The following is a 114,031-nucleotide window of genomic DNA, read 5'->3' on the forward strand; positions in this document are numbered from 1 at the left end:
ACTGAATTGAGACACAACCAGTGGAATTCTACAATGTTTGTCCTTTCATGTCTGCCTTATTCTCCTTTGCATAGTATCTTCAAGGTTCACCATGTTTTAGCATATGTCAGAAACTTTCTCATTTTTAAGGCTAAATAATATTCCATTGTGTGTATGAACTGACTGAATTATAGCTGTGACTAAAGTCAGTAAGCAATGTGATAGGTATAAAGCTAGTAGAAATCTTAGGAGAATTGGTTATTTCAGGGAAAAGCTAATGAAGAAAACTGACAAAGACTGGCCGAGTTAAAAAAAGAACTCAAGGGGAAGTACTTTCTTGGAAGCCTCAATGGGAGAGGGAGTGCTGAGCAGTGTCATATCCTGAGGAGTGGTCAAGTGAGGTCAAGACTGACTGACCGTTAGTTACTATTACTGTGTAACCAATCACCCCAAAACTTAATAGCTTCAAACAACAAGCATTTTAGTATCTGAAACTTCCCATGGGTTAAAAGTTAAGCTTAGCTAAGTAGCTCTGGCTCGGAGTCTCCCATGAGGTTTTAGCTGGGCTAGTCATATGGGAGAAGGCAATGGCACCCCACTCCAGTACTCTTGCCTGGAAAATCCCATGGACAGAGGAGCCTGGTAGGCTGCAGTCCATGGAATCGCTAAGAGCTGGACACAACTAAGCAACTTCACTTTCACTTTTTACTTTCATGCATTGGAGAAGGAAATGGCAATCCACTCCAATGTTCTTGCTTGGAGAATCTCAGGGACGGCGGAGCCTGGTGGGCTGCCGTCTATGGAGTCGCACAGAGTCAGAGACGACTGAAGTGACTTAGCAGCAGTAGCAGTAGCAGTCATATGAAGGGCTGATTGTGCTAATGGACTGGCTTCCAAGGTGGCTCCCTCGTGTAGCTCTTGGTAAGAAGCCTCCATTCCTCCCCACATGGCTCTTTCCATAGAGCGACTGCTTGAGTGTCTCCCTGACAAAGCCCCTGGTTCCTCCCAGAGCCGGTCATCCCAGAGAGAGACAAAAACCACAATTTCTTACATGATCCCACCTCAAAAATCACACTGTCACTTCTGCCTTATTCTATTTGTTAGAAGTGAGTTAACTAAGACCAGTCCGCCCCTAAGGTGAAGGTGAAGTTGCTCAGTCATGTCCGACTCTTTGCGACCCCGTGGACTGTAACCTACTAGGCTTCTCCATTCATGGGATTCTCCAGGCAAGAATACTGGAGTGGATTGCCATTAAGGCAAGAGAAATTAGTCTCTTCCTTCTGAAGGGAGTGTCAAAGAATTTGTGGATATATTTTAAACTATCATAGTCAACACTCTGGTCACATGACATTTCTTCTACACAGAAAATACACTAACTCCCTCCTAAAACCTCCCTCAAATCGCCACATTCACGGTATCAGCAAGAGGCTTCTCTGGTATAGTTTCTTCAAGTACGGCAGTTCCAGTACAGTTTCCCTTAATCTGAAGATCTATGAACTAAAGAGAAGCTGCCTACTCCCATACGTACACATATCCAACATACACAGTGTAGGTTAGGCACACAGAAACCGCTAAGAGAAATCCCTGGTGAAAGGAGGGAAACAGGACATACAGTGGAGTCCACAGCAGTTCTACAATCCCACCGGGCCAATCTTCAACATTCCCTTATTACGACTCAGTCCTGTTCCTGACTGTGCCAGATGACGTCACGTGGGGAGAGCCAGCCATGGACTCGCACCTTGTCTTCCTGCCCCAGGCTCTGGCCCACAGTGTGAGGGTATACCCTAGCCTCTGCATGCAAGCTCCACCCTCCCACACAGCCCACTCCTTGACCATCCCATGGCAATGTGTCACTGGCAGTTCAGTCCATGCTCAGGACAAACAACTCTGAGGACAAAGTCCATGCAGGCCCCGGAAGCAGTCCTAGGGCCGCTTCAACAGGGAAAATTGAGATCTGTATTCAGAGTTTGGTCCAGATATGAAGAGGGTGGGCAAGGATTTGATGGCTTTGATGAGCTTGTTTCTTCGGCCTTGCAGACTCCTCACCCTGGAGGAATAGGCACAATCTGAGAAGGGTTAGAGTGTTGTTGTTGTTCAGTTGCTAAGTCATGTCTGACTCTTTGTGACCCCATGGACTGCAGCATGCTAGGCTTCTCTGTCCTCCACTATCTCCCGGAGTTTGTTCAAACTCATGTCCATTGAGTCCGTGATGCTATCTAACCATCTCATCCTCTGCCACCTTCTTCCTTTGGCCTTCAATCTTCCCCAGCATCAGGGTCTTTTCCAATGAATTGCCTCTTCGCATCCAGTAGCCAAAGTATTGGAGCTTCAGCTTTAGCATCAGTCCTTCCAATGAATATCCAGGGTCAATTTCCTTTAGGATTGACTGGTTTGGGTTAGAGTGGAGCCCCCTCAAGCATGAAGCTCAGGTTGGGGGCTCCTCTTGCTCAAGTTTAAGGGATAGGCACTGGGAATCTTTATGCAATTGAAACACACATTTATTGAGGTGAGACAAATGAAAGAGACAGAAAGAACCCTAAGCTGTGATTATGGTTAGAATGTGGGATGTTGGAATGTAAGATTTAGCAGTGGAGCAGCCTGGGTGGTGAGCAGCCATGGAAGGATGAAGTGGAAGTGAAGTTCCCTGGAGTGGAAGGTGGTCAAGGACAGGTGAGGCTTGGCTGTTGGAGCCGCCCACTCCCCAACACCCAATATACAATAGTGGAAGAGGTCCAAGTTGCTGGCAGGGATACAGAAGTTACCAGGATGTTGCAAGGATAAGTAGTAGAGAGGAAAACTGAGTCAGGTCCCAAAGTCCTCAGGGAACACAGGAAGCTGGTCATAAAGGATGACTACAGTGAAGAATGGTAGAAATGATGGCACGAATCTCAGAGGAGATGACTTTATAATAGGGAGGAGGAATTAAGGCTGTGGCCACCCTTCCTGTCCCCAGGTGCAGCCCTAGGATGTTGGACAATGTACAAAAATGAGTAGTTTTCCGTGGGATACAGTATTTCAATGGGAAATGGTGGTTTTTTTGCTATGGTGAGCAGAGTAAACCTGAGGACTTAGGGTAGTGTGTTTACAGTGGGAACAAGGTTCTAGAGGGCTCTAGGTGATGGGGAGGCAGGAAAGGCAGCAGTGGGAGGACACACCAGGAAACAGGAAGCACAGACAGGACTGAGATGAAAGCTAAGGAGAGCAGAGATGAATAGAGGGACTTAAAATGCTTGGGGGACCCACAGCTGGGGGCGAGGGTCACCTTAGGATCAAACTGGTCTCAAAAGTCAAGCCAGGACCTGTTGCACATAAAGGACAGAGTGCCTGGTTTTGTGCGTGCAACACTGGGGCTGCCATTCTCAGGCACACTGGCACGTGGAAACCTCTGATCTATGATCTACACTGCCCATCACGGAGAAGGCAGTGGCACCCACTCCAGTACTCTTGCCTGAAAAATCCCATGGATGGAGGAGCCTGGAAGGCTGCAGTCCATGGGGTCGCTGAGGGTCAGACACGACTGAGCGACTTCACTTTCACTTTTCACTTTCATGCATTGGAGAAGGGAATGGCAACCCACTCCAGTGTTCTTGCCTGGAGAATCCCAGGGACGGTGGAGCCTGGTGGGCTGCCGTCTATGGGGTCGCACAGAATCAGACACGACTGAAGCGACTTAGCAGCAGTAGCAGCAGCCCACTGTCCATCAAGTCCCAGCAGTCTCAAAAAAGTGTTAGTCGCTCAGTCACGTCCGACTCTTTCCAACCCCATGGACTGTAGCTCACCAGGCTCCTCTGTCCATGAGATTCTCCAGGCAAGAATACTGGAGTGGGTAGCCATTTCCTTCTCCAGGGGATCTTCCCAACCCAGGGACTGAACCCAGGTCTCCTGGATTGCAGGCAGATTCTTTACCATCTGAGCCACCAGGGAAACCCTGAGGAGAAAAGAGGAGCATTCTAAAGCTCTCCAGATACATGCCCTGTGGATCCCATTCTGATTTAGTGTATAGTCTAAAATGTGATGATTAAAACAGGTAGTAGAATCACAGCTTAACAGTCAGGGCACAATTAAGTGCAAGTTTCATGCTGTTCCTCTCAACTGATATCCCAGTGGTCTGGGTTCTGGGTTGGTATAGAGACTGATACAAAAGAACTTTGCTATTTGTCATCCAGCCAGCAACTTGTGGTCTTGACCAGAGTTCTAATTAGAACCCTGATGAAAAACTGTTTAGTTTCTTGAGAAAGTTCACATCTTCCTCTACAAGAACGTTTAGCCCAAAGTGACAGGAAAAATGCAGACTCCTGGTCAAGAAACTTCAGTGGCTCCCATTTATCTGTTGGATAAGGTCCCCAATATAGGGAAGATAGACCACGATCCTACTCTCCTTCATCACAGTCATGGTTCCCTCCTGCTGCCTGTGCTAATTCAAGTCACATATTCCCACATCACAGTGCTTTTAGTAATATGGCCTTTGCTCTTCAGCCATCTGGAATGCTTCCTGTCCTCACCATTTTTGAGTTAAACCCTCTGAATCCTTTTAAAGCCCAACTCAAATATATTCCCACCAGTTTTTCTTGACGTACCTGTTACATGTTCATTTTCCTCCCTCTGAAATTCTATGGCATTGTTTATCTTATGGCATAACATATTATATATGCCCCAATATTTTATTATGAAAATGTTCATACATGCAGGAAAGATGAAAGATTGTTTAGTGAACCCCAACATATCCACTACTTAGATTCTACAATTATCATTATGTCATATTTGCTTTATCCCATATCTTCCCATCTATCCATTCACCAATCCATCTTACCTTTTTGATGCATTTCAAAGTCAGTTGCAGACATTAGTATGCTTCACTCCTAAATCCTGTAGCATACCTACAATATTTGTGTTTTTCCTTAAAGTAAAATTTACCTACATATCATGTTTTTTAAAAAATATTCTGCCTCCTACCTTTCCTATCAAACTCTTTAATGGTGGGAACCATTTCTTACTTTATCGCTATCTGCCCACCCAGTGTCTAATAGTGACGCTAGAAAGGATGCAAAAAGAAAGTGAAAGTGTAGTCGCTCAGTTGTGTCTGACTCTGTGACCCCATGGACTGTAGCCTGCCAGGCTCCGCCATCCATGGGATTTTCCAGGCAAGCATACTGGAGTGGGTTGCCATTTCCTTCTCCAAGGGAATTTCCCCGACCCAGGGATCAAACCTGCATTGTGGGCAGACTCTTTACTGTCTGAGCACCAGGGAGTCCCTAGAAAGGATAAACACAATTAAGATAATCACAGCTAACATATATCAAGCACTTCCTTTGTGCCAGGTACTGTTCTAAACACTTCATATGCTTTATTTAATTCTTATAACAACCCTATGAACACAGGTACTATAAAGAGGCCTGTTATACCTGTTACAAATGAGAAAAACAAGCCTATAGAGGTTAGGTAACTAGCCCAGTACACACAGATAGCTTTAAGTGCTGGAGACAAAATTTAAACCCAGCTGTGAATCAGGGCACATGCTTTTAACCATTCACATTCCGTCCCCATTGTCAAAGTCTCCTTGCAGGAGACTTTGCATGAAATGTTCCCTTGGTATCTCTAATTTTCTTGAAGAGATCTCTAGTATTTCCCATTCTGTTGTTTTCCTCTATTTCTTTGCATTGATTGCTGAAGAAGGCTTTCTCATTTCTTCTTGCTATTCTTTGGAACTCTGCATTCAGATGCTTATATCTTTCCTTTTCTCCTTTGCTTTTTGCCTCTCTTCTTTTCACAGCTATTTGTAAGGCCTCCCCAGACAGCCATTTTGCTTTTTTGCATTTCTTTTCCATGGGGATGGTCTTGATCCCTGTCTCCTGTACAATGTCACGAACCTCATTCCATAGTTCATCAGGCACTCTATCTATCAGATCTAGGCCTTTAAATCTATTTCTCACAATCATAAGGGATTTGATTTAGGTCATACCTGAATGGTCTAGCGGTTTTCCCTACTTTCTTCAATTTGAGTCTGAATTTGGTAATAAGGAGTTCATCATCTGAGCCACAGTCAGCTCCTGATCTTGTTTTTGCTGACTGTATAGAGCTTCTCCATCTTTGGCTGCAAAGAATATAATCAATCTGATTTCGGTGTTGACCCATCTGGTGATGTCCATGTGTAGAGTCTTCTCTTGTATTGTTGGAAGAGGGTGTTTGCTATGACCAGTGCATTTTCTTGGCAAAACTCTATTAGTCTTTGCCCTGCTTCATTCCACATTCCAAAGCCAAATTTGCCTGTTACCCCAGATGTTTCTTGACTTCCTACTTTTGCATTCCAGACCCCTATAATGAAAAGGACATCTTTTCTGGGTGTTAGTTCTAAAAGGTCTTGTAGGTCTTCATAAAACCGTTCAACTTCAGTTTCTTCAGCATTACTGGTTGGGGCATAGACTTGGATAACTGTGATATTGAATGGTTTGCCTTGGAGACGAACAGAGATCATTCTGTCATTTTTGAGATTGCATCCAAGTACTGCATTTCGGACTCTTTTGTTGACCATAATGGCGACTCCATTTCTTCTGAGGGATTCCTGCCCACAGTAGTAGATATAATGGTCATCTGAGTTAAATTCACCCATTCCAGTCCATTTTAGTTCGCTGATTCCTAGAATGTCAATGTTCACCCTTGCCATCTCGTTTGACCATTTCCAATTTGCCTTGATTCATGGACCTGACATTCCAGGTTCCTATGCAATATTGCTCTTTACAGCATCGGACCTTGCTTCTATCACCAGTCACATCTACAACTGGGTATTGTTTTTGCTTTGGCTCCATCCCTTCATTCTTTCTGGAGTTATTTCCCCACTGATCTCCAGTAGCATATTGGGTACCTAATGACCTGGGGAGTTCCTCTTTTGGTATCCTATCATTTTTCCTTTTCATACTGTTCATGGGGTTCTCAAGGCAAGAATACTGAAGCGGCTTGCCATTCTCTTCTCCAGTGGACCACATTCTGTCAGACCTCTCCACCATGACCCGCCCGTCTTGGGTTGCCCCGCAGGCATGACTTGGTTTCATTGAGTTAGACAAGGCTGTGGTCCTAGTGTGATTAGATTGACTAGTTTTCTGTGAGTATGGTTTCAGTGTGTCTGCCCTCTACCAAGGGAACATTTCATGCAAAGATGGGCTCGATAAAGGACAGAAATGGTAGGGACCTAACAGAAGCAGAAGATATTAAGAAGAGGTGGCAAGAATACACGGAAGAACTGTACAAAAAAGATCTTCACGACCCAGATAATCATGATGATGTGATCACTAATCTAGAGCCAGACATCTTGGAATGTGAAGTCAGGTGGGCCTTAGAAAGCATCACTACGAACAAAGCTAGTGGAGGTGATGGAATTCCAGTTGAGCTGTTTCAAATCCTGAAAGATGATGCTGTGAAAGTGCTGCACTCAATATGCCAGCAAATTTGGAAAACTCAGCAGTGGCCACAGGACTGGAAAAGGTCAGTTTTCATTCCAATCCCAAAGAAAGCCAATGCAAAAGAATGCTCAAACTACCACACAATTGCACTCATCTCATACGCTAATAAAGTAATGCTCAAAATTCTCCAAGCCAGGCTTCAGCAATATGTGAACTGTGAACTCCCTGATGTTCAAGCTGGTTTTACAAAAGGCAGAGGAACCAGAGATCAAATTGCCAACATCTGCTGGATCATGGAAAAAGCAAGAGAGTTCCAGAAAAATATCTATTTCTGCTTTATTGACTATGCCAAAGCCTTTGACTGTGTGGATCACAATAAACTGTGGACAATTCTGAAAGAGATGGGAATACCAGACCACCTAACCTGCCTCTTGAGAAATCTGTATGCAGGTCAGGAAGCAACAGTTAGAACTGGACATGGAACAACAGGCTGGTTCCAAATAGGGAAAGAAGTATGTCAAGGCTGTGTATTGTCACCCTGCTTATTTAACTTCTATGCAGAGTACATCATGAGAAACGCTGGACTGGAAGAAACACAAGCTGGAATCAAGATTGCTGGGAGAAATATCAATAACCTCAGATATGCAGATGACACCACCCTTATGGCAGAAAGTGAAGAGGAGCTAAAAAGCCTCTTGATGAAAGTGAAAGAGGAGAGTAAAAAAGTTGGCTTAAAGCTCAACATTCAGAAAATGAAGATCATGGCATCTGGTCCCATCACTTCATGGCAAATAGATGGGGAAACAGTAGAATCAGTGTCAGACTTTATTTTGGGGGGCTCCAAAATCACTGCAGATGGTGACTGCAGCCATGAAATTAAAAGACGCTTACTCCTTGGAAGAAAAGTTATGACCAACCTAGATAGCATATTCAAAAGCAGAGACATTACTTTGCCGACTAAGGTCTGTCTAGTCAAGGCTATGGTTTTTCCTGTGGTCATGTATGGATGTGAGAGTTGGACTGTGAAGAAGGCTGAGCGCTGAAGAATTGATGCTTTTGAACTGTGGTGTTGGAGAAGACTCTTGAGAGTCCCTTAGACTGCAAGGAGATCCAACCAGTCCATTCTGAAGGAGATCAGCCCTGGTATTTCTTTGGAAGGAATGATGCTAAAGCCGAAGCTTCAGTACTTTGGCCACCTCATGCCAAGAGTTGACTCATTGGAAAAGACTCTGATGCTGGGAGGGATTAGGGGCAGGAGGAGAAGGGGACGACCAAGGATGAGATGGCTGGATGGTATCACGGACTCGATGGATGTGAGTCTGAGTGAACTCTGGGAGATGGTGATGGACAGGGAGGCCTGGCGTGCTGCGATTCATGGGGTCGTAAAGAGTCGGACACGACTGAGTGACTGAACTCACTGCAGGAGACTAACCCTATATATGGAATGTTCAAAGAGCCCACTGCTTTGGACCGGCTTTGTCATGGCCCATTAACAGAGATAGCTGCCTTCAAAAATTTTCCCTGGTGCAAGCTCCATAATGAAGGTTAAAGGGGAGAGGGAAGCTAGCTTGTCCACGGTCTTGTCACTGGGTCACCGAGAATGTCTCATGACACATCCCACGGCTGCCTATATCTACTGTGTGGCTTCCCTGTCTCTGGGGCTGGTGTGGGAGGCAGTGAAAGGAGGGTGAGGGAGAGTTTGGAGGCCTAGGAAAGTCACAAGGGCAGCTTGACTGGCTGCCGCCTGGACACTCAGCACAGAGGGAAACCAGACAATAGGCCATTATTTCTGGCTGTAGGAGGCTGGTCAGTTGGATACTGCGTGAACCCACCACCCCTCCCACCAATTTCAGTTCTCCTAGACCTTGGATTAGAAGTAAAGCAATTGGATTCCCAATGATTCACATGCTGTTTCTGGAGACAGCGGGCAATCCCAGGACAGGTTATGGCTGTAAGTAATCAGGGATGAACTTTGATGGTCACTCTCTTGCTCTAGTCACCACTGCATAGCACTGCCAGATAATACAACTTGAGAGCAGATTCCCTTCTTCAGACCCCTCTCTAAAGCAGCCCAGGTTAGATAAGTCCTTCACCAAATGGCCCATACCTAAGTATCTAAGAAATCACAGAGTTTTGTTGAATACTAATTACACAAAACATTAATAGAATTTACATACAGAGAGCTCTGTAGTCAAATAGGTTTGGGAACTGCTGTATTAAACCAAGGTTAACTCGTTTCTTCAAGTGGACCTTCATAGAGCTTTAAATTACTTTGCAGGATGAGTCTCTGAAAGGAGAAAAGAACACGTTCCAGTTTTGTTTTTTTTTTTTTTTTAACAAGGATCTTGAGAACCTAGTGTTCCATAGAAAGTGTGCTATCTCAAATGCCATTCTTAACATAGCTACCCCTGAAACTTAACCAGTTTTTCTAAGGCTATCATGGCAGCCATGGAAATGCAACCGTTCACATCTGCTGCTGTGAGGATCATGGCAGCTTCCCTCCTCTGGCCCCAGTGAAGCCACACAAGCTGCTGCTGCTGACCAAGCATGACAGGGGTATTCATGCAGGTCCATCCCTGCAAAACACGGGACTCCCCTAACAAGATGTCCCTTTGGCCTTGCCAAAACTTCCTTAGAGGTGTAGTGCCACCTGGAACTCTTCCTACCCTGCCTTCTTCCTGTATCAAAATCTGAAGCTGCTTCTACGTTTTGTTCTTTGTCTGTCTCCGGCATATCCTTCAGCAAACCTCTTGTACTTTTAGTTCCAACTGGGCATCTGCTGCTCAGAGTATGTAAACTGGCAAACCTATTTCAAACATGTTTCTAAAGCCTTTCCAGATTCAGCTCCTCCCTGGAACCTCACATCACTTTCACGGCATCTGCTTTTTATGGTCTGCACTGAGAGGCCTCGTGATACAGAAAGGAAGTTCACAGCCTCTAGAAGACAGCTTCCCAGGTTCAAATCCCAACTCTGTCACTTGCTAGTAGTGTAACCTCAAGGAATTTCTCCAACAAGCTGTAAAATGGGGGATTATACCACTATTTTGCAAGGCTTATAAGAATTAAATGAAAAATTACACTTGAACCACTGAGCATATAGCAGGTACTCGACAGATTGAATGATAATAATGGTTTATAGTCATTTGTGTTTTTTCTACTTTCCTTGTCAGGTTTATAAAGTCTTAAAGGTGGACAGTGTAATCTTTAACTCCCCTTAAGAGCCTTATTCATAGTGAACTAACAAATAGCTGTTAAATTGAGTGGAAAAAAATGATTCCTTGCAGAAAGAAAGGGGCATCTCAGGGAAAAGGGGCAGAAGAGCCAATTAGGAAAGTCAACCAATGGTACAAGAAATGTAAATATTCGAAATACATAGTACAGGTATAAGATAGGACATGTTTATATAATATCTAAAAATATACATATGATATTCAAATATATAAAAGAATCATGATTTCAGAAATAACTGCCTACAAGAGAGCCAGGAAGTTCAAAGGTGTGCTCCCAGGCTCTTGTGCATAGGTTGGCACTTTGAGCCCTGTAAACACAATCAGGAAGAGCTATTTTAGCCGTAAAAGCCTCATACCCAGGGTTAGTGCAACCAGGAAGAAATGGAAGAAGAGTGAAAGAAGGAAATTGCAAAGATTGATAATAGTAAACATCATGTCAATGCATGGACACAGTTAGAACATAGAGAACCAGGGTGGGCTTTCCTGCCTAGTTCAGAGTACTGCCTTCTCATTCAGTACATGGTGTCAGGTCATGTTGGTTTTAAGGTTTTTCCCATAGACCCTGACTTGGTAGGGGAAATTTTGCACAGCACAGCAGCGGTAGCCCCTCAAAGTAACCCATTATGGGATTGGTGTGGGAGGAAGCTACTGGAATTCTTAGATCTTCTGCCTGTGTGCCCAACTGTGGTTCTGCATTTGGGGAGGCTCAGGAAAGGGAATAATCTGTCCCACGAGCTCACTGTTGCTCTTTGATGGGAGGGGAGGCCTTCACACTAGCCTCAGCTCTTCCTAAAACCTCATTGGGCTGTGCTGTGCTGGGCTTAGTCACTCAGTCGTGTCCGACTCTTTGTGACCCCATGGACTGTAGCCCGCCAGGCACCTCTGCCCATGGGGATTTTCCAGGCAAGAATACTGGAGTGGGTTGCCATGCCCTCCTCCAGGGAATCTTCCCAACCCAGGGATCGAACCCAGGTCTCCTGCATTGCAGGGAGATTCTCTACCATCTGAGCCACCAGGGAAGCCCAAAACCTCATTAATTCTTGAAACCCGACTCTAGTATATTTGAGCCAACGGTAGAAAAGCTGTAGGTAGCAGCCTAAGGGGTACAGGCCAGCACTAGTGGCCTCTTTCCTCCCCCAGTAGGCAAGTGTGTTCATGTGTAGCAAGCTTTCTTCCCTTCAAGCAGGATGACCTCTATGGCCCATCTGAGGCCCCCCCCCAGGGCCCCATGAAAGTACTACACATGATATGTATATAGAAGTAAGCAACTGGCAGGAAGGGGAGTCACCAGGAGGGGTGCCTGTTAAAAGTGAGGGCTGCTGCTATATATAGTTCCCTTACAAGAAGAAAACTGTCAAGCTCAAGCATTTCAAATCTTGAAGCCAAAGTGTACCAAGGACATCTCCTTCACTGCCTTCAAAACAGCACCCATTTTCTTTGAGCTTCCAGCAATTTTATGAGACAAGCTACAATGAAACTTCTTTTTTTTTCTATTTTACCAAACACCATTTGAATGAATCACTCTGCCCTCTGCAGTGCCAAGGATTTCATATATAGTTAATTCAGATTAACTAGGTCCAGCTGACAAGAATTGGTTTGACTGACTCATAAAGCATATTAAAAGAAATTCAGTTTTATTACCTTTAGGAATCTAGTGGGACTATGCTAATAAAGTGCTCCTCAGTATAGGTCTTAAGGGAAATCTGTTTTAATGAACAAATGAGAATATTTTCTAATTCAGTCCATCAACTGTGTATATGGAAATACTTGAAATGCTTGCTCTTGCTTATATGGCAGGATTTCAGTCGAACAAATCCCATGTATATAAGTGGTATAAAATGAACTACCCAAGTTGGTATTCCTTCACAAATTAGTGCAGTCCCAATTAACAAAGCAATGAAACGAAGTTACCGTCCTCAACACTCAGAAGGAACGCTCGGTTTTTGTATTGGATATTCTTCTGGCTGGGGTAGGTGGCAGCGGGGGATCTCTATTCTTTCAGATTTTGTAACACACATTCCTTCTTCTCTCCTCTCCTTCCTCAAATGTTTATTAAGCAACGAGTATCTGTGAGACACTGTGCCAAAGACTAATTAGAAATCAACAATCTCACAGTCTCGAAAGAGAGACAACATGAGCGAGTATTGTACAGTGCTGCCTGTGCAAGAATTGCTCCATGAACAGAGGACGGTGGGGTTAAGAAGGGACCATCCTGCAAGCATCAGGAAGGCTTCAGAGTTCAAAGGAGTCTCAACAGGGGAAGGGGTGTGTGTATCTGTGTGTGTGTCTGTGTGTCTGTGTGTGTGTGTGTGTGCAGCAGACAAGGAGGGGAAGGGCACTGCATAAGGAAGGAATGCTCAGGCATGACCATGTAACATGGCATGTGCAGCAAACTGCAAATAATATGACAAGGATGGAAATGACCACAGATGGGATGGTAGGGGAGGAGGCAGCAGCAAGAGGGCTTTCCTAGCAAGGCCAGGCTAGAGAGGTCAGCTGAGGCCAGATCACAAGCTACCAGACATTGTTTGCTCAGGCTCTACCTCCTTCATGAAAATACAAGCGTGAAATGATAGAGAGAGTCCAGATCAAGGGAGGGGCATGGGCTGGCTGTCTTCAGTATTAGGTCCATATCACAACTGGACTATCATATTTAGGATGACGGGGGGCATCAATGAAATGGAAGGGTAAATCTGGACCCTATTGCTTCACCCTGTCACAGGCAGAAATCTAAACTTGTGATTTCTTAATTAAAAAATTTTGACAGCATATAGGTTGGTCCTTTTCAGTTCAGTCACTCAGTCGTGTCCAACTCTTTGTGACCCCACGAACTGCAGTACGCCAGGCCTCCCTGTCCATTACAAACTCCCAGAGTCCACCCAAACCCATGTCCATCGAGTCGGTGATGCCATCCAACCATCCCATGCTCTGTCATCCCCTTCTCCTCCTGCCCTCAATCTTTCCCAGCATCAGGGTCTTTTCAAATGAGTCAGCTCTCTGCATCAGGTGGCCAAAGTACTGGAGTTTCAGCTTCATCATCAGTCCCTCCAATGAACACTCAGGACTGACCTCCTCTAGGATGGACTGGTTGGACCTCCTTGCAGACCAAGGGACTCTCAAGAGTCTTCTCCAACACCACAGTTCAAAAGCATCCATTCTTCGGCGCTCAGCTTTCTTTATAGTCCAACTCTCATATCCACACGTGACCACTGGAAAAACCATAACCTTGACTAGACAGACCTTTGTTGGCAAAGTAATGTCTCTGCTTTTTAATATGCTGTCTGGTTTGGTCATAAGTTTCCTTCCAAGGAGCAAGCATCTTTTAATTTCATGGCTGCAATCACCATCTGCAGTGATTTTGGAGCCCAGAAAAATAAAGTCAGCCACTGTTTCCACTGTTTCCCCATTTATCTGCCATGAAATGATGGGACTGGATGTCATGATCTTAGTTTTCTGAATGTTGAGCTTTAAGCTAACTTTTTCACTCTTCTCTTTCACTTTCATCAAGAGGCATTTTAGTTCCTCTTCACTTTCTGCCATAAGGGTGGTGTCATCTGCATATCTGAGGTTATTTATATTTCTCCCGGCAATCTTGATTCCACCTTGTGCTTCTTCCAGCCCAGTGTTTCTCATGATGTACTCTGCATAGAAGTTAAATAAGCAGGGTGACAATATACAGCCTTGAGGCACTCCTTTTCCTATTTGGAACCAGTCTGTTGTTCCGTGTCCAATTCTAACTGTTGCTTCCTGACCTGTATACAGGTTTCTCAAGAGGCAGGTCAGGTGGTCTGGTATTCCCCTCTCTTTCAGAATTTTTCACAGTTTATTGTGATCCACACAGTCAAAGGCTTTGGCATAGTCAATAAAGCAGAAATAGATATTTTTCTGGAACTCTCTTGCTTTTTCCATGATCCAGCAGATGTTGGCAATTTGATCTCTGGTTCCTCTGCCTTTTCTAAAACCAGCTTAAACATATGGATGTTCACAGTTCACATATTGCTGAAGCCTGGCTTGGAGAATTTTGAGCATTACTTTACTAGCGTGTGAGAGGAGTGCAATTGTGTGGTAGTTTGAGCATTCTTTGGCATTACCTTTGGGATTGGAATGAAAACTGACCTTTTCCAGTCCTGTGGCCACTGCTGAGTTTTCCAAATTTGCTGACATATTGAGTGCAGCACTTTCACAGCATCATCTTTTAGAATTTGAAACAGCTCAACTGGAATTTCATTGCCTCCACTAGCTTTGTTCGTTTTGATGCTTCTAAGGCCCACTTCCATTCCAGGATGACTTCACATTCCAGGATGTCCGGCTCTAGGTGAGTGGGAGTGATCACACCTTCATGATTATCTGGGTCATGAAGATCTTTTTTGTACAGTTCTTCTGTGTATTCTTACCACTTCTTCTTAATATCTTCTGCTTCTGTTAGGTCCATATCATTTCTGTCCTTTATTGAGCCCATCTTTGCATGAAATGTTCCCTTGGTATCTCTAATTTTCTTAAAGAGATCTCTAGTCTTTCCCATTCTGTTGTTTTCTTCTATTTCTTTGCATTGATCACTGAGGAAGGCTTTCTTATCTCTCCTTGCTATTCTTTGGAACTCTGCATTCAAATGGGTACTTTTAATTCCAGGCAAAACCAAGCAACAGTGCACCAGTGACTCACCAGTGAGATTACACTTAAAATACAACAGCCTCAGAGCCAAGACCAACCTCCTGAAAACAGGCTTCAGGACAGTATGGAACTGGGTATTGGCCAAGAAGCCTGGGAAAACACACTCTGAGCTGTTAAAGATGTAGAACCAGGGCTTTCAAGACATAGAAGACCAATGGGCAGGGGCTTTAGAAATAAAATATAAGGTATATGAGTTATCAACTGCCACAGAACAAACCATACGAAAACTTCGTGGCTTAAAACAGTTTATGTCTATGACCCTGCACACTGACTGGTCAGTTCTTCTGGTCGCCCTTGGGCTTACTTACGCAGCTGCATGGGTGAGGTGGGAAGTGAACTCAGCTGGAACATCTTGGCCAGCGGCGCCTCTCACCTCACAAGATCTTTCATCCCAGGCTCCTTCATGGCATGGCAGTTTCAAGTCAGCATCCCAAGAGGGTGAGAGTGGTAGCTTCCACAGTCATGTAACAGCAAAACCACCACATTTTATTAGTGAAAGCAAGTCACAGACCGAGCACCCTCAAGGGCTGGGGAAACAGTCTCGATGGATGAAACAGTGAAGTCACAGTACAAAAGCTTATGCACTCTACCATAGAGGACTTGGTGACTTGGCAAAAACACCTGTATGATGTGGGGTGAGTGCAGAAGGGCTGCAAAGCAAAGAAAGGAAACCTTCCCCAGGCTGCGGACCAGGCAGAGACAGAACACTGGAAACACTGAGTGGCTGAGCGGACAAACTTCTGCAGATTCAACCAAAGCCTCCAGAGAGTGCGACTGAAAGCATAAGCTAACAGAATGGCCAAACAGGGCCAGCAAGAGCGCCCTGTGTCAATAGGGCTTACAGCTCACCCACACACCTCAACTCTCCAATAGAACTCACTTTTAGGGAGGTTTCGTTCAAGAATGCTAATTCGCCGAGTAATAGTATAACCTCAGGACATCCCTGATGGCGCAGTGGATAGGAATCTGCCTGCCAATACAGGGGACGTGGGTTCGATCCCTAGTCTGGGAAGATTTTACATGTCACGGAGCAACTAAGCCCGTGTGCCACAAATACTGAGCTTGTGTGTGCTAAGACCCGTAAGCCGGAACTACTGAGCCTGAGGGCCCAGAGCGTGTGCTCTGCAACAAAAGAGGCCACCGCAATGAGAAGTCAGTGCACCGCAACTAGGGTAGCCTCTGCTCTCTGCAATTAGAGAAAGCCATGAAATTAAAAGACGCTTGCTCCTTGGAAGAAAAGTTATGATCAACCTAGACACAGCATCTAGTTAAATACCTTTCATAAGGTAATTGTCAAAGGTGGGTATCATTTTCCAGTTTCAAAGTACTTCACAATATCAACTCCCTGGATCCTTATAATCATGATGATGAAGCTATCTTGCACTTACGATGTTCCAAGTACTGTTTTATATCTTTTGCATGTATTAACTCATAAATACTCATAATAACCCTAGAGGGTAAGTACTGTCATCAGCTGAACACTGAGAGACAAAGAGGCTTAGGAACTTCCCAAGGTTAACACGGCTAATCATCAGAGGAACCAAGATTTGAGTCCAGGCACTTGGCTTCGGAGCCCATGCGTTTAAACCACTGTACTATTCTGCCATCCGTTACATCAAAGGAGGAAACTGAGACAGAGTGGTTTGGTGACTTGCCTGAACTCACCCACAGTCCCACTACATCAAAACTAGAAAAACGTGTGAACAAAGTTCCTTCCCCTCTAAGTCAAGACCTATTACAGTGTGATAGCTGAGCTTATCAGCCATTTCTATTTTAAATAATTTTCCCAATGGGAAGAAATATAAAGGATGAGAGGTGGAGCCCAGAGTGGGAGGCCAAAGGCAGTACTAATTCTGAATCTACTCTAAAACATGCTACTCTATGGCTAGGGAAATGAAAGTGTAATGCATTTATTTTATACATGTTGATATTTTCCTCGAGAAGACAATGGCTACCCTTAAGTATAGAAGCAGAGGAAGGATGAAGCTATGAAAATGGGAACTCTTAGTAAACTGACCCCAGAAACTAGTTCCCAGGAAAAGGGGTTTGGTAAAGGGAGAGCCCAGGGAGTTTATGCTTCCAGTGCCAATGTATGAAGGCACCAGGCAGTGTGCAGGGAGCAAGGACACAAACACGTTACTTTGCTCTCAGATGTCATTCACCCCTACTCAACTACTGCCCAGGAAAAGGCACTTCCTCTCTCCAGTGCCTACATTAGAAGCCCGATCTGTTACTTTCCCTTTGAAGGCCTCCCTGAGAATGCAGTTACCAATTTCCAGGACCTATCAAATGGGCTATCCCCCTATACCAAGCCCTGGTCCACTCCAACGCTTAAGCCAAGTTAACCCATCCCATCCCCTGGGATGCTGCAACTCAGAAACTCCTGACTTAAGAGTGGCAGGGTTTTGGTAAGGCTAGACCCTCTGGCTCTGGCCAATGAGAACAAACTATTTTATCAAGACTAGGTCTCTCTCATCTCCAAGTCTTATCATCATTGCAGATGTTTTCCCCGCTAAGTGTCCTCCATGGACACTTAGGATTCAGAATATTGTCAATTGCTTTGTGAACTGGTACATTATCTGCTCCTGAATATCATGACATAATTGGGTTAGAAGATCTATTTCTGGCCACCAGGGAAACGAGTTCAAGATGGAAAGGGGGAAGGATAAAACTGTCCCTGTTCATGGATGACAAAACTACCTATGTAAAAAATGCTAAGCAATCTACAAAAGAACTTCTAGAACTAATAAGCGAGTTTGGTAAAGTCACAAGATAAAAGATCAACATCCCCAAATTAACTGTGTTTATATATATTAGTAATATACAATCAGAAACCAAAATTAAAAGATGAAATGGAGGAATAAAAAGCTAAATATGATGCTTGGTGCTTTCCAGTGGCTCAGCAGGTAAAGAATCTGCCTGCAATGCAGGAGACACAGGACATGATCACTGGGTTGGGAAGATCCTCTGGAGGAGGAAATGGCAACCCACTCCAGTATTCTTGCCTGAAAAATCCCACGGAGAGAGGAGCCTGGCAGGCTGCATTCCACAGAGTTGCCAAGAGTCGGACACCTAAGCAACCAAGCACACAGATAATGCTTACAATCTTCAGTGAACTTTCATATACACCTAAGAGGAGGGAATGAGGGAGCTTTGTGAATACCTGTATTCTCAGCCCACCCAATCATGAAATGCTCTTAGGGAAGGGCATCCAGCTTTGAAAACAGGCTTTTTAGGTGATTGACTCCAAAACCAATTTGCATTGCCTGGGAACCTGTCAGAAATGCAAATTCCCCCCATCAGTGGAATCAAACTCGGAAGGTAGGATCTGATGTGTTTTAACAATCTATTGTACTTTGTTCCAGACCGCCACTTCCGTAGTTCATTCTTGCGCCTGTGACAAAAGCACACAGGCTGCTGGAGTTTGTAGCGCCCTCTGCTGGTGCCCATCTGCAAAGGCCAACCTCTGAAGTAAAAACAAGGCGCTGGTAACTAGGTTTGACAGCCTGCTAAGTTTTTTTTATTCAAGTGAAAAGAAAAATCCTGTTTCCTATTACATCCACTGTGGCTTCATCCCGCTGCAGCATTTCTGAGCTCAAAGTGCATTCTCCTATGGCTCTGCTGAAGTTTCCATTTCCTTCTGCATCCTTCATTCTTCTCCAGATAAAGGACTCCAGAAGAGCTTGGTGAAACTGTCCCCAAGGCCAGGCAAGTCACCCCATAAAGACAAAGGTGGGTGGATGGGGACTTCCCTGCCTTAGCCCAAGGGCAATGTCACTTTCACTACAATGGCTGAGTGGGAGATAGGCATGAGTCACTCCCCTAAACAAAACCAAAATTTCTCAATGGCTTCCTACACTGGAAGCAAAAATCTAGTTTGCACCAGGGCCTTTGAAGCTTTCATGATTAGAGCCCTGGTTAATTCTCTAAGTTCATTTCTAATCACCCTTTCACTTCTCACTCTTAAGCCAAACTGGCCTTATAATTGTTTGGAGAACATGTCAAACCTGCCCCAGAGGCCAGCGCAGTTGCTGTTCCCTCCCTCCTAGATATCCACATGGGTCCTTCCTCACTTTTTCATGCCTCTGTGCAAGTCACCTCTGCAGGCCTTTTAATGCCATCAGACAACAAATGCTTCATTTCTTTCATCGTGTGTGTGTGTGTGTGTGTGAGACAGAAAGACAACACTACTTTTGGCTACCTAGAAAGCCAATTCTTACCAGCCGAAGACCACCAGGAAAACATGTTAGTCAAAATTAGTTTTCTAAATTAAACTCCCTGTAGCAAGAGAGGCTGAACAGCATGAAGAAGTGTGGGGAATCTCAGTGAGAGGGTTTTAGGAGGGACTTGTACAAGATTTGGGCTTGTGTTAGGTGATGTTATAAAGGGTTCAAGAAAGCAAGAAGGGTGCTATTTCAGATTGAGTGCTTTCAGAAAGCTGGAGCAATTCAGTTTCTTGGTAACTAGTTTTCTTTTTTTCCCTACACCAAGGGGAATCTTAGTTTCCCCTTGTGGGGATCTTAGTTTCTGACCAGGGATCGAACCCATGCCCCCTACAAGGAGTGTGGTCTCTTAACCACTGGACCACTAGGGAGGTCCCTCGTAGTTACTAGTATTAATCAGGAAAGGGGGTGTATTACTATTTTGTGGTGCGCAGTGTTCATTCAGGCTGAATTATGACTGAAGGCCCTTCATGCTCATGCAGAGTTCTCATCTGCTGTTGCTGTTCTGTAACATTATATTCAGTCAAAGTGTTAGTTGTTCAGTCATGTCTGACTCTTTACGACCCCATGGACTATAGCCTGCCAAGCTCTTCTGTCTGTCCGTGGAGTTCTCTAGGCAGAACCGGAGTGGGTTGCGATTCCCTTCTCCAGGGGCTCTTCCCAACCCAGGGATCGAAGCCAGGTCTCCTGCATTGCAGGCAGATTCTTTACTGCCTGAGCCATCAGGGAATACCGTTGTAACTAAGCTAATTGACAGCTAACAGGGGTACTTTTTTCTTTCTCATATATTTCATGGTCTGGAAAGTATGTGTCCTGAAGGCAAGGACTTTGTTTTGCTCAGCACTGAAGCACAGTGCTTAAACATTATTTGGCATATAGTAGATGTTCAATAAATGTTAGATAAATATTCTTTCAAAACATTGTCCATACCTCAGGTCCAACATATCTACAAGGCAGGCCTATATCTGGGACAGGTAAATTTGAGTCCTTGGAATATCTCGTAAGTGATGGTAGAGCCAACAGCAGCCGCTGGTGGGTAGACAAGTAATAACAGTTACATTTTATAGAAATTTAGGACAAGGAGACCAACTGGGTCCTCTGGACTGTCCCTCAGACCAGACAGGACTTAGCTTCCATCAGTTCTCAGGGAAGATCATTACCATGAAAAAACCCTACTCGCCAATGATAAAAGACGCCAAGTTAAATACTATGCTACAAATAAAATGAAACACTCAACTTAATGATCATCTTTCTCTTCCCATCCAACATCTTATAGCCATATATACTATATGTTAACAAAATATAGGACATAATCTGTGATTTAATCTTCCAGAAAGATTCGCATGTTAATAAAGTTGTCACCATTCTATTATTTCCTTATTATACTGCAATTTAAAAATAATTTTGCAGCTTGTTTACACAGAAAGGGAATTGAGGTACCATTTTTAAACCTATCAAGTTGGCAAAAATACAAAAGTTTAGTAATATTTTATTTTGGCAATGGTGTGGGTCAATAGACAAACTCATACATTGCTAGTGGAAAAATAAACTGGTACAACTTCTATTTAGGTCAATCTGACAATATCTAACACGATTTAAAGTGCACAAAACCTCTGACCCAAAAACTTTCCTTTTAGCAATTCTACAGATAAACTTGTATGCAGGTTAAGTAATGTTATTTACTGCAGCGTTGTTTGAACAGTAAATAATCTAAATGTCTCTTTCTCAGGGAATGAGTAATAAATTACAATATCTATGCAATGGGGAAAACACCAGCTTTACTGTTATCCTGCTAAACACAAAAAATTTCCCAGAACATCAACATTAGACGAGATATGAGACCATGACAGATCAAGTGAAAACAAGACTATTTAGCAATGATACCTGAACACATATAAAAACATGAATATTATTGTAACTACAAACATGATCAGACATCCCTCTATCCTGGCTGATATGAGTGGTTGCTGCTTCTTTATCGATTAACATTAGCCTCAATTCATTCCCTCTGTCTTACTGTTAGGATTTATTTTAAAACACGCAAAGAAGTGCTCCAGCATCCTAAATACATCTAATCCACAGCAAATATGAGTTTCCTTAAAGCTTTCTCATTAAACCAACTAATCTAAACCCCAATCTGCTAAGTTCTTTCCAACACACTCCAACTGAGATGCCCTGTAGTTCCTGATGGTGTGTGTTCCCACTCACTGCAATGAGCAATAAGCTCTATTGATTCAACTACGGTGTGTCCCTAGAGGGGAAGGCATTGGCACATGTGAAGCAAAATACGCATGGTGCAAAACCATGTATATATGTGTATATATATGTATATGCTACAATTTGTACAAAATAATGTAGAGCCAATTTTAGAAATATGTTGTATGTGCATAGAAAATAGCTCAGGAAAAATTCAGTAAAAATGGTTGTCTCTTGGAAGAACTAAAGGCTGGGGTACAGGAGTAGGAAAGAGTCTTTAGTATACAGTTTGTTACCATGTTCGCAATTTATTTACTTGAAATTAATAACTTTAAAAAATGAGAATAAGAGGCTTCCTTGGTGGCTCAGTGGTAAAGAATCCACCTGCCAACGCAGGAGACATGGATTTGATCCCCGATCTGGAAAGATCCCACGTGGAGCAGAGCAATTAAGTCTGTGAACTGCAACTATTGAGCCTATGCTCCAGAGCCCAGAAACCACAACTACCGAAGCCCATTCTCCGCAACAAGAGAAGTCACCACAATGAGAAGCCTGTGTGCCACCACTAGGGAAAAGCACGCGTAGCAGTGAAGACCCAGCACAACCAAAGGACAATTAAAAAAAAAAAAAAGACTAAGAATCACAGGCACTGCTGTGGGATCAATACTGAAGAAAAGACAGTCTCTCTTCAGTAAGTAGTTTTGAGAAAACTGGATAGCTACATGTAAAAGAATGAAACAGAACACTCTCTAACAACATACACAAAAATAAACTAAAAATGAATTACAGACCTAAATGCAAGACTGGACACTATTAAACTCTTAGAGGAAAACGTAGGCAGAACACTGACATAAATCGCAGCAATAGCGAGGCTTCGCGGTCAACGGCTTCTTTGCGGGCCCCGCCGCAGCCGACCTGGCTCCTTGGTGGAGAGAAGATGGTGGGCCAGAACAGCGCCATTGCTGCTGGAGTGTGTGGGGCCCTTTTCATCAGTTATTGCATTTACTTCGACTGCAAGAGACGGAGTGACCCCAACTTCAAGAACAGGCTGCGAGAACGAAGAAACAAACAAAAGCTTGCCAAGGAGAGAGTTGGGCTTTCCAAGCTACTTGACCTAAAAGATGCTGAAGCCGTTCAGAAAGTCTTTCTAGAAGAAATACAGCTTGGTGGAAGAATTACTAGCTCAAGGTGAGTATGAGAAGGGTGTGGACCATCTGACAAATGCGACTGCTGTGTGTGGACAGCCACAGCAGTTAATGCAAGTGTTGCAGCAAACTCTTCCACCACCAGTGTTCCAGATGCTCCTAAGCTCCCAACAATTAGAGAACTGTAAGTGCTCAGAGCTTGGCTGAAGATGCTGTGGAATGAGAAACAAATGTCAATATAATGATCTCAATTAAAACATATTTTAAAAACCTTAACTCAGATGATCGGCTCTGGGGGAGTAAGGGCAGATAAGCTTGTTATGGACTGTCCTCCACAGTGAAGTCTACCAAAGTTAAATTTTTACTTTGTGTAGATCCATTTGTCTGTTTTATTTATTTTTCCCAGTGAAAAGTGTTATTTTGATGAGAGCTTTAAATTTTATAAATACACTATGAATTACTGAAATATGCATTTTGTTTATTCCTAAAATGTGTAATTAGAATGTACATATAACATCCCATTACTTACAGTAAAAATACCCAGTGCTCAGTTTTGAAAGATAGTGAAAAAAAATATAGAAGAAAACTGAAGAATATACTTGTTTTGCTCTGTATCAGAAAGTTGGCTGGAAACTCGTGTTGATCAAAACTGAGCATTAAAATAAGAGATTATTTCTTTCCATTTAATCTCTTAAATATGTGTAATGTGCTGCTATACTATAATAACAACTTCACCCCCTCCCTTGAAATGTTTTGTTTAAATCAGTGGGTTTGATGTATTCTGGATATTTATCTCCTTGTATTTCAGATACATGTAGTTGTGGATAGCATGAGGAATTAGATGTCTATACATTCTTAATCTGACTGAGTAAGCTTTACCAGTTAATGTCTGCCCATTTGGAAATGGGTCTGCTAATTCAGCTTCTAATTCCTTTGGTTCTGTGCACATTTTCAAATCCCTCTTTCTAAGGGAAATACCTGTTTGGGCAGCCAGCCCTTGCATTTTTTTATACTCTGAATTTTGCATGCTTGCCTTAGTATTTCCGGTTTTTTAAAAGGTGTAACATGTTGATTATCACTGAAATCATGGTTCTGTCACTACTTTTGTAAATTAACCTGAAATGTAACCTTCACGGTAACTGGGACGATATGCCTGTAAAAGTGTTTGTTCCCTTTTGCTTTTATCCTGTGTACCTCCTTAATCCCCTACCAACCCTTATCTTGTATGAGAATAAAGTGTAACTTTGTGGCTGAAGACTTGAATGAAAATAATGGGACCTTTTATTCTCTAAATAGAGACATATTATCTGCAGCCACAGATTAAATTTCAGACCTAAGAATAAAGATTGTTGGTACTTAATGATCAAATAGGTCCTCATCACACTTAAAAATCTTTTGCACAGCAAATGAAACCATAAACAAAATGAAAAGACAACCCACAGAATGGGAGAAAATATTTGCAAATCAAGTGACCAACAAGGATTTAATCTCCAAAATATATAAACAGCTCATGCAGCTTGATGGCAAAAACACAAACAACCCAATAGAGAAATAGGCAGAAGATATAAATAGACTTTTCTCCAAAGACATACAGATGGCCAAAAAACACATGCAAAGATGCTCAACATCACTAGTTATCAGAGAAATGCAAATCAAAGCTTCAATGAGGTACCACCTCACACTGGTCAGAATGGCTATCATTAAAAAGTCCACAAATAATAAATGCTGAAGAAGATGTGGACAAAAGGGAACCCTTCTACACTGTTGGTGGGAATGTAAATTGGTATAGCCACTGTGAAGAATAGTATGGAGGTTCCTTAAAAAAACAAAAATAGAACTACCATATAATCCTGCAAGATTGCCGGGAGAAATATCAATAACCTCAGATATGCAGATGACACCACCCTTATGGCAGAAAGTGAAGAGGAACTAAAAAGCCCCTTGATGAAAGTGAAAGTGGAGAGTGAAAAAGTTGGCTTAAAGCTCAACATTCAGTAAACGAAGATCATGGCATCCGGTCCCATCACTTCACGGGAAATAGATGGGGAAATAGTGGAAACAGTGTCAGACTTTATTTTTTGGGGCTCCAAAATCACTGCAGATGGTGACTGCAGCCATGAAATTAAAAGATGCTTACTCCTTGAAGAAAAGTTATGACCAACCTAGATAGCATATTCAAAAGCAGAGACATTACTTTGCCAACAAAGGTCCGTCTAGTCAAGGCTATGGTTTTTCCTGTGGTCATGTATGGATGTGAGAGTTGGACTGTGAAGAAAGCGTAACACCAATAAATTGATGCTTTTGAACTGTGGAGAAGACTCTTGAGAGTCCCTTGGACTGCAAGGAGATCCAACCAGTCCATTCTAAAGGAGATCAGTCCCAGTGTTCTTTGGAAGGACTGATGCTAAAGCTGAAACTCCAATACTTTGGCCACCTCATGTGAAGAGTTGACTCATTGGAAAAGACTCTGATGCTGGGAGGAAATGGGGGCAGGAGGAGGAGGAGACGACAGAGGATGAGATGGCTGGATGGCATCACCAACTCAATGCACATGAGTTTGGGTGAACTCTGGGAGTTGGTGATGGACAGGGAGGCCTGGTGTGCTGCGATTCATGGGGTTGCAAAGAGTCGGACACGACTGAGTGACTGAACTGAACTGATACTCCAACTAAAAAAAGAAATTAGGTACAAATATTCTCTTTAGATTGGGATACAAGGCTCTTACAATTGAAATATGAACAGGTAGGTCAAGGTGGTTTTGTATCTCTTGCTCTCTTGGGGAGCCCTGTGAACTGAGTACATAATAGCATTTAAATATCATGCTACTCCAGAAGAGGCCTTACAGCGATCATCTGCTCTTATTTCTAAGTTATAGCAGAGGGTGATCACTGAGCTCCTCTGAGGCATTCTCTTATGACAGCACCATCCTCAAGTTTCCAGAGTTGGCTCCCACACCACTTAATGCGGGGCAGTTCAGCATTTCAATAGGTTAGGTGCATCAGCATAAGACAGACCATTTTGGATACAAAGTATATCATATCCCACATTCACATTACACCAGCAGACAGCAGCCGGCAGCTCATTTGTTTGGTGTCTTGATCTTCCCTGACTGGGGACAAAGGCCTCCTACAAGCTGTGCCCAGTCCTGGTTCCTCGACCTAACTTGGGGTCCCTCTGGCTTTTCATCTCCAGTGATCTGTGTACTTTCCATTATCCTTCCTTTCTCTTTTAGACTTACACTTCTGCTCTTTACCAACTCCTGCTTCAAAGAATTACTCATACTTGTCCAAACAATTTAGACCCTGGCAACAGGCATTCCTAATGCCTGTTAATGCTTCCATTTAAAATAAAATCATATACCCTGTCAACAATTTCCAAACTTATTCTCAAATAAATCCAATTTTTTGCATCACAGTTAAAGCCCTCTAAACCTTTAATCACACCCTAGTGGATTCATCCTTCAAGGAGGGTTCAGTTCAAGATTCAGAAGTTTAGTGAATTTTTCTTGGATCCTCAGTCCCCAGTGAGCCCTTCCTCTTCCAAGCTACTATTAAATGAAGAGAGTAAACTCATCTGCCTCAGTGGTTTCCAAACATTTACTTCCCTTATTCTCAACCCTTTTTTCAAGGGAAAGCCAACTGGGAAAGCCATATATGTAAAACACGAACTCTGGATGAAAATGGTACAAGCTTCAACTCCCTCCCAGTACCCCAGATGTTTACCCAGGCAGTTTTAAAACTATTGCTCTATTCTGCCAATGCATGGTGTCAGTTCCATTTTTAGGTCATCTTAACCTAAGATTATTAACTCCCTAGAGTACAGGCCCTGTGTTACTGACCTAAATTCAAGTAATAGTTCAGTATGATATACCAGGTACTGAGTCATAAAGGCTATAATTCTTCCATAATCTGGCTCTTAACACAGCCTATGAGGCAGGCACTTCCCCTTGCATTTTACACATAAGGTTAAGTGAAGCTGGAAGAAAAGGCCCAATTTAATCTGCAGCAGAGCTTCAACCCATACCTAGGTCCTCAAAGTCTAAATCCACCACATCTTCCACTCTACCAAGCTGCCTCTCAGTCTGTTTTGGAAAACTCTTTTCCAGAGTCCCCAAGATACCAGCTGGTGCCAGCACCAGAGAGGCTACAATTAGTAGTGATCATGAAGACAAATACAATCATGAATTAATAAACTCACATGGTCCCGTGACAATACTTAGTATTCCCAGAGTTGGCTCCCATACCACTTAATGCCAGGCAGTTCAGCATTTCAATAGGTTAGGGGCATCGGCACAAGACAGACCATTTTGGATACAAAGTATATCATATCCTACATTCACATTACACTAGCAAACAGCAGTGGGAAGCTCATTTGGTGTTTCCATGGTTCTGAGTTGCTGAGCTACTGCTAACAACTATTTTCTCTTCTTTTCCTATTTATCATTATCTCCAAACCTGATCCAACAAGATGATGGTACCTTCCTATAAAATTTACAATTAAACCCCAAACCAACAAACACAAACTTTAATGTGCCCAGGAATAAGAAGCTGTTTGCTTCCCTTTCCTCCTTCTCAACTTAATCTACAATTATTCTTAAACCATCAGTAATATTACTTTTCTTTCCCTAGTTTGTGGAAAAGAAAGGAGAAAGGGCAAATGGCTTATCTAATAGACAACTAAGAAGTAGTACATGCCCAGGACTAGACAACAGTTAGTATTTAAAGTTGCAGGACCCAATCATTTGCAAAAATAAAAAATTCACTTTATAAAAAATAAAGCAGCTGCATTAATAATGCAAAGACATTTAAAGAAGAGACTACAATCCAATTTTCAAATGTTTTATTTTTAGTGTTTTTAAACATTTTAATACAACAAAGATATAAAATAATATATATTAGTTAAATCTGGATTTAATTTAGAATTGAGATATTTACTTATATACAATACTGTGCTTCAAGGTATGGCTACCACAGGAACTTTCACATCTTCAAGTAATACTAGTTTCTCTGCACATTGGGTAACATCTAGGTAGAATTCATAGAACAAAACATGCCCATTTTAGCCCAAGCTAATTTTGCTTCCCCCATTAAGTACCAGTCTCCACTTCTTTTGTTTCGTATCAGAAATACTTCAGTTGTCCTAACAAGTCATAGATTCTTTGAATAAGAAATTATTAAAATGGAACATTTTAAAGATGGTATTACTAACTGGTAACAATGCTTCACTAGTGCAGACAACCCAGTAGTTCAGATTGAAACAGAGCTGAAATAACAGCAAAATTAACATAGTATTCCCTCTCCTTCCATATTAGGTACAAAACTTCTTTATGCATAAACATGGAGTACACAGAGAAAAAGTCCTTGGCTAATATAAGGTAGAACCGTAGTCTAAAAAATTAACTTTGGGGGAAGCTGAATTATGGCTTATAGATTGGACAGATGTTTTAATTCAACTTAATGCAAAATAATAGGCCACATTTTAGTTACTTGAAATTGGTGGTCTTTGCTGGGGGTGAGGATTAAGCGAGAGGGGCATCAAAACCTAGTTCCATAGTAATTTCAGTCATTCAAAGCTACTAAAAGAGAAGGGAAAAACCTTCAACCTCCTTCCTTTCTCATTGGTCACTTGTAGCAACAGTCTGACTTCTGATGTTACTAACAATTTCCTCTATAGCAGTACAGGGTAATTCAGATTAAACATTTCACAAATGCAAACTGTAATGGCCAAGTAAAGATGGCATTAAAGTTGACATACTTTGTTGGCTCTGAAACTCTCTAAATGAAACCAATACTGTTTAAGAAAGCCATGGGACTATTCTATAAAAGAGTTACCTTATCTCAAATGCCTGTAAAGAACTGGCAAATGATTGTTACTATAATTAGTTTTAGCAAGGGATAATTTAAGTCTACAAGAAGACAATCAAAGAATTAAGTTTATTAAAGAGTTTAAAACAAGAATATGGTTAATGTTCTAAAACACTATGGAACAAGAATCCTTTAAAAGAAGTTTACTATGAAACTGACAATGAAATTGCTTTTTTACTGAATACAGTCAAAGCAGGTTAGTGTTATGACTATCACTTTGAATATATAAATAACACTTTCCAAACAGGTGTCCTCAAAACACAGGGTCTCATATTAGCTGTAAAAGGATTTGGCACCTCTGTCCTTATTGTTTTAAGTAAGAATTTTAAGCAGGTACAGGGAAGGGGAGAATGCCACTTGCAGTGCCAGAGTTACATTATCAGCAGGTCTCTAGCGTGGAGTTCTTCCTGTGACAGTCCACACTCCTTTAACTGACTGGCTCTGTGGCTGAGTTCACTACGTTCTGATTTAAAGTGACACTAATAAACAGACCTAGCATATGGAAGGTCTATTTTTACCCAAGCAATTTTGGCTACAGAGGACTATCGAGAAGATAGGCATGGTGAAAATTCTGCAGCATAGCCAAAAAAAGTTTCTCCCAAATTATGTGGTGATAGTAGCAAATTTGCCTTCTTCTAAACCTGATATTCTCTACAAACTTCAACTAACCTTCAGTAACATTGTCCTGCAAGGAATTTTACAAAAAGAAAAAAGGGTAATGCTGCCCTTAAGAAGAGAGAAATTGCATGGAAGACTTTCAGTATAACCTCCAGTTTGCATCCCTGAACAAAAAATTGCCTTGGTTCCCTCTATACTGAAGTCTCAGTGTTTAATGAGGTAAACCTCTCACATGTTTGAAACTGCATACAAGGTGAAAAATCTGTAGATCTGAGGCATGCAGCTTCTCTACCTAGCCACAGTCACAGTCAAAATGTAAATTCTACTTTCACTATGGTTTTAACAAAATTGTTACAAGAAAAAAGATACAAAGACAAAATCTGGAAATTTCTGGATAAAACAATAAGTAACAAAAATATAAGTTTTATATTAAAAAAAGAAATGGAAAAAAATGTTGTCTCAAAGTTTTCTAAGGAAGAGACCTGGAGATGATTAATGTATGTAAACACTGCCTTGTAATAGTTATAACAATAAATTATAAATCTAGCTTACCTTTTCCTCAAAACGGATACGGTAAAAGGAAGGTTGGGAAGTTATTTTATACTCCTCATTGCAGTCTGCTGTTAGGCACTCTCAGTATCAATAGCTCTGCTAAGTTAGTTGTAATTTTTTTTTTCCTATTTTGTTCTAGAATAAAATCCATATGAAGGAAAGAAGACTGCTGTTAGGAAATTTACCATTAAGTACTTATTCAACATTCTTGATTTAATGGTGCCATGGATTTTTTCCAAACATTTTCCCAAAAGCCAACATCAGTCCCTTCCTAGTTAAATTCAGGTTTCTTCTGTCATTTGGAAAAAGTGGATGTTACATATCTTTTGAATTCAAGGGTCAAACTACTCTTACTGCATAGGAAACATCCTTCAACCTTCATGATTATGCACTTTCCTTGGATGAAATGTTGACATTTTCATCCCCAGAATGTAACAGAATCAAGAATTTAAGGTATTATCAGATTCTAAAGTATGAGATTTAAAAGCATAATAAAACTAAATTATCTCATGACATTTTCTCAAGTGAAAAATAAAAAAACAATATTCAGAGAAGACCCAAACTGGGGTCACTCAGCACTAGCTGAAACTTGCTTGCATTATATTTGTTTCCTGCCCAATCCACTCAGGCTCCTCTGTAACTTACAGGGGGTGGGAATATGACTCAAAGTGCAAAAACAAAATATTTCACTATATAAACAGCATGTTTCTGCTAAGTGGCCTAATTTTAGACCTCAATATGCCAGCACCTTTTCTAACTCCTTGTTTTAAAGTTGAATGCAAAACTACACAATTAATATTCCAAGTGGCTAAGCTCATGAGTTGGGGTTCAACTTCTAATTCTAGAACCATCCTACTATCAGAACTACTATACAAAATCATTAAAAGTTAAAGTGACAAAGGTTATCACAGAGGTCAAATTACTTAAGGTACTAAATTTCTAGTGTTGTAAACAGCAACTAAGTTATATTACTCCTGACTGCCAAATTAAAGCTAAATAGAAAGAATGTATGTACACAACTGTATTTAAAAATAAAAAAGAACAAAACCTTTTCATATCCAAATGCGTCTGAGGCTGTCTGATGGTCAAGATGAGAAATTTCAAAAACCAACTAGTTATATTATGCCTGCAACCTGTTATAAATTTCAGAAAGAGAAAAATTTGCATGCAAACATCCCCATTTAAGGACATAAGAACTTTATCTAACATCTGATAAAAACTCTCATTTTGCTCATTAAATAACATCATTAAAAAGCATAAAATTGGCCTGTCATCTATCCAGCTAACAGTCACAGAACAGTTATTCCAGGTACTTTCATCACTAAATTTAAGCCAATTTTATTTTTATGGACGCAGACATTTTTTCCCTCATGAATACTTACTGATGATCATACTAAACCCTTAGAACAAAAACAGAACTGAATCTTTTGTTAATTTTGGTGAAAAAATGCCAGTGTTGTATTTGTACTTTGTCATCTTATATATGGCCTCTTTCATTCTCGTTTCAAGGATCCTGGTATATTCAGTATACTTTTCTTACAGACAGTTCAGAAGGCAAAAATTAATTTGTCAGTAAAATGGATCACTTCCCAGAGTTGCATTTTTTTAGAAAGACACAGAGATTAGTTAAAGAACAGGTACTGCTCATTGGGTAGGGGTTTTTCCTTTGAAGAAAATAAGGAGCTTAACAAATTATTAGTATTCTTCTCAATATTTCTTGCCTGCAGTCTTACTGGAATTTTTTTTTTAACACCTTTCAACCAGCAAACTGCTTACGCTGATTAGCTTAAGCTTAAGTTCAATAGGCAAATACTCAAAAGGTAAAGCTAAGAGCCTGACTTCAATCATAACATTAAGTCTGCCTAAAGAGAAGGGGCAGAAAACATCTACTTAAACTTTTGTTTGACAGACAGGTAAGGACTCTTGATTGTTCTTGTTTGCTTGCTATGGTCACAGCCTCGCTCAGGACAGAGAACTTTGTCAACACATAGGCAAAAAACCAAGACATTCAGGAACAAGCTAGGGCAGAAACCAAGGTTACTTTCAACAATGACTGCATTTTTAGTCATGAGCCCTTTATAAAGATAGTCTTCATCCAATTAGTCTTTTCATTATTGCTGGTTTTGAAAATGGCCAACAATATTCATTTGGGACTGTACCATTAACATTGCACTCAAAAAAAGAAAACATGGGAAACCAAATTCTTGCTCTCCTACTCTGCTGATATGCTCTGGTATTGGCTAGAGTATGGTAGTACAAAAAGAGTCTCGTTGTGATATAAAAGGCAATAAACACATCAATGGAATAATGTTCATGGGCAGCCAAAATGAAGAAGATTCCAAAGAGGTTGAGAACCCAGGATAAAGTGTGCAAGAAATTCCAGCTTCTTGGTGTATCTGAGAAAAGGACAGAAAGATCATTTTAAAATCATTTCTTCCAACATTTCTTCCAATGTTTCTCAGTCATACGTTTCCTAGATCTGTTTTTCCCATTCTTCATAGAATTTGACACCCTTCCCACAGCCCCCTGTACAGCTAGGCATTTGCTATGTAGAGAAGCACTAAAAAGATACTTACATTCAGTGACAAAGAAATTCAGCATAGTTAGGACGACTGTGTGGCCACTGAACATGTAATCTCCACAAGTGTGAACGCCAGTCAGGGTCATACCAAAGCCACTCCAAATGGCAAAGGCCCGGTGTAATTTCTCCCATACACTGCCATATACCTATAAAGAAAGCTAAGAATTAGTGTTTCAAATGCTTAGGGCAATAGAGGCTCTTACAAGTCCCACTGAAATTCAAAGACTGAATGACAGATCTAAGCAAAATCAACCAGACTCCCACTGTAATTAACTGCAGACGCCAATAATGGGTGGTCAAAGCATGGCTATACTCAGAAATATTCTGGTAATTTAATGAAATCAATAGCCTCCCAGGTGGCATAGTGGTGAAGAATCTGCCTGCCAATGCAGGAAATGCAAGAGACACAGGTTTGATTCTGGGGCTGGGAAGATCCCCTGAAGTAGGAAATGTAACCCATTCCTCCAGTATTCTTGCCAGTAGAATCCCATGGACAGAGGAGCCTGGAAGGCTATAGTCCATGGGGTCGCAGAGTCAGATATGACCAAGCAACTGAGCACACATACAGTGAAATCAATGCAATTCAAACTTCTCTACTAGGACTTCCTTTACTGTGAAAAAGTTGTTGTTGGTTAGTCGTGCAGTCGTGTCTGACTCTCTGTGACCCCATCAACTGCAGCACACCAGGCTTCCCTGTCCTACACTATCTCCCAGAGTTTGCTCAAGTTCATGTCCACTGAGTTAATGATGCTATCCAACCATCTCATCTTCCCTTCTCCTCCTGCCCTCAATCTTTTCCAGAATCAGGATCTTTTCCAATGAGTCAGCTCTTCGCATCAGGTGGCCAAAGTATTGGAGCTTCAGCTTTGATCAGTCCTTCCAATGAATATTCAGGACTGATTTCCTTGAGGATTCACTGGTTTGCTCTCCTTGAAGTCCAAGGGACTCTCAAGTCTTCTTCAGCACCACAGTTCAAAAGCATCAATTCTTCAGAGCTCAGCTTTCTTTATAGTCCAACTCTCACATCCATACATGACTACTAGAAAAACCATAGATTTGACTTTGGTTGGCAAAGTAACATATCTGCTTTTTAATATGCTGTCTAGGTTTGTCATAGCTTTTCTTTCAAGAAGCAAGTGTCTTTTAATTTCATGGCTGCAGCCACCATCTGCAGTGACGTTAGAGGCCAAGAAAATAAAGCCTGCCACTGTTTCACTGTCTCCCCATCTATTTGCCATTAAGTGATGGGATGGGATGCCATGATCTTAGTTTTCTGAATGTTGAGTTTTAAGCCAGCTTTTTCACTCTCCTCTTTCACATTCATCAAGAGGCTTGTTAGTTCCTCTTCACTTTCTGCTATTAGGGTGGTGTCATCTGCATTTCTGAGGTTACTGATATTTCTCCGGGCAATCTTGATTCCAGCTGTGCTTCATCCAGTCTGGCATTTCACATGATGTACTCTGCATAGAAGTTAAATAAGCAGGATGACAATATATAGCCTTGATGTACTTCTTTCCCGATTTGGAACCAGTCTGTTGTTCCATGTCCAGTTATAACTGTTGCTTCTTAATCTGCATACAGGTTTCTCAGGAAGCAAGTAAGGTGGTCTGGTATTCCCATCTCTTAAAGAATTTTCCAGTTTGTTATGATCCACACAGTAAAGGCTTTGGAGTAGTCAATAAAGCAGAAGTAGATGTTTTTCTGGAATTCTGTTGCTTTTTCTATGATCCAGTGGAAATTAAAAGCTTACAGCACAAAAGCATTGCCAAGTTTTATACCCTATAACACAGTAGTATTTGCTTGCCTGTTCTTGCCAATAAGAAACAGGCTATGACAGAGATAATGGCTACCATTCAATATCCTCTTTCCCTTCTTCAGTAGTAACAGTTCTAAAATCATTTAGAAGAGGTGACGAATTCAACTGTAACACTGTATTTCTCATCCCTCCTTGCAGCTAGGTGTGGCTAAGCGACTAAGTTCTGTACAGTAAGATGGAAAGTGGAAGTATAGAAGATTTCTGGGAAGGCTCTTATCAATGAAAGAGACAACAGCTTGGAGGAAGTTTTGTTTACCTTTCCTTCTTCCAGCCTACAACTCAGACATGACAGTTAAAGCTCTGGCAGTCACCATGGCTACAAAGTCGCCTTGAGGATGCAAGCCAAGTGTTAGGACAAGAGGGCAGAAAGGCAGAAGAATCATGGATTTTTGATAACTCCATAAAGTTATCAAACACCTGACCTAAAGTACTTACTTTCAGACTTCTCTTATGAGAGAGAATAAATCATTGCTTGTTTATTAAACTACAGCCACCATAAAGTTCCTGTTATTAGTAGCCAAATCTAATCCCAACCCCCACACATAAAACTTAAAAAAGTAATCCATTGTAAAGTAAAATAAAGTAAAAAAACAAAAAAAGTAATCCATTTTGAGGAAGAGTTTGAGCAATGGTCACTTTTTTAAAAAGGCATTTAACACATAATAACAATATAAAAAATTGCTGTAATTTTATTTGCATTTCTATGTGCAGCATGCTACTATATGCTTTTATGTTATTACATTTAATTTCCACAAAAATTGTATGAACTGATTTAACTGCGTAGATTAGGAAACTGGCTTCAGAGAGGTCACACGGCTAATAAGTAATAATGTGAACAGAGGGAGTCCAGTTCTAGAGCCCTATATCTTAAAGATTCCATGGCTAATGAACAAGAGGAACAATCTCATTAGAATCACCATTTCATTAGAAATCTCACCTGATTATACACTACCCAGTTTCCCCCTTCTGTCTCAGTTGATGGCAGGGGAGTGAGAGAAATTTATTATCAGAGAAAAGGAAAGGAGATACTAAAATATACATGGTTTGCTTATTTCCATGACCTCTAATGAGAACAGGGTTAGAGATGTTATGCAAGTGAGAGTAAAAAAATCAAGCAGTGAGGAACAGATTGCTAGGAAAATATCTCAGCCAAAGACAGGAAACAAGTGATGTCAGTTTAAAAAACAAAAGAAATTATTACACAACACTGTAAATCAACTATACTGCAATAAATTAAAGAAAAATACTATAGTACAAAAAAGAAAAGCAATTATTGCCCAATTACTTGTCTCCCTATCCTCTCCAATCGTAAAATGCCCCAAATATCTTTCCAGAAAAATAAAAACTGAAACACAATGGAATGAATTTAGACATTTTGATGAGAAATTTGCTTTAACTCTTTCTTTCCTTTCCGTCACAAAATTAAAAAAAAAAACAGGCATGTTCTTGGTTCTGTCTCCAAACCCACTACTTCTGGGAATGAGATTTCAAGCAATTATTTTATTACAATGTAAAAGCCCTATGGAGTTCATTGTAAGGGATTTGACTGATAGATAATATTATCTTAACTTTCTAATTTTAATGACTGCTGCAAATACAGGTCAATAAATAGGTTATATTATAATTCAAAGCAATTAATAGTATTTAGGGCAGATCTGAACAGGTATACCCACATTAAGCTAACTGATAATGAAAAACTGTCATTAGAGACAGAAAAAGGGCTGTCCATACTGTAGAGGGATGGTATCTAATTTATTTTTGTAACACATGTTGCAGCCCTATGCATATATATCCTTTCCTTTAGTGGCTGACCTGCAATTAAATTCCTCAGCTACAGGGAATTCTCCTTTCACTGTAACAAGCTTACGTATTTTTTCTTTTAAATCTCTTCTAATTGATTTGGGGGAAACTGTTCTATCTCTCCTTCACACTATGCACAGAAATTCAGCAGATTTTCTAGCTAAAGAATATCACTTGCTATCCAGTTGTATAAGAATTAAGTCATTAGCCACTGTAGTCCCTGACCTTCAACATACCCTGAAAGGACATCAAGAACAGAGACCAGGAATGAGGTACTCTGTGTTCTGCGAAAACAGACAGAATAGGCCTTCAGGACTGGAGAAGGCAATGGCACCCCACTCCAGCATTCTTGCCTGGAGAATCCCAGGGACGGGGGAGCCTGGTGGGCTGCTGTCTCTGAGGTCGCACAGAGTCGGACATGGCTGAAGTGACTCAGCAGCAGCAGCAGGCCTTCAGGACAGTTTTCCCCCCGCCTGCCCAGGAGAAAATTTTATGAACCTAATTTCTTGCACCCATACTTAGAAAAGCACTAAAATCACTGATTGAGACATCTGTTCCTCACGCCTAGCAGCAACTTTCTACCAAGATGTGTGGCTCGATCACTTTCTCCAAGATCGCATATATGCTAACTGCTTCCCTTACTTCTTTAGCATAGTCCCTAAGAGGCTGGTCTCAAACTCAGAGCTCTCACACTGTGCATTTTTATTTCAGTCAAGAGATTAAAAGATTGAAATTCAAAATATAAGACCATAAAAGTCCCAGACATCATCTTTCATTAATCAGAATGACAGTGACTCCAAAAATTGATAAAACGTAGTACTGGCAGTGTGACGGGAAAAGTGACATGCACAGTGTGGTGACAGCAGTGAAAAAGTAGTCTTTCCTAGTGAAAATGGCAGCAATATGTATCACAATTGTTATGTCCTTTAATTTCATAACTCCACTTCCAGGAACTTAAGACTATTAAATAAGTGAAAAAGCATGTTTATCATAGCATTATTTATAAAGAGTAAGATTTGAAAATAACTTAAATGCATGCCACTTGGACAGTGGTAAATTGTACAACGGAATACTCTGCAGCTATTAAAAAGATGAGGTATAGTTATATGTATTTTTTCAGAAAAAAGTAAACAACACATTGTTAACTAAAACATAAGCTGAAGTACAACGTCTGTGATATAATCCTATCTTTTGTTTAAAAAGCACCTATCTATACAAACTTGTGTGAATGTGCAAGCATGGTTAAAAATAGTCTGTGTGGCTATATAAACTTTTAACAGTATTATTTATGGGGTGGGGTGAAAGAAGAGGGAATTTTTAATTTACATATTTTTATAAAATTTGAAAATTTACAATAAGTTTATGTAACTTGGTAACTAGAAGTACTTTCCCTTTTGGGGGAGAAAAAAAAAAGAAGAAACAAAAGCATCTTTTACCTTAAAAAAATAAAAGATTTCCTTTACAGTAAATCCTAAATGTCATTACCCCTTCCTCCTTTCTTACTGGTCAGTCTCCTTATACCTCAAGAAAGTTTATATACCCTTCAGCTCAGGGCTATATTTTTAGTTCTTGATCTCCTCTGGCTGCTTAATCTTCCCTCCTCGACATTTCAGCTATTTATATTGCAGCAGAAGAACTGACACTTAATTTGTTTCACACTTTACAAACAACATTAAAATAACAAGAAACATGTTAGTATATTATTAAAATATTTGGGAACACCTAACTAAAGCATGGAGGCTTAGAAAAGAGGCTAACAAATCCTTTTGTCCAAATTTAATGAGTCATAACAGCCAATTTTGTATACAAAGCACAAATGATCCTCACGATTTAAAAAAATTTTTTTAAATAATTCATTACTTTCGTTTTTTTTGTTCCCATCTGTATGTTATCCTCTCTCAGTTTAGCCAGAAGAGAAGGTTATATCTACAGTATACCAAAACAACCTATAAAGTATAAAACAAAAACAAAATCAGCCATTATTTAAATACATCTCCGAAAGAGTCGGAGAAGGCAATGGCACCCTACTCCAGTACTCTTGCCTGGAAAATCCCATGGACAGAGGAGCGTGGTAGGCTGCAGTCCATGGGGTCGCAGAGTCGGACGTGACGGAGCAATTTCACTTTCACTTTTCACTTTCATGCATTGGAGAAGGAAATGGCAACCCACTCCAGTGTTCTTGCCTGGAGAATCCCAGGGACGGCGGAGCCTGGTGGGCTTTCATCTATGGGGTCGCAGAGAGTCGGACACGACTGAAGCGATTTAGCAGCAGCAGCAGCCGAAAGAGTAAAGTTTAGAGTAGTGGGTACTATATTTTAAATGGAATATGGTTGAACTTCATTGCTTTTTTTTTTTTTTTAATACTTTATTTTATTTGGCTGCGCCAGGTCTTAGCTGTGGCACGGTGGGATCTAGTTCCCTGACCAGGAATCAAATCCATGCCGCCTGCAGTGGAAGCAGTCTTAAACACTGCACCACCAAGGGAAGCCCCTGCAAACTTTTTTAAAGAGGAGTGATGAAGACTGTGAAAGGTCCGGAGTCATATAATATGAGTAACTAAAGACGCTGAGGATGGTGGGGAAGGAAAAATGATAATTGAAAGCTACTTTTTTTCTGTAGCTCTACAGCACTGAAGTAGTTAGGATCGATGGATGGACGTAACAGGGAGGCAGATTCTGGCTTATGGCTTAAAACTTTTACCAAATTATTTCTACACGTTTATTACTGATACCAAAAATGCTAAAAAGCACATTTAATTAATAATATTAAAAGCAAAATCTAAGCCTTAGTTCATACATACATCTAAGCCATCAACACACTAAGAGTAAGAGGGAAGAATGGTGAAGAAGACAGCAGGCTACCTTTCCAGTACACTGAAGGTGCTGTCCTGGCACGGAGAGGGAGGTCACAAACATGGTAAAGCAGCGAAGCAAGAAGACAGTGCCCATCAGACTACAAAGCCTTCGCAGAAGTATGGACCTGTGAACAGAGTGACCAAAAAGGAAGAAAGGTCAGAAGAAAACAAACCAAAATATCCCCAGGCAACTAATGTTTACTTTGAGGGAGAACAAGCAGGAAAACCATTAGATTCTTTGAAGACAGAAATCTTAAGAGACCATGTAACAGAAGTGTCCAACAGGACCATCCACAATGATAGAAAGGGACTATCTATGCACTGTCCAATAGACCATCTATATGTGGCTCTTGAGTATCTGAAATGTACCAGCGAGGAACTTAATTTTACTTCATTTTCACTAAATTAAATTTGAACAGCCACATGTGGCTAGCACCTGCCATGTTGGACAGTGCAGACCTAAGAGCATCATTTTACTGTAAGAAAATATGACTAAGAGAAAGCAAAAGTTACACAAGAAAGAAGATAGTCCCTCGCCTGACACTTAGCTTAGTGTTAGTTTTATTACTCTTATATTGTCATAACTTATTTACTTAATGAGAAGTTAAATATGTGATTCTAGGGAATTTTTTTGCTCATCAATGACACTGTAAATTGGTTAATAACTAATTATATAATAAACTCTCTAATTTCTCTTAAATTTAAGCTATAAAATACTGTTTTTTTAATACTAAGTTTTACATTAAGCACATCTCTAACAAAAACTTGAAACTGCATGAAATCACTTGTACTGTTAATTTTTTAAAATGTTTTAAGCGAAAACAGATTAGAAGATTCTTAAGTAGAGAGACTTGGCTTATACATTTTTAAAATGCTCCTCCCACCCACCCTCAAAAAAAGTACTGAACACAAGGTTAGGTGAGTTTCAAACTGCAATGTGTGTACACCTGGGATGGAGATCAGAAATCTGGATTTAATTTTTTTCACTTCAAATATACTTCTGCTTTATTGTCTTTCTCCTCTCCTCAAGGAACTCTAATTATTCATAAGTTACACCTTTTTCAGGCTATCCCCTCAGTATTCTCCAAAATTTAATCTATTTTCTATCTTTAAAAATATTTTTTCTTCAAATTATCTTCTGATTCATTAATCCCCTCTTCTGCTGGATTCAACCAGATGTCATACTCATTACTGAATTCTCAATTTCATGGATTTTAAAAAGTGTGTTTGCTTCTAGAGTGTCCATTTTATTCTTTTAAAATTATATTGAACACAGTCAGCAGGGGCTTTCCTGGTGGCTTCCCTGCTGGCTCAGACAGCACAGAATCTGCCTGCACTGCAGGAGACTGTTTGATCCCTGGGTTGGGAAGATCCCCTGGAGAAGCGAATGGCAACTTCCTCCAGTATTCTTGCCTGGGAAATCCCACGGACAGAGGAACTTGGCAGGCTACAGTCCATGGGGTCGCAAAGAGTTGGAGACTACTTATACTAGTCAGCAGAATTACTTTAAAATCTGTGGCTGGTACCTCGATTTTCTGGATCCACTGTGGGTCTATTCCATTATTTATTGTTTCTCTTAAATTTTAATCATATTCTCTTACATACTTGTGTGCTTTTTTTTATTACTTATTTACTTGAGTGCCAGATATTGTATATAAAAATTTTTAGAATTAAATTTATTGATAGGTCTATACTGTCTTCCCAAAGAGAGATTTGATATCTCTTTTGGCAAGTAGTTAAGGGATTTAACAATCTGGGGTCACTTTAACACAATTTTAGAAACTGAAATTATTTCAAACTAGGTTTCCGTCTCTGCAGGATCTGCTTCATTTCTGGTTCACTACTGAAGCTGTGGTACTATAAAAAAGAAGAAAAGAAGATAAGAAAGAGAAGAACTAACACTGAATGGAGAGGGTCCCAACTCAAAGCAGGAGGATTCTACCATTTCTTACTTTTCTTAACAGGCCCTGCTCTCCAACATTTTGAGAAACCACAGTAGCCTAAACTGAATACACTATCATCCAGAGAAGAATTAAGTTTGTTGAGACTCAAGTTAACACTACTGACTTGAGAACAATCTAGCCCATTCCAAGATCCACAGCTTAATCTGCGAGTTTTCCTATCAGCCACTCAACTTTGTTACACACCTAAGGCTTTGTCTCCTTCTCTCAGCTTTGGCAATACAACCAGTGTAACCCTGCTTTTTTCAAAGATGCGTATTCATTCCTCTGATTTTTCATGATAGGTTATTTTTTCTTTGTTTTCTTCTTCCCGTGTATGTGTGTTTGGGGATCTTTGGGATTTTCCTGTCTTCCTACAAGCTCAGTGATGCAATAAAAATTTCTTAACACAAGATTTATGGAGAATTTTCTTATCATATGGTGGAAAGTCCAGAGCAAAGGTTTCTGCCTTCTTTCTTCCAAGTTATCATTTTGTGAGGTTTTTGAAGAAGATAACAAGGAACCTGGATTTTAACGAGAGCCCAGGTGATTCTAATGAAAGTGGCACAAAGACCATACTTTGAGAAACACTTGGTTTGACTAAGTAAACATCAAAACTGGAATTTAGTTGCTGCACTTTGCCAAACCTACCAAGGTTTCCTATATAAACTCAACTCTTGTTTTTAGAGTGGATCCATTCAGATCTATAGGGTCTTGTGAGGCAAAGTTAAATTAGAAAGCAGCAGTGATACATGTGTTTTTAAACCACCTCTGGTTTTAAGCAATCCAGTTATAAATATTCCTGCAGAGTAAAAGAGAATGAAGTGCAATATGTCCTAAAAGTGTGACAAGAATAGCAATCATCAACCTTTCTTGTCACCTTCAAAGCACTGAAATAACTGCTGCTTAGGAGCAAAAGCCCATCACTGTGGTTTACTTTAAGCACCTCCTGGTGAGGAGAAAGAATAAAAAAAAACAACAACAAGCAAATGTCCCTATTCTTCTTCAGTGTCCACAGACAACAGATAGTAGATCCACAAACTTCGTCAGTTCTTTAGTTTTTTCTTTACTATGCCTTAATCCTTGTTGCTTGTATGTTTTGTATCACAGCACTGTGGTATGTATCTGTTAATCCCATACTCTTAATTTATTCCCACCCCTCCTGTGTCATACACATACTTCCCCTTTGGTAACCATAAGTTTGTCTTCTATGTCTGTGAGTCTGTTTTTCTGTTGTAAATAAACTGAACTATACTGCTTTTTAGATTTCACACTATGTCTTTATTTTTTAAATAATTTCCCCTCTTTAATTATATAGGAAAGGAGCCTTCTCTAACGCTTCTCTCCTTTCTTTTTTAATGAAAACATTCTTCCCTTTATATTTCTTGTGAAAGTACAAAAGCAGCACCTTTCCTATTCTGCAATCTGCTGTATTATCTGTAGTAAACCACACTTGCTAGATGCGCATGATGTGCAAAGTGACCTCTGTTTTAATGGGCCTCCTTCAAGCAGAGAATAGTTTCTTTCACCCAAACATCTGACAGAAGACTGTTCCCTGGAGGGGTCCCAAGCCTTCTATAGACAGTGATATTTCCAATTTGCTTACAGAGAAAGGTGAGGCTAGACTTAGACTGTTGGTAGTTAGCACATGGTTATATATCACCATCTTTCCCTGCAAAATATATTTGGAATATTACTAAATATATAGGTACTACCTCAGGTTGACTCTTTTGCCGATCAAACCCAAAATATTTTTCTGTACCAATAACTGTAATGTTATAACAACTAGAGAAGGAAATTAATAAGGAAACAGCAAAGGAAGAAACAAGGTTTGATGACCTTTACGTAAGATAGTCAAAACAGTTTCAGTCTTGTAATTTTAAATAAGAGAGGTACCTGTGCTTGTGAAGAAGAAGAACCAGGAGCCAAATATAGCACAGAATCATGCCACATACTTCTGTCATGGCAAAGGCCCATGGAATTCTGGGAACGCTGGAAAGGAAGAAAGTTACATGTTTGGACTGACATGAAGTACATGTATGCAAATGGTGCCACCCTTTTCAATAAGATACTCTTCTAATAATGACCTTAAAAGTACTTTGTTTAACTGTTACCTCTTTTAGAAGATGGTATCTGGAGAACCTGAGAAAAAGAACTATTTCATAAAATAGTTTCATGAAACTATCTGAACCTCTCTGTTGTCTGTGATTCCCAGTTATGGTTCTCTGCAGAGAAGTAACAACTCTTGTCTCCTTCCCCATAACATGGCAGACCCAGATACAGGACTGCTCCCAAAAGAGAAGTGGGGAAAAGGCTCACGTCTTAAATGATATGCATTTCAGAATCCACAGTCAGGACTTGAACTCAACTACTCTTTTTTTTGGTTGTTTGTTTAGTGTATTTTGTTTTCAAAGTAAATAGAGTTTTTGTTTTGTTTTACTCCTTTTTGTGTCTCTCTCTGCCCTCCTTTGTTTTATATTTCTGTTTCTTCTGTCTTTTCCATTGATCTCTCTTTCCTTACTAAATCCACAGCGCCTATGATTACCCACCAGTAAAAGACGTGTCACTTTTCTCAATTAAAAAGAAAGAAGGGGGTGGGGAGAACGAGAGGAAGAAAAAGAAGAACAAGGAAGAAAAATAAAGGAGGAGGAATGAGAAGTGTGGTGGAGGAAGAAGACGGAAATGAATTAGTCCAAATAGGTCATCACTGAATGGTAAGATTATTGATAGTTTTATTTTTACTGTTTGTTAATTTACACTAAAATTTTCTATACTATGGCACATTAATTTTATAACTGAGGAACTAAAGGTATTTTTAAAAAGAAAACATGAAATCTGAAAGATATTAACAGTCTACTCAAACCTTATTCAGAGTACCTGAAGAGAGACGATCATCTTCATTCAGGGACTCATCTTTTACCTATTACCTCAGAAAAAAAATTCCTCTTGTGTATTTTTAATCTGTTGTTGCCTTATTTATCTGGCATTATGGGAAAAAGGGTTATTTCACATAATACACATTTTCAGGTAAAAGATTCCTTTAAATGACTTCTAAAAACTTACAACTTTTAAAACAATTTTCAAAAAGGTATATATGTATATGGGCTTCCTTGGTGGCTCAGATAGTAAAGAATCCTCCTGAAATGCAGGAGACCTGGGCTCGATCCCGGGGCAGGGAAGCTCCCCTGGAGGAGGGCACGGCAACCCACTCCAGTATTCTTGGCTGGAGAATCCCCATGGACAGAGTAGCCTGGTGGGCTACAGTCCATGGAGTCCTAAAGAGTCAGACACAACCGAGCAACAAAGCACACAGTTTTTATGGTAAAAGAAAGTTTTCTGCCTCATCCTCAGCCTAAACGCAATTCTTGCTCCCGAAAGGCAATCACTTTCATTCTTGTGTTGTATTTGACATTGTATCTTCTAGCGACACACACAAAAGCACATACAAAACACACACACACATTCTCTCTCTTTCTCTTCCATGCTCTCAATATCATTTCATAATTTTGTTTCAAATAACTTTTGGCTTTTACTTAATGTAAAATTTTAAGTGTAGTTCATAGTTAAGATAATGGAAGACAATCTCTTGTACAACTTCTTACAATTCTCTGGAGCTAGTAACTTTTTGTTCTGTTTCTTGGGTGCCTATCACCAATTCACTTCCAGACTATTCTATCAATATCAAGAAATTGAGAACTGAGAGAAATCTATCCAAGAGCTCCTTCTTTAGAAAGCCTGCATTTTCTACTCCTTCTGCATGGCGTTTCTTACAGTAAAACTTAACCCTCATCTTGGGAATTCTTCTTTTCTATATTGGATCTACTATTTCCTGAATCTCATGTCCTCCTCTTTCTCAATTTACTTCTTAGTTTTGATGTAGTGTATCCTTGAATTATTTTCTCAGATGAGGGACTAGAAGATGAACTTGTTCTTAATGTCAAATTTACTGAGGTTTAATTTACAAAAATTCACCATTTTTAGCTATAGAGTTCCATGAGTTTTGACAAACATTCAGTCATGCAATCACCACTACAATAAAGATACAGAACACCTTCCTCACTCTAAAACTTCTCTTGTGTCCCTTCACTGTCGTCAATGTCCTTTACTTTCAGCTGTGGGGCAATCACTGATCTGACTTCTGATGCCTACAGGTTTGCCTTTTCTAGAATGGCATATAAAGGCAATCACACAATGTTTGTCCAAACACCTTTTGTATCTGGCTATTTTCTCATAATATATTTCAGATTCATCCATGTAACTGTGTATACAATTCTTTGTCCACAATTTCCTTATCCATTCACAAGCTATGGGTATTCTGGGCTATTTCCAGGTTTGGGTGATTATGAACAGGTCTTTGCATGGACATATGTTTTCTTTTTTCTTGGGCAAATACCTAGGAATGACATCATTGAGTTCTATGTTAAGAATATGTTTAACTTCTTAAGAAAATATCAAGAGCTTCCCTGGTGGCTCAATGGTAGAGAATCTGCCTGCCAATGCAGGAGACAGGGGTTCAATCCCTGATCTGGGAAGATCCCACCTGCTGTGGAGCTACTAAATTCATGCGCCACAACTACTGAGCCTGTGCTCTGGAGTGGGGGACCCACAACTATTGAGCCCATGTGTCACAACCTATTAATACTGAAGTCAGTGCACCCTCCAGTATCTACAGTCCTTTTCTCTTCTGCAGGTTTTCCAAGGAGAGGAATTTGTTTCCTTGCTTGGAGGATTGGGGCTGGTATGACTGGGCATGGGAAGTTAGTCTGGCTACGAAGTCTTGTGATTAGTCCATAGATTTATAGTTAATCACCTTGAAAATACAATGAAAACATGCACCTTTGTTCTCATCTGAGAATGGTGTCCCCGAGTCCAGAGACCCTCACATCAACTATGTTTGAGAACAAACTACCTGTCTTCAGTTGCAGTAGAACAGGTCTTAAGTAGATTTTTAACCAGTTCTCCCATATTTAGCTCCTATCTATACCCTGTCTTGAGAGATGCTTGATGCCTCTCGTTTTGAAAGTTTTTCTGGAACACCACAGTATGAATAAACTCACCTCTTAGGCACTGCTAGTCCTCAATCTCACGACAGGCACTTAGCTTTCTACTTTACAAATTTTCATTATTATCACTGCTTCTGCCTTCATTGGATTATTGGGAACCCCATCTCCATTTTTTCCTGTTTGTTTTTTAGTGAAGCATTGTAAGGAAATTGTCAAATGTGTTTTCAACATCTCAAATTTATTTTGATGCAATACTTTCTAAAGTGCAATATATATGTTATTCCTTTTTTTTCTGGATAGAATTTAATTTTCTTTCATAATTCAGAGTCATTACTATGAACACAGATTATTACACTGGACAAGGTAATGACCTCAGGGACTACTGAGAAATGAAAGGCAGTTAAGCCCCAGATTAATGTGGTTTTTCCATTAATTATGTGTGCTTTTTACAGTGCTTCTGTTTCCTCTCTTGTTATTATGGTTATTAGCTCTCTCTCCTCACATGTAAGTGGGCCTGCCTCTAAAAGCATCTCTGTTCCCTAATTTTTTGTTTATGATGTGCTGAAGCTCTTGGAATTGTGTCAAGTAAGCTTGACACAACAAAGATCACTGTGAAAGTGATTAGGAATGTTCCCAAGGGAAAATCATAGCGTAGTGGGGAAATGAGATCAGGAAGCCAAGGGTGAAACATCAGCAAACCTCCGTGGTAAACTCAGGCAAGGGCAACTGGCTCAAGTCTGTGGGGAATCTGGGAGACAGTGCAGGTCCAACCTAAAAGCTGTCCTAACTTGGGCAAAGAGAAATGAAATACATATACCCCATCTCACACCATCGGTTAAGAGCTGCTGCTTCAGGGATGTAAAGTGCCAAGCATGTCTGGTTCTCTTTTTAAGCAGGCAAAGTGTATTCCAGCAACCCAAGAACAGTCCTCTAACAAAGACACACAACTGATGGATGCTGGGAGTATAAATGTGCAAGAAAATGGAAAAGCAATCCAAGAGGATATAGAAGGAATGCTGACGGCTCCTGCTACCATTCTCCTGTTAATGAAGTTTAGCTATTTAAGAGCACGAGGCTTTGTAGCTGATGGCACTGTAGCATGTTAGGCAAAATTTGGTTTCAAATCCCCACTGCAAACTGAAAACATATGCCTATACACAACTTTGTATATGAATGTTCACAGCAGAAGTATCAATAGTAGCCAAAAAGTGAACACAACTCAAACATTCATCAATTAATGAATGGATAAGCTAAATGCAGTATATATCCATACAATGAAATAATATTCTGTAATAAAAAGGAATGGTGTACAGATGCATACTACTCATATGGATGAATCTTAGAAATAGTACGCTAAATTAAAGAAGCCAGACATAAAGTAAGGCCACATGTTGTATATGGCCATTATATGAAATGTCCAGAACAGACAAATCCATAGAAAGTAGATTCTGCTTGCCAGAAGCTAGAGGGAGGAGGGAAATGGGGTGTGACTGATATGACTTTATTTAGGGTGTTGAAAATGTTCTGGAAGTAGTGGTGATGGCCGCACAACTTAATAAATATACTAAAACCCACTCGATTGTACACTTTAAAATAAAATCCTCATGATCATTTCCCCTCTTTTTTCTCATTAGGCCTTGTTATAGCCATCTACAGAACCTTAGCATCCATTCTCTGATTGGAGACTTTAGTTTCTGGTTCAATATCACTCTCTCCAAAGCTTCTTTTGCTGTGATATTTGTTCTTCTCACTCCTCTTTTTACTTTTCCTCCAACTTCTTTTACTCTACTTCAGTGACCTACACCCACTGTTATAAATTGGATCTTGTCATCACCGAGATTATTCTTCACAGCTGAAGGTCAAGAATCCTATACTAATCAACATTTCTTGTTTTACCATCTTACTCCTCCTAGTTCTCCAACTTTAATAATTCTGAGACCCCAAATCCATAGATCTTAATAACACTTCCTCTGTCCTTCACCTACTTCATATCCTCCCCTCCCTCCTATCCACCTAAGTTTAGAGTCATTATACTCACTCTCTTTCTTCTTCCTTTATTGTACTACCTAGAAAAGTTTTGACCCAGCTGAAATCCAACTATCTACCTGTTCTATACCTGTATCTGTGCAGCTGAGTGGTGAAAAAACACGAAGTCAACCTCTTAACTTCAAGCAGGCCCTTAGTACTGCTGCTACCTCACACAAGTCTATTCATTCACAGACGGCCATTTCACACTTGTCCTTTCTCTGCAAACCTCTGACCTTCTCTCTCTTCTAAATCTGTTTTCAGAGAAGATAAAGACAATCAGCAGAGTACTTCCTCTACCAACACAACTGGCAATCTTATATCTGTTTCCATATTTTCTATCCTCCCCTGTTGTGAATGAATAGATCATGTCACTAAGACCCGCCTTGCCCACCTACAAGATCCAACCCCCTGTTATCTACTTAAGGGCATTACTCCATCAATTATACGCTCTCATATCCTTTCCCTTAAATTGGGTCATTCCCATCATCATTACAACAGCCACGCCATACAATGTAGTCCATCCAGAATAAATCCCTGGTGCCTCCTCTCTAAGCAGCAGCTCCATTTCTCTGCTGCCCTTACAGAAAAACTTTTAAGGGCCTGTAAGACTTGATTGTTTCCAGTTTCTCTCCTCCCATTTTCATCCTCTCTCTCACATCATTTCTTTGTCCTTCCCCCTTCTTTAACTTTGAAAAATTCTGATAACAACAACAACAAAGAAAACCTTTAAAGAATAAACACTTTATATTTTTTATTTAAATTTACTAATTGTTTACAATGACATTTCCCCACATTTGCTTTATTTCTCTCTTTCTATATATACCAACACACACACATACACACACTTTCCTCTCTGAGAGTAAATCTTTCCTGAGAAGTTGCAAACATTATGATACTTCTCCTCTAAACACTTCAACATATATGTCCTAAGATCAAGGGTACCTTCTTTATAAGCCAATACACTATTATACCCAGGAAACTGTAACAGTTAGTGTTATACTGTGTCATTTGATATGCAATCTATATTCAAATTTTCCTAGTTATCCCTAAAATGTTCTTACAGCAGAATTTTTTTTTTTTCTTGATCAAAGATCCAATTAAAGTTCATGTGCTGTGCTTGGTTTTGGCTCTTCAACTTCTCTTATAATTCCCTTGAGGAACTCCTTGGTTTTGTTTATCACTATGGGTCCATAGATTCTTACTCAGTATATTATAATTCATTACCATCACTATGCTTCTTGATGTTCTGACTGTCCTAATTTGATTAGCAGGAGCCCCTTAAAACCAGATCATATGTTATTTTGATAGGTTTCCACTGGTTTCCACTTCCTTGCTTTATGGCATAAGATCTATTTCAGGCTCATTTTATGCTTACCATGCTCCAAACTTAAAATCAGCCATTTCTCTAAGGAGTCCTGGTCTGTCCCTTTAGTAGAGATTGGGATTTAGAAACCATGATCTGGATGCTCGTGGTGCTTCTCTGCTACTGAGTTTTTCTTACAAACCATTTCATTATCAATTCACAGAAATCTTCCTCATTCTTTTCTATGATTAGATAGTACTCTATTGTGTAAGTATACCACAGTGTATTCAACCAGTTTTCTGTGGATAAGCATTTACAGTATTTCCAATATTTATAATTTTTACACATGTCACAATGAATAGCTCTGTACATATGCTGCTTCCTATGTGTGGAGATACACCTTTGGGTATATTCCAGTCTCACATTCTCTCTTGAATCCACTACCATCAGGCTTTTGCCCTTGTCAAAGTCAACAGTCATTTAACCTCATCTTACTTGACCCCTCTGTAGCATCTGACACAGCTAATTGTAAATTATTCCTGTCTTCTAAAAATACTTAAACAGACAAACAAACAAACTTGGCTTCCAGAATATTCTCTTGCTCTCTCTGCCCTGACTTCCTCAGTTTTCTTCTTTACTGGTTTTGACTTACTTTTCTGACTCTAGATATTATACTTATTCTTGGGATCAATCTTCAATCTTCTTCCTTTCCCTTCTGAACTCACTACCTAGGAGACATTAACCAATTATCACAGTTTTACTTATGCTCATTAACTCCCAAATTTCAGCCCAGACTCTCTGAACTCTAACTCATCTTCCCATCTCTTACTTGACATCTGATTTGGTGTAAAACATACCTCAAATATGACATGTCTAAAACCAAACCCTCACTTTTCTCTCCAAGAAGTTGGAAGTCTTTCCACAGTCTTCCCATCTCTATAAAGAGCAACTTCATCCTTCCAGATGCTCAAGTCAAAAATCTTGGAATAATTCTTGAATTCTCTCTTTTTCCTACACCTTACATGCAAACCCACAAGCAAATCTTGTTGCAAACACACACACATGTATGTATGTGTGTACCACTACTATCCTAATCCAACCCACCTCACCTTTGTCTAGATGAATTCCAAAAACTTAACTAACCTCTGCTTCCCATCCCCATCCTCATGCTATTCTCAATACAACAACCATTCGAGTGCCCTTTTAAAATGGACGTTAGATCACTCTACTCTTATCCTAAATACTTTTCAATGGCTTCCCTTTTCACTTAGAATGAAAGCTCAAGTCCTTACAGTTGTCAACAAGTACATATACAGTCTGGATTCCTGTCTGCTCTTAGATCTCATCTCCAACTGTTCTCCCCATGTCTCAACTGGTGTTCCTTAAACATGCTAAACCTACTAACAACTCAGGACTTTTGCACCCTGCTGTTTCTTCTGCCCAGAGTACTCTTATCCACAAGCTGTCTTCTTTACTTGCTTAGGGTTTTCTGTTGGAAAAATTGTGTACGATAAAACAAGGAAGGAGATATAGGGATCTAACAGTTTCTTAAACAGCTTTCATTCAATTCTCTCTCTTTTTATTTTTAGCATCACCCTTTCACCTACAGTATCCAGAGCTTTGAGAAATCTGCAACATAGATTGGGTTGTTTCTCAGTTTTCCTGATGGCTGCTTTAGAATTAGGTTACTTTAGCTCTGCTTGTTGCTACTTACCCATCTGCTTTCAAACTTTCAAAAATGTATGGCTCTTTTCTCCTCTCTTATCTGCCCTTTCCTTGTGTTTATAATTTAAGACCTACAAGCAAACATAACTTCTTCACTATGCTTTTTGTCAGGGCTTGAGAGAGAATAAAATGTGATATATGTGTCATTCTGCCACCTTAATGTGGACACTGTAATTCACTTTATTAAAAAAAAACAAACCATATACTATAGGCACTTTCAGAAGGGTACAATATTTTATAAAAACAAATAAGATAGCAATACAAACTAAAAAGATGTTTTAAAATCACAAATATAAAAACTAATAGTTTTAAGTTTTGTTCTATTCTTATTTTTCATTAATATACTGTATTCTTTTTTATGAATTCAGTATTTATAAGTCAACAGAATACTATCAACAATCAGTTTGTAGCATCTATGATAATTCTAATTTATTTGATGATACAGGAGACTTCCCCACATTTTTATAAAAGCAAAACCCTGTTCATCTTTAAAAAAAAAAAAATAATAACCTAATTCCATTTATTACAAATAACATTCCAGAAAACCCTTTTAAAATATGAAGTGCCCAAGGAGCTATAACATAAATATAGAAAATATTACAGCTATAACATAGAAAAATAGAAATATAACATAGAAAAATAAAATAAGGAGTGGTTCTTTCTACTTATCTAGACTTGAGGTCTAGTTTAAGGGAAAAAGGCAATTCCAAAGACTATCTTTACATATTACCAGATAAAGTAAATGGAAAGTATATATCGACCAAAGCAACAGTATAACTGTTGTATGTAGTATAGCAACCTAATTGTCATGAATATATTATCACTGCTATTATAGCTATCTTCTACAAATTTGGTAACTAGAAAGAAAACTTACCTGTCTAAGAATATATCTGGGAGTGGTGGATAGGTCTGCATGTCAGGCACTCGCTCGTGGACAATAACCATTATGAAAGATGTAAATCCAAATACTATGAAAACATATATACAACTCAGTATGGTCTTCCAATACTCTGGGTCCAATCTTCGAATAGAATGTTTGTTTTTACCATTCACATACTGGTATTGATCAGAACTCAAGTCAGTGATGGGTCCATCACAGTCATGTGAAGGCTCCCCATTACAGAGCCACTCTGCACTCTGAAGAGCACTGATAAATGGAGTCATGGGGCTCATGGGACTGTCACTGTTGTATCCCATCTCTTCTAAAACATCAATATGTATTTTCTGCAATTTTCGGACTGAGAGCATTAACCTTTTAATATCCCCTAAGACTTTGATTTCCAGAGGAGGAGATCGGAGATCATATTCAGTCAGTGTAAGCAATGTGATTCCATCAAGTCGGTGCTTGTTGCATAAAACATCCACATACTCAAAAAAGCCCTCATCCTTCAGCCAAACAGCTACATGCTTGGTAGTCCAGCGGCGAATGCAGAGTTGATTAGGACCAGCCATTTCTTCTTCAACTGTCTGTCAAGGGAAAACAGGAAAATAAACAAAAACTCAATGTGCCCTAACAACTTCTTTGAAGAACAAATACACATAAATACACCAGAAACAGTTATTCATCTACACTGCTATATTGGCTTCTGGACAAGAAAAAAGAAACAAAATTATTCATTAATGAGTTGCTTTCAATAGATTAACATTCTAATAAGTTTATACACATAGATTCAGTAGCTGAGGAAAAGCTAATGACCAAACATTTTTATAAAATGTTTTTTTGGTAACATTTTACAAGTGGCTTTCCCATACCATAGCAGGCCATAACTTAATCAGAAAAAGCCTACTGGTGAGAACAACTGAGAAGAATAACTCAACACTTTCATAAAGTGAGATATACAGAAAGATTTGTCATACACGAAAATAGATCAAATTTTAGAAATCTTCACGTTTGAGGAATAAATCTCTCTCCTGCCTCCAAACCATGGATCACTGCCTTGTCGTGGTGAAGCGGCTTGAATAACTCAATGAAGCTATGAGTCATGCCATGCAGACCACCCAAGACAGACGGTCACAGTGGAGAATTCTGACAAAACGTGGTCCATTGGAGGAGGCAATGGCAAACCACTCCAGTATTCTTGCCATGAGAACCCCATAAACTGTATAAAAAGGCAAAAAGATAATGACACCAAAAGATGAGCCCCCCAGCTCAGAAAGAAGAGCGGAAGGCAATCACTAACAGCTCTGAACAGCTGACTCAATGGAAAGACCCTGATGCTGGGAAAGACTGAAGGCAGAAGCAGAAGAGGGTGACAGAGGATGAAATGATTGGATGGCATCAATGATTCAATCGACATGAACTTGGGCAAACTCTGAGAGATGCTGAGGGACAGGGAGGCCTGGCGCACTACAGTCCATGGGGTCACAAAGAGTTGGATACAACTTGGCAACTGAACAGCAACTGACTCCAAAAAGAAACAAAACAACACAAAAAACCCACAAAGGTAGATGGAAAACTAATTTTAGGAAACCCCTTACGATTAAACATACTATCCAAATAATTTCTACAATAGATATAAAATCTTTACTAGATATAAATATCTATGAATATCTTAACAGCTCATTTCTTTCTATACTTTGAATATTCCATTACAGAACTTATAAGGAATTTCCTTCTTAAAATATCATTGTGATTTAGTGATAAAACACTTCAATGCCCACAAATTTGAGAGGCCATATTTTACACTGCAATTATAGTTATATTATTTCTTTTTTTTTTTTTTTGTGGCCACACCACACAGCTTTTGGGATCTTAGTTCCCGACCAGGGGCTGAATCTGAGTCCTTAGCAATGAAAGCACTGTGTCCTAACCACTGGACCTCCAAGGAATTCCCTATACTTCAATTATAAAAGGAATGTACCATTTCAAAAAGTACTAATAATTTTTACTACTTTGATCCCACACAGTTCTGTTTATGTTCTTTTTCCATTTTAAAGTGTTCAGTCACTTGGGCCTATATCAGGCTTCTAAACTTTTATCAGATACGTGGGAGACAAAGGCTTACATGGAAAAAACCTAGTTCCCTAAAGTACTTTCTCAACAACTAAAGTCAGTGGGTTTTCTGGCATTTTCCAGATCACTAAAGGCCATATTTTCCTCTGAGATGATTTTTTAAAAACACAGTAAAGTTTAAAGCATTAAAAAAGAAGAAGAAAGAATAACACAACGAATACTCACATGCCCACTACACAGCTTGGGGGGGGGGGGGGGGAATCAAACAGTTCCAATACATATGTTCCATTTCTTAATCTGAACAGTAGTTATACACTGAAAATTCATCAATCCGTATACTTATGAGCTACACTTTACATGTGTTAAACTTGATTTTAAATAGTTTTAAAAACTAAAACAAAACATCAATACCTTTCTCTCCTCCCAGACATATTAACTCCTGGTTTTAGTGCTTATCAATCCTTTATCATAAGCATTTTTGGCTATGAAAACTTTCTATGCTTCCTTATGTGGAGGAAAAGTAAAAAGCTGCCATTTCTGCATTCTTCTAGCCAACACAAACTGTTGCCAGGAATACTTATAATTACCTGAATAAGGCAGATACTCAGCTACATAAGTACTTTTTACACCATCAAAAATATTCAGCCAACAAGAAACATGCTGATTAAATGTTTATATTTTGATTACTACAAAGCAAACCTAGTTTTTGGAAACCTTAACTCAGTGTTTCCAAACAAAACTTTTAATAGTCTAAAGCCACAATAGCTTTCCAGGCTTTTTACCTACAATATAGCATCACCACCCCAAAGGACAGGGAATTATGATTTATTCACTTCAACTAATGGAATTTACACACATTGATGTATATAATTTTATATCACTTATTACATATATATATAGTGCCATTTAAAATGATTTTGCTATGTTTTAATCCATATAGACAGCCAGATGGCTTCATCCTACATACTACATACATATCTTTTCCCCAAGTTATTCTCTGAATAAATTATTTCAACCCTGAATATCCAACAAGCGCATGCTATGAACTCTGCAACAATTACAATGTAAAAAGTATGAGAGGTTCATCTCATACAAAATAAGGCCAGATTCCTTTTGTCATTTTATTTCTATTTCACTTTTTCATTTTTCTAACAGCTTACCACCAGTGGGTTCCAAGTCACTCCCATCCTTTTATCCTTGTTCTTCAGTAGAGTTTCATTTCATACACTGCTCAAAATGATCTCTGTCGTATTTTGGGGTTTTTTTCTGTCTTGTATCACCTCCAATCTGGCTAACAATCTGTTCTTTATAGCCTCAATTTAACTAACAAACAGGCTTTGATGCTGGTGTTTCAGCTGCTAGAAAATATGATTTGTCATACAAGAAAGCTTCCTAGAAGTCTTTGAACCTGCTGTGGCAATGCCCTAAAAGCAAGACACATTGCACTGTTGTACTCCATCAGGTCAGGGCATGCCCTTTAATTCTATACTGCTACATACAGTTAGAGGCCCATATTTAGTTAACACTCTGAAAACATGCACTTTAAAGAGGTATGTTAAAAGATGATAAAAGGCTTCAGGACAACATTATATTTTTGTTGTACCACAGGACCTACAGGGAACAGGAAACTTTTAATGAAGAATATGACAGCTATAGATTTTCTACAAATATACAGAATGAAGAAATTAGTAAACATTTCAGAATTCTTTCAGCTTTAATAAATAATTAATATGAATCAACTATCAGTTAAAGGGACTGCTGTTTCTGACCAAGATGCAATAAGAGAAACCAGATTTACTTTTCCACCTGAAACAGCCAAAATATAGACAAAATATATGGAGAGAAAACCAGTTTCAAACCAGTGGGCACAAGACATCAAGGAGATCCTTGAGAGGAGGAAACAGGTGAGCCCTGCTGCCCCTGCCATGAATGAGCAGTGCAGGATATGAACTGGGTGAGGCCCAGCAGGCTACGTGAGTGGCGATGGAAGTGAGAGTCTAGGGAAATCAAGGTGGTTAGTGTACACGGGAGAGAATAACAGAGAGGAGAAAGAGAGCTTGTTATAGACTGAATGCTTATATTCCTATATTGAAATTCTGACTCCTAGTGGGATAGCATTAGGAGGTGATTAGGTCATTAAGGCAGAATCCTCATGAACAGAATTAATGCCCTTATATACCCCAGAGAGTTCTCTCAGCTGTTCTGCCATGTAAAGACACAGATAAAAGAAGACCACCTATGAAGGAGACCTCATAGACACCAAATCTGCTGGCACTTTGATCTTGGATTCCTTGGACTCCAGATCCATGAGAAATAGACATGTTAAGGCACTCGGCCTACAGTATTTTTGTTATAACAATGTACGTAGACTAAGATGGAACTCCAGAGATTTGCAAAGGATCTCCCTTGAACAGGCAGCTGAATGCTGATCAACACTTGTATGTGAGGAAACCAAACAAGACTGAAAAAAGAACCACCCAGAAAGATTAGAGGCGATAATGCCTAGTACTCACACAAGATCACTAAAAGCGCCTACTGCAAACAACCAGGCTGGAAAAAAAAAAAATCTCATGATTCATGGGGCACTGGGCAGAATACACAGCAAGATCTTTCCATAGTAGAAAGGCAAAATTAACCCTAAAACAGGAGCTCTCAACTGGGGGCAACTGGCACCTCAAAACATTTGGCAATTTCTGGAGATATTTTTGGTTGTCACAGCTAGGGGCTCATCTAAAGACTAGACATTAGGGATACTGTTAAAACACTCTGCAATGCACAGGACAGTCTCTCACAACAAAGAATTAGTGCTGATATGGAGAAATCCTGCCCTAAACCTAAACATGTCTCTGGTTCAGCCAAACATATCTTAAAAGCAGAATCAAAAGGATCAGAGTGTTTTCAAGTAATTTAATTACATCCCTCAACAAAGCGGGAGAATACAAAAGTATTCAGCACCCAATGGGTAAAATCACTATGTCTGGGAACCAATCAAAGACGACCAGGCATGCACAGAAGTAGGAAAACTCACCTACAACATGTAGAAAATCAATTGAAATTGACCCAGAACAGGCACAGATAATAAAATTATCAGACAAGGATGTTGACACAGATATGATAACTGTACTACATATGTTCAAAAAGTGAAATAAGAGATATGGACACATAAGATCCAACTGAAACTTCTAGAAATGAAATTGCAAAGATATGTAATAAAAAACACATTGCATGGGATTAATAGCTGATTAGATACTGTTGAGGCATAGTAAACTCGAAGACATAACAATATGAATTATTCAAAATGAAACACAGGAAAAAGAGAACTTTTAAAAATGAAGAGAACAATATTCAGTCTTTAAAAGGAACCTTGAAGACCTTGTGCTAAATGAAATAAGTCAGACACAAAAGGACAAATGTTGTATAATTCACTTTAGATGAGGTAGCAGAACAGTCAAATTCATAGAGACAGAAAGCAGATAGTGGTTTCCAGGGACTGAGCAATAAGAGACAAAGGGGAATTACTGTTTAATGGCTACAAAGTTTTCATTTGGGATGATGAAGTTCTGGAAATGGATGGTAGTAATGGGTGCACAACAAAGTAAATGTACTTAATGCCACTGAATTATGGACTTCAAAATGATTAAAATATAAGTTTGCTATGTATATTTTACCATGATTAAAAAAAAGAAAAAGAAACAAAATGAAAAGAGCATCAGTGAGAGGTGGGACTTCAAACCATCTAATAGATGCATTTATGTAAGGGAGGAGACAGGAGAGGACAGGAAAAAACATTTTGAAGTACCTGTGGCCAGCATTTTCCAAAATTTGGTGAAAACTATAAACTCACATCCAAAAAGCTCAATAAACTCCAAACATTAGAACCACACAAAAAACTATACCACACCGTAACATAATCAAATCACTCAAAATCAGTGATGAGAAAATCTTAAAAGTAAAAAGAGAAGATACATACATTACATACACAGAAACAAAGATAATGATAGCAGATTCCTCATAGGAAACAATGGAAGTTAGAAGACAGTGAAATAATGTCTTTAAAACACCAAAAGGGAAAAAAACAATCAACCTATAATTCTATGACCAGTAAAAGGTTGTTAAGAAACAAAGGTAAAATAAATACTTTTTCAGACACACAAAAACTAGACAATTTCATCTCCAGCAGACCTGAACCACCAGAAATGTGAAAAGGAAGTCCTTCACACAGGAAAAAATGCCATCATATGAAAATAAGAATCTACACAAAGCATGGAAGAATATCAGAAATGGTACTTACATGGGTAAATACGTTAAGTAAAATATATGTCAACAATAGCACAGAAGTTGGGAGAAACAGACTACTAAAATAAAATTCTTCCAGAAAAGCAGGGAATATTTCTGAATTTATTCCATGAGGCCAGTATTATCCTGATACCAAAACCAGACATGTCATTACAAAAAAATAAAACTATAGCCTGACAGGCCTTAAGAACATAGAAGGAAAAATCTGAAACATATCTTAGCAAATCAAATTCAGTAATATTTTTAAAGGATTCATATTTTACATACAAAAACATTCATATTTTACAGCAAGACAAGAAAAATTTAAACATAAAATTAAAAAAATTTTTTTTCTCTGCCTTTGGCCTCTTCTCCCTTCACCACCAAGAACTGCATATCCGCATTATGCATCAACCAAACCTCCCCCATTGGCAGAAACACCTGCTCAGCCATAAAGTGCAACATTCTTCTAGCACCAATAAGACAACTCCTTAAAAGATAACTTTCCTTCTTGATCTTGGTAAGGGGCCGCAAGACTTTCAGATCTGGAGTATTAAACTGTCAATAATATATCATTTAATGTACAGCCCTCTGTCTCAAAAAAAAACCCACAAAAAACAAAAACTTACATAACTATGCCTACACTTCTAATTGGTAGAACAGCTCTGAGAGCTTTCTGACATGCTGTTCTTGGGTTATAGTCTCCAGTTTGGCTCAAATAAAATTTTCCATTTCTTTCTTAGATCGTCTGATTTTCACTGACATGCATCAATTCTTACCAAATTTGGTCTATAAATTCCATGCAGTCCCAATCAAAATCCCAACAAGTTTCTTTGTAGATACTGATAAACTTATTTCAAAAGCTGATATGGAAATGCAAAGGACACAGAATAATCAAAACAAGCTTGAAAAAGAATAAGACTAGATAACTAATTACAAGACTGACTCATTGGAAAAGACCCTGATGCTAGGAAAGATTGAAAGCAGGAGGAGAAGGGGACGACAGAGGATGAGATGGTTGGATGGCATCATCGACTCAATGGACACGAGTTTGAGTAAGCTCCGGGAGTTGGTGATGGACAGGGAAGCCTGACGTGCTACAGTCCATGGGGTCACAAAGAGTCAGACACGACTGAGCCACTGAACTGAACTGAGTACTGGCATAAAAATAAATCAGTGGAATAGAACAGAGAATTGAGAAACAGACCTACATATTTATGGATATATAATATTCTACAGTTGTTCACAGGCAATTCAGTGGAGAAAGAATTGTCTTTTCATCAAATGCTATTAGATCAAATGAATATCTATATGCAAAAACAGTAATCCATATCTCTCACCACATAAAAATTAACTTCAATGGATTATAGACTTAAGCTAAAATCTAAAACTAGAAAACTTCTAAAAGAAAATATATGAGAAAATCTTTTTGAATTTAGGTTAAGTAAAGATTTCTTAGATATGACAACAAAAACAAAATCCTTAAGAGAACAAGTTGATAAATTGGACTTCATTTGCCTAGTCAGGTGACTTAAGGACATAATTTTATGGTTTTTACTCTACAAATTTCTGCATTGTTTTGATCTGTTAAAGTATATACTTCTATAATAGAGACAGAAAAATATATAGAAGAACAATGTATCTGTTGAAGAACACTAAAATTATAATTTCAAAATTACCCCTGCCCCAAGAACTACTTTTAATTTTTTAATTTATCTTTCACACACAGTATTTTCTATGTAGAAAATTTCTACAGAGAAACCATGCCACATGTAATACATTTTTACTTAACATTGTTGCATGAGTCCTGTCTAATGTCATCAAACTATCCTTTGAAAAGGACATTCCATTGTATGTCTATACAATAATCTGCCAATTTCCCAATGTTGACAACTGTTCACAATTTTATTACTATTACAAACAGTACTGCAGTGTCTTCGGTTAGATTTCTAGAAGTAGAATAACAGAATCAAAAAATTCTGACATGTTAATTGGACATTAACTCCTAGGTAGTCATTAAAGTCTGATCCACATCAAAAAGCTTGACCCACATCAAAAAGCACTGCATGCAAAGCATAGAACCTGTCCAAAGTGTTAACTGGTACATAAAGGAAAGATCTCAACTTTTTTTTTTTTTTTTAATTTTCTACCTGCACTATAAGCACGTTAAAAAGATCTCAACTTGAGACACAACTTCAAAGAAGTTTATTTTGAAATCATGAGCAATTAAGAACTTAGTTATCAAAGGTCAATACAAGGCACTGAGAACACAGTCCACTGATGCAGAATTGTACCATCAACAGGCATTACTCAAGCTTAGTTCCAACTCATAGATAATACATAAACTAAAGTATCTGACTGTTCTGTACAGATACCTTATCTTTTGGATGGACTGACAAATTTTTGAAACCTATTCAAAAATTCAATTTTCAGCATATCAACTTGTTCATTTACAAGCAAATTTATATTTCTCTCCAAATTTAGTTCACACTGATTAGAGATTTCAAAAGCTTGACAGCAAAAGAATTCATTATTTCCTATGATCTTATCTCCATACTTAACACAATGAAAACAGCTTTCATAAACACAAGAACTTTAAATCTGGTATTTCTTTTTTTTTTAAGTCTTTATTACATTTGTTACAATATTGCTTATGTTTTTGCTTTTTTGGCCATGAGGCATGTGGGACCTTAGCTTCCCAAACAGGGATCAAACCTGCACCCAGTGCATAGGAAGACAAAGTCTTAACCACTGGGCCACCAGGGAAGTCCTCCCCAAATCTGGTATTTCTTAACAGAAGCACAGCTATTCATTAATCAGTGAGTGGTATACATTCCACTGGCGTGATAGGCACTAAATTATTATCTTCACAATAATATAAATAACTCAGTTGTGAATACTATATTAAAACTGTAAATATTGTGTATTAGGTGTAACAAACCAAGCACAATCAGTCCAGAACTACAAAAAGAGACAATGTCTATCAACAAACTCTTTCCCTATTCTGCCTCACTAAAGCTATTTGTTTTGCCCTTCCCTATCTCTGTGACTGACCAGCTACAGGACAATCTGGCCACTCCTGGAAATGATGACTTGACACAAGGAGTATCACCATCTGTGAATCACCACTGACTCAGTGTCTGTGACAAATACGATGAATTGGCACTCAGCATCCTTTCCAATCTCCCTCCAGTTGTTTTTTGTACTACAGAAGTTAAAAAACTAAAAATTATCCTCCAGGATCCCTTGCCACTAAGGTTCTAAATGTGAATTAAGTTTAGCCAACTATATCCCCTGACATGAGATGTGGAAAAGTGACGTTGAAAGCTGAGCTTTTCTGTACACCAGTGTTGAATCAAATCTCAGAGAAAGTTTTGGCTGAAGTAGAAAAGAACAGCTTTATTGCTTTCCCAGGCAAAATGGGAAACAGCAGGCTAATGCCCTCAAAACCATCTGTCCCAGCTTGGGGAAGACAGTGAGAAGTTTTACAGTAATTGTCCAAGAGGGTGTGATCGGCTCCTAGACATTCTTTTGATAGGTTGATGGCGAGGTAAATAGGAGTCAGCATCATCAACCTTCAGGTCCAACTGGTCTGGGGTCTACATGCTTGTGGATAGCATATCATTGTTAATCATTAACTTCTCCCACCTGGAGAGGGTTTAAGTATCTGCAAAACAGCTCAAAGATGATGTGTATAACCTTTGATAGGGAAACAGGACCTTGCCCCAAGGCTGCTCTGGACTGTTTGTTTCTCCCTGGTCTCCCATCCCTTTCCTAATTAACAACTGCTTGATTCTGCCCACTGGGACTCAGGGAAGGTGATGGAGGATGAATGAAGGCTGTTTCCTTTAATCAAAGAAATGCAGGACACAGAAGGGCTTTGTGCCCAGGAACCCCACAGGGACCCCTGCACAGTATCAAAAGCGGAAAGTGAAGTAGGGGCCAAATGTTTCTAAAGTTTGGTATCCACAAGACAGATTATGGAACTGTTGGGTGTGAGTGTGTATGTAATTCTCCAGTTTCTAATCACTCACTCTTTGTCTGGAAGCAGCTGCAGCTGTAGAGCAGCAGTGCCAGCTCCCTAATGCCTGCATCACATATGTGACGATACGTTTCTTCTGTGTGTGTTTGTGTTAGACTATACATACCTGAAATTTTATTGTTTCAATCATTTTAAGTGCACAGCACTTCACTTCTTCAGTGGAATTAAGTACATTTACATTGGTGTTCAATCATTAACCACCATTTATTTTTAAAACTTTTCCATCATGCCAAATGAAAACTCCCCACTGTTTCCTCCTGCATGCTCCTGTCAAACACCATTCTACTTTCTGTCGCTATTATTCTAGACACAACCAGTATCCAGAAAAATGTCTACTTCTGCTTCATTGACTATGTCAAAGCCTTTGACTGTGTGGATCACAATAAACTTAAAATTCTTAAATTTTAAGAAAATTCCTAAAGAGATGGGAATACCAGACCACCTTACCTGCCTCCTGAGAAACCTGTATGCATTTCAAGAAGCAACAGTTAGAACCAGACATGGAACAATGGACTGGTTCCAAATTGGGAAAGGAGTACGTCAAGGCTGTATATTGTCACCCTGCTTATGTAACTTCCATGCAAAGTACATCATGAGAAACACTGGGCTGGATGAAGCACAAGCTGGAACCAAGACTGCTGAGAGAAATATCAATAAACCTCAGATATGCAGATGACACCACCCTTATGGCAGAAAGTGAAGAACTAAAGAGTCTCTTGATGAAAGTGAAAGAGGAGAGTGAAAAAGTTGGCTTAAAGCTCAACATTCAGAAAACTAAGATCATGGCATCCAGTTCCATCACTTCATGGCAAACAGATGGGGAAACAATTGAAACAGTGACAGACTTTATTTTGGGAGGCTCCAAAATCACTACAGATGGTGACTGCAGCCTTGAAGTTAAAAGACTCTTGCTCCTGGAAAGAAAAGGTACAACAAACTTGGACAGCATATTAAAAAGCACAGATATTACTTTACCAACAAAGGTCCATCTAGTCAAAGCTATGGTTTTTCCAGTAGTCGTGTATGGATGTGAGAACTGGTCTGTAAAGAAAGCTGAGCACTGAAGAACTGATGCTTTTGAACTGTGGTGTTGGGAGAAGACTCTTGAGAGTCCCTTGGACTGCAAGGAGGTCAAACCAATCCATTCTAAAGGAAATCAGTCCTGAATATTCCTTGGAAGGACAGATGCTGAAGCTGAAGCTCCAATACTTTGGCCACCTAATGTGAAGAACTGACTCATTGGCAAAGACTCCGATGCTGGGAAAGGTTGAAGGCGGGAGGAGAAGGGGAAAACAGAGGATGAGATGGTTGGATGGCATCACCGACTCGATGAACATGAGTTTGAGCAAGTTCCGGGAGTTGGTAGATGGACAGGGAAGCCTGGTGTGCTACAGTCCATGGGGTTGCAAAGAGTTGGACACGACTGAGCAACTGAACTGCACTAAACTGAGATACAACCAGTGGAATCCTACAATGTTTGTCCTTTCATGTCTGCCTTATTCTCCTCTGCATAATATCTTCAAGGTTCACCATGTTTTAGCATATGTCAGAAACTTTCTCATTTCTAAGGCTAAATAATATTCAAGGTTCACCGTGTTTTAGCATATGTCAGAAACTTTCTCATTTCTAAGGCTAAATAATATTCCATTGTATGTATATACCTCATTTTGTTTATTCATTCATCCATCAATGGACACTTAGGTGGCTTTTAGTTTTTGGCTATTGTGAATAACGCTGCTATGAACATGAGTGTATACAAATATCTGTTTAAGTCTTGCTTTCACTTCTTTTGAGTATGCATTCAGATGTGGAATTTCTGGGTCATTTGATTAATTGCTTAATTTTTTCAGGAATCATCATACCGTTTTCAAAGCAGCTGCATCCCCAGAGCAACACACAAGTGTTTTAATTTTCCACATCCCTTACTAACACTTGCTTTTTTTTGATTTTTGGTTTTAATAATGGTCCTCTTAATGGGTATGAAGTGGTATCTCCTGTAATTTTGGTTTGAGTCCCATTAATGACTAGGGATGGTAAGCATCTTTTTATTTGCTTTCTGGGCAATTGTATATATTCTTTAGACAAATGTCTATTCAAGTCTTTTGCTCATTTTTGAATTGGTCTGTTATGGTTGTTGTTCAAATGGTATGTTCTTAAACTAACAGTTCCATACTGGCCTTCTGTTACCCTAATATTTACCTTTGCTAACCGCGGCAAAGGGAGCACTCCCCTAGCAGGCTTGTTCAAATCTTGTTCTAGACATCATTCCTGGACTTCCCTGGTGGTCCAGTGGCTAAGACTCTGCGCTCCCAATGTAGGGGTCCAGGTTCGATCCCGGGTCAGGGAACTAGATCCCACAAGCTAAAACTAAAGGGTCTGCATGCCACAACTAAAAGATCCTACATGCCACAATTAAGATCTGGCACAGACAAAATGAAAAACAAAACAAAACAATAGAAGTCATTCTTAGCAGCCCAGTCCACAGGCTAGTCTGTCTCTCGTAACCGAACCCTGACTGAATATAATCATTTTAGCCCTTCAGTCTTTCAAGTTGTCATCTTTCAAACCAAGTAAAGTACCCAAAGTTAAAAGGCTTGAAACTAACTCATAAGGTCCACAATCTGGTAAAATTCTAGGTAAGGTAAATAACTTTATGCTGTTTCCTTTAATTTCCTGGTAAATTAATAAGAAGGATATGGTTTTATCTGCTCTTATTAAATTTATATCTTCTTATTAAATTTATATACCATTATCTTTGGAATGAATGACATGTTTTATTACAATGGGTTGCCATTTCCTTCTCCAGGGGATCTTACAGAACCAGAGATCGAACCCGGGTCTCCCGCATTGGAGGCAGACGCTTTAACCTCTGAGCCTTTTATTACAATAGGCTATTCAACTATCTTTTCCTCAACCAAGAACACCGGGTCAGGAGAAAAGGACTTAGAGTAATAAAATGTCCCATTAAAAATGTAAATAAAGCCTATATTCAGACCTGGCCATTTCATCTATTAGTTAGGTTCAACAATATCAAGAATAAGAAAATACACAAATACTACAGTAAAAATTAAAGAAAGGGGGAGAAAAAGGAAAATAAGAATGTATTTAGTAAACAAACAAAAAAAATCTAATACCTAGGACAGCAAGAAAGTTTAGTAGGTTTTTGTTAGGTTATTTTTGTTTTATTTTTACAGAAGATAGTATGGATTACTAAGAACACTACTAAGGTCTGTGTGATTAGCACATAATAGGTTCTCAGTAAGTATTATTAAATGAATGTGCAAAAAAAGTAGCAGTAATCAAAATAACTGAACTCAATTCCCAAAGCCTTTTTGAACAAGATCATTTAAAAAAATAAAACAAAATCCTGCCTTTAGATTGGTTACTTCATTGTTGAAAGTATACACTCTTAAAAAGATTAAAAATTTTCCTGTTATTTATGCCTATTTTAATTACAAAATTTTATTACAATAGTTTTAAATCAAGAAATTTAGAATGTCTAATTCCCAAGAGACAACCCCTGGTCACTAACTTGGTAAATTCACAAGGAATCAGGATCTGGTATCCAGTCTTGAAGTTTCAAAATCTGACCTTGTCAGTACCTCTAAAGTTCATCAAAACCAAGGGAGACTAACAGCAAATTCACAACCAGAATGCCCACACTAGACAAGTGTCTAGAGCGAATGCTCAAACACCTTGTCTCAGACACAACCTTATAATTTGGATATATCTAGAAGGCTGGTTTAGTAAGCAGAATGTTACTTGTAGAGTAAGTAATCAGAACAAGGAAAAACAGACGCTATTAAGTAAAATTTAATTCAGACTCTTATGAGACCTAAAATACCATCTGTGCCACACAGAGAGTATCTATCTAGAAAAGGCTGTTTATATCTCCCAGTTTGTTTATCTCTCTTCTACACAGTGCAGGATATAAAACGCCAATCCTCTCTGACTCCTCCTCTGCCTATGCTCTAAGTAAACCATATATATGATGGCTTTCAACCCTGGCTATATATGAGAATAATCTAAATTTTAAAAACATGTCTGTACCAACAATCCCCATGCCCCACTACAGGACAACTGAGTCGGAATCTCTCAAGATAGAGGAGCTTTCAGTTCAGTTCAGTTCAGTTCAGTCGCTCAGTCATGTCGAACTCTTTGCGACTCCATGAATCACAGCACGCCAGGCCTCCCTGTCCATCACCAACTCCCAGAGTTCACTCAGACTCACGTCCATCGAGTCAGTGATGCCATCCAGCCATCTCATCCTCTGTTGTCCCCTTCTCCTCCTGCCCCCAATCCCTCCCAGCATCAGTCTTTTCCAATGAGTCAACTCTTCGCATGAGGTGGCCAAAATACTGGAGTTTCAGCTTCAGCATGATTCCTTCCAAAGAAATCCCAGGGCTGATCTCCTTCACAATGGACTGGTTGGATCTCCTAGCAGTCCAAGGGACTCCCAAGAGTCTTCTCCAACACCATAGTTCAAAAGCATAAATTCTTCGGCACTCAGCCTTCTTCACAGTCCAACTCTCACATCCATACATGCCCACAGGAAAAACCATAGCCTTGACTAGATGGACCTTAGTTGGCAAAGTAATGTCTCTGCTTTTGAATATGCTATCTAGGTTGGTCATAACTTTTCTTTCAAGGAGTAAGCGTCTTTTAATTTCTTGGCTGCAGTCACCATCTGTAGTGATTTTGGAGCCCCAAAAAATAAAGTCTGACACTGTTTCCACTGTTTCCCCATCTATTTCCCATGAAGTGATGGGACCGGATGCCATGATCTTTGTTTTCTGAATGTTGAGCTTTAAGCCAACTTTTTCACTCTCCTCTTTCACTTTCATCAAGAGGCTTTTTAGCTCCTCTTCACTTTCTGCCATAAGGGTGGTGTCATCTGCATATCTGAGGTTACTGATATTTCTCCCGGCAATCTTGATTCCACCTTGTGCTTCTTCCAGCCCAGCGTCTCTCATGATGTACTCTGCATATAAGTTAAATAAGCAGGGTGACAATATACAGCCTTGACATACTCCTTTTCCTATTTGGAACCAGTCTGTTGTTCCATGTCCAGTTCTAACTGTTGCTTCCTGACCTGCATATAGGTTTCTCAAGAGGCAGGTCAGGTGGTCTGGTATTCCCATCTCTTTCAGAATTTTCCACCGTTTATTGTGATCCACACAGTCAAAGGCTTTGGCATAGTCAATAAAGCAGAAAGAGATGTTCTTCTGGAACTCTCTTGCTTTTTCCATGATCCAGCGGATGTTGGCAATTTGATCTCTGGTTCCTCTGCCTTTTCTAAAACCAGCTTGAACATCTGGGAGTTCACGGTTCACGTATTGCTAAAGCCTGGGTTGCAGAATTTTGAGCATTACTTTACTAGCGTGTGAGATGAGTGCAATTGTGCGGTAGTTTGAGCATTCCTTGGCATTGCTTTTCTTTGGGATTGGAATGAAAACTGACCTTTTCCAGAGGATCTTTACACCTATACATTTTTAAAAGTTCTCCAAGCAATTCTGATACGTACCAAGAGTTTCAAAGCACTATGTTACATTGCTCAATCTAATTCTGTTTGTTCTTCTACTTCTGGCTTGGATAACTAATCTTTGAGGTGACTGTGCACACATCTTATTTGACCTATTATACGCTGGCTATTTTTATGTTGAGTTGTTGTCTCTCTTATAATCTACATGATACAACTGAATGAAATATAAACATATACACAAGCTTCCCTGGTAGCTGAGCTGATAAAGAATCCGCCTGCGATATGGGAGACCTGGGTTCAATCCCTGGGTTGGGAAGAATCCCTGGAGGAAGGCATGGCAACCCACTCCAGTATCTTGCCTAGAGAATCCCCATGGACAGAGGAGCCTGGCGGGCTGCAATGCAAAGTCCACGGGGTTGCAAAAAGTCGGACACGACTGAATAACTAAGCATAGCACAGCATGATAAGCACAATGAGGCATCCAATCAGTGGTACAGGGATATGGTGGGCAAGTTATTCAGGTACAAGTTATTTGACATCTGTAGTGTTAATCCTTAGGCAATGGCACCCCACTCCAGTACTCTTGCCTGGAAAATCCCATGGACAGAGGAGCCTGGTGGGCTGCAGTCCATGGGGTTGCTAAGAGTCAGACACGACTGAGCGACTTCACTTTCACTTCTCACTTTCATGCACTGGAGAAGGAAATGGCAACCCACTCTAGTGTTCTTGCCTGGAGAATCCCAGTGGTGGGGGAGCCTGGTGGGCTACCGTCTGTGGGGTCGCACAGAGTCGGACACGACTGAAGTGACTTAGCTTAGCTTAGCATTGTTACTCCTTAAAAATATCATGCCCACCTTCTGCTCTGTCAAAAATGTGCATATAACCTCTAGCCAGCCCTCCAAATGGGCAGTTCCTTCATACCCATGGTTCTTCATCCAGGGATTTGACCAACTGCAGATCGTGTACTAATGCAGTATTTACTACTGAAAAAAATTGACAAATAAGTGCTCCTGTACAGTTCAAACCCTTGTTGCTCAAGGGTCAACTAACTATATACCCTAACTTATTCCCTTTAATTCTAAACTCTGTTCAGTGTATTTTCAGGAAGTAATAACATACCTGTTAAATAGATCAGCTAACATTTAAGGCAGTTACAAAGTGCCAGCACGTTCTAAATACTTTACTAATATGCTCAAATAACCCTCTCAACAAACATATAAATAGATATTATCTTTCTCATTTTACAGATAACTGAAACAGAGAAACTTGCACTAGTAACTACTACAAACAAGACTCCATCCTAGACAATCTGATTTCAAAGTCCATCTGCTTATTCATTACACTACACCATCTCACATGAGCTAAGGGTGCATGTAGTTTTGTAGAGCTTGACGGTTATAAATATTGAATATTTTCTACTTATCAGCAGAAGCATTTATCAAAGATCTTCAGTTACGTCAGAGATTACATCAATGAGGCACCTCCCTGGTGGTCCAGTGGTTGCCTTCCAACTCAGGGGGTGCAGGTTCTATACCTAGTCAGCGAGCTAAGATCCCACAGGCCCTCATGGCCAAAAAACCGAAACAGAAGCAATTTTGCAACAAATTCAATAAAGACTTTAAAAATGGCCTACATTAAAAAAAAAAATCTTAAAAAAATGATTACAGTAATGAGACTGCCTAACAATGAAGGCTTTCTGTGAATCACAAATTTTGCACTGTTCACTCTCAAACATTTACTGTCTGTTGTATAGAGATGTCAGCTACGACAGCACTGGGGACACAGTCTTAAGATGCCCTCTTGTTACATTTGTTCATCAACTGGATTAAAACTGTGCATATGCTATCTGAAGGCATACTAGGCAATGTGGCATTTACCTAGATAAATCTGAAGCAGAGCCTACCCTCAAAGATTTTACAGGTGGGTATTGAAGAAAGTCATTTCTTAAAAAGATAAAAGGAATTATAGCTGCTAGTTCTTTATATCTATTATCTCATTTAACCCTCTGAAGAATGCTAATAAAGTGGTTACTTAAGTGACTTGCTAAAAATAAAAGAGAGAATTGGAAAGAGTTTCCTGTTCGTGAGATCACAGAAGAGTTCTTGGGAGTAACATTTGAGCTGAGACTTTAAAAACTGGGCAGAGATGGAGAAAAAGTACAACAGCAGAGAAAACTACAGGACAAAGGTATTAAGACAGAAAACAATTGAGAACTGTTAGTATTCTTAGGGCACAGGGAATAGTAGTATAGTAAGTTGGAAATATATACTAGGGCCAGATAATGGAACCTTTGGTCAAATTGAGAATACTCTACAGATAATGGAGACCACTAGAGATTGTTGAAAAAGAGGATGATATAATCAGAGTGTGCTTTAGAAAGAATACTTGTCAGAAGAGTGTAAAATGATTATGAGGGTTGAAGTTAGGATGAAAAGAAACAAAAATGAGCAAAAGATATGAAGAGGCACGTTATTAAAGAGGATATATGAATGGCAGATAAGCCATGAAAAGATGTTCAGCATCACTAGCTACTGGGGAAATGAAAATTAAGACTATGATGAGATATCACTATATACCTACTAGAATAGCTAAAATAAATTTTGAGAAAAGGAAATTCTGGCAGGAATGCAGAGAAACTGGATCTCTCACACACTGCTGTTGACAAAGTAAAATTATATAGCCATGCTGGAAAATAGTTTGGCAATTTCTTAAAGAGATGAACATAAACTTATCATATGACCTAGCAATTGTACTCTTGGGCACTTATCCCAGACAAATGAAAACTTATGTCCACACAAAAACCTATACTCAAGTGTCCCTCGCTTCATTACTTGTCACTGCTGAGACATATAAAAACAAGTACACTACAATATATGAATAGTTAAACTGTGATGCATCCATACTATGGAAAACACAGCAGTAAAACCTTGGATACACACACTAGAAGGGTTCTCAAGGGCATCATGCTGAGCGAAAAAAGTCAATTTTAAAACCTCACATTCTGTATGATTTCATTTGTCCTCAAAATGACAAAATTATACTGGTATAAAACAGTACAGAGGTTAAATGTTATCTGTCAGAGGTTAGAGAGAATTTGTTGAGTGATGGGGCTAACCCAACGAAGATCTTCACAGTGATGAAATATTTCCATATCTTGAGTAGATTAATGGTTACAGAAATGTGCTCAGGATAAAATGACATACATATGCACACACTGAGTCAATGTCAATTTCCTAGTCTTACTATAGTGTTATAATTATGCAAGATGTGACCACTGAAAGTGCATGGGATTCCTCTGTACTGTTTACAGCTTCCTATGAATCTATTATTATTTCAAAATAAAAATTTTTAAAAATTTTAAAGGAGAAAGTGTCCTAAAAAGTACACAGCACTTGTAGCATATGCATATATTTAAAAATAAATAAAATACCAACCTATCAATAGTTACTCCTCCAGTGGACTCTTTCTTTCTCTATATCAAATATCTCTGCTGCTGCTGCTGCTAAGTCGCTTCAGTCGTGTCCAACTCTGTGCGACCCCATAGATGGCAGCCCACCAGGCTTTCCGTCCCTGGGATTCTCCAGGCAAGAACACTGGGGTGGTATTTATAAAATTTCTAAATTTTATACAATAAGCATGTTGCAATACTTGATAATCAGGGGGGAAGAGTTATTTTAAGGAAATAAAAGCAATATCATTTCTCATTTGTTTGAAGCATATCACACAAACAGATATGACTTGAAAATTAAGAAAATAAATTCAACTCAATTATTAACGCAACCAAACACACACATACTAAATACAAGAAGACCAAGATAATAAGAGATCTGAGTACAAACCCAGCTCCATTGTTATCCATTAACAATGTGACTTTGGAAGATGACTGAACCTTTGTGTTTCAACAGATCAAGAGATTTCAAAAAGAATAATCAGAAATATTAAAATCATGTTTTATGTCAGGATGGAAGAATTTTTATGTTAGAATTGGAAGTGACCTGCAAGATCTAGTACAATTTCTTAATTTACAGCTTAAGAAACCAGAGCTAGAGAGTTAAATATTTCAAATAGCTATTCCAACACAGAATCTGATATAAAAACCACAAAGCATAGTAGTTAAGAGTAGGGACTCTTGGGAGTTTCCTGCTTGTCTACTGGTTAGGAATCTAGGCTTTCACTACTATGGCCCAGGATCAGTCCCTGGTCAGGTAAGTGGGATCCTTCTTTCTTTCCCTGAAAAGAAAAAAATGTACCGGCTCTGGAATCAAACTGCCTGGGTTCAAACTGTGGATTTACCATTCACAAGCTATAAGCTATGTGATCTTACAGAAGTTACGTAACATTTTTGGGAGTCACTATTTTTATATGTAAAATGAGAATACTAGTTCTTACTCCACAGGCTTGTTGTAAAGAATACAAGGACTAATACAAGTAATGCATTTGTAGTAATGTGTGACAAAGAGAAATTCTCAGTAAATGTAAGCTGGTATTGCCCCCATCAACTCTGCTCTTTGCTCCTGTTGCCCTACACCTGATAGTCATCTATCAACTAATAATCAAACCCACTCTTACCTCTTGAATCTGTTTGTTAATACAAAATCTTGAAATCTTTTGTTAATACAAAAGAAATGGGTATTTGAAAACAACCGTTAAAAGTTTATAAAGGTTTTACTCAAGGTGGAATTATCTTTAAGGGAAACAATAATGCAATTAAGTAACAAAAACTGAAAAACAAAGTAACAATAGTGATTCCGGTAAACCAATGCAGAATTCTGTATGTCAACATGAGTTTCTCAAACATTTATTTAATACCAAATTTAACTAAGCAAAAATATTTCAACAAGAACATACCACTCACCAACACATTTTAAAAGTATGTCATAGGTTGATGTAATTGATTATTGCTGACACCAAAAGAACTTCTATACTATGACAATTTGGGAATTCACTGGGAAAATTTCCTAACACGACAGGTACCAATAAGTGGAAAGACACAAACCACTCCCCTGGTCTTAATTACACAAACACACAAGAGACCTAAATGGCTTCTAATTTATCATTATGCAGTTTTTTAGACATAATGAAGACATTATCAACAAAATAAAACCTTTACTTGTCATGTGTTTTACAGAACCAAAATCTTTGTTCAGGTGGTGATTGTAGTGATTTAAATATACTGAATTTTTCTTACAGAATGAAATAATGACATCTGAAGTTACACGGGCAGACCTAGAGATCATTATACCAAAGTCAGTCAGAAAGATAACTGTCACATGATGCTACTTATATATGTAACATAAAATATGAAATAAATGAACTTAATCTACAAAACGGAAACAGTCACAGAGAGAACAGACTTGTGGTTGCCAAGGCAGAGCAGGGGGCCACGGATCAGGAGTTTGGAAACAGCAGACAATTACATACAGAATGGATAAACAGAAAGGTCCTACTGTACAGCATAGGAAACTATATTCAATATCCTGTAATAAACCATAATGGAATATATAAACATGTAAATAAATAAGAAGGCTGGATTTTTCTTGTAGTTTCACTAGATTGTGTGTGTGTATGCCTGTGTGTGTGTACAAATATTCTAAAGTACTGGAGTACAGCTGTCTGAAATAACTGTCCACTTTAAATATCATACACTGTCTTCAAAAACCACACATTTAAATGTCCCTAAAGGAATTTAAAACGATTGATGAAATTTGGTTCATAAAGATATGTGCTGTTTTAGGAAGCTATTCATGATTTGGTATCCAGTAAATTTTTAAAAAATTACCATTTTCAAGTGATGTATAAAATCTAAAAAATAATACCCATATCCAAGACAAAAAATGGGGAAGAGATTTTTTTTTTAATTTTATGAAGTTAATGTTAATCTATTCTCCTTAAAGCAATTATACATTACAGTTGCACTCACACTAAAATAAGCTTAAATCCAACTTTATCTAATAAAGTTTATTTAATATGCATAATAGAGACAAATTATACCAATGTGCAGATCCATAAATCAGAGTATAAAAATAATTTTTATGAAAGCAAACCAAAATGTAAGAGGACAAGATTTACTTTGGTCATTTAGCTCTCAGTTTATAGTATTTGGGACTGTGCAGCTTTTTAAAAATCCCATTAAAATGTTTTAATCCTAAATTAAAAGCTTTTCACTGAGCAAACAAAAAACTACTATTTTCTCATTACAGTTATCAAAAGATAGTTTGTTTCTTAGTAAGCACCATTTCTAAGTATCTATGAATTTGCTATAATTACAAAACTGTTTCAAAGACCCAGAACCACTTACTACCATTTTTGAAACACTAGCAGTAATTTTTAAAAATTTATTTATTCTTAAGTGGAGGATAACTGCTTTACAATGTTGTGTTGGTTTCTGCCATGCATCAACATGAATCAGCCACAGGTGTACATATGTCCGCTCCCTCTTGAACCTCTTTCTTCATCTCACCCCCTACAGTGTCACAGAGCACTGAATCTGAGCTCTCTGCGTCATACAGCAAATCCCCACTGGCTATCTATTTTACATATGGTGATATTTATGTCTCAGTGCTACCCTCCCGATTTCTCTCCTTTCTCCACTGTGTCCACAAGTCTGTTCACTATGCTGATGCTTCCACTGCTGCCCTCCATACAGGTTCATCAGTGCCATCTTTCCAGATTCCATATAGACACGTTGATATATGATAATGTTTTTCTCTTTCTGACTTGCTTCACTCTGTATTAGCAGTGATTTTTTTTTTAACCCTTCTGCTATATCCCACTTCTAGGCAGTAGAATCTGGGGCAGCACATTTGAAATACATTAAATTGCCTCTTCAGTTACATTATCACTCTCTTGGCTGTACTTCAGCCCCAGACCATGCACTGTTGCCTACCGTTATTAAAAAAGTCGTCATGTTTTTGTCAGAACACAAAAGTTTTCTGACTCCAACTTGCATTCAAATTAAGACTTCCACTATTAGGTTGCACCTAATTCTATATCACAGTCAGAACTGTCTCAGTTCAATGAATAAGAATCTTACAGACAACACTGTGTAGGTTACATCCTCAGATATAGTAAAAGTTTTTACACAATGGCTAAAATTTACTGGTGAGTTTGATGAAGAATACTTAACCTGGCTGCAGGCCAGAGCACACCAGTAAATAAGTATATGAAATTCAAATTCTTATTCTACTCACTAAAATAATATTTGGGCAGGCTAGTAGTGGTTTGACAGACTGGTAAAGATCTTTATTTTTAAATGTGCTACACCTCTAAATCGAATCAGCATCATGGAAAATGAAAAACTGGCTCAAGACTTCACTCTCCCTTACAATATTGTGCAAATACAATAGATTTGGCTCCAAAACTTAATGTATGATTCTGAGCATCTTTGACTTTCATACCAATTTACATTGATGAAACTGACATAAATTTAATTTAGTCTCAAAGTTCCACACTAAAACCAGCTTGCAGGTATCTCCAGAAACTCAGTAACACAGTTTAACTTACAGGAAGAACCTAAATTCATGGTTCTCACTCCATACTAGAATTTCTTACCTATCAAGAACTTTAAGAGAACAGAAAGAGGGTCAAGATAATAGACATATTACCACCTCTCTTATCTCAGCCACAAATCAAAAGCTATACAAAACCCACAATAAATATTCAAGACAAATATAAAAATAGGTTCCTGCCTCCATAACATTCTTCTAGGGTTCATATCATAAAGCACTATTTAATGGTAAAACTCTATGCTGAAACTACTATGACCAAGTTTTCTTAGTTTCTACTATCCTAAGCAAAAGCCAAGATACACTTACAGTATGTTACATTCTGCAGTGAGGTGATTTTATTACTAACAGGGTGCAAAATTTAGTGAAGTAAAAAAACATTTCAACCATAGAAGCCTGAAGTCAGGGAGATTAAGATCCACTGATGATGGTGCCGTGTATGGGAGGAGAGGGTACAGGTATGTCATAAATCTGTACCCACATCTGCAAATGGTAAATTACCAGACAATGAAAAAGGCAGCATATGAACACTGAAATGGTCTCAAAGGGTTGCCTCAGTTAACCTCCTGATTTCTCAAAGCCAAGAGAAGCACAAACACATAAATAAGAAGCACTGTCATGAATAACGGCCACGCTAAGTACATCCTACAAACACCACAGTATTGTATCAGGCCTAGAGGTAAGAATTTTGAAAGAATAACTAGTTAATATGGTCGCTGTTACAAGACAAAATAATAATATTCACCAGAACATCTGTGATTCAACAGTTTCCCCAAAACAATGTTCAAATTTCAATTATAAGAAAAGTCATGAAAATGTCTCTAAATCATCTACGGCAAAGTTTTGAAAAAGCACTGAGGATCTAGTGATAAACAAAATAAAAATGCTTATGAGGAATTGTGAAATGTGAAGAGTCTTTGCACAATGGCCAAGATGCTACTGAAATAAAAAATGATTATCTAAATATATCGGCATGTTCTGCCATTGCAATCATAATGACTTATTGGGGAGTAATATGTATTGTCTTGCCTAAGAGAAACTGCTCTACCATAAAAATGATTTTATTTACAACTAAGTGGCTGTGAAAATTGCCAAGGCTAAACAAAGACAAAATAACTATTAGGCACGTTAATATATTAACTGTACAACTTCATCTAAAAGTTCCTTTCTTTAATTCTGCACTAACATTAAGATGTAATCTTAATAGAGTTCTTATACTTCAGTTCAGTGCAGCAAAGTTTTACATGCCAAGACTTTTATTTAGAGCTAAGTACGAAGATAAAATCTCTAGAGAATCTCAGTTTAGTGAGGGTGAAGTAAAGTGAAGTGAAGTCGCTCAGTCGTGTCCAACTCTTTGCTACCCCATAGACTGTAGCCTACCAGGCTTCTCTGTCCATGGGATTTTCCAGGCAAGAGTACTGGAGTGGGTTGCTATTTCCTTCTCCAGGGGATCTTCCCGATCCAGGGATCAAACACAGGTCTCCCGCATTGCAAGCGGACACTTTACCCTCCGAGCCACCAGGGAAGCTTAGTGAGGGTAAACAAACATAAATAAGCAACAGTATACACACTTTCTCAACTATATTAATTTAAAGAAAAAGGAGCTAATTTTGAACAATAGCTAAAAGCAAGGCTAAGAATTCATCTCTCCTTTGAAGAAATAATTATCAGTCCACTGGGCATTTGAAGATATGACATAGAGTGTATACACATACACCAATTTAGTAACTAGCTGCAGTAAGTAAATTATCATCTCATTAAGATTAAACTGTTAAGATACCCATTTAGACTAGAAATACTTGATTAAAACTTTTGTTTTGAAACGCCAACAACTTTGTAAACCTCTAACTGTATAAAAAGTTGTAAAACAACATATGAGATGTGGCTAGTCAAACACTTCACCAAATCACGCTATTTAACAATTACAAAAAAACCCCTATTTCAACTAAATATAGATATAGTAATAATTATTTTTCTGGCACAATCATGGTTTTGGTACTATGTCTTCCATACAGTAAAAGGCATCTGTGTACCCACCTATCCCAGTTCTGTTAACTGCCAGCTACAAGCATCCTCTATTCTTACTCTAGATAACTTTACTAAAAATATTGTTTATACAATAACTGCAAAGTATTGGTCCTGCAAATCTGTCAAGGGTATCCTTCCAGTTTTCAAGAGATACCTCCAATTGCGGAGTCATGGGAGAGAGAAAGGTCTGGTAGTCTCCTGGACTGTGGTGGTTTCACACAGTTTTATCTACTTTTTTAGGTAGATAAAACCAGATACTTTTAACCCAGATACTTGCCCTGATCATATTTTTACCTCCTGACCAGTATGTGTCAACTCAAATGATCAAGAGTGAAATCAGTCAGTACGGAGTATCTGAAAAATCTAAGTGTCCAAACTCGTTTCGACTTTATTTTTTTTTAATAAAGGTAAAGTATTAAATTTTTTTTCAGAGATTACCTAAACTTGTCAGGTATTTAAGACAAAACAAATTTAAATAAAATACAAACAAATAAAGAGAAACACGCTATCACCGTGAGAATAAATTCAAAGGATTTATCTTCACATTCAGAACCACTCCTTTCACTATCTTTTCCAAACATCACCTCCTTTTCACTGCTTCTAGTCCTTTGGGCAAATCAGGGCTAAAGAACACCCTTCTCACCCCAGATTCCTATAAGGGCTCACTGTCCACAAACTAGAAAGCTCCCTAATCCAAGTATATTACCCCAGAGACCTTCCATGCTATGCAAGACACCTGTGAGAAGGCCCAAGCCCTAAATTAGAGCCCCCAAGGGCTCCTCTTCGGTCTTGACCCCATTTATCTCTTTCTGGTCTTTCAGGCCAGACGACTTGCCACCTGAGAGCCCCTTCCTCTTCAAACCTAAATCCTCCCCCTAATCAGTACCAACCCCTTAGGTCAGCAATCTCGTGAGTCCCACCCTAGTTCCTTCTCTCTCGCCCAGTGGGAATATCGGCCCTGGATCGGCTCCTCTGAGCCCTCTTCCCACTGCCAAACCGCAGAGCATCTCCCCCCTGGTCCTACATTCCCGCGGGACCCTTCGGTCTTCTCCCCTCACTTTCACCCGGCTTTCCAAAACGTCCATGCCCTGCCTCTTCAAGGCCACATCTCCCTCAGCCTCCACACCCTCTCCCTCGCCCCTCGGCCTCTCCTTACCCCTTAGTCGGGGGCCATCGTCACCCGCCTCAGGGCCTCGGCTCAATAACCTCCATTTCCCTCAGATTCCGTTCTAAAGGACTCTCCACGCTCCCTCAACCTTCTCCCACGGCCCCTCCGAATTCTGTCCCTGGCACCCCCACCCGCCTCCATCCCCGACTCCCCGATTCACCCGTGCTGCCTGCGCCCACCCCGAACTCCCCTCTCCTCCACCTCAGCTGCCGCTCACCTCCTTGTTCCGAATCGCGCTCCCCGGACCCGCCTCCGGGTCGGCGTCCGAGCCGCTGCCGGAGTCCGGTGCCCTCCGGGCCTCCCTGGAGAGAGACGCCTCAAGCGGTGGGGGCGGAGCCCGGGTAGGCGAGCCGGAGTGGAGGCTGGGGCGGTGGCGGCTGCGCGCAGGCATCGCTGCGGCCCGGCTCCGACCGCGGTCTCATCCGCGCCGGCAGCTGCTCAAATCCGAACCGGATATACTTCGCGAGGCGGGGCCCCATTGATGGGAGGCGGAGCCTTAGGGGGTGGGGCAAAACCCGGAAGAGGCTCGGGGTTCAAGATGGGCGTGAGAGGAGGACAGCGATCTGAAACGGCTGCAAGGAAACCCAAGAGAGCATACATTTGGTCCAAAGCTAACGAGATGAGAGATGAGGCGCTAGTGCAGCCGGGGCGGGGCCTATGGGATTAGTAAATTGGGGGCAAGAGGGACTTTCCCCTAATTCCTTTGCAGGGAGCCAGCTCCTCTCCAAGAGCCAGCCTCCAGTCATCATTATTACCGTTTATTGCCCCTTTACTCTCTGACTGTCCCTATGCCAAATGCCATATAAATATATCTCTTAATCCTTGTGCCACCTCTGCAGGGCATCACAACAGAGAAGGGCCAAGCAACTTTGCCTCAGGTTCGCAGTTAATATGTGCCGAAGCCAGTATTCCTACTGAAGTCTAACTTGAGAACATATGCTCTTCTCGCTTTACTGTACCACCCCACCCTGAAGGAAGCCCCCACCTTAGGCCTAGCCGTGGCATGTGAAGTGAAGTCGCTCAGTCGTGTCCGACTCTTTGTGACCCCATGGACTGTAGCCTACCAGGCTCCTCCCTCCATGGGATTCTCCAGACAAGAGTACTGGAGTGGGTTGCCTTTTCCTTCTCCAGGGGATCTTCCCAACCCAGGGATCGAACCCAGGTCTCCTGCATTCCAGGCAGACGCTTTAACCTCTAAAACCGCCTTCGACCTGGGCTCCAGCCCCCTCTTCACCTTGCTTCCTCCGGCGGTGCAAGGCAGGCTTCAGTGGCTCTGATGGGAGTGGGATTCTAGGGTGGACACTGAGTGCAACCTGCTTCCATGGAATGCCCTGGTATGGCCTTTACCCTCAAACCAGACTCAAAGCCAGGTGCAACTGGGAGCCTCCCCACTACAGCTTATGCCCCCCCCACCCCCCACAAAGCCTTCATGAAGGCATCTGAGAGTAGGCAAGACATCTCACTTCAGCCTACAAGGACCTCTGGCAGAAGGACGAATACAGACCTTTCTCTGTTTTTGCTGTGAGGACAAAAGCCCTTATAAGCAGAGGAATCTCCCTCCCACCCAAAAATATTTTTGATGACAGCCCTTTCTTTGCCTCTTCAGAAGGTCGAGGGAAACATTCATCTCTCCCTTCTGCCTCTCTGGCACACATGGCCCATTTTAGCCGTCTCGTTTGAGAAATCAGCCATCTTCATAACAGAACTATTGTTCAAACTTTCCCCCACAAACCCTGTGGGCACCCTTTAGATGAGGTCCTCCAGGCCTCCCCTCCACATTTCTCAGACTCTGTAACTCAGGAAACTTCCCCTGAGTCCCATAATCCAGAAGCTCATCCAACAGTCAAACAGTTTCCACTTAGTATGTGACCCACGCAGACCTGAAGAACTTTTCCCATCATGCATCCTTGGAGCCAACCACCTCCTCTGCACCTGGATCTCTACCTTAATGCAGTCCTCAGAACCAAACAGACTTATACAGGACTCTAAATCTATTAATATCTACTGTGTGTTAGACTCACAGTATCTTTTGTTTCAGCTAATCCTTATAATTCTTACTTGAGAGATGAAGAAACTGAGGCTGAGAGGTAACGTGACTTGCATAGATAGATCTGATTCCCTATTGTCAGGCAGTTTCAGGCCAGGGGGTGACTTGGGGAGGAAAATGTCCGGTTTTCTCTAGAGGCCCCTGTAATTTGCTGAGTCACTTGCTGCCGTCTCACCTGTCCCTGCCAGTCTCTAGGAAGGAGGAATGACACTGGAGAGGCAGAGAGGAGTGACCACGGAGACAGAGGCGTGGGTGGGCTGGCCCATGGCGGAAGCCTCGCTCCCACAGCTGAGGGGAGATGCGGCCGCCACGCCTTGCTCCAGCGTCCTGGAACTGGAGGAGCTCCTGAGGGCAGGGAAGGTTTCTTCCAGCCACGTGGATGAAGTTTGGCCCAACCTTTACATAGGAGATGCGTGAGTGGTAGTTGGCTGAAGGGACGTGGGGGTCAGGACAAGGAGAGACAGTTCTTGGGATCTTTACCAGAGATGGGGGGTTGGGGTGAGAGAAAGGGCAACTGGTTCTGCTCTGAGTTTCCCAAGCCAGGGACTTCCTCCAGGACCCCTTGGTGCTAGGGACAGTGCAGTGATCAGGTGCAGCCACCAGGGGGAGCAGGGACTTTGCCTGCCTGAAAGAAGGGAGCTCCCAAAAGTTCCCAGAGTCTTCTGGCACATCAGGAACAACTGGTGGGTCTTGGGGGTGGGGTCTTGGGGGTGGGGTGGGTGGGGCAAAGGACGGGGAATCGTGGTGATTTGGGGTGAGAGATGGGGTGGACAGAGAGCTCCCCTTTCCGGTTCCGGCCTTCTTCCTCTGGACACAGACTGGGTGAGGAAGGCTGACTGGAGGTGAATCAAGGAAGGTGTCACCTTTAAATATTTGCAGATTAAAAACAGGTATGAGGTAGTGGCCAGGAAGAGCCGGATGTGCGAGGCAGGGCATGGGGCAAGCAGGGAGGTGCAGCTGGGTCCTAGGGCTGAAGCAATCCTTTCCTTCCTGTCCTGGCATGGCAGGGGCAGATTGCCTCAGGAAGCAGAGAAGCTAAAGCTACATCGCTGTACTACCAGCTCCCCTACTAGAAAGCTCCTGGGTGAGGCTGTGGGCCGTGAACCCCACAAGTTCCTCTGGCTCCTTCTGGACCCTAATGGATTCATCGCTCTAAGGCAGGGGACCAGACAACGCCTCCTTCCCAGACCTCATGGCTTCCCTTCCTCCCCTCCCTAGGGCCACAGCAAATAACCGCTTTGAGCTCTGGAAGCTGGGCATCACCCACGTGCTGAATGCCGCCCACGGGGGCCTCTACTGTCAGGGCAACGCTGACTTCTATGGCAGCAGTGTGAGCTACCTGGGGGTGCCAGCCCACGACCTTCCTGAGTTCGACATCAGTGTCTACTTCTCTTCTGCAGCTGACTTCATCCACCGTGCCCTGAGCACACCTGGGGGTAGGACCTGGCATCTAAACCCATATTCCACCCAGCTCAGTCATGGGAGGATGTCCAGTTTCCCCTTTAACATCAGTGGCCTCCCACCGCTAGTTTTTAAAAAGTCATCATGTTTTTTAAATCCTCTGCTCAGTGTCCCAGCACTTTATCCAGTAGCATTGCTCCACAGACAGGGAAAGGGAGGCCTGAAGTACAAGGTCATGCCCCGAGTTAGGAGCAGTCCTGGGGCTGGAAGCCAGGTCTCCCAAACAATAAAACAGTTCTTGCTCTGCATCACTCAGCCTTGGGGGATTGCCATCTGGTATCTAGATATCTGGTTTCTGCCCCAAAGTACTTTCAAATGGAAAAAAAAAATCTTCTAATATCTGGGGTGCAACAAAGGAGCCTGGGGAAGCTGCTTCGTGTTCATCCTGGGTGAGAGCTGTGCCCCTTGCTACCCGACCCCAGATGAGCCAGTGTCCCTCACTATACTTCGGTTTCTCATCTGTGTCATGGGAAAGACAAGACTGTGGCTCATAGCACTTTTCAATCCAAAGCATCCTGACCTTCATTTTTCTTCACCCATTCATTCATCAACTATTTATTATCTTCTCTGTGACAGGCATGGAGCTAGATAAGGGGACACTAGATACTTGCCTTAAAGCAGCGTCCCTGGTGGAAAGACATTCAAAATGTTATTACACCTGAGCACTACTCAGATGAGTTGGTAAAAGTGAAGAGCGATTGGAGTACAGGACAGGGTCCTGGATTCAGAGGATCAGGAAATTGGGGGGAATTCCCTCTACAACAGTATTCACTGTTGCATCCATGCAAAAAGGATGAGCTGCTTTGTGATTCAAATGATACCATGAGTAGTCAGGAAGCCTTATCTCAGTGGAATCCTGACAAATGAGTAGTAGATGTTAGTCAGACTGAGAGAAGGGAAAAACTTTTACAAGTAGTTGAAAGAGCATGTGGGAAGGCTGGAGGCCAGGGACCATGACAGCTTCAAGGGACTGCAAGTTACCCAGTGTTTCCAGAGCTGAGAGCTGGGGTGGGACAGCCTGGGGTGAAGCTGCAAGGTCAGCAAGGCCAGCCCACAGAGAGTCCTAGAAGCCGTATTGGGGTGTGTTTACCCCATCCCAAGGGTAGGCATAAGAGGTGCTAATGTACCCACTTGACAGATCGGGAAATGGAGGCCCAGACATGTTGAGTGATTTGCCGAGGGTCACAGAATACACCCAAAGCAGAGTAAGGGAAGGAACTTGGGTCCCCACCTCAGCCACCGGGTGGGCTGGCTGGTGGGAAAGGCTCTTTCAGCAGGATGTCTTCCTCAGCCAAGGTCCTGGTGCACTGCGTGGTCGGGGTGAGCCGCTCTGCCACACTGGTCCTGGCCTACCTCATGCTGCGCCAGCAGCTCTCCCTGCGCCAGGCGGTGATCACCGTGAGGGAGCGCCGATGGGTCTTCCCCAACAGAGGTTTCCTTCACCAGCTCTGCCGGCTGGACCAGCAGCTGCGGGGTGCAGGCCGGAGCTGAGGGGCCAGGTGAGGGTTGGGCAGGGCGTGAGGGGCCAAGGCTGGGTGCAGTGCCAAGTGAAAGGTCAGGTGAGGGCTGGGCAGAGGGCAAGGGTACAACTAGAATAAGGGGTTGGGTGAGGCCTGGCAGAGGACATGAATGAGAGCAGTTCAGAGGTTGGGTTTCAGGGCTGAGTGGGGCTGGAGGGGAGGGTTGAAAGGGGCTTGGCCCATTCCCCAAGCTACTGGGCTGCCCTCACCAATCCTAGGCCTGGCTCAGGCAGCTTGATCGTCAGTCCCTCCCTCTACTCCCAGCCCACTCACAGATTCTTCAGAGCCAGAGAAGATGGAAAGGCTGGGAAAGAAAGGGGTGGGAAGCATAAAATGGAAGAGGTAAGGCCTTCCAAACTGGTCCTGGTGCTGACCTGCCCTACCTCCTTGGCCTAAAGCCTGTGGGGTTCACCCACCTGAACCCCACCAAGACAGGATCACAGCCGGTCCTGTACCTGAGGGCTGTCTGGCTCTTCCCACACCTCTGCACACCCTCCCCTCAGGTCTGGATCCCAGTCCTTGGTGAAGCGTGGGGCTGCAGCTATTGCTCCAAGTTTAGTTAATAATCACGTCAGCCCCGCGCATCCATTCCCACAGTGCAGAAAGAGAACAGGTGCTCCTGCCACTGGCCACAGCCTCCTCACACAAGCCCTGCTTGATACAAAGTTCTCCCATCGCCACGCCCTTCAGTTCTTTGCCTTGGACTCAGCACCCCACTCTCTACTGTCACACCGCACCCAATGTGATCTCAGAGATCCCCAGAAGGACCCTCCCTAACCTCCCTCTGTCTCTGATTCTGGGGACCCCAAAGGACATAAAGCCTTCCTGAAGTCTATCCATTTACCTTCTGCCTCCTCCTTTTCCATATTCAGTGCATCTGGAGCACAAGCCCTCAGTCCTTAGGCTGCATAAAAGAGACAGATCCCCAGTATCTCCTCTGCCCAAGCCACCTCCCTCCTGCTAGAGGCCCCAGTCTCCCCAGCTGCCCAGCAGAAGGAGCTTGGCTCCCCCACAGCAATGGTGCGTCTCAGGCTCCCAGCCCACAAATGGTTGCCAAGGTGCTGCTGTAATTTCTTTGGCATCAGCTCTGTGTTTTCTTCCGGCTCAACTGAGAGGAGGCAGGAGTGTCTCTTCCTGAGGGTAGAGAGGCTGTGGGGGCCCCAGATTGTGAGGCAGCTGTGGAGTGCCCACTGCCCGTCTTCTCCCACCATGCCCATGTTGGGGCTGTCCCTGTCTGGCTCCAACAGCTCATTTTCCTTATATTCCATCCCCACTGAGGGCCATCTGAGGGAAGGTTAAGCCTCCAGAGATGCTCTCCATTTCCCCCATCCCACCTCCAGCTCCTGCTACCCATACTGTTCCTTCCTTCACCTCTCCTCACCCTGAATTTGGCTGTGCCCCACCACCCACTGACTCAGAAGTGCTGCCAGCTGGAAGTGGGACACTGTCCTGGGCTCTTCTGGGAGTTAGGAGAGTAGCAGCTTTCTCCTCCTGCCAGAGCCTCCCTGGGGCATGAACGAATCTCCCCCTGCCCACCACCCATAAGAGCTGCTTTTGTCTCTGAATGCATAACCAGCCTGGCCAAGGGGAGCACGTGAGCAATATCAACCCTTTCCCATGTGCTGTTAGGAGGATGAGCATCTTGGGGTTGGGAATGGGGGCAGGAAGGAGGTCTCGGTTAGTTTGAGGGTGAATGCCGTGAAAGAAAATAGGCATTATAGCTGGGGCTTGGATTAGGCCCAAGGCAAAGCTGCGGGGGGAACTGTTGTGGGGGTTCTGCAGGTGTGGCAGCCGAGAGGGGGATGGGAAGAGCATCTTCCCACCTTGCTCATTCCTCTAGGCAGGCTTTAGGAACTGCGGCAACAGCACATCTCTGATCATGCCCAACCACCCCGCTTCCTCAGCCTGGGGCCTTAAATCCTCTCACCTCAGGCCTCTGCATTCTTCTTTTCAGGCAGCTGGCTTTGGGGGAGTCAGTTGGGCTATAGCCTTAAACAATTCCTGGGGCTACATCCACAAAATAGTCTGTGAAGCTGGGGCCCCCAAGAGTTGTGCAGTGAGCAACCTGTGTAACTGTACACAGTAGTCCTAGGGCTGAGGACTCAGAGGTGAGGGGGCTTTGGGAAGAGGTCATCTCTCTTCAAGAGCCTTGGGCCTCAAACTTGCCTCTTTATCTTTTTTGGCACCCATAACCCATTTGATCTTACACAGAGGCTCAAGGCAGAGCAGGTTTAGCTGGCAGCTCTTGTCCCTGCCGTGGTGAGTCCCGGCTAATCTGAGCCTCGGTTTTTTTTTTTTTTTTTTGGTTTTTTTTTTTTTTGAGCCTCGGTTTACCTGCCTGTAACATGGAGTTCATTTCTCCCCCAGAACTGGGCCTTACTCCCTGCTATGGGGCTCTGCCATTTTGCCCTGGCCCTGCTGGTGCTGCTGGAGGTTGTGGCCCAGGTGGATACCCAGAAGATGGTAAGAGCCCAGTGCGGGGCCCACCCTCGAGCCTGCAGCTCCATCCACTTCCTCCTGCTGCCTGCACTCCCTCTCAGTCATGGCCTCCAGTGCTCACAGGTGGGAAGGGGCTGCCCTCTCAGCCAGGCCCTGAGGACTCCTCTCCCAGGGGCTTTAAGTTCCCCTAGGAGTCGGGGGACATGAGAGTGGGAGGGGTGTTCTAAGTGCTCCTGATAGCCTGTGGCCACAGCTGCCTCCATCAGCCCTCGCCAGGGCTCAAGGAGCCACAGTAAGGGCTGAGCCCAGCTTGCTGGAGCTCCGGCTTCAGAGACCCAGAGGCGGCGTGGCTGTAGGTAATCATCTGTGTGGCGGTCGTCCGGGGGTGTGAGTAGAGAAGAGTACTGAAGCATGGGTATATGAGGAGGGTCTCTGAAGAGTGAGAATTCTTAACAGACCTAAATCCAAGGTCTCTAACTGAGCCGTCAGCCTTGGAAGGGACTTTAACAGAACGGTGAGGTCTGCTCCAGGAATGTCTTCTGGGGGAGGGAAGAGGTTCGCAGAGAACAGGCTGGTTTCCAGAAGCACGGTTTCTGACTGTAGGCCGGGCCTGTTCCAAAGACCTGCTCTGAATGCCACTTACATCTTTGTCTGTCTTTCTGCCCACATTTCCCTCAGCCTGATCTGGATCTTAGTCCGGGGCCAGTCCTATAACCTTTGGCTCCCAGCGAGGGGCCCCTGGGCCTGGGTTCTGGTGTCAGCGCCGCCAGCTGGGACGTGATTTGGCTGTTCTCTTCCCCACTCTCCCCCATGGAGACGCTTTCTCGCTTTAACTTGCTGCCCATACTCCACGTGCTCCCCATGAAGACCAACGGACCTTCCCAAATGGCTTATTCCGTCTCCCTTCCTCCTGCCCCACAATCCATATCCACGTCCACACACGTCACAGGCAGACCCCCTTGCTGGACTGCCTCTGCTCCCAGCGGGGCCAGGTGCCTGGCTGGGCTTGGCACTGACCGTGCCAGGGGACCTGTGGGGGAGTTGGGAGTGGCAGGGGGAGGCCAGAGGAGGGGAGCAGCACATCATGCTTTATAATTAAACTCCAATCAAAAAATAGAAACAGCATCAAGTGTGCAGAGACGGGCGTCTGAAAGCTGGGAGCAAAAAGTGCCCGTCAGAGAAGACCACAGCCTGGGCCAAATACCCCCACAGGTGGGTGAGCGCCCCTACTCTGGGGGCTGCAGAGCATGCTGGGTAAAGAGGGCCAGGACACCTGTGCCTGTGCGTGTTGGGGGTGGGAGAGGCAGCTGCACTGGATTAGCGGAGAGACTGGGTCGGAGATAGAGGCCCAGATGAAGCCTAGTAATCAGATCAACCTGGGCTTGAATCCTGGCTCCTGTGCTTATTGGCTGTGTGACCTTGGGCATAGAGCTTAGTCTTTCTGAGCCTTAGTTTCCTCATCTGTAAAAATGGGGATGGTAAATGTTATCTGCCTCATAAGAGTGCTGTGAGAATTCAATGAGAAAAATTTAAGCCTTTAGCTCTGTCTGATACAAAGCATATCCTTAGTTTGTGGTAAATATAATAACCATTACTGGACAGAGAAAGACAAATTAAGGAACACAAAGAGATAGAGACCAAGCCTCACTGTCCCATGGGATATGGCTGAGGCTTAAAAGGGTAAGTGCGATGATAATAAGAGTAAGATGCACCATTTATTGGGCATCTACCAGGAGGCGGACACTGGGGGAGGTGCCCTAAACATGGCATTCTCACAGCAGCTCCACTGAGAAAGCTGGCTCAGAGAAGACCACACAGATCCCAGCTCCAGACCTGAGAACTTGGCCCAGGCCTGCCCTCCTCCAAGGCCAGCACGCAGGGTGCAGGGTCACAGGCAGCTCCCCACTGGCCGCCCGCCTGCCACCCTCCCCAAGGCTTCTTTCGCCAGACTCTTCACTTGTCCTGCCCTGAGCTCTCCGGCCCCACCTCTCCTGTGGCCACAGTCCCATGTGGTCTGCCTGGAGGAGGAGGAGAGAGTGAGCAGGAGGGAAGACCAGGAGGGGGTGGATGGCAGACAGCTGCTCCCCTGCCCTGCGGAGGCCTGAGCCTTGGTCTGAGGCTGTGGCATGTGGGGTAGTGTGCTGGGGGTCTGTGGGGGAGCGTGAGCTCCTGTGAGTGGGGTGGAGACAGAGGCACTGGCGACAGCAACATAGAGGGTACGAGAGGCACAAAGGCAGAAAACAGGTGTCTGAACTTGTAAACAGCAGCAACTCAAGAGAGGGAAGAGCACCGCCCACAGGGGCAGCTGCTCAGCTTAGGGGGAGACTCAGGAAGGAGGCAGAAGGGGCACCAGAGGGAGCAGGGTGCAGAGCCAGACAGAGCCTATCCCTGCTGGATGTGTGGCCCGTGTCTACAGCCACATCACCCTGAACGCACCCGATCTTGTCTGGACATCGGGCCCAGGTTTCACCCTGCTATGGCCAAGAGATGCAGGAGGAGGGGTCAGGCAGGACTCTCAGTCTTGATCTGGGGATGGCAGAAACCAGGAGCTGCTGCAGCTACCAACTTCCCTTCTGTGGGTGTGCCCAGAGCTCTAAGGATGAGTCGCTGGGTGGGGGCTGGGCCCTCACAGGATAGAGCAGACACGTAGGGGGTACATCCATGAGCATCGAGTGTGAGGTCCAAGGCGAGGCCTAACAACAAGTACTCCTAAGTTCAAGGAAAAGGCCCCCTTCTCCAGACCTGGGCCTAGGCCCTGAGGAGGCTGAGGCTGGGCTGTGGCCTAGCAGCTCTCATCCCTGACCCCTCTGCTGGCTCCTCCATCTCCCAGGAGCCTCCAGGAGATCAGCGACAAGCTCTGTCTCAACAGGAGTTTGCCGGTCCCAGGCACAGCTGAGCTGCAAGACACCCACTGGACACTGGGTGGCGGCCTTACCCCGCACCAAGCTCAGAGGCCTGCAGCTGCGCCCGCAAGGCTTCCCTAAGCCCCATCTCCCCCAACCTGGGACTTCTGCAGCCCCAGCTGGCAGCTCCAGACCCGTGTGGCTGTCGACCTCTCTGCACTCCAGCAATATACACTTCACTCTTCCCTGTAGTTTCTGCAAACCCAGCCACTCCTCTCTCATTCTCAGATCAGACCTTCCAGACACTTCTTAAAGCAGGCAAGGCCAGTATCTTTAAGATAAAGAAGAGAAATCATGGCCCAGACAGGAGCTAAGACTTGCTCTTGACCTCAGAATGAGCTGTGGTTAGGCTCTCTGCGCTCTTTCTAAAGTTCTTTTCCCACCACTTCACGTAGCCTCCCATCTCCCTGGGGAGTTCCAGGGCCAAGAGCCTTTAACCCCAAAGAGACACCAAGCAGAGAGGGGTCCAGAGGTGTGCAAGGACTGCACTTCAGTCTGCAGGGGGCCTGCGCCTGCTCTCAGGCCCCACCCCCACCGGTTCCAAGGGAAGGACCTGGAATTCTAGCCGCTTCACAGCGTTTGTGTTCCAGGCGGAACCTGCCCCAGCCTCGTTCTGCTCACGTGCCGGGTCCTGTCCCTGCACCCACTCCCCCACTCCTGGCCCCAGACCATGCCGTAGGTAGGTGGCAGGCCACTCAGCCTGCCCTGAGAGGTCACAGTGGGGGATGAAAGGGAAAGCTGGGTCTTCGCTTCCTCCCTGCCCTCCCACTGCCCGCTGGGTGAGCCTGGCCAAGCCGGTGGCCTCCTGGGTGCCCATTTCTCTTCCTGGTCCTGGCACAGCCTACCACAGAACAAAGAAGTTCTTCCCAGTTTGTACCTTCCCTAGTTACTGGTTGAAGGGGCCAAGGCCAGTTAGCCAAGAGGGGCACTCCTTCCCAGCCCAGCACCAGACCCAGGTTCTGGTGCCACTGACATCGCAGCTCTGCAGGGTCTCGGATTCCCTCAGCCAGCTGACTCCTGACACGAGCCATCCCACCACGGTGAGGCCTGACCTGCAGCACTGGCCTGAGTCACAGGGGTAAGGAGGAAAATCCCAGGGCCTATAGGCAGACATGGAACAGCCACAGCAGGCTCCCCTGTAGAGAAAGATGGGTTAGCAACCACTCTGGAGTCCTCAAAGTGGGTATTGCGAAGGCTGGGGGATGAAACTGAAGGCACACAGAATGGGACTGAAACCCTAGCCTTGCTCCTTAGTGACCATACAACTCTGGGCATCACTTAACCAGTTATTCTCTCTGACCTTCAGCTTCCTCCTACGTAAAATAGGGACTTTCCATGAATGAGGCCCCAGCGCCCAAGAGGCATCAGCACATTCAGCAGGGAAGTGCCAGCAAGGGTCAGTTCATAGCCCAGGCTCCTCAACTCCAGAGATGGGCTCTGACCTTCAGGCACCTGACAGCGGGAAGGGATGGGAGCCTGAGGACCAGCCGTAGAAGCAGCAGAGAAACAGGGTTGAGAAGAGCTGCCCGGTTGTGGGGGTCTAAGTGCCTTCTGTGGGCCACAGCCATCTGGAGTTCTCATCCTTACAAACTACCAAGTAGGCAGAGACATAAGGGGTGGGGTCTGCACTGGACTAGTTGCTACCAACAGGGAGCTTTGAGGGCCCCTTGCACAAAGTTTCCAACACCAGGGGCCTCTGGGGAGGGTAGGGGAGAGGGCTTCCTGGCTCCACAGTGGTGACAAGGGGTTGGCTCCTGGTTTCCTGCGGAAAAGGTCTAGGCCTCAGTCCCAGTCAAGCTGGTTAATAACCTCATCTGAAATAACTGAGGCCCTTCTGAAGCATCCCAGTGGCACCTGGGCAATGTACCATGCCTGGGCCTCCATGTCAGCTGGACCCACCTGTGGGGAGCCTGCCACTTGCCACTGCAGTGTCCACTCTGTTCTAGGATGGACTCGCTGCAGAAGCAGGACCTCCGGAGGCCCAAGATCCATGGGTCAGTCCGGGTGTCCCCCTACCAGCCACCCACGCTGGCCTCGCTGCAGCGCTTACTGTGGGTCCGTCGGGCTGCCATGTTGAACCACGTCAATGAAGTCTGGCCCAACCTCTTCCTGGGAGATGCGTAAGTACGAGCCACGATGGGGGTTGGGAGGAGCAGAAGGGGACCCGCGCCCAGAGCCTGTGAGGAGCAGAGTGGCACCCTCTTTGCCTCCAACCATCTCTTTTCACGTATTTATTTCCTTTTACACTGTTAGTACTTTGTGGAACTAGAACATATCCAAGAAAGTGCACAAAGCCTCAGTTTCACCCCCCCAGGTCAAGAAATAAGACATTACTTGTGCCCCGGAAGCCTCCACTGAACCCTTCTCAGCATAACCTTTTCCCCTGTAGATAACCACTGAGTACTGAAATAGTTATTTCCTTGCTTTTCTTTACAGTTTCACCATTTGGGTTAGTTTTGCCTGCCTTTTAAAGTGATAGGAATAGAGTCATGTTGTGTATTGTACCTGGCGTCATTTGCTCAAAACTGGGAGATGCCAGCAATATGTGCGGCAAACAGTTCATTGCTATATATTACTCATTTGCATGTAAATATCACAGTTTATCTACTCTGTTTGAATTTTTCCACTTTGGGGCTATTATAAACAGAAATTCTAAAAGCATTCTAGTACATGTACCTTGGGAACCACACATGTTTCTCTGGGATATATATAGGGAGAGAGTGCAATATGATTCATTTTCCCTAAAAGTTGTCTTCAAATTTAGAACATATGGATGAATATATGTGGATGTTGTAAGTTTTCTTTTATATTTAGAAAATATAGATCAATATCTTATTAACAATATGGCAAATATGTATCTCCCCTACACGCACAGATAACCAGTTGTAAAATCCTTGTTGACTCAAAAAAAAAATGCATACATACATACATACATAAATGCTTTTTCACAGTTCCTTTTTTTTTTTTACAAAAATGGTATCACTTTATAAGCTCATTTTGTAATCTGCTTTATATAGGAAACTTTTTAAATGGCGCTGCACAACATACTTTAAAAGCACTTTTAAACGACATTCTGTTTTGTTATCCTGTTCTTTTCATAGGTTCTCAGTATAGTACCAACACCTTTTCTTATTCACCTGCATCTATCTGCCACATTTTAGTGGCTGTGCAGTATTTCATTCAGCTGTGTCAATAGTCACTCTCCTCTTATAGTCTCTTTAGTGATTCTCCCCGCCCCCCACTTTTTCTCTATCTTAAATATCACTAGATACAGTTTACATTTGTCTGTGAGTACATTTGGAATTCTTTTAAGTTCCTAGGAGGCTGGGGCAAGCGTACGTTTTTGAGGCTTCTAATGCATGTGGCTGAATTGCCCTCCAGAAAAGTTGGCCCGAGTGAAATGGAGCCCCTTCACCCAGACCAGTTCACTGATTCCAGGCTCTACCCTTGGAAGAGGTCAGCAGAGGCTGCCAAGGGGTGAATTCCAGCGCAGCCGGGGCAGACTCAGTGAGCTCTACCCCACCTCCTCCTGTGCCCCTCCAGGTACGCGGCCCGGGACAAGAACAAGTTGACCCAGCTGGGCATCACCCATGTTGTGAATGTCGCCGCAGGCAAGTTTCAGGTGGACACAGGTGCCAAGTTCTACCGCGGAATGCCCTTGGAGTACTATGGCATCGAGGCTGATGACAGCCCCTTCTTTGACCTCAGTGTCTACTTTCTGCCTGTTGCTCGATACATCCGAAGTGCCCTCAGTGTTCCCCAAGGTCAGCTGCTGGGGAAAGAGAGGGAATGGAGAGGGGTGCAGGCGGGATCTGGGGTTATCTACTTTTCCAATATGTGGATGGTGGGGTCCTTTAGCAACCCTCCCACCCCAGGGGGCTCACTACTAGCATTTAGTGAGCAGTCCCTTCAGGGGGGAATCTCACCCTTGAAACTAACAATCATAGATATAACTAAGGTCCAGTGTGGTCATCAGGGTAACCATATCCCTCAGTAAGAGGCCAGGCGTTGGCAGAAGGTCCAAGACCTAGCAAGGGCTCTGGAGTGGTTCCTCTAAGCTGAGGCCTTGGTGTGGAGCTGCAGGGGCAGGGGAGAGGGCAGGATGGAGGATAGGGAGGTGGGTGGACACCTGTGCAATCTGATGCAAACCCAGGGGACTGCAGGAGTACTGACCCTCACCATGCTGGAGTTGCGAAGGATGCTTGTTGCAAAGGAAGCACCCTGGACCAGGAGAAGGGGATCCCAGCTGCTACCCTGAGCCCTGCCACTAACATGCTATGTGACCTTGAGCGAGCCCCTTTCCTCTCGGGCCTCAGCAGTGAGGACAGTGTCAGTATCCCGGGATGCTGTGACAGCTGGGCAGAAGCATCTCTGACTCCCTCAAGGACGGGTGCCTGATGCTCAGCTGGGTCTCCCCACAGGCCGTGTGCCTGATGCTCGGCTGGGTCTCCCCACAGGCCGCGTGCTGGTACACTGTGCCATGGGGGTGAGCCGCTCTGCCACAGTTGTCCTGGCCTTCCTCATGATCTGCGAGAACATGACGCTGGTGGAGGCCATCCAGACAGTGCAGGCCCGCCGCGATATCTGCCCCAACTCGGGCTTCCTCCGGCAGCTCCAGGTCCTGGACAACCGACTGGGGCGGGAGACGGGGCGGCTCTGACCTGGTGGGCAGCCAGGAATCCTGACCCTCTGGCCGGCATGGCCCACCTAACCAGCCTGCACCTGGGGGCCTTTTTTCCGGTGACCTTGAGATGTGAATGGCAAGTGGGGGCTTAGCTGAGGCAGAGGCAGGGAGAGCTGGTGGTGACCTTTAGCAGGTGGATTTTCCCTGACCCAATCCAAAGATTCTTTATGCAAAAGAGAGTTCAGTCTGTCTCTATAATAAAAGGTTCATCATAATAAAGACTTCCTCTTCTGGTGAGTTCATCTGCTGGTGAAGGTTCATCTTCTGGTGGTTTGTGGGGCAGTGGCTCACTCCTAGGATGGTCAGGAGGTTCCAGAAGGCTAGACAACCTATGATGGCAGTCTAGAGACAGAGTCTGAGTCCACTGTCTGAATAAAGACCAAAGTTTGAGGCATCACCATCCTTCACATGCCTGCCCTGTATCAAAACCGACTGTCAAAACGTGCTGTGCACAAACATGCTGGTATCTCCTGAATCCAGTCAGTCTTTTCATCTTCAGTCTGCTTTCAAAAGCACGGACTGAAATCACAGAAACCTAACAGAGGCATTAAACAAGAGGGTAGGAGATATGGCAAAATTCTTGGTGAAGGATGGTTATGATAGGGCAACACTGGCTTTGAGTTTCTTACTTCTTGTGCCCTAATAAAACAGTGCAAAAAGCCCCCAATTCCTCACCTGTATGTGAGGTATTTATGAGGATTAGATGGGCTGGCTTTCCTTTTACCTCTCTGCAGGTTCCTATGTAGCCCTTGCCTCCTCCAGCTGACCCTTGCTGAATGTCAAGTTCTCTTGAGATTTCTGGCCTCTGCGTCTTCTCTCCCTCTTGTGTTCTCACTCCTTGGGGGAAGGGGAGGTCCTCTTGCTCCCACAGCCTCAGTTCACATCTCTAGGCTGACAACTCTCAGACCCCTATGGCGGCCAAATTTTCTTTTTGGAGCTCGAAAACCTCAGTATACTCCTGGCCACCTTCATTTGAATACACTTGAATTTCAAACTGAACTGTTCATCACCTCCCACACGGACCAATTCCTGTTCCTGGTTCCCATTTTAGTGAAGGGTTCTGACAGGCATTATCGCCCAAGCCAGTGGTGGGTGTCACCCTGGGCTCCTGCCTTTCTTTTGGTTGGCCTACCAACTCTATCTCCTAAAGCGAGCTCGGATCTGCTCATTTAGCTTCATCTTTGCCGACTACCCAAATTCAAGCCACCTCACCTCTCACCTGGCTTCCTGCTCAGCCCGATGGTCTCTCTGCCTCTAGCCTTGCCCCTCCCAGTCTCCACGCAGGTCCCAGACATCTTACTAAAATGAAAATCTGATCACATCACGCTAACACTTACAGCCCCCCAGAGACAGACAGCTTGACAAAGTATAAAGATTCTTCATTTTCTGAGAACTTCTCACGTCTCCAGACATTTCTCTTCTAATTCTGTTCCTATACATGCCGTGTAATTAAGAAATGCTAAATCTATCTGCACTTTCCAGAAATGTTCCACTCTCTTGCCTCTTGGTGCTTTATACATGCTTCAGGTTATACAGCCTGAATGCACATCCTCACACATTTTCACTGGGGTCTCTTTGAGATGTCTCAGTTTAGATGTCACTTCTGGGGAGCCCCCTGGACCCTGCAAGCCTCAGTGAAGTGCTCTTCCTCAAGCTACCAAAATGTCCATCCACCCCTGTGTATCACCTGTCATCTGAATTGTAAGTGCCTGGGGCTCTATGATTCTTTTCCAGCTGGCAGTCTCTCACCAGGCTTTCTCTGGGCTCAAGGAATCCAAGACTCCCACCCTCCCTGGCTGTAACCCTACCTTCAGGGAGAGTTGTGTGTTACTGTGCCCTCTCTGCGGGGGCCTCCAGGGGGAGTGGATCCCCACCTGGCCCCAGGACTGGGCCTGCCTCCATAGGGGACCTCCTTTCCTCCCAGTTCCACCTGCTATGGCATCTCACCGTTTGGTCACCCTGACACCCTCTTCCCAGCTCATCTCGTCTCCTTGGGCCACCTCTGACCTCTCTCTTTGCTCCCCTGCCAAGGCTTTCTGGGGACAGCCCTACCCTCTCCCGGGGGCTTAAGCAGTCTATATCCTTCTCTACCGTCTGCTCTGTTTCCAGAGGGCAAGTCCTTTTCCTTTGTTGCAAATCAAAAAAAAGGGTCACCTCTGACCAAAGCAGCAGACCTAGTTCCAAGTTATGGTGCTCAACTCAGGGAGCTGAGCACAGGATGTGCTTTAGGACCCCCTGCGATTTATAAACCGCACAAACATGTACCGCCCTCTCTGGGTCACAGAGACTTAATATCCCCATTTTACAGATGAACAAACTTAGGCTCAGAGAAGCTAAAATAAGGCTGGATGTTGCCTGCTGGATCCAGGATCTCTGGGTTCTGGCCGTGAAGGACTGGTGCTGCCCAGCAGCTCCCCATTCTCCTCCCTGCAGCACTTGTTCCTAGTCCCAGCTGGCTGCCTCAGGTGCTCTCTGGGCCTCTTCCAAAAGGTAAACACATGTCCCAGAGGAAGTCTGTGCCCAACCAGGCAGGATGGAGAATTTCTCGGCTTTTCCCTTGGGTTAGTGAGGCCTATAATTCTCCAGAGCAGAAAAAGCTAATCCTTGCCCCATAGCCCAGCCTGCCCACCCCCAATTCCCTTGGATCCCCTTGCTCTGCCTGACAGCTCAGCCCTTGTTGCTATTTCCTGCTCACGCATGGTCAGCAGGATCCAAAATAGTGGCTCCAGAAACTAGTCTCTAAATCAACATCCAGGTCTATAACTGTGGGCAGCTGGCCCTTGCTGGCTGGGTGGAGCACCTTGAATCTGGAACAAAGCCGTACCCTGGGCCTGGGGCGTTTGTTTCAGCAGGTTACCTTCTTGGGGCTCTAAGGGTTGGACTCAGATTCTGGGGCTATGGTGTGAAGAAGGCAGGGAAATAGAGGAAATAGAGGTTGAGCTCCAGACTGGCACCTCCACCAGAAAGCCTTCCTGCTGCCACACTTGGCCCAGGAAGTCTGCGATGAAGCGTCTGCTCCTCCTGTTCTATGGAGCAGGCTTGTGAAAGAAGTGAGGTGTTGTTAAGACCATGAACTTGGACTGTGGTTATATAAGAAGTTAACATTAGAGGAAGCTGCTTGAAGGGTAGCTAAGAAATGTCCCTGCTATCCTTATAACTTCTGTACATCTAAAATTATTCCAAAATAAAAAGCTTTTACAATTTGTTGACAAGTACTGAATGCTTTGTGTATGTCAGGTACTATGCTGAGTATATTAGATACATTACATATCTTTTGTTTTTTTCTCAGTTTCGTCATAATGTTTTATTTCTTTAGAAAAAAACCAGAAATCAAATATGGCAAAATGTTAAAATTTGACAATATTGAATTGTGGGAGTATAGATATCTGGTTTTCCTTTTTTTGGTATTTTAAAAACTATTTTCTAGTTAAAAATATAAATTGACTAAACTTTTAAAATGAGAGACAACCGATTCTCTATATTTATAGAGAATACATTCTCTATATTTAAAACCCATCAGCAAATGGGTTTTAGGAAATATTATGAATTTAAATGATGCTGTTATTATTTGTGTTGAAAAAGTGAAAGTCACTCAGTCCATGGAATTCTTTAGGCCAGAATACTGGAGTGGGTAGCCTTTCCCTTCTCCAGGGGATCTTCCCAATCCAGGAATCGAACCCAGGTCTCCCATATTACAGGCGGATTCTTTACCAGCTGAGCCATAAGGAAAGCCCCAAAACACTGGAGTGGGTAGCCTATCCCTTCTCCAGCAGATCTTCCCAACCCAGGAATCAAACCAGGGTCTCCTGCATTGCAGGCAGATTTGTTACCAACTGAGCTATCAGGGAAGCCCATTATTTGTTTTAGGCCTAAAATACTGAAAATTCATGTTATCCTTTGAAAACCTTCAAGAGGCTTGATTATGGCTAATCTTGCATCAAGAAAAAAGGTAATGATAACCAGTTTATAGAGTTTAGATGAAATAACTATGATCAAAGGGAAGCTAGGCCAGTCAGTCAAACTATACCACTGACTCTTGAGGAACACAGGTTTGAATTGCTTAAGTCCATTTATAGATAGGTTGTTTCCAATAGTAAATACTTTAGTACTGTACGATATATGGTTGGTTGAATCCACCAATGTGAATCAGTGATACAGATCTGGAGGAACCATGGAAACAGAGGAACTTTGTATTAGGAGAGCCAACTATAATAAGTTATATACATGAATTTTCAACTCTGTGGGAGGGTCTGTGCCCCTAACCCCCTTGTTCAAAGGTCAACTATACATTCCATTTAATCCTCACAACGCTATGGGGTGAGTCCAATTATCACCCTATTTTACAGACAAGAACATTAATACAGAGAGGTTAAGACAGATAGCAGCTAACTTTGAGAGCTTATAAGGAATCTTCCAGTTGCCCTCCCCCACGACTTGAAAACAATTGCAAGCTTTCCTGGGGCTAACTGGATATTGTAAAATCTGGATACCCAGCTATGGTCTAATTGCCCAGCCCTTATATGAAAGCTTGGAGAAGGCAATGGCACCCCACTCCAGTACTCTTGCCTGGAAAACCCCATGGATGGAGGAGCCTGGTAGGCTGCAGTCCATGGGGTCGCTAAGAGTCAGACACGACTGAGCAACTTCACTTTCACTTTTCCCTTTCATGCATTGGAGAAGGAAATGGCAACCCACTCCAGTGTTCTTGCCTGGAGAATCCCAGGGACGGGGGAGCCTGGTGGGCTGCCGTCTATGGGGTTGCACAGTTGGACACGACTGAAGTGACTTAGTAGTAGTCATAGTAGTTGAGAGCTTATATACCTGAGCATTAAGCAGGCTTGTGGCTCTGACCAACAAAGCTCTCTTTATCTCTCAGAACACAAGCTGATGGGCAGAAGCGGGAGCAAGAAGGGAGGATGTAGATCACTTCCGCTCTAGTTCCCAGGGCCAGAACTCAGTCACGTCACACCTAACTGCAGCAGCGGCTGGGAAATGTGGTCTAGCAGGGTGCCCAAGAACAAAAGGAAACTGCAGATACTGGTGATCATGAGTAGGTGTTCCCAGAGCAGGCACTGATATGAGATATAGTGAAGTTGCTCAGTCGTGTCCGACTCTTTGCGACCCCATGGACTGTAGCCTATCAGGCTCCTCCGTCCATGGGATTTTCCAGGCAAGAGTGCTGGTGTGGATTGCCATTTCCTTCTCCAGGGGACCTTCCCGACCCAGGAATCGAACCCGGGTCTCCCGCATTGCAGGCAGATGCTTTACCGTCTGAGCCACCAGGGAAGCCCCCTATGAGGTATATATAATCAGTTAATTCTCATAAGCCATAGCAGTAAATACTATTTTTAATATTCCCATATTACAGATGTGAAAACTGAGGGTCAAAGAGAGTTTAAGTAAACTTTCTCAAGGTCACTTAGCTAGCAGTGGTAGAACCATACTACGAACTCAGTCAGCAAGCCTATTTTCTTAAACACTTCCTGAGCCTTCATTCTGCGTTGGTCTTTAGTGACTTGCTTGCCAATGGAATTTGGGGCAGAAGTGGTATATTCAGGGACTTCTAAGGCTGGGTAGTAAGGTGCCTCACAAACTTCCACCTGGAGCTCTTGGAACTTTCTTTTTGGGAGCCCCAAGCTACTCTACAAGACGTCTGACTCCCCCAAGGCCATGAGGCTGGAGCAGCCATGTATAGGTGAACTGGCTGACCGGCCCTGCTGAGTCCAGCCTTCCAGCCGAGACCCTAGACCTTACAGTGACCTCCTCTTGGACCCTTCAGATCAGCACACTTGCCAACTGAGTATCATTTGAAATAGGTGTCAGTGCCATGTGGAACAGAACAGTCCACTTGACCCTGCCTGAATTAAGGACCCACAAAATCATGAGATAAAACAAAATGCTCTCAAGCCACAAACACTTGGGGTAGTTTGTTATACATCAACAGCAGCAGAGCCAGTCTGACCAGAAGTCCCACTTGTTAAGCGCTAAATCAGTCTCTGGAAGAACAAGTGAATGAAAAAAGGACACAGCAGTCACATCAATCCACCCACGTGCTGGGTGCATGAAGGCAACGTCACAGTACAAGGAGGACAGATGACAGTAAAGCCCTGGCTTCTTTCTGCCAAGAGCCCCATTGGAGAACAGAGGATGGTTAGAGGCCCAGGGGAAATGCTGGTGGTAAAGGCTTTGGGGTGGACAAGGTGGGGAGGCTGCCAGGAATGGAACATCCCCCTCCTCTCCCAAGCTCTGTTCTAAGCTACAGCTGCCTAACTTCCAGGCAAACACACTCCTGCTGACTTCCTGGCCCCCAGGAGGCCCCTGTGGGTCTGCTGGCCTCTGGTTCACAGCCTGGCCTTGACACCTGCCTCCTCCACTTCCTCCCCAAGGCAGCTACAGTATGAACTCTGTAGCCACTGGGGCCTCAGGGAAAGCTGGTTTGAGAAAAACTCAAAGGGAAATACCCCACCCTACCGCAGGCTACTCTGCTCCCCTGTCCCTGGCAGGCAGGAGGAATGGGCTATCAGTGTTCTCTCCCTTTCCCCAGATCACTCAGTTCTCAGGTGATGCCCCCAGGTTTCTGCACTAATCTCTTTATCCATGTTCCTTGAGCCAGCTGATGTCTGGTTAGCCTGGCCCTCTCTCCTGGGGAGTTGCTAGAATCTCCCCTCTTCTGAGATTTCCTGTATTCCAGCCCCTACTTCAGAGCCTTCCATCAGCCGATCCCTCAAAACACTTCCCCTTTCACAGCCCTGTGCAGGTACGACTCTGTCTCTTATGCCCTCTAGGGCCACACTGGGGTTCCTAGGACCCATAACTGGGACTCCATCAGACTAGTTTTCAAGCCTCCCAGGGCTCTAGCTTAGTGCTGTTGACTGCTAGAGCCTCCTGATTCTGGAAGCAACTATGGCAGAGGGTTGCACATTAAGCAGACATGAGAAAATACACATGTGCATATAAAGAACTGAGGGCAGGTTAATTTCCCCAGGATCACAAGGGTGCTAGCAAGGCACGTCTTCACTTGACTGTTGAACTTGCAGGCAGGACTACAAAGGGGAAACTTGGGGTGAGGTGGAGGGGCTCTCATGGCCCCTCATAGACCATCCCACACAGACAGCACTCTGCACATGAAAGATCCCCCTCACATCGGTGCCTCTTTCCGAGGGACTCCTGGTGTCACACACACTGTACCATATGACTCTACGGCTCTGCTGGCCTAGCCATAGATGGCTGCACCAGGATGGGCACCTGGGCACGGCCTTCAATTTGTTCCCCATGTCCATCCTCCCCTTTTATTTTGGTGAAGAACCTCAATCGTTAGCTGGGTGGCGATGCACCCAGCCAAGTGAAAGTGAAGTCGCTCAGTCGTGTCCGACTCTTTGCTACCCCATGGACTGTAGCCCACCAGGCTCCTCCGTCCGTGGGATTCTCCAGGCAAGAGTACTGGAGTGGGTTGCCATTTCCTTCTCTAGGAGATCTTCCCAACCCAGAAATTGAACCCGAGTCTCCCGCATTGCAGACAGACGCTTTACCATCTGAGCCACCCAGTAAGCTCTACTTTGGCACCCAGCCAAAGGTAGGTAACTTTGGCCAAGTGACTATGTTCTATTCAATAAGATGTACTGAATTACTGTGTGGAACTTCTGATAAGTCTCCCTGAAGGGCAACATGTGTTCCATTTAAGGGCGAGAATGGGATTGGCTGGGATCCCTCCTAGTCCTGGACTCCACCGCCTCCACACCCCCCATGAGAGAGAAAGAAATGTCTGTCTTGGTTAAGCCCCTGTTTTTCAAGGCTCTGTTACTTGTAGCCAAACTGGTCTTAACTGTTATTCTCCTGACCCTCAGGTAGTCAGAGGCCTGTGGACTGGTCTGATGTAAGAGGCTGCCACTGATGAAGAGCAGCTGACAGTTGATGAGCCCCTACGTAAACCTGGTCACTGGAGTTACGGAATATTCTGGGAGATACTCCCATTCTCCAGGAGATTCCTTGTTTCCCAGTGTATTCTTACAACGAACCCCTGAGGTCACTGGAGAGTGAGTTTATGCTTGGGTCCCTGAAAGAACCTCAACTATTTCCTTCCTGAATTTCCATCAGACCCCTGGGATTCCCTGAAAAAAATGAGTTGGGCAGGACAATGGGTCAGTGGAGGCAGGTCTGTCGCAGAAACAGCCACTGCACAGAAGGAGCTGGCCTTACCCCTCTTATTCTCGGTCCAGCTTTGTGCCTCCAAGAAGCAGCAATACATCTCCAGACAAGGAGTGATAATAGACACTGCCACTGCTGAGCTGAACGGCCCGGGGTGGGAATAGGGCAGCAGGAAGAACAGGAGCCTTGGACACGGGCTTCCATTCAGACTCCATCCTTTAACCAGCTACATGAGCCTGGACTGATAGTCAGCTGCTCTGAACTTCACATTCTTCAAGGGCAAAAGCAGGACAGATGCCACACTGCACAGGGCTCTTGTGATGATGGAAAGAGGGGAGCAGCCCAGTGCCTGGCACACAGTAAGTCCTCCACAAAAGCTTGTGTTTCTTTCCTTCCTGCTGAGACACCCAGGAGCCTTGGGAAGGAATATCTGGATCTCCATCCTTCCTGGCTGGGAAAGGGAGGTCTGGTCACACAGGCCCCAAGAGAGATGCAGTTTTTGTCCCTTAGCTTCTCAGAACAGCAATGGGGCCCAGTGAGGTGGTCACCACCAGCCCATTTCTAAGAGGCCATCATCTGGGTTTACTTTCTCATTCTTTTAAATAGATGTATATGATTTATACACCTTTGCCAAGGAGTTTTACACATATAAGAGGCTCTGCATTCTATTACATATAAGTTTCTTAGGTATTGTTGTAAACTTACGTTAGGATATTAGACTGTAATAATAAATGCAGCCCTCTTAGCTAAAGCCCTCGTTATCCAAACACTAGAATTTTTGCCTAATGAAAAGAGTTTTACAGGCTCTCCAGACCCCCAGTTCATCTTTATTCTGGTCCTTAACTTAGGGACGAAGAGAGAAAAGTTAAATGTCTCCCACAGTAACACACACACACACACACACACACACACACACACACACACATGCCTAAAGCAGGCTTATGAGAAAAATCTGGAATGTCTTGGAGTTTTTTATTTTTTTTCAATTACAACTCAATAAAAATGTGCTTGTAAAAGTTCTAGATAAGCAACAGCTTTGCCAGCAGGATGGGGCTACCCACTTCCCAGGGAAGCCTGCCTGGTGTGATGGGCAGGGGTATAGGGGAGGGCAGGAAGCTAAAGTTGGTTGCTTTATGGTCTCCTCCGCCTTCTCCATACAGCACACACACAACGGGTTCCTCTGAGGAACTGGGAACAGCCCCTGCTATAGAGGAGGTGGGGGGCAGGCTCCTTCTTTCTGAAAGGTCAGTCTGTCCAGCCAAGAGACCAGCAGGAGTAAAGCCTTATATTAGGCATAATATTTTGAAAATATTCAATGGCTGTGTTTTTACATCGTCTCCCCCATAAACAAGTTGCTTAGAAGTAGGGTTGCCAGATAAAATACAGGACACCAGTTAAATCTGAATTTCAGATAAACAACAAATAATTTTTTATTATAAATATGTCTCAAATATTGCAGAGGACATTTGTTCTTATCGTTTAGTCTCTTAAGTCATGTCTGACTCTTCTATGACCCCTGTGGACTGCAGCCCGCCAGGCTCCTCTGTACATGGGATCTCCCGGGCAAGAATACTGGAGTGGGTTGCCATTTACTTCTCCAGATGATTTTCCCAATCCAGGGATCGAACCCAAGTCTTCTGCACTGGCAGTAGTTTCTTTACCACTGGGCCACTAGGGAAGCCCGAAGAGGAGATGCTTAAAATAAAAATGTATTTGTAAATCAGTCAATCCTACCTGGAAGTCACTTCACTTTTATAGCCCCTGACAAATGGGGAAAAGAGGCCAAATTCAGTAAGAGGAGGCCCAGAGGATTTTCCAGTGAGAAAGAAAAAGGAGGTGAGTGACTGGAGAGAACAAGCACTCGAGGAGGGGCAGGAGCGGTGACCTCCATTCTCTAAGACACGGTCCCGGGGACGAAGTGAAAGGTATAGAGAGTGCCTTGCTCTTCACTTATTTTTTCCGACATGAGCAGCAGCCAGGCTTAAGGGGCCCCACAGCATCAAGGCTCTCTCCCCACCTTTACGGCTCTTGCAGCAAACCCTGATGGACTACAGCCACAATCCATATTACAATATATCCACAGTCTGGCTTGCACAGTGGAAGAGGATTCTGAGTTTGAGCTTTTAACTGGGAAGCTGGGATGTTATTATTTAGCAAATTTAAGTGTCTGAAATTCCCAGCAGGGTTAGGGTTAGGGTCAGGGGGCTTGCAGGGAAGGTTAGAAGAGCTAAAGATAAATAAAGATGCCTCAGTTCCTTTGTACATCCCAGCAAAAAGAACAGCAACATGAGGATGGTGACGCAGCCTATCTTGCTGTTACCTTTCCCTCCACTTGTAGAACTCTGCCCAGCACCTGAGAGGCACTCTGCGAAGGGCAGAGTGTGTGTACTTTCCACCCACTCTAAGCCAGACTGACTGTGGCAGTGAGGGTCTCTTCAGGCCCTGGGTACACCTGATGCCCCTCGAGAACTGGCCTCAGGGACAAGTCTGAGACTGCGTGACCAGACACCAAAGTAGTGAAGTTGCTTAAGAAAACACGAGCTTCTTTCCTAAGATTCATCAGCAGCTGGTGCAGGGAAAAGTTACACCATCAGAGTCAGAGAACTTTTATTAAAACAATAGCACCACTATGTGCTAAGGCCTGTGTTAATTAAGTACTTCATATCATTTCATTTCACAACAAATACCTCAAAGTCAAATTCACCAGGTAATTCTTTACAATCAGCCATCAAAACATACCTGGAATCTAACTTCTCAAAAACCCTGTCACTACCATCCTGAGCCCGTAAGGCACCAGCATCTCTTCCCTGAACCACCAGAGCAGACCCCTCCCTGGTACTTGTTCACCACATTCCATTCCCCACATACCGGTCAAAATGTTCTTCTTAAAATGCACATCAAATCATGTAAGCATCCTCCCTGGCATAAAATCCAAACTAGACCACAAGGCCGCATGGTTACAGGCCCTCGTATGCCAACATTCTCATTCTTCTCCACTCTGGTGTAACCACACTAGCTGTTCAAAGCATTGGGGTCCAGGCTGGGTTACTGTGATAGAGTTTAAAACACAGTGACTTAAGTAACTATTTATTTCTCTCTGGTGTCACTATTCAAAGGTAGGTGGGCAGTCCAGACTGCTTAGGGGACTCAGCTCCAAGGGGTCATGCAGGGACCCCGGTGCCTTCCACCTCGCTCCTCTGCCAGCCCTGAGAGTGTTGGTCTCGTCTGCCTGGGGAAAGCTGTAGCCCATGGCTTCCTACTGCCTGGCTGCTTCAGCATCCCTGGCTTGTTCCCTTAACCCTACTCACACTCTGTATGTAGTCCCTTCATTGATATCTCTTTCTTTAAACTATCCCTGGTGAATTCTGTCCCTTTCCAGCCTGTGACTAAAGGTCCACTGCACACAATGTGTCAGAGTCAACCCCTCCCTAAAACTGAGCTCGGTTCAGCTTATAGATATATGTGGTGGTGGTGGTGTTTTAGTTGCTAAACTTGTCCAAATCTTTGTGACCTCATGGACTTTGTAGGCCCACTAGGCTCCTTCGCCCATGGAATTTCCAAGGCAGATACTGGAGTGGGTTGCCATTTCCTTCTCCAGGGCATCTTCCCAACCCAGGGGTCAAAATTGCGTCTCCTGCATTGCAGGCGGATTTTTTACTCACTGAGCCATCGGGGAAGCCCCCATATATTAACATATGTCTACATGTGTATCTATGTGTACATATATGGGTGTGCATATTTATATTTGTATATACTTATGATTATACAGTGGAAGTGAGAAACATATTTAAGGGTCTAGATCTGATAGATAGAGTGCCTGATGAACTATGGATGGAGGTTCGTGACATTGTACAGGAGACAGGGATCAAGACCACCCCCATGGAAAAGAAATGCAAAAAAGCAAAATGGCTGTCTGGGGAGGCCTTACAAATAGCTGTGAAAAGAAGAGAGGCGAAAAGCAAAGAAGAAAAGGAAGGATATAAGCATCTGAATGCAGAGTTCCAAAGAACAGCAAGAAGAGACAAGAAAGCCTTCTTCAGCGATCAATGCAAAGAAATAGAGGAAAACAACAGAATGGGAAATACTAGAGATCTCTTCAAGAAAATTAGAGATACCAAGGGAACATTTCATGCAAAGATGGGCTCAATAAAGGACAGAAATGGTATGGACCTAACAGAAGCAGAAGATATTAAGAAGAGGTGGCAAGAATACATGGAAGAACTGTACAAAAAAGATCTTCATGACCCAGATAATCATAATGATGTGATCACTAATCTAGAGCCAGACATCTTGGAATGTGAAGTCAAGTGGGCCTTAGAAAGCATCACTACGAACAAAGCTAGTGGAGGTGATGGAATTCCAGTTGAGCTGTTTCAAATCCTGAAAGATGATGCTGTGAAAGTGCTGCACTCAATATGCCACCAAGTTTGGAAAACTCAGCAGTGGCCACAGGACTGGAAAAGGTCAGTTTTCATTCCAATCCCAAAGAAAGCCAATGCCAAAGAATGCTCAAACTACCGCACAATTGCACTCATCTCACGTGCTAGTAAAGTAATGCTCAAAATTCTCCAAGCCAGGCTTCAGCAATACGTGAACCGTGAACTCCCAGATGTTCAAGCTGGTTTTAGAAAAGGCAGAGGAACCAGAGATCAAATGGCCAACATCTGCTGGATCATGGAAAAAGCAAGAGAGTTCCAGAAAAATATCTATTTCTGCTTCATTGACTATGCCAAAGCCTTTGACTGTGTGGATCACAATAAACTGTGGAAAATTCTTCAAGAGATGGGAATACCAGACCACCTGACCTGCCTCTTGAGAAATCTGTATGCAGGTCAGGAAGCAACAGTTAGAACTGGACATGGAACAACAGACTGGTTCCAAATAGGAAAAGGACTACGTCAAGGCTGTATACTGTCACCCTGCTTATTTAACTTCTATGCAGAGTACATCATGAGAAATGCTGGACTGGAAGAAACACAAGCTGGAATCAAGATTGCCGGGAGAAATATCAGTAACCTCAGATATGCAGATGACACCACCCTTATGGCAGAAAGTGAAGAGGAGCTAAAAAGCCTCTTGATGAAAGTGAAAGAGGAGAGTGAAAAAGTTGGCTTAAAGCTCAACATTCAGAAAACGAAGATCATGGCATCAGGTCCCATCACTTCATGGGAAATAGATGGGGAAACAGTAGAATCAGTGTCAGACTTTATTTTTTTGGGCTCCAAAATCACTACAGATGGTGACTGCAGCCATGAAATTAAAAGACGCTTATTCCTTGGAAGAAAAGTTATGACCAACCTAGATAGCATATTCAAAAGCAGAGACATTACTTTGCCGACTAAGGTCCATCTAGTCAAGGCTATGGTTTTTCCTGTGGTCATGTATGGATGTGACAGTTGGACTGTGAAGAAGGCTGAGCACCGAAGAATTGATGCTTTTGAACTGTGGTGTTGGAGAAGACTCTTGAGGGTCCCTTGGACTGCAAGGAGATCCAACCAATCCATTCTGAAGGAAATCAGCCCTGGGATTTCTTTGGAAGGAATGATGCTAAAGCTGAAACTCCAGTACTTTGGCCACCTCATGCGAAGAGTTGACTCATTGGAAAAGACTCTGATGCTGGGAGGGATTGGGGGCAGGAGGAAAAGGGGAGGACAGAGGATGAGATGGCTGGATGGCATCACGGACTCGATGGACGTGAGTCTGAGTGAACTCCGGGAGTTGGTGATGGACAGGGAGGCCTGGCGTGCTGCGATTCATGGGGTTGCAAAGAGTCGGACACAACTGAGCGACTGAACTGAACTGAATACATGTATGTGCATATGTTTACATATTGACACATGGGATGTCTGTGTGTATTTTCCCATCCCAGACAGTGCCCCCAAATCTAACTGGAATTGGCACAAGATACTTGTCACAACTAAACTTGCGTGGGTTGGCACTGAACTGAAAACGTCTGGAGTGACAGCACTCTCTGTGCAGCGAGTGTTTGTTGAGTGCCTACTGGGTTCACGGATCACCAGTACATGACCACAGATGTTCCCATCTAGCCTTCTTCCCCCAGTGCCAAGGCTGGCCTTCTCTGAGCATTTGTACTGTTTCCCGGCTCTTCTGGGCAACCTCGGTCACCTGACACCCCCCATCACAGCGCTCGCCTCTCGTGCTGCTGGTGTGTGTTCAGAGGTTTCTGTTTCTCCACTGGGCAATGAGCTCATCCAGGGCAGGCCCTGGTTTCCTGCTCCAAGGACAGGGCCTGGACTCAGAGTCGGGCATCACTTCCATAAATAAGTGAAGCACACTGCAGGCGTTTCAGCTCCCAACCCAATGGTTTGTTCATTTGGTCCTCTCTAGGGGCTTCACTTTCATGCACTGGAGGAGGAAATGGCAACCCACTCCAGTATTCTTGCCTAGAGAATCCCAGGGATGGGGGAGCCTGGTGGGCTGCCGTCTATGGGGTTGCACAGAGTCGGACACGACTGAGGCAACTTAGCAGCAGCAGCAGCAGCAGCAGGGGCTTCTTAATCTATCCAGTGGGAGATAAAAACAATTAACCAGAGTTGAGGGAGAATGAGAATAGCAATGGCTAGTGTGTAATATTTGCTTCCTCCAAGCCAAGGGCTTCATATGCATCATTTTATTTAATCTGCATGGTAACCCTATAGGTAAACCCTGTTGTTAGATACAATGTACAGGCTCAAGGAAGCTAAGGGACTTGTACCAGCTCAGAGTTACGTGGCCGAGGCAGGATTTGAACCCAAGTCCACGTGGCCGAGGCAGGATTTGAACACAAGTCCTTCTGTTTTGCAAGCACATGCTCTTTCCTCCTTCACTCTCCTGCCTCCCACACATGAATAATCACACTGTCAAGGCTCATCAATGTTACTTTGATGCATTAACAGGCCGTGAAGAGGAAACAGCCATCTATCTGTAAAATAAACAAGTCCTGGCATGCAGACAGAGGTGCTAATAGAGACGCAATTTACCCATTTGCTGAGATCACTGACAGACTCAAGCAGGGCTCAAACAGCAGTTGTCTGGGAAAGGGAGGGTTTGGGGGGACCCCAACCTACAGCCCATGCCCCGGGTCCTCAGGGCTCCAGAGCCCCCCAGGAGGAGGTTGGCAGTAGGCACTCCCAGTATTTTGACAGCCAGGCAGATAAACAGAGGTATCAATTTCAGAGAAACATCCTCAGCTCTTAGGTCTTCTCTCCAAACACAAAGTCCTCACATAGCTTGGTCATCAAAGTCAAGAGTGACAGCTCCACAGCAGACATGGCCCTGCCGGCTGCCAGCAAGTTCCCCAGAGAGTCACAGAAACCTTCAAGGCACCTACACACCAGCAACAACCTGGGCTGGAAGGAGGTAGGGCAGGCCTGGATAGATGGAAACCCCCACTGTGATTCCCATCAGCACAACGTCTTGTCTCACTCTCAGTGACCCGGGCTGCCCAGTATGGGAGCCCCCAGCCCCTTGGGCTGTTGAGCACTTGAAATGTGACTGGTCCAAGATGAGATGTGTTATAAGTGTGAGATACTCAGATTTCAAAGATTTCATACAGAAAAAAGCATGTCAAATATCTCAATAATTTTTATACCGATTACATGCTGACACTGTAATATTTGGGATATGGTTAAATAAAATACATTATTAAAATTAATTTCACCTGTTTCTTTCTATTCCTTAATGTGGCTACTAGAAAAAAATTATTTTGGCTGCGTCACGAATAGGGATTGAACCCAGGGCCATGGCAGTAAAATCACCAAATACTAATCACTGGACCATGGGGAACGCCCCCTAGAAAATTTTAAGTTGCAAACATGGCTTTGCATTATATATCTTTTAAACAGTGCTGATCTGAAGAATAAAATAAAAGGGACAATTCAAAGTGAACAAAGAAATTTTTATCAAAATGCAAATTAAATGAAAATAAAACATGAGGAACATCTCCATGTATATTTTAAAGAGTTCCTTCTTTTTTTTAACATTCGAAGTTTCTATTAAAAGTAAAAAGGAATATATAATTGTTGGATATCAAAATTTTAAATCAAAACAATCTAAATAAACCCCAAAATCTTAACTCACTTCTCTGAAAGCTTTGTTAAATCTTACAGACAACTGTTACAAAAACAAAATGATGGATAATTCTAGTAGTCAGTGTAAAGAAGTGGCATTTTGCTTCACAGTACATCTAGACCTGCATATAATATATATGCTTTAAAGAAGTCTATGAATTGTTTTAACACACCAAAATATCCCTCAGCTGTTGTGTGGCTGTTGGGAATACCACACTAATGCCAGGTCACCTCCAGAGCCCTGGAGCAGAACGCAGACACAGCGGATGCTCAGCACCACCAGGTCCGTGCGCTTGCTGAGCCGACGACTGATTCAGCAGGATAAGCCGTCCCGCTTCCCCGGCTCCAATCCTCTCTGGAAGCCCGAGTTAGCAGTGACACAACCCATCAACCTTCACGGAATTCAGACTCAGTCACTTTTTGTTCTGAGGACACCGAGGAAGGGAAGGGCGAGCACATTCTCTGCGACCTAATGGCGTTAATCGCAAAAGCAGACGGAGTTACAAGTCACTGGGCGCCTGTGAGAAGAGCCAGACCCTGGGTGAATGAGTTGCCCACATCCTTTTGATTTTTAAACTTCCACGCAGCGAAGTTCACTGTCTTTTTACTGACAAATTCGTACGGTTGTGTCACCACCACTATGACCAGCACACACAACAGTCACTGCAATCCCCAACATTCTTACCCAGGTTTGGCAGTGTAAGCTTCTTGCTTGTTTTTAGCCATTCAATGAGTGCTCAGCAGCATCTCAACACGTGTGTGTGTGTGAGACATAGAGAGAGGGACAGAGAGAGACAGAGGTGGGGATCTCTAAAAAAGAAGCTCAGCGAAGGGCTCCTTCTTCCAGGGTCTGTGGATGATACTGTCTGCTGGGGCTAAGTCACTTCAGTCGTGTTCGACTCTGTGCGACCCCATAGATGGCAGCCTACCAGGCTCCCCCGTCCCTGGGATTCTCCAGGCAAGAACACTGGAGTGGGTTGCCATTTCCTTCTTCAATGCATGAAAGTGCAAAGTGAAAGTGAAGTTGCTCAGTCGTGTCCGACTCTTAGCAACCCCATGGACTGCAGCCTTCCAGGCTCCTCCATCCATGGGAATTTCCAGGCAAGAGTACTGGAGTGGGGTGCCATTGCCTTCTCTGGATACTGACTAGGGGAGTAAAGAAAAAAAACCCCTCTCTCAGATGGGTGACAGTGACTTATCTGGCAAAATGCCATGGTGGGCTTTTTGATAAGAAAGGGAGGCCCCTAGCTTATTCTGCTTGGGAGGCTGAGAGTAAGAGGGAGCTGACCTGCTCAGCATAATCATTGGAAGAGCAGGAATCTGGAAGGTCCCTGAGGGAGCTCTGGAGGAGAGAGGGAGAGGCCCAGAATGGAAGGAAAGGAAAGCTGCGAGGACTGTTCACGCAGCGAGGAGCCTCATGAACATGGCAGGCACAGGGACGGATGTCTCGAGAGGGAGAAATTCCCTGGGAGTGGGGCCCAGCCAACAACTTGGTAAGACTGAGGAGCTCACCTGCTCTGTGCTGTGGTCCCCTCTGCCACACGCAACGGCACCAGGTGAGTGGTGCTTTGGAGGAAGAACAGAAGAGGATGGTGTCGAGCTTGGGATGAGGCTGGAGGAGAGGAGGGCAGCACGTGCCAGTGAGGTGGAGAGGCAAGAAGGCTGCAGGGACACTGCCCCAGAGAAATGAGAGCCGTCCTACCTGGACTCCTTCTAGAGGACGCAGTCCTTGGAGATGCTGTGGAGGGCTCTGGGCGGGCTGCAGAACACGGGCCTCAGTCTGGTTGCTTTTCTTCTTAACATGAAAGAAAGACCGTAGTGGACAGCAGAGGACCTCGCGCCATCAGACTACACCCGTGTGCTGCTGAGAAATGGCCTTAGCCCTCTGGGCTCCATCTGGGAGGGCATCCTCTCTCTCCCTGGGCTCTGGCTGGATTTAGCATCCACATAAACGCTGGTGTCCACAGAGCACAGAAGCCTCTGCATCTTTTCAACCCAGAAAAGTCAGGTACTAGTCAAATATCACACACTAGTTTTCCTGCTGCTGCTACTATAGCAAGCCTCCTCAAACTTAGTGGCTCAAAGCAACACTGATCTTCATACAGTCCTGGAGTCAGAAGCCTGATGTGGGTCTCACTGGGCTACATCAAGGCATGGGCAGAACTACATTCCTTCAGCAGGTTCTAAGGGAGAAGCTGTTGCCTTTTCCAGCTTCCAGAGGCTGTTCTTTGGTTTGTGGCCCCTTCCTCCATCTCCAAAGCCGGTAACAGGAAGCTCAGTCCCTCTCACAAGGACTCAACTCTCTTCTTCAGGCTCTCTCTCCCACTTTGAAGAGACATTCTGATTACATCAGGCCCACTTGGGTGATCCAGGGTACTCTCCCTGTTCAAAGATCTCGCGATTGGCACTCTTAATTCCACCTTCAACCTTACTCTGCCTTGTAACATATTCACAGGGTCCAGGCATTAGGATGCGGATACCTTTGTGGGTGTGTGCATGAGTGTGAGTGTGTGTGTATTCTGCCTACCATACCTTGCCAGTGCACATAAGTGGAATTCTGATCCAGAGTAGTGTCTACCTGTTTGTGAAAATGGAGAAAGTAGAGGGAGATTCTGGGGGAAGGGAATTTGCTAATAAAATCACTTGAGTCAGAGGAGGCAGTGGCTTTGGGAGGAAACCTATGTCAAGTGCTGCCATATGTACGTTAAGTTCCTAAGAAGCTACAATGAAAACAACAGCTGTTTCCACAGATCACACTTTGCCTGCACTAGGGCAGCATGCTGTTGCACAGAATCCTGGCGGATTAGCCTCGGAATCTTTAACAGTTAGAGACATCTCTGAGTCCAGCCGACAGTCACCGGGCTTGCCCCCCTCCTGGCATGATGGCGTGCGTGCTGCGTCCACATCAGGCAGACCTTGGGGCATTCACTCGCAGCCTGAGTTCTGCCCCGAGAGCTGTGCAGACAAGGCGGTCGTTTCTCACAGGTGAGCCCTTCAGCTAACTAAAAGATGGACCAGGTGTTTCCAGCCACCACCACTCTTTTCTAATAAACTCTTCCCAGGGCTTCCTATAGTTTCTCACAATTAACTACGTGGTTCCCACTCTTCGCTACCCTGGACACTCTCCTTTGGGCATCCTGTAATGTGTGAAGGATTGGCAACATGTGGGGTGTGGGGAGAGGGTCACGAGTCTTCTGATCACAGCATTTAGGGGCTAGTCTAGCGGAGGTGATAATCCAGCAACACAAACCAGTCTTTCCTTGGCCATCCTTCTAGACAGTGTGAAATACTACCCTGCTCTGTTAATGGTTATCTCTCTCTCTATCCATCCCAGATGTCTTTAGCTATTTGATTTTTGCCCCCTCTGAATCTACATCTTCAGCAGCTCCTCTTGCTACCTCAGCCCCTAACTTGGGCTGGGATTGGGACTGATGCTGGGACTGGCCCCCCAGGCTCCCAGCTAGATGGAAACCTTTCTTCAGCCTCAGTTAGTTTCAGCATCTCTGACTTCTCCAGTTCTTAGGGCAATTGCAGCAGGGCCTGTGACTCTGGTGCTCTGACTCCAGAACGTGATGGCAGGGGCATGTGGACCCCGACAGCTTGACCTCCTTAATACATTCTGTACTGAGTACTCTGCCTTATGTATATTCTCTGCACCAAGAAATCAATGAAAACAAAATCTTTCTTAGCAGTTTCGCAATGAAAAATACTAGAAGACATAATCGCTCTAAATGAAACTGGCAGTCGTTACACATGCGAATTGTGTTTTGGTTTGCTGAAGACAAAGTTGTAAAGGGCAATATAATGACCCCAACATAAGAAGACCCTACTAAGTGAAGGATATAGAGAGACTGGGGACCCCCTACCCACTCCCCCCAATCCTTCACACACTGAAGGATGCCCAAGAAGGGTGACAGGATGGGAAAGGATGGAAAATCAAGTCACTCATTAAAAGAAACTATAGGAAGCCTTGGAATGATTTTACCAGAAAAATAGAGGAGCCTGGACAGGACTATCCCCCAACCCCTGCAGCCCTAAAAAAGAGGACCCTAGCAGTAGGGGTGGTGGTGGGGACTCAGGAGCAAAGAAGGCTGGGCCAAAGAGATGGGAGGCTGAGAGAGAGAATCATTAAGAAGAGAGATCTGGGAATGACTGTTGAATTGGGAATATTTTTGGCCTCCTAATACCATCCAGTATTTTTAAAAGGTTTAGCATGTATCAGGCACTGGCTATATACTTTCCACACAGTATTTCATGTAACTCTCATACCAACATAAGAGGGTGGCACTATGATTATTTTCCCCACTGAAGCCCAGACACGGGTTGGACAACTGCCGAAGGTCTCACAAGAAGGGACACAATGCAAATGAACCCAAGCTTCCAGTTCC

General features: G+C 42.8%; 2 protein-coding genes and 1 pseudogene across 8 annotated transcripts; 2 read left to right on the forward strand and 1 right to left on the reverse strand.

Moving 5' to 3' along the window:
* LOC102169159 lies at positions 22,314 to 23,074 on the forward strand (annotated as a pseudogene). The gene has a single exon (XR_311185.3). The product of XR_311185.3 is annotated as a mitochondrial import receptor subunit TOM20 homolog pseudogene (transcript).
* Positions 27,661 to 78,823, reverse strand: SAMD8 (sterile alpha motif domain containing 8). The gene is made up of 6 exons (XM_018042529.1): positions 78,593 to 78,823; positions 51,797 to 52,389; positions 42,760 to 42,855; positions 38,931 to 39,048; positions 32,449 to 32,599; positions 27,661 to 32,268 (listed from the first exon to the last, which is right to left on the reverse strand). Exons 1-6 carry the CDS (start codon positions 78,764 to 78,766, stop codon positions 31,964 to 31,966), a joined length of 1,437 nt encoding a protein of 478 aa, XP_017898018.1. The 5' UTR covers positions 78,767 to 78,823; the 3' UTR covers positions 27,661 to 31,963.
* DUSP13 (dual specificity phosphatase 13) lies at positions 80,632 to 93,671 on the forward strand. Of its 6 annotated transcripts, none has more exons than XM_018042603.1 (9): positions 80,671 to 80,835; positions 81,641 to 81,858; positions 83,175 to 83,382; positions 85,771 to 85,965; positions 86,960 to 87,054; positions 89,734 to 89,823; positions 90,692 to 90,865; positions 92,289 to 92,509; positions 93,203 to 93,671. In XM_018042603.1, the coding sequence occupies exons 3-9, from the start codon at positions 83,296 to 83,298 to the stop codon at positions 93,403 to 93,405; spliced, it is 1,065 nt and encodes a 354-aa protein (XP_017898092.1). In that variant the 5' UTR covers positions 80,671 to 80,835; positions 81,641 to 81,858; positions 83,175 to 83,295; the 3' UTR covers positions 93,406 to 93,671. The 6 variants fall into 6 exon arrangements, with proteins under 6 accessions (XP_017898097.1, XP_013831126.1, XP_017898092.1 ...); XM_018042604.1 differs by having other exon boundaries at positions 85,771 to 85,866; XM_013975672.2 differs by lacking the exon at positions 89,734 to 89,823 and having other exon boundaries at positions 80,650 to 80,835.

This window comes from Capra hircus, chromosome 28, assembly GCF_001704415.2.
Source record: "Capra hircus breed San Clemente chromosome 28, ASM170441v1, whole genome shotgun sequence".
NCBI classification, from domain to species: Eukaryota; Metazoa; Chordata; class Mammalia; order Artiodactyla; family Bovidae; genus Capra; species Capra hircus.

What these genes read in the sequence shown, in the direction of transcription:
- DUSP13 (XM_018042603.1), top strand. Translation starts at nt 83,296, where the DNA reads ATGGGTCTTCCCCAACAGAGGTTTCCTTCACCAGCTCTGCCGGCTGGA. An exon ending in CACTGGCCTGAGTCACAGGG is followed by an intron (nt 89,824 to 90,691) that starts GTAAGGAGGAAA and finishes ACTCTGTTCTAG; the next exon opens with GATGGACTCGCTGCAGAAGC. An exon ending in AACCTCTTCCTGGGAGATGC is followed by an intron (nt 90,866 to 92,288) that starts GTAAGTACGAGC and finishes GTGCCCCTCCAG; the next exon opens with GTACGCGGCCCGGGACAAGA.
- SAMD8 (XM_018042529.1), bottom strand. Translation starts at nt 78,766, where the DNA reads ATGCCTGCGCGCAGCCGCCACCGCCCCAGCCTCCACTCCGGCTCGCCT. An exon ending in GCGCGATTCGGAACAAGGAG is followed by an intron (nt 52,390 to 78,592) that starts GTGAGCGGCAGC and finishes TTCCCTTGACAG; the next exon opens with ACAGTTGAAGAAGAAATGGC. An exon ending in CCAGATATATTCTTAGACAG is followed by an intron (nt 42,856 to 51,796) that starts GTAAGTTTTCTT and finishes CTTCCTTTCCAG; the next exon opens with CGTTCCCAGAATTCCATGGG.